General features: G+C 45.6%; 2 protein-coding genes and 1 non-coding gene across 4 annotated transcripts; all 3 read left to right on the top strand.

Moving 5' to 3' along the window:
• The first annotated feature begins 8379 nt into the window (after positions 1-8379).
• On the top strand, positions 8380-104076 carry CLMP (CXADR like cell adhesion molecule). The gene is made up of 8 exons (XM_073903875.1): positions 8380-8609; positions 9057-9410; positions 81846-82003; positions 97053-97254; positions 97951-98118; positions 98593-98715; positions 99712-99868; positions 100892-104076. Exons 2-8 carry the CDS (start codon positions 9377-9379, stop codon positions 101154-101156), a joined length of 1107 nt encoding a protein of 368 aa, XP_073759976.1. The 5' UTR covers positions 8380-8609; positions 9057-9376; the 3' UTR covers positions 101157-104076.
• A 2650-nt stretch (positions 104077-106726) lies between these two features.
• Positions 106727-111568, top strand: HSPA8 (heat shock protein family A (Hsp70) member 8). 2 transcript variants are annotated; one of them, XM_073903874.1, is made up of 9 exons: positions 106727-106763; positions 107779-107988; positions 108334-108539; positions 108744-108896; positions 108992-109547; positions 109765-109967; positions 110205-110403; positions 110612-110844; positions 111139-111568. In XM_073903874.1, exons 1-9 carry the CDS (start codon positions 106742-106744, stop codon positions 111322-111324), a joined length of 1968 nt encoding a protein of 655 aa, XP_073759975.1. In that variant the 5' UTR covers positions 106727-106741; the 3' UTR covers positions 111325-111568. The 2 variants fall into 2 exon arrangements, with proteins under 2 accessions (XP_073759975.1, XP_025749215.1); XM_025893430.2 differs by lacking the exon at positions 106727-106763 and adding an exon at positions 106895-107039.
• On the top strand, positions 109611-109698 carry LOC112840640 (small nucleolar RNA SNORD14). Its single transcript, XR_003212538.1, has one exon. It is a non-coding gene; the product is annotated as a small nucleolar RNA SNORD14 (small nucleolar RNA).
• Positions 111569-122233: the final 10665 nt, after the last annotated feature.

The raw sequence follows: 122233 nt of genomic DNA, 5'->3' as shown, positions 1-122233 counted from the left end.
CAAGAAGGCTGATATGACCAAGGGGATCAGCAGGCTCATCTTCCAAATGACTCTAGAATCTTAAGACCTCACTTCATGTCTGTGAGCTTCCTTCTAATATTTTACAGCACTTCACTTATGTCTGTCTCAGGCCAAAGGCTACATTTTATCCTAGGTTCCTGGTTATTTAAGGCCACGTTAGGGGTACCTGGCTGGCTCAGTTGGTGGAGCATGCCAACCCTGATCTCTGGATTATGTTTGAACCCCATGTTGGGTGTAGAGATTACTTAAAAGAAAAAAAAAAAAAGAACACATTATACATTCCCCCTTGAAACTGGATAGCCCTTAGAGGCAAAATCCATTTCTAGCTTGCACATAGTATAAAGCAAATGTTTACCAAAAACTCCCTTGCAATCTTCTCTTACACCTGACATATTGGTCAGAACTGTGTTACATGGGCTTTCCTGGAAGTGTTTTGACTTTTTAGCCTCTTTAGCTGAGGTGTGTTGAGAATGGGGCTGGGTGACCCAGTGAACCTGTCTTTGTGCTCCACACCTCTTCAGGGAAGCCAAGGGGAGAAGCCTCACCCTGAGTCCTGCGTCTGGGTTCTGCTTCCTCTGTGGGCCCTGCTGTATCGACCATGGGTTCACATTAAATACTCCTGGATCGACTGATGCTCTACCCCAACTGGGAAACAGGGGGCCCAGAGAAGAATGACCAACTCAAATTAGGTCACTTCAATTCCTACCGTTGACACTCTTAATAATATTTACCTCACATTCACAAAAAACTGAGGCTCAGGTTAAATAATTTGCTCGAGGTAACTCAGGAAGGCCAAGTCGGCTACAAGCCTGGTCTCCTGACGTCACTCCTCAGGCTTTGTCCACTACTCTCCACTGCCTCTCAGAGGGCTGTTTCCGGCCACAGCTGTGCGATTGCTCACCCCTGGTCCTCGGAACAGCACAGTCAGGAGAGATGCCAGACAAAGCAAGAGGCTGCGAGACAGTGATGTGTGCCATGGGCTTGTGGGTGTGTGCTCGTTGGGAAGGTGGGAGATGTTTCTCCTCGCCACCTGTCCGCTCGGCCAGGCCACCACAGACATCAGTCTTGCCACTGAACAGCTGTTCACAGCTGCAAACAGCCCTCAGCCTCTCAGCCCACAAAAATAGGAGTTCCCCAAAGGACACGGGGGGGCATATTCAGGTTTCGCATATATCGTCCTCACTTTCACACTGTGGTTTTGACAGCCTCGCCCATTTCTAGAAGAAAAAGAAAGGAAAAAAGTCCCAGCTCTTCCCTGAGCCCTATCACACCTGTTCCTGCCATCAGATACCATGGGTTTTTCTGTTCTCATTCCTGACCTTTTAGGAAGAGGCTGTACGGTAATCTTCCACACTGCCGGAAAGAGAACGGGGCTGGTCGCTAGGCAACTGGCCTCAAGCTTGGCTCTGCCTCTAACTTGAGTGTGACCCTGAGACAGTGCATCCCCAGGCTGGGGCTAAGTGGGCAAAATGGGGAATTTACCAAAAGGAACTCTATGGACCCATCCAGCTTGATAGTGGACACAGCAGTGTCATGGAGGGGAGCTAATGCAGGCTTTCAGGCTGGAACACATCTTTGAGGCCTGAATGAACGAAAAGGGCATGAGAGCTCATGCGAGGTGGGGACAGCAAGTCACCATTCCCCAGCTGGAAAGATATGAATTATTTCTGTCTTCTGGTTCGGCAGTTTGCATTCTCTGCTATGTGCTTGCATGTCACAGAGGCAAACATGCTGCTGGGGTTCTCAGAAAAATCACCTAGGTCTCTGTTTGGCCGCAGAATGAAGCCAGACATGGGTCTGGTCACCCATGGGATCGTAGCAGGCCTGCATGAGACAACGGTCTAGGACTCAGACTAAGGCTCTTATATCTTGCATGCCACCATCTAGCTGTGTAGCCTTAGATGAGCGGCTGTTCCTCTCTGAGCTTCTGTCCTTTCCATAAAATAAACCAGTTAGAGGGGATGCCTCCAACACTCCTTTAGAGCCAACGTTCTGAAATTTAGTGGTTAATCTTATTCCTCTTTCATTTGTTTCTCTATGACAGTTTGCCTTGTGGGTAATTCTGACTATTATTAACCAAAAGAAAACCTTCTGATTTTTTTAAAGGTTATTTTATTTTATTTTTAAAAAATATTTTATGTATTTATTTGTCGGAGAGAGAGAGAGAGACCACAAGCAGGGGGAGTGTCAGGCAGAGGGAGAAGCAGGCTCTCCACCGAACAAGGAGCCCGATGCCGGACTCAATCTCAGGACCCTGGTATCATGACCTGAGCCAAAGGCAGACAGACGCTTAACCGACCGAGCCACCCAGGCATCCCAAAATCTTCTGATTTTCATCTCAACTCAGAGATGGGAAATGAGGTGAGGAAGGGAGAAAGCTACAAATACTTTTACTACCCCTTTTGTTGTGTGGTTCTAAGGAAATGCAAAACTTCACCCTTAAAGGAAAGAGATGCTATCTTCCTGATGCTGAGAGGTAAAAGGGGCACCAGTAGAGATCCAGTTACAATGTAGGCTGGAGCCGGGGCACTTACTGTTGCATTAATTAAGGGAGAACAGAGAAGGGAGCTTTTTCTGGGCACTAATGGGGCCTGTGCTAGGTGCTTTCTCATACAGCCGCATGATCTTCCGAACAACCGCAAGAGAAATCTTACAGATGAAATAAGATAGGCTGAGATAGGTTAAGAAGCTTGCCCAAGCTGGGCACAGTAAGGAGAGTAGTGAGAATTCAAAATCAGCCTGTCTTTGGGCACCTGGCTAGCTTAGTCTGTAGAGTGTGTGACTCTTGATCTCAGGGTTACAAGTTCGAGCCCCATGTTGGGTGTAGAGATTACTTAAAAATAAAATCTTAAAAAAAAAAAAAATCAGCCTGTCTTCCTCCGAAGTCTGAACTGCCTCTCTGAGGGTGTGACTTCAGCAGGAATTGAAAGTAAGATGTAGGAAGGATCTGGGAAACCCCAGATCTAGCTGACCTCAGGGGAAAAGAGGGCACATAGTACAAAGACTGTGACTCTAAATCCTTAGACTCAGCAGCCACATTATCCTGTGTTTCATCTTGGCTCTTGATTCTCCCACTGGCCCCCTCAAAATCCCAAAGGGGTCAAGGGACAGGCCTGTGCATCCTGCCTCCTCAGCTGGCCGTACAGATCAAAGTTGGGGACTGTCCGATCATGGTGTGGGGCGGAGCAGGGTCCAGCATTCGGCACCTGTGCCCCACTCCCAGGCCCTCTGGGGGGAGAAGAGCTGCTTTCTCTACTTTTGTGAGAACTTATTCCTTAGCCTCCACCAGCTCATGGGGTTCCCCAGGCACAGCCTTAGGTCTGACCCCAGAAGCCAGCTGGGGCCTCACACTGTCCAGTCATAAAAAGAACCAGCGCACTGAATAGCCAGGTCAAGAAGTATCCTTGCGAGACAGGAAAGAACATAGAAAGATAACCTTGTTTTAGTAGAAAAAGGAAATGAGACAGAAGTTGGCTCCTTACTGCAGGGAATGGAATCCTATGAACTCAACTTATTTTGTTGGAACAAACTTTTACTGAGCTTGTGCTACACGGTGGAAGGACCTTTCTTTGAAATCTCCTTTCTCCCTCAGAACAGTGTTAGGAAAAGAGGAAAGGAAGGCTTGATGACGTCAGATGACCTGCTCAAAGCCACTAAGAACCAAAACTTTTTGCCTCCTAGCCCAGAATACAGCAATTATACCACAGCTGCCTTCTCTGCGGCTTCCTTCTCCTACAGGCTGTCCCGAGCCTGTATCTTCATCCGAGAGAACTGGGCACAGGTGAGTGGAGCTCGAAGGGACGAAAAGCTGCGTGGTCCCTGGTTCCCAGGCATCCTGTGAGAAGAGGCAGGAGCACAGATCTCCCTCTTCCTCACTGTGCTCCCCTCCCCCTCTGTTACAGGGCTTCCCCTGGGAGGTCTTCCTTGACATCTCCTACACTAGGCACAGGGTCCTGCTATCAGCTCCATGAACTTGCCCGTTCAGAGTACTTCTCACTGCACTGCGGGACTGGTTCTTTGTTATCCAGCTTCCTTAACTCACCATAAGTAACTGGAGGGCAAAGACAACTTTTGCTTGTGCTCAGCACATAGTAGGTACTTAAGTAAAGATTTACTGAATTAATTTTTTTTAAGTTTTATTTCTTTATTTGAGAGGGAGAGAAGAAGTGAGCACCAGGAGGGGGAGGAGGCAGAGGGAGAGGGAGAAGCCGACTCTCCGATGAGCAGGGAACCCAACACAGGGCTCCATCCCAGGATCCAGAGATCATGATCTGAGCGGAAGGCACACACTTAACCAACTGAGCCACCCAGGTGCCCCCTGAATTACTGATTGAAAGAAAAAGTAGAAAAAATAGTTGGATGGGTGGATGGAGAGATGGATGGATGGATGGATGAGTGGATGGGTAGATATATAAATGATGGTCTGCCATCCCCTTAAAGTTATCATGTCTCAAATCTATCTTTCCCTTCCTGACAAATTAACTTACTTGACTTCCCTAGTTTGTTAGTAGTACCATCAAAAGATAGTGAGGGGGACGCCTGGGTGGCTCAGACGGTTCAGCGTCTGCCTTGGGCTCAGGCCATGATCTCAGGGTCCTGGGATCGGGCCCCCGCATCGGGCTCCCTGCTCAGCTTCTCCCTCTCCCTCTGCAGCTCCCCCTGCTTGTGCTCTCATCTCTCTCAAATAAATAATAAATAAAAATCTTTAAAAAACAAAAGATAGTGAGGTATAAGGGCTTTCAATCTTCTGACTTTACATCCTGCCTCAGTCACTTACTAACCATGGACCAATAAGCAATTGATTTACTCTCCCTAAACCTTAGTTTCCTCATTGTTATATGGTATTGTGAGGCTTACTGATGATGTTTCTAAGCCCTGGAATATACTAGGAGGTCAATGAACAAATGTTATTAATCTTAGCATATATAATAATATATGAAATCACTTATAATTTTATATCTTTGGTGCCTTTTTTGTTTTCCACCTCCTCTCCGACCCACGGTGACGGTCGGCTAGGACCTGTGTAATATTTCTTCCAAATATCTCCCATGTTCGTTTCACCACCCTGTCTTCTCCCCCTGTGATGCAACAGGTTCTAACCAGTTTCTCTGCTTCACATTTTTTGTTTAATGTTTCCTGCCCCCTGTGGTGGCTCTAAAATTCCTGTACAGAAGAGGTGTAGGGTGGCGTTCTTGACTCCCCATAGAGTGAGGGGAGGATAAGGCACTTGTCTTGAAGCTGCATGTGCCTATCACTTTAGGAAACATTGGGGGGCGCCTGGGTGGCTCAGTTGGTAAGGGCTCTGCCTTCGGCTCAGATCATGATCCCAGGGTCCTGGAATGGAGCCCTGCTTCTGGCTCCCTGCTCAGCAGGGAGTCTGCTTCTCCCTCCCCGCCCCCGCCGCTTGCTTGTGTTCTCTCTCTCTCAAATAAACAAATAAAATCTAAAAAAAAAAAAAAAAAAAGAAGAGGTAAATATTGAGAAAATGTTAACTGTCATCCTTAAAGCCTGGGGGGAGGGAGTCTAATGGATAGGAAAGGGGTGCTAAAACCCTCCACCCTTGGCCAAACATTGGGGTCACCTCTGGGCAAAAACTATCGATTTATGTTTCCTAAAATATGGTTCTCATCAAAGTCCCCTTTGCTAAAATTTTTTCAAGGAGTCTGTAGAAGCTGCAGAGTAGTTTCCAGAATCTTCTGCCTCACATTCAGGACTCCACCATTTTTGCCTCAGGCTAACTGTTCCGGGGCATTTTTCCTCAACACCAATTTTTCATTTCATGTACTTCATCTCATTCGATGCCCCCTGAATACACCAAACTGTTCCTATTTCTACGTCATTGTCCAGAAATGCCCACCAAAGGTCCTTCCCAGGTCCTCTCACCTAATGAGATTCTTCTATTTATCCCCCAGGGCTTGACTCAAGCTTTGTTCTCCCAAGGAAACTTCACAACCATCCAGCCTACACCACTCCCTCCTTCTGAGAATTCGCAGTGTTTCTTACTGTCAGGATAATTTACTCGGGCACTTAACTACATAACTTTCTTGTATTGCTGTTGAAACATTTCACATGTTGACATTTTCTCTCCCATTGGATGGAGAGGTCCATTTAGGGTAAGGACTGCCACATACCTCTTTGGAGTCCCATGGCACCCAGCCCAGTCACTGTGGGACATAGCGTAGGTAGGCAACGGGCTGCTGAGTTATGAGCCATCCCGAGGCACTCTCCTCTTTGGGCCCACAGATGCAGGATAATAGAAAAGAGGCTTCAGAGAGAGGGACAGTCATCTTCGGGGATGCAAAGACTCTTTCCAAGGAACATATGCCAAATATCTACTGTTTCTAAGACTCTGGACCTGGGAAAACTAAGTGTTTATGACCTAATCTCAGGCTAGTCAACCCACTTCCTATGCTGATGACTAATGACTTGGAGTGAAGTCTTGTTACCTTCAGCTTGAGCAATGTAGGTTTTAAACACACGCCTGCTTACACCCACAGGCATCTGTCCTCCTGTGCATACCAGCCCTCAAGCAATAAATGGTGTCTCCCGGTTCAGGAGAAAGGCCACAGTGCTGAGGGGATTAAAGATGGGGTTTTAAAACTTTTGCACAAATATCTCCTTTAGAAAGAAAGACAAAGGAGGGGTCTGGGTGAAGAGTATCCAAGAAGTCTTTGTACTATTTTTGCAACTTTTCTGTAAGTCTGAAATTATGCAAAATACTTAATAAAATTTTAAAGCGGAAATAACAAAAAGTCACCTTCTCTATATATTTTCCCTCCCCTTCCTCAGCCTTTAAGAAGAATAAACATTTTCTCAACACATTCACATATGAATTATAGTTGTGAATATTTTTATTTCCCCTATTAGACAAGAAGTATGAAATGGAAAATGAAAATACTCAGAACTTTAAAATCTTTTATAATATAAAAAATATTTTAGAATATTAAATTAGAATATTAATAGTACAAGAGAGGTGTTTTTATTTTATTTTATTTTATTTGAGAGAGAGAGAGAGAGGGAACGAGAGAGAAAGCACTAGCTGGGTGAGGGAGAGGGAGAAGCAGACTCCCCGCTGAGCAGGAAGCCAGACCAGGGGCTCCATCCCAGGACCCCGGGATCATAATCTGAGCTGAGGGCAGACGCTTAACCCACTGAGCCTGAAGAGGGGGGGTTTACTGTTTTGTGACCTGCAGCAAGATACTAATCTCTTAAGTTATGGTTTCCTCATCTTTTAAAATGGAACTAAAAATGCCTATACCTTAGCACTGTTATAAGAATTGAATGCACAGATAAATGTTAAGTAATTAATATAATTCCTAATCTATAGTTGGTGCCCTGACATATTAGTTCCAAATACCAAAAAAAAAAAGTCAATAACCAAGCCTCTATTCACTTTGTGTCCTCACCACCTAAAAAAAGCACCTGGCTCAGAGTAGATGCATAATAAATAGTGAATATTTATTATTGAAATACTGAAGAAGGGGGGATGCAATGAATAAATGTTGGAATTCTAAAGCAACTTACAGCTGATCCCAAAGCCCCTTCAACAGCCCCTGCTTTTGCTATCCCTTCTGAGTGACCCTGTGAGAGTCCCGTACCTCTGTTTTCCTCATCTATAAAATGGGTTGGTTTTCGTTAAAACCAGAAAGACTAGAGAGGGCTATACAGCTGCTGGGATCGAAGACCCCTAGAAAGAGGACTGGAAAAAAGGGGGCAAATGTATGATCAGGCAGCCGGCCAGGCCTATAGGGGTTCATCTCTCCTACAGCAACCCCACTCTCACAGCACTGGCCCCAGCTCCCAATTACAGACTCGGGTGAGGCGGAAGGTGAGCCGTTCCCCATGGCTGAAGGAAAAGCCACAGCGCTAGGGACATCCAGAGTCTGGGAACCAGTGAGTGCAGGTCCAGGGTTTCTCAGAGGCCAGGACACGTGTGCACAGCATGAGCCCCAGGCAGTGGAGACCTGAGCGTGGCTACTACTGCCCTTTCCTTCTCTAGTCCCCGCCTGCCCCGGCTTCAGGGTTTTCAAGGGCAGACCCCAGAGTCCCACCCCGGAGCGCTCGGACGCCCCCCTCCCCTTGGCCTTAGGCCCCTGGAGGGCCTAGAGGCCAGGTCCCTGGAGCCCCAGAGCGCAGCCCTCCCGCGCCGAGGGAATTCCGTGTCTTCTGCCTTGTCCTTCTGAAAGGGAGTGATGCATATTTTGGCCAGCACCACGTGCAGTGCAGTTTGCTCCAGTGCTTCCTAGCGGACCGGTTCCACTGAGTTCTGGGCCCCCACTCCCCGGGGGTGAAGGCTAGCTTAGCTCTGCCCGGATCTGGATCTGAGGATGGGCTGCTCTACTGAGGGCAGAAGGAGAAAGAGCGAGTGCGAAAGGCCAAGGGCAGGCCAGGCAAACGGTGGCTGGGACGCCAGGGCAGGCAGCCGGAACCAGGAGAGCAACAAGCAGCCGGCTGCTAGGCTGCCTTCGCTGTCCCTTCCACGCCGAATCGTCCTCCTGGGCAGCCTGCGGTTTCCTCTGACAGAACCAGACAGGGAACGCAGAGGAGAGGGGAGAAGGCGCGAGCGAAGGAGGGAGAGGAGGGAGGAGGTGAGAGAGGGGAGGCCAGAAGAATGTAAATGGGAGAGAAACGGGGAGAGAGAGGAGATGGGGGCGAGAGGGAGGGCCGATCCGTGAGAGAAGTGGAAGCAGAGGGGGTGAGCGGGGGTTGGGGGGGCGAGGAAACGAGAGGCAGGAGAGAAGTGGAGAGAGGGACAGAGTGGGAACCGAGACGGAGAAGCCCGGCAAGGCCTCTCTCGGCCCTCCGCTCGTGGCCGCGGGGTCGCCGCTCCTCCGCTCCAGCCGGTGCGGCCCGGCCCCCTACCCTCCCGGCCCGCGGGCCCCGGCGGCCGGCCCAGCGCTGCGAGGGCGGGCGCGGGCGGGGGCGCCGGGAAGGGGGGTGGGGGCGAGGGAGGGGCTGCCGGTGGGAGGCGACCATGTGGTTCCAGCTCACTCTCTCTCCCCCCCCTTTCTTCACTTCTTTTTCTTTCCAAACAGGGAAAAGTGTTCCGCGAAGCGGTACCGTCTTTCTGCCTGGCCCTTCCCTCCGCGACCCTGGTCCCCGCTCCCGTCCGGGCGCGAGCTGCCGGGCGAGCGCTGGAAGCCCCCCTCTGTGCCGGGGGGCGCGGGGACCGGGCGCGGGGACCGGGCGCGGGGACGGAGCGCGGGGCGGGCTCCCGCGCCGGCACATGGCCGCAGCCGCCCCGCGCGCACCCCGAGGCGCCGCGCCCAGCTCGTCCAAGGTCCGTCGGCTGCGCCCGGCCGCCCCGGAGCCCAGCAGCGGCTGAGCGGGGAAGTGCCCGCGCCCGGGCATCGGGATGAGCCGCCTCCTCCTCCTCCTCCTCTGGCTAGGTGAGTGCTCGGGAGCGCGGGAGACCCGCCGGGCGGCTCCGGCGCACGCAGCCCCGCGGCCGCGCCGACCCGGGCTCCGGACGCTGGTCCCCGCAGCCCCCGGGGAGAGCCGGCGGCTCGGTGCCTGCTCCGCTCTCCGGAGGCGCACATCTGGCAGCCGAGGCCCGCCCAGTCGGCCATCGAGAATGCCTCACACATCTGGGCCCGGGAGCAGGCTGGGGGCTGGGGGTGTTTGCTGGTGGAGTTTGGCCGTGAACCGTCTGAGGTGGAGGGGTTTGGGGTGGGGGGCGGCTGGTGTTTAGTTTCGGGAGTATCGGGGAGGGAGGGGAACGGGAGAATTGGGGGAGGCAGGAAGGTTTCTTCAGGAATTTTTGTGCCAGGTTCCTGAGGGTGGGGGGAGCTTTTTTGTTTCAAACAGGCGCCTCGAGGGCTCAGATTAGAAACAGATGTGTCGGAGGGGAAGCGCGAGGGAATGGAGGAAGAGACGGGGGAGACGGAAAGGTGGAGAGGGAAAAGGCCAGAGCGCAGGCAGGACCGGGGACCGGGGAAAATGACCCACCCAGGGAGGGCAAGAAGAGCGAGAAGCGGAAGGGGTTGGGAGCTCGAGAGAAAGGAGGAAAACGGGAATATGAAGCAGAAGCGCAAGACTGAGGGAGATTGAGCAGCGGAGTGTCAGGAAGACAGGAAAAAAAAATGGAGTGGAAGAGAAGCACAGGGAGAAACAGGTTCTGGGGCGAAGAGAAGAGCTCTCGAGGTGTCCACCTGGGTGTCACCCAGGCGGGACTCCTGAAAGCCCAGAGGCCCTGGGGCACATTCTCACTTGGGCTGGAAGCAAGCAGGTTTGCAGGACAGGGCAGGACAGTAGCATCAAGGATGTGGTGGGTGCACGAGAGCCGGCAGGAAGACCAGGAGTGTCTGAGGCGCCAGGGGCCGGGCAGGCAGGCAGGAGAGCCGAAGAAAAGCCATGATATGCACCAGGGAAGCGTGGGGGGGGGGGGGGGGGGAGCACCCTGGGGACAGGATGAAAACTTAGCCAGGGTTCAGAAGACCAAAGAGCCAGTTGGGTGCAGTTAGAGTGAACACTGCCCAGAACACCAGACCTCCTGAGAACTAGTCCTGGTTTTGAACTGACCAGCTGGGTGATCTTGGACAACTCAGTACCGGGGCTTGGGTTTCCTTAGCTCCAGAGCAAGCGAATTAGACGGTTCCTAAATCCCTTGTAGCTCTGACAGCCTGAAACACCAGGGGTGTGACAGGGCCTGATGTCTAGAAAAACCCCCCACACCAAAGTGAAGAAGTCCTAAAAAGCTACCCTGATGTGGATTTCTAGAGCTTTCTCTTGCTTTTGTTTTTAAACCTACAACCTGACTAGGCCACAAGCGTGTCTTTCTAGGCCAACCTCGGGTCGGTAATCACCCAGGTAGAGGAATAAAAAAGGTGCATCAGCCTAAAGTGTTGGCTCATACTGGCCAAGTATTGCAATCCTGCTCCTACGCACAGCTGGCACAGCTGGATGGCGTCTTTGTCACCCTTACTGGCCTCTGCCCCTAAGCTGTGGATCACCAGATGTTCACTAGACCGAACTTCAGAACCCCCTTACCAAAAACACCTGGAATTCTTTTAAGTACTTAACGCTGAGCACTTGATATGAACTGTCTTGGTAACGCATTTACCCTTCACGCCAATCCTATGGGCTTCACACTGTTATTTTCCCCGTTTTACAGCTGAAGAAATCAAGGTGTAAAGAGGTCAGATAACTTGCTCGAGGCCATAAGCTCATAATTAACAGAGATGGGATTTGAATGTAGGTTGTTTGTGTTGAGAGATTGCTCGCTAAACCGCCCTTGTATACAGCCTCCTGTCACTAGAGAAGGACTTAAAATGTTCTTTGTAGTGAAATCCAGTTTAACCCTCTTCCTGAAGGGTGAGATGTCAGGGTGAACCTGCCCTCAAGGAGGTTCACTGGGGAAGGAGGGGTGTGGGGAAGGGATAGAAAACTAAGCTAAGCGTGTTTGAACCCCAGCTCTATACCAGCACCATTGGGGCACAGTTGATAGTGGAAAGTGAAAAGTGACTTTTTTCCTGCACGGTCAGTTGAAATCAAGTGGCTGACCTTGATAATAGTCATCCTCTTAGTTCTTGAGAAAGAGGAACTGAAAACAGGCATCAAAAGATGTCACTGATTTACGGTCCCTTCTTTATTGAGTGCCGATTATGTGTGACCATTCCTTTGGTGAGAAAACAATCTGTTGGGCTGATAGTCTCTTTATCATAGAAGCTGCCTCTCATGATTTCTTTGTTGCCTCTGTCCTTATAAAATTAGTGCAAACGAAAGGCCGTGTGGAAGAGAAAACGTAGACTACAGACTTAGCATTCTGCACAACTGGATGTCTGTCATTCACACCTACTGTTCAGCTTTTGCCACATCTGTGTTCTTTGTCAGACATTCTCAGACTCCTGACACCCCAGTCCAAGTAAAAAGTCACAGAGTTGATGAGCCAAAGGGCCCGGACGAGGGACAAGGCAGGAGACTGGAGGTGATCTTGGTGAACCAGAGACCAGCCACTAAAGGGACCCCTCTATGCCTGACATTCCTTCATGGGTCAGAAGCCCTTAGGGAAGCACTCCCATGGGCTGGATCAACCTTATTTGCTAAGTGGTTTTGAGCCATGGTATGCCTGGCACTCTAGCAAAGCCAGAAAGAAAACCCTCAGAGTTGCCTGAATCCTAAAATCTTCTACTGGTCCCTTAAAGGAACAGTTCCAGGGCTGCTGCTGATCACTGCTGGCATGATTTCTGGCCTCTTTTCTTCTAGAGCATGCACAGTATTGAAGCGGACTTGGGAGGGCTAAGAATTCATAATCTGAGCAAGGGTGGACCAGTTGACTTCATGCTTTCTGGACCTGCCAGTGAGTGAAATCAAATGCCACGCCTCTCTAATGTAAATGGACAAGTAATGCTCTGAGCTCCATGGAGGAGAGAGAGGGGATACTTCATGGGCTCCCCCAACCCCAACCCCTCCTCTGACCACTGCCTCCTCCTCCCTCATGCTTGGGTCCTCGTTATTCCCCCTTAAATTCTCACTTGGACTCCCGTAATGGTTGCCCTATCGGTCTCCTGCCTGAGCTCTCTTCTCCACCCTACACACTACTACCAGAGTGACCTCGTGAGGCAGCTGGTATAATGCAAAGAATTTGGACTTGGGAATCTGGCAATCTTCCTGGGTTCTCGTTCTGACTTTCTTGTCCCTACAACAGAGGTAAGGAGATCTTTAATTCAAAATTTCTATAATTCTATGACCTTCGTCCCTTCCTTCAAAAACCTTTGGAAATCTCCATTGCTTACAACATTGAGTACAAACACTTCATTCTCAGGTTAAAGATTTTACACAGTGTCAATCACAGCTCCTCTCCTCCCACCCCAGGCGACTCTGCAGGGAATCGGGATTCTTTCCTGTGCCCTAAACACGCTCCATGCTTCTTTCTGTTTCTATGCTTTTGTTTGTGATAAGGCCTCCACCAAAGATGCTCTCTTACTCTCTGTCCCTGAAGATCAAAATCATGTTCACCTTCCAGATCTCACCCCAAATACCAGTTCCTTCATATGCCCATCCACGATTTCCCCCAACCAAGATATACTTTCCTTCTTTAGAATCACAGTAGCCTTTCTGTCATGTGGTTTTGCGTGATGGTGATCCGAATGCTCATCTTGTGGCCCAGTGAGAGGCTAAGCTCCATGCAGACAGGGTGCTGTCTCATTCAACTGTGTACCACTTTCAGTACCTTTCGTAGACTCAAAGCTGTGGACCATTTGTTAAGATAATCAGATTTTTGAAACATTTGGAACACCTAAGTTCAAGAGAGGTGAAGGATGGGGAGGATTATTACTCTGTGGAATGGCACAATTGTGAGGAGCCTAGTTTTTTGTTTTCTTAAGATTTATTTATTTATTTGAGAGAGAGGGAGCACAAATGGGAGGGAGAGAGACTCGAAAGCAGACTCCGTGCTGAGCATGGAGCCCAATGCGAGGCTTTATCTCATGACCCTGAGATATCAACCTGAGCTGAAACCAAGAATTGGACATTTAACTGACTGCACCACCCAGGCGCCCCATGAGGAGCCCAGTTTTAACTCAACTTGCTTTTGGGCTTTCTTGTCCATTAATGCAAATAGGACCAGTACTATTTAAAAAAAAATTATACACAGAACATCACATGAACAGGGACCAGATAATATATCTGTTAAACAAACTTATTTTGTTATGGCAAGTTCATTAATACCAGATTCAAAATAGACTTCTTCATTGAAAGTTCTGCCAGGGTGGGGAAGGAGCTTTGTTTCCCAGAAAATGAGTCTGAGGAAGGCTTGACTGCACAGTCCATTGGTCTGTAGTTCAATGACAGGTCTCATAGGATTCCATACCCTGCCTTCATCTTCCCACATTAATGATGATGGTCATAATAATGATACATTCCCAGTAGGCTCATGTCTTGTCTCATCCTATTTTTGTCTTGTACTCGGCTGGGCAGTATACACATGAGTGTATTTCATGAATGTACCTAATGATAATGAACTAGACAGGCATTTTTAAAAGATGGGAGTCAAAGATTGTCAGAACTGGGGGAAAGCTAAGAGACTATCTAAAAATCAAAGGTTCTTAAAATTTGGAATCACAGACCCCCATGAGAATCTAATGAAAACCATGAAACCACTTCTTAGAAAAAGACACATATATGTTGAACTTTGTCTAGAACTTCTAGAGACCTCCTGATGCCCTTCCTACCCAAGTAAATCTTTGATCTAAACCTACCCCTCCTTTCTTTCCTGCCCCCATTTTTATGATGAAGAAGGAACCTAAGTTCAGAGGGACTTGGCTAAAGTTAAACAGCTAGCTTCGGTAGAAGGGCCATGACTAGAACCCTTATTCCATAATCTGTCCTTTCACGCATTCTTGAAATAGAAAAAGAGTCTCCTTCCTTTTCAGCCCATGTAGTTGAGCTCTAAGATCACAATTGCTCTTCAGATCCTTCAGTTAAATGAGCTAAATGCTGAATAATTGGCATTGGTTTTTATGTTGAGACACTGTCTGAAAAATAGGGCAGATGTCGTAACATTTCAATTTAGCCATCCCCTAAGTAGAAATCCTGGAAACTTCTACAGTGCCTTGTAGAATGTCTGGTACATTCAGGAAAAGGGGATTATGCCCAAAGTCCCAAAGGGGTGTGTGTGCAAGGAACAGAATGATAAACCAATAGCTCTAACTCCTTCATAATTTTGCTAGGTTATTCTGGGAAAGTCATACCACTCTGAGCCTCAATTTCTTTCTCTGTAAAATGAGATTATTAGACTGAGGTTATCTCTATGTTTCCTTACACCACTGACATTTTCTGATTTTTTTTTTTTTTAATTCTGAGAATTTGTTGGTTGGTTTAGATGTGGTTGTGTTTAGGAATACATGGGTGTTGCCATGATTATCTGATTTTTTTCAGGCACCGTTCACTCATGGCAATTGGTTGCATGTGATTATAAATCTAGAAGGGCCAGCTACCTAAAGTGAAGAGGGCAATAGTGAAACTACATTGTATGTAGCACTGTTCGCCAGGGGGCGTCACTGAAGGTCAGAGTGGATGATCAGAGACCTATACCCCAGAAGTTTAGTAACTGAAATATTCACCTAACGGGCCTCATCCTGAGCAGAGTTAACTACATAACAGGCCCAAGCATGGACAGCTGGGTAGACTTCTGTGTAGAGGGCCTAATGTGTGTGGAACTATTTGCAAGTGTTAAGCATTTCCCTCAATTGTTAAAATTAAGGCATAATTCACATATAACAAAGTGTAACTATTAAGTGTGCCATTTAATGGGTTCCTTGCATGGTTTTGAACTTTTGGTTGGGTTTTGAAATATGAATTGTGTATTATTAGGTTACTTGTCATACCTGAGAGGGGATTATATGGGTAAGATTATTATGATGGTAGAATTCATGTCTAACATTTGTGCAAGGTTTAGCAATTTGCAAAGCATATTAACATACTTCACCTCATCCTTAAATCACCCTTTGAGGGTAAATGTCAATTATTCTGCCATTTTTCAGATAAATAAACTGAGGCTTAGAGAAATCAAATAAGTTTCTCAAGGTTACCCTGTTAGTAAACAGTTGAGCCAGGACACCATCCCAGCGCTTAAGATTCCAAACACCATTTGCTTTTCATTTCTCAGGAGGGACACAGTTCTGAAATCAAGGCTTCTGTGTTACCAAGAAGCAGAGGCTTTGTTTATAGGATGCCAAATGATAAATCCCACAGTGGAAAACTCAGAACATTTATCCCCCATTTACCCCTTCCCTACCCCATTCAAATGGTTAAATTTGTTTGTTTGGGTTGATGACTATTGTTTATGATTTAGAATTCCTGCATATATCTTACAGGGATTACTAGTTCTTCTGATTAATCAGAAGACTCTTGTAGTAGTCAAGGTTATTGTGGAGACCTTGCCCTGCTGTGGGGTCAGATTCATGAGCTATTCTTATTAGCACATAGTCCTGAGACTGGGTGATGAAGGTGTATGATTGGGTATGACTTGCCCTATATGTTGCTTTTCTAGTTAAATTCCTGTTTCCAGCAGTTTTCACTTCTTTGTCGCACCCCCCCCCAAAAAGAATGCAGACTGTACAAAAAAAAAAAAAAAAACTAGTTATCTGAACTTCTTAGCTGTCTGGATTCTGGAAAAATAAAAGTTTATTTCCTTTGGCACCATATAGACCGAAGTGGGAAGGAATGCTGAAGTCAAACAACCTTTATTTTGTTAGTGACAGTCAGGGGGATCGCTGTGTGTCTAGCATCAGCCAGAGTCTGGTGGCGATAAGATTGAAGAAGGCTGCTTCGTTTCAGTAGAAAGCAGGAGAGAAAGCCATTTCCTTCCTGCCCATGGGGCAGAGAAAAGGGGCAACAGCCATCTTCAGAATGGTTCCCCAGTCAGTGTGGAATATGGGAGGTTTTTCTGAAGTGAGGCAGCGAGGGGGATCCGGAGAGTTCAGGTCGGGAAGGCGACAGGGGAGGAGAAAAGACAGGAGCCGGAGGAAGAGGAAGGTATAGAAACGGCAGAGAATGAGAAGCTAAGCTAAGCCACTGACGTCTTGGTGTTTACGGAGCAGCTTCTCTGAGCCCGTGCTGCTTCGTGGGTAATGGCAGCTGCTCGTTGGCCTCCCTTACACGTGTACACAACTTCTACCTCATCCACAGACTCTCACAAAACGGTTGTAGAAGGGAGGTGCCTTGTCTGGTTCAGGCCCCTTCCTAGGCTCCAAGATTCCCATGAATGCGAAAGGCACAATTTCCACCATCTAAGAACTCAGCCCAGTGGGGGCGACATATGCCTGAACAGGGAATTACAGATAGATGAAAGTGCTAGCTAGCATCGAGGAAAGTACCAAGATTTCTAGGAGTCCCAAGGAGGAAGGAACTTAATTATGAGCTGTCTTGTGGAAATAGGGTATTTCTTCTCTGTATGTCTTCAGGGACTGGGCCTGATGTTCCTCTGTCCCTCACAGCACTTGCACATCATGAGGCTGGTGCTAAATAAACAGCTGGTGGGTTGATGGATCACCCCCATCAGCATCAGAAAGGATATTTAAGCGGTGTGTGTCCTTGGCATTCAGCCAGGTGCTTCCTGGAGGGACTGAACCTCCCCAATGTCCTCGCCTTTTGAAAATTATGGACTCATTCTTCATCACAGCCTGCCAGCTACATAGCTACCTCTACTTCTGCATCCCTCAGGGGATGTTAAAAAAAGAAAAAGAGAAAGAAATATATCGATGAATTTGGATCTCTTAATTAAGAATGGTGGTCTGCTCACCCGGGGTTGTCATTGGTATTTGTCCACATGGAAAGCAAATGGGATCAAGCCAAGAAGAACTTTTCTGTTCCAAAAGAAATCCATTGTATTGAACAGAGACTCAGCCCCTGCCATAGTCTTCCTTTTCTTGGTGGGAGGGCGGGGAAATCAAATCTCGGAGGGGGATATTGCTTTGTGACTTCATTGTTTAAATTTAGGCTTGGGTTTGTCGGGATGGCTCAGACTTGGAGCAATGAGCCTCTAACCCAGCCTCTGTCACTTCTCATTACTTCCAGTGACAGTTCCTATTATTTCCAATCTCTCTTCGAGGGAAGAGTGGGAGAGGCAGAGAAGGCTTCCGTGTGGACCAGCAGTGCAGCAACTTCTGTAAGAGCCAGGCCCTGGGGTCCTCAGACCCCCTACTTCAGGATCGCATGACCTTCACCTTCCCACCCCTACTTTTCTCCCCAGTCCCTGCCTCTACTAACAACGTCGTAGGTTTGTCGTGACAATTAAATGAGGTAATGCATGTAAAGAACCTTGGCGCTCTGCTGGGTACAAAGTAAACAAATGGCTGTGGTCATGACCGTGAGTGTCCTTGCTGGGAGAGGGTCAGCCCACGGGGATGGGGACGACATGGGCATATTCTGCCTGAAGTCAGCGGACGCCAGGTCAGCCAGGCTGGCCTTTAGAGCTTTGGGCACGGCTACTCTTCCACCCTGTAGACAAATTCCTAGATGTCCTTCGGGGAACGTCACCCAGCTCCGGGACCCCAAGAGGTGCACAGACTCCATCTGTGCCCCAAATGACTGCCTGCATCTACCCTGGGAGAGGAACATTTTGTGTCACTTGGCCCTGGGCAAGAGGTGCCCTTCCTTACCCCGCTGGGCAGAGAGTCTGCAGGTTGTGGGGACGGTATCTCAGTGTGCCCCCTTTGCCCAGGCCCTGCCCTCCCTGCTGCACGCTCCCAAATGCCTGTGCTCTCTCGGGCTGCCCCGGCCGGGCCAACACAGCGTGCCTCATTTCTGCTCTCCGTGTCAAGTCATGTTTTATTGAGCATCTGCTATGTCCTCGGCATTGTGCTAGGGACTTCTGTACAAGTAATTTCTTATATCCTCACAACAGCCTGTGAGGCCCAAATTATCCCCATTTTACAGGTCAGAAAGGTGAGACTTAAGAGGTTAGGTGTTCTGACGTGTGTTCTGTCTGTCTCCTGCTTCTGCCCTGATCAGGGGAAGACAGGAGTGAAGAGACAGGCGAGTAGCATCCGTGTTGCGATGCACAGATGGAAGGTCGCTCGGGGACCACCAAGGTGCGCCCGGTATTTGAGGATGTGGCCTTAGACGGAGGTGTGAGTCCCTGCCTTTTCCCCTTTTCAGGCAGTCATTTGTCCCAACCAAAATTAGACTGCAGTGCCCCCAACACCCATAGCAAGACGTGTTTAGTTATATTTCCTTTTTAAATTTGGGAGGACTGGAAAACCTCAAGGTGAGAAGGAAAATGTCTGTTTTTTCCACTGACCTGAACAGCAGAGACTGTCACATCCCTCTTCATTAAACAGGGCGAAGCCGAGTGTCCCAGATTTCTGTAGACCTAGAATTCCCACTCAGAATGATCCCTGGGCCAGGCAGGTAGAGTCTGGGTTACCAGCCGAGGCCTGCTCTCCATCTGCTTCCCTCTGGTGGAGTTCCATCCCTTGGGCTGCTCCAGCCAATAGCCAAGTGCAGCCGGCTCCCCCGCTTCCCCTCTCCGCCCCGCAAAGGAGGAGAGACGGAAATGGGGCCACCTCTCCACAGCCACCTCTCTGCTCCACTGCCTCTCACTCCCCGTTCCCGGAGTCCTGCGGCTTGCCAGGCCCTGAGGAATCCAGCGACAGCCCCTCACATGCCCGCCACCTTAGCCTGACCTTCCCCTTGCTCTTTCTCTCTCTCTTTGGGCCCAATAGGCCCTGCTCTCAGATCTGTCACTTAATGACAGAGAGACACAGAGAGAGATACGTATACAGAGAGAGAGAGGCAGTTATAGAGAGATGAGACACACACACACACACACACACACACACACACACACAGACACAGAGAGATAGAGAGAGAAACACACATAGAGCCAGAGCGCGACAGGGACAAACACCTAGAGAGAAAGATACAGAGGGAGAAGACAGCACAAGTGTGAACTCTGTAAAGCTCATCTTTGGTGTGCACCCCTTTTCCTTCCTGTCACCCCATCCCACGTCTCCAAATTCACACCCACACCCTCTGCAAAGAAGCCCTCCTGAAAGGTTCTGCTCTCCGCGGACCCTAAGCGAATGGCGGCTGTGTCCCAGGCTGCCCTCAGGCCTCACACCTTGCTCGTCAGCACCTCCATGCTGTTGGCCACACATTTCCCTATGCCCGGCTGCCTCTTCACCCCTTCCCCCTGATTGGCGCCCACCTCCCCTTCAAGACCGCAGGCTCCACCATGGTCTCATCCGCGAAGGCCCCCCTGACGGCCCTGGGCAGAAAGTGCAGCTCACCCATCTGCACTCCTGTGGTGCCTCGTTGCTCCCATTGGAGTAGGTACGCCATGTCGTACCGTAGTCTCGGTTCTCCATCGGTGCTGTGGGATGGCGAGCAGGAGACAGGATCATACTGTCTGCGATACCAAGCCCAGTGGCTGGCACTCAGTCGATACTTGGAAAATGGATGAAGGAGCGGACAAACTTGGGAATGAAAAAATTAATGAATGTAAAATGTAAGCTTATAAAAGTAAAGATGTGACCTTTTCCTAGAGTATCTTTGATGAGGATTCTTTATCATCAAAAAAACCCCAACAAGGAAAGAGTTATCTTAGGCGTGGATCAGAAGATGGTGGATATATTTGCAGGTAGAGCGGCCTGTCCAGCCTGCCTCCCACCCCCGGGGGAGGGCGACCACACTTAGCTGCTCCCTGAAAGGACCTACACCCTCTCCTTGGAATGGGATGGTCAGAGCTGTGTGGTGAGCAGGTCCATAGGTGGGAGGTGGCGAGAGACCCCCAAAACCCTCTGCTTTACATCTGGTGGTGGGGAGCCTGTAGTCATTCAAGCCTTTTACACTTTGGTGATTTATTTTCCATGTACTGTAATAATTTGGGGAATATGTGGCTTTTCCTTCCAGCATAATCTGAACTTTTAGCTTCATTAGTGGAGAAGGCCAACCCAGCCATGCTGGCCGACTCATTCCCTGACCCTTTTTAGGCCCTCTGGGGGTGAATGGCTCTTTCCTGGGTACATAGAGTTAAAAGTCTTCTTCTTTCCTTTCTCCTCTGTCTTGGCGGATTTACCCCGCACATCACTGACTAGTGCAGTATCACTGAGGCAGGGCACGCAGAAGAGACCCAAGTCAGTTAATGATGACAGAAAGCATTGGTGGGATTTAAAGATTTTAAATAAAATGATTTTATTTTATTTTATTTTCCCTCTTCGTTATTTTTATTTTATTTTATTTCCAGGCTTAGCGCTTATGCATATATTAGCTCTCCATGATGACATCGTAAGGCAGATATTGTCAGCCTCTATTTTATAGAAAAGGATCAGAGGGGGATGCCTGGGTGGCTCAGTTTATTAAGTGTCTGCCTTTGGCTCAGGTCACGATCTCAGGGTCCTGGGACCGAGTCCCCAGTCGGGCTCCTTGCTCAGCGGGGAGTCTGCTTCTCCCTCTGCCTGCCGCTCCCCCTGCTTGTGCTCTCTCTCTCTCTCTCTATGATAAATAAATAAAAATCTTAAAAAAAAGAGGATCAGAGGTTAAGAAAATTTCCCTCGTTAGTAGCAGAACCAGAACAAGAAGGTCAGTTCTCCTGGCCCCCAAATCACTGCTCGTCCCACTCCTCCACAGGACCAGGAGCTCCCTTATGAGGGGCAGCAGCATCCCACAGCACTCACCAGGACTCTTCATTGCCCCCACCCCGTCCTCTGTGGTCCCACGGCCGCCGCAGCTCACCTAACATGCGTGCACTCGATGAAAATTTGTTGCCAGATATAGCTACTCTCTACTCTGGGAAGGCTTGAGATTTAAGATGTATGGTGACTAACCATCCTGATTTGCCCAGGACTGAGGGATTTCTCAGGCACAGAACACAGGACTTTCAGTGCTAAAACCATGATGGTCCCAAGAAGACCATTCTACTGGTCAACCATCTCGCTACTCAGAGGGGTTTCTCAGGCACAGAACACAGGACTTTGAGTGCTAAAACCATGACGGTCCCAAGAAGACCATTCTACTGGTCAACTATCTTGCTACTCAGAGTGTGGTCCTCAGACAAGCAACAGTGTTCTCACAGGGAGCTGGTTGAGACAGGCAGGATCTCAGGCCCCTGAGGTTCTCAACCAGACCCTGTAGGACCTATACAAGATCCCCACAGAACATAAGAAACGTCTAAGAAGCTATAGAGCAGGACCTAAGGCGTCTTTGACAGGAGTTGGGGAAATGGAAGATTCGCACCTGAATTATCTGCCCTGGGAAAAGCTTGGCCATAACCTCAGGGATGTGTACTGACACACAAGACATAGGCTTATAGGCTGAGGAAGAAAGGAGTCAGGGGTCCCATGTGTGACCCAGTTGGGGTGAAAGGCTGGAGAGTGTTTTGAAACTGTATGGGCATGACAGGATTCATGGCTAAGCTCTTCTGTTTGTGAAATGATGATGTTCTTACAAAGGCTCTGGCTCTTAGAAAGTTTCCGGGATTCGCCCTCCCTTGGACTGGGGAGAGGCTAGCGCCGTCAGGAGCAGGCAGCGCATTAACCAGAGTGCACGCCTGGGCAGCAGGCTATGCTCGTGGGGCCGGGGACTCAGATCCACGAAATAAAAGCACAGGGGCATGGCACATAACAGAGCCACAGGTGGCAAACAGCAGGCTCTCGGGACTGAGTTATTGGAGGAATAAGGAGACTGCAAAAGCAGTATTCAGAACCTGTGTGTTTGTTTTCCTGTTGGGTGCCTGGCTCTTCATCACCAGACCTGAACCCAGCTTTGCAAACAAGTGATTGAGTCTGTATTCCAGGAGAGGAGGTGGTTTGCCAGATCCTCCTAGGTCTTAACAGCTTCTCTAGACCTTGGCTTTTCTCAAAGTAAACCTGAGTCAAAGCCATGGTTCAAGTCCTTTGCGTGGTGGTGGTGGTGGTGGTGGTGGTGGTGGTGGTGATGATGATGGTGGTGGTGGTGGCGGCGTGTTATTTTCTGTAATCTTTGTGCTCTCGAGCTGGACTGTCAGATGTTAAAATCACAGGCACCGGGCAAGGGAAGAAAAGACATTTGTCTTTCTGGGCTGGCAGAGCGGCCTCAGACTAAAAAGAAGCATAACCCACATTTGTCAACTTTCTCTCTATTCCAAGTCACACGCCCAGTAGAGACTCTGAAATAAGCGCAGCCCCAGGGACAGAGTGACAGGCAGGCCTGGGGAGATGAATGTGTGCAGCCGTTCAGTTAGAGCTGTTTCAGACAAAACTGATTTCTGCTGTGATGTGAATCCCACCCTGACACCAAGAAAGCAAACCGTCGCTTTTCTTACCATAGGGAGAGATGTCTCTGACCTGGGTTGGTTGGTTGTGTAACAATTTCTTCTGTGTGTGTTGTCTTCCCTGGGATCTCAAAGGGTTCGGTTGTGGGTGGATTTTAAAGAAGATACAGATTTCCAGTATGGAGCAACCCTTGTGTGCTTGGTTCCGTGGGTGGAGATGGACCAGTACATGACCCAAGACCCTGCTCATCAAGGTCTGATCCGGGAGGACCAGACTAACAAGAAGAGAAAGGAATGGTGAAAGATGTTAGGCAGAATGTAATGAAATGCCAAACTCTTAATGTTTGGTACAGACCGGAAGTGAAGAGGGGTTTTGGAAAAGGAGAGTCATTAAGGGGTGAGGTCTTACTTCAGCCAACAGTGGAACAAGAATGTGTACAATGTGGGGTCAATACGTAGTGACTTGAAGGCATTGCCTCTGGGAGCCTTGGGGAAGGGCCTTTGGGGAGGGGGCAGGAGGCCGGACAGGCAGAGCCTGGGGCAGAGGAGCAGGGGAAAGGACATGTGATGGGGGGCAGAGACCAACGTAAAATAGTTGTTCTGTCGGACTCTGGAAATAACACACATTCTTAGTTTACAGGCCAATTTGGGGGCCGTCCTTGGGTGGTTGAGAAGTGACCTTGAGCAGCCCACTCTCTGGGACTTGGTTTTCACTCTGCAAAGTGGGGAGAGGTTTCTGGGTGCTTCCAGCTCTGCAGATGGAGGGGTCTGCGGCATTCCTTTGTGGGAAGCTGCAGCCCCAAGCGATTCCTGTTGTTCTCACCTGTGCCCCTCAGCCCCGGAACCCCCAGGCTCCCCACTGCTGTGCTGGCTGGGCCCTCACTGCTTTCCCTTGCACTAGAATAGACCCCACACAGTCTGAACCTGCCTAGGCCTCTGTCCCCAAGATGCCAAACTCGCTGCAGGCTCAAGGTCTTTACATTTGTTCTTCCCTCCTCCAGGGGTGCTCTTTCCCCTGATATTTGCAAGGCTGGCTCCTTGCCTTCCAGGTTTCAGGGCAAATACTGCCCCAGTGAGGCCTTTCCTGAGCCCCACCCACCCTCCCTGGTCTAACCAGAGCTCTGCCTGCTCACTCTCACATTACCCGGTTATATTTGCTCTCTAACATTTATCACAGTCTGAAATATTCTTTTTACCTCCGTTCATGCACTTACCTCTTGTTCATTTCTACAAGAGTCTGGGCTTTGCCTGTGTCATTGACTTCTGTTTCCTCTGTGCTAAGAACAGAGCTAGATGCTCAGTACAGGTGTGATGAACAGACACGTGTGCTCTTTCCTGTATGGCATGCCTAGCAACAGAGCAAGTGTGTAGATGCTTCTACTGTGAGCTTCTATTATGTGCAAAGATCATCGCATATGTTATTGCATTTAATCCCCTTAGCCACTCTACTGAGTAGGAACTATCAGGATTCCATTTCACAGAGGAGAACATGGAACCCTACAGAGGTTAAGCTCTTGCTGAAGGTTGCGGAGCTAGCGAGCCATGAAGTTAGGGTTTGGCCCCGGGTAGTTTGACTATAAAGCTGGTGCCATAAATTGAGTACTATTCAAGTCTTCTAAGCCAGTGTTTCTCAGACTTTCAGGTGCTTATGAATCACTTGGGGATCTTGTTAAAATGCAACTCTGCTTTAGTAGATCTGGTGGTAGGGGGCAGGGAGTGGTGGGCTCAGATTCTGTTTCCCAGTTCCCAGCCAGCTCTGCTGGTCTGTGGAAAAGACTGCTCACAAAGGAAGGGAGAGAGGGAGGGAGAGAAACTGAGGCTTACAGAGGTTAGGCGGCTTTCCTTAGATCATATGGATAGTTAATAGCAGAGCTGGGACTCCAGCCCGCTGTCCCCATTGCTAGCCCCAGGCTCGTCCAGCAGCTCACCAACCCCAGCAGCTCACCAACCCCAGGGATCTGGAAGCCTGTGCACATCTTCAAAGACTGGTTTGCAGGAATACAGCCTCCTGAATTAGAGATTGCGAAGAGGGCGCATGCTGCTGTCCGCTGCCCCAGCTGATCACAGCCAGCTTGGTTGCTGCAGGCCTTCCCATGACAGGCCATGACAGTTCTTGCTTTGAGAGACAAGAGTGGTTCTCCCAGAATCTCCACACCTCCCCCTAACACACGCAGCCTCGAGGTGTGATCTCCAGCACACCCACTACCACTCACTCTGCCTCACAGGAAAAAATGTGCCCTTTGCTCGGATTTAGCATGTTTCCTCAGGCTGCTATAGGGTTTGCCATGATAGCTGCTTTTAGAAGGGACATCAGCTGATTTCTGCAGCCTCCACCCATCCCCACCCTTCCCTGTTCCTTTCCTCCTGACACACAAGATTAAATGAAAACCTGTTGAAAACTTTTATATCTGTCTGTTCCAGCTTCCACCCAGCAGAAATCCCTTTCTGGAAGATGAGCATCTGTCCTTCATTAGAGAGAACAACAGGAAGCTCAGTACTTACAAATGCTTCCACTCTGAGCTAGCCCTTAGCACTGGGAAGGATTTCTCCTCTGTGATGGAGGCAGCCTTCCCGGAAACTGCCCCCAACCGAGGCTACAAAGATTAATAATGGCCACAATGGCCTTGCAAGTAAAGGGCCCTCCACTTTATAAAGTGATGGGCATTGTGCTAGCCATTTTCATATACGTGTCACCTCACGCACTGCACTACTCACAACCACACCCTGAAGTACGTAGTATCAATCCCCACTTGACAGATACAGAAAGTGTGGGGACAGCTGGGTGGCTCAGTCGGTTAAGTGTCTGCCTTCAGCTCGGGTCACGATACAAGGGTCCTGGGATTGAGTCCTGCATCAGGTTCCTTGCTCAGTGGGGAGCCTACTTCTCCCTCTACCTGCCACTCCCCTTGCTTGTGCTTGCTCTCTCTCTGTCAAATAAGTAAATAAAATCTTTAAAAAAATCAGAAAAAAACCCCAAAACCAAATACAGAAACTGCAGCTCAGAGGGAGGGGTTTAAGTGACTGGTCCCAAGACACACAGCCAATAAGCTGCAGAGACAGTGTCCTTTCTACTATTATTATAGCCACACATCTTTCTCCTACCCCAAAGCCCTGTGAACAGCTGAAGAAGGTCTTTTCATGTATGTCCGCCCTCCTGCTCTGCTTTCTGAAACAAACCCTCCAGTTTCCTTGAACAGCTCCCCCTAGTTATTATAATAGTAGGACTAACCATCATTAACCGAAGTCATGACATGTGCCAGGCACCCAATATGTAGACTGAATTAATCTCCATAAGAGCCCGAAGATCTCTCTATTTTATAGATGTACGAGATGCTGAAACCCGGAAAAGTAATTTGTTCAATGTCACTCAGTAAGTGACAGCAAGCTAGGATTTGAGCCTGGGTCTCCTAGGCTGTGAAAATGATGGAGAACGCTGGGGTGAAGGGATGGAATGAGGACAGTGGGAATCTGAGTGGGAAATGATGCAAATTTGGCTGTTCTCCCATCCTAACTATCTGTATTGTGTTGGCATGCTTGGCCTTCCCTACAGACTAACTTAGCGCTAAACAGGGTCCTTCAGGGAAGCCTGATCTGGCGGGGGAGTGGGGTCCGGAGGTATTGAGGGCATTGGTCTAGGGAGGTTTTGTTTTGTTTTGTTTTGTTTTGAAGATTTTATTTATTTATTTGCGAGAGAGCAGGGGGAGGGACAGGGAGAGGGAGAGAGAGAATCTCAAGCCGACTCCACGCTGAGCACAGAGCCTGCCTTGGGGTTCATCCCACGACCCTGAGATCATGACCTGAGCTGAAATCAAGAGTCAGACACTCAACCAACTGAGCCACCCAGGTGCCCCTCTGGGGAGGTTATTTGACATCAATCCTAAGTACTTAAAAAAACCCAGCCTCAATTATTGAGATACATCAAACATACAATAAGCAGCTCATATTTAAAGTCTACAGTTTATTATGTTTTGGCATATGTATATGCCCATGAAACCATCACCATAATCAAGATATTTTAAATATATGTTATAAATCCAAAAGGCGGGCAGCCCTAGTAATGAATTTTTGAGGTTCTGATCTTCAGGGTAGTGGGCAGTAGATGAAAGCCATTTGAGCGATCCTAGAGCAAGCCTCTGTCTTTGCATTCAGAGCCCTTCCCTGGAAATCGCTCCTTTGGGATGTTTTGCTCCCTTTGATGCAGTGTGTATTGGGGGTGGGCATTCAGGAGGCAAGGACAAGATGAAAACCCATCTTCAATCCCTAGGAAGCCTTGGGGAAGATGTAGACCCAGATGGTCCAGATGGGGTAGGACCCTTCAGCCTCTTAGACCTCCATGCGACCTTGTAGTTTTCTGATTTATTTTGATCCAGAGCCCACATTTCCAGCCCTGTTTGGCTTCTTTAGATTCCCATGTACCTTCCATTTGGGTTCAAGCAAAAATTAGCCATCAAGTTCTTGGGGCTGAAAATGGAACCCAGTGGGACTGGTCTTCCAGCTCAGGCCTCAAATTTTAGCATTCTCAATTCAGCAAGAATGAGATGTCCCGCCAGAACCTCCAAGAGGAGACCCAGAAGACAGGAGCCACGGGGTCAGTGTCCACCTCCCATCTTCCCCGCCTTTGTCCTTGCCTCCTGAACCCCCATCCCCAATACACACTGCATCAAAAGAGCAAAGCCCCCCAAAGTAGTGAGGATTTCCAGGGAAGGGTTCTGAACGCAAACCCTGAGGATGGCTGAAATGGCTTGAATACTATCTTTACCCTAAGATTGTCCTCATTCCCCCCCCAGTTGGAGTAATCTCTGTCTGCTCTAGACTGCCATGAACTTTCCATTTTGTCAGCAAGCACCTTCTACCCTTTGAAATGTAATTGTTCACACATATGTCTCTTTCACTGTAAGCTCTCTGAAAGCACAACCCTGGTTTGATCCTTCTTTGTATCCCCTGCTGTATCTCACCCATGGTACGCAACCATACTTGCTGAACAAATGAATGAATGACCCACCTGTCCTAAACTTCCAGGAACAGCTATGTTGCTCTGTAATGGGAGGACTCAGAGCTGAACATACGTTACACCAGATGTCACATGTGAAGTATTACACCCACAGTGGTTGATTCTCACTTGTGTGATTTAAACAGAGCCAAGGAGATACATGCACTGTCTTCTTTACATACTCTGTTAATTCTAAGCTAAGGCAAGGCTTGGCTTGACCGGCTAGGCTCATAGAGGGAAATCAATTGCTCTGACTGGGGAGGCTATCTCTCAAGCGAGACAAAGCTCCTGCCTCCAGTGGTTCCAGCAGGGGCAAATGAGTCAGAAGAACAGGTAGTAGAAGGGGAGAGAATAGTTCGGAGGAATGGGGTGTAGGTCTCAGCAACTGGGGTCCCATTTGCTCAATCTCGACCTTGGAAAGAACTCTACAGGGCTGGGGTGCTCATGGGCCACTAGTCTAATTCCTTGTCCAGAGATCTCCATTCCTTATAGACAGATGTGGAAAGGTGGTTAAGTTTCCTTCAGGTCACTCGAAAAGAAATTCATTGACAGATTAGACAAAATTTGATTTGGAAAGTATAGGCATGTCGGGTGCCTGGGTGGCTCATCGTTAAGCGTCTGCCTTTGGCTCAAGTCATGATCCCAGGGTCCTGGGATTGAGCCCCGCATCAGGCTCCCTGCTCAGCGGAGAGCCTGCTTCTCCCTCTCCTGCTCTCCCTGCTTGTGCCCTCTCTGTCAAATAAATAAATAAAATCTTAAAAAAGAAAAGAAAGCATAGGCATGCCTAAATCAGTGTTTCTCAGACTTTTAGATTTCAGGGACCAAAATAAATTTGGACACGACATTGGGACCCACTTTTCAAATATGGCTGACTACAGATATGAAACAAAAATATGAACTACCATCATGCTGTTAAAATTGTTCCTAAAAAGAAATGGCATTTCAACAAGAATAACAAAATGACAAAATGACAGCCATACAAGAACAACTCTTTCTACAACAACTAACATGTCCTGAGTGCTAACTATATGCTGGGTGCCATTCTAAGTATTTTATTATTACCTCGTTTTATACCATACATATTGCATCATTTATATTTTTTCTTCCCTGTGAAGCTCTGAAAATTTCATATGGACCCTTGGTGCTAGTTTATACCCTAGATTTAGAAAATCACCAGATGAGGGGTGCCTGGCTGGCTCACTCAGAGGAGTGTGTGACTCTTGATCTCAGGGTCGCGGGTTCAAACCCCACATTAGGTATGGAGATTACTTAAATAAATAAATTAAAAAAAGAGGCGGGGGAGAAAATCACCAGATGAGAAAACCTCTTGAGGCAACTCAACAGCCATAGGAGTCAAAACTTCTGTGAACTTTAAAGTTTGCACCTGATGCAGAGGCCAGGACTTGATCCTTCAGAGCAGCTCTTGATGCAGCATCCAGATGAGAAACATTTTCCTCTGAAGTTTCTTTGATATGTGGGACCCGTCGAGTTCTGGTTCCAATTGCAGCTGAGACTCACAAGCTTACAGCCTTTATCGACAAATGCAATGGCCCAAGTAAATCACAATCCAGCCAAAGCTAAAGTGCTTCCAACTACATTTGTGGGTCATGAAAGATGGAGGAAATGCTACCACTTTTGCAAGATAGAGCCCCCACCCCCCCACCCCTTTTCCTGCCTGAACTTTCAAAAGCTTAATATCCCACTATCATGTTTCACAATGAACACAAACCAGATGGCTTAGGCCAGGGGAAGGAATGCTGGATTGAGTAACAGGGTATGAATTAAATAACCTTAAACAACCATTAAAAAAAAACCCGAAAAAACCAACGCTAAGTGTTTTCCTAATTTCTAGATTAAAGGAAAGCCATGGGGCCTGAAATAGAAAGAGAATACAAACCACATTAGGATGCTGCCTCTAGACAGAAGGGCCTTCTTCAGAAAATGAACGGCCAGCGAGGTCAACCACTGCAAAATCTCCCCAGAGACCAAACACATCTCCAAAAGAAGGAAGCAAGTGGGAGACTCTGTTATTTATTTTTCCAAAGCTTAATAAATCAGTTAAAGGAGACCCAGTGTCAGGCCTAGATGAGAAATAGTACATTTCAGGAGATAGCGCTTTAGTAACCAGGTGGGAGAGGTGCCAGATTCAGGATAGAATGTGCTTTAAGTCCAGATGATCTTTGCTTGTGTTGCCCCTTCCTCTGAACCATCTCGTTTCCCTGAATAGGAAAGAAGGCCATAGTTGGAACCTCCTATTACATGTGGAAAAAATTTCCAAACGCCTTCCTACTCCCAGAGAACTGGATTTGGAGGGCAATGTGAGGAAGCATATTGTAGTAAGAAAAGCAATGAAGTAGGTGTAAGAAGAGCTTACTCTGAAGGTAAGTCCTGGCCTCTCCATCAGGTAGAGAGCTTAATGTTCACAGAAGTTTAGACTCATAGAGCTGGAATTTAAAAAAAATTGATGGGTAGGTGGGGAGCCTTTGGAGAGCTCCATTTTTCTATTGCTTATGTCACTGACCACTGCAAAATGAGGACACAACTCCCGTTTCACAAAGGAGGAAGGCAGGGCTCTTAGAGTCGGAGAAATTTGGCCAAAGTCACAACCCTGTACACATCTTGTTGCAAAGCCTGTGTTCTCTTCCCTAACCACACCAACTCTCCAGATGAGATCATATACGGTAAAATGTTTATAACGAGCCAGGCCCTGTGCAATCATTCCCTTGTGGTTATTAGGCACAGACTTCCATCTGGCGTGCACGGAGACTTGTCAGCTCACATCTGCATGTGTCCATGAATATATTCATATAAGACTGCTTTATAAACATAAGCAAGTTTGTGGTCTGACTAGCGTAAGAATACTTCAGCAATAACAGGACAGAAGCAGAGAGTCTCCCAGAAATCCAGGCTATGCTGTGGCTTCAGCCATAGGAAAAGCAGGCCTGGATCACGAACAGTTGCTTATGCTCTGACTCATGCCGGTGCTCATCTTTCGAGCATTGGTGACATGTGGCTCACTTTGGAATAATCCTGGACCTGCCGTCCTATCCCAGAAGTGAGTTCTTTCTAAGAGGTTAAGGCAAACCATATCTGCTCTCACTGATCATTACTCTGGGAAATCTGGGAAAAGAGAGTGTTGGCTTTGAGGAAATGCTAAAGAGGAGAGAGAGGCTTCTGGTCTGTGCCCAACGGTGCAAGGGGTAACATGTTCTGCCCCCCTGGAAAGGTGTCATCAAAACGGTGAAGATGGGGGCACCTGGGTGGCTCAGTTGGTTAAGCGACTGCCTTCGGCTCAGGTCATGATCCTGGAGTCCATGGATCGAGTCCCACATCCCTCTGATCCTCTTCCCTCTCGTGCTTTCTATCTCTCATCCTCTCTCTTTCTCAAATAAATAAATAAAATCTTAAAAAAAAAATAAAAAAAAACCGGTGAAGATGAAGACTGTGGCCCCTTCAGATGGTCCCCCTGAGAAGCCTCCTCCATCATTAGTGGGGATACAATCAGCACAAACCATTTTAAAGAACAGTTTAGAGGGGCGCCTGGGTGGCTCAGTTGGTTAAGCATCAGATTCTTGATCTCAGCTCAGGTCAGGGTCTCAGGATCGTGAGTGAGGTCGCCCCGTGTCAGGCTCTGCCCTGAGCCTGGAGCCTGCTTGAGGATTCTCTCCCTCTCCCTCTGTCACCGCCTCCCTGCTCGCACGCACTCTCTCCCTCTCTCTCTCTCTAAAAAAAAAGAACAGTTTAGAAGTCTGCTTCAGGAATTAGAAACACTCAACAGCCTTGGCCCAATAATGCCATCATTGGGAACCTATGCTAAAGAGATAATCAGATAGAATGTACGTTTATGTGCAAAAATGTTTACTGCAGGGGCGCCTGGGTGGCTCAGTCAGTGAAGCGTCTGCCTTTGGCTCAGGTCATGTTCCCACATCGGGCGCCCTGCTCACTGGGGAGCCTGCTTCTCCCTCCTCCCTCTGCTGTTCCCCCTGCTTGTGCACACTCTCTCTCTCTCTGTCAAATAAATAAATAAAATCTTTAAAAAAATTTTTTCAAGAAATTAAAAAATAATGTTTACTGCAGTAAAAACACAGGCACACACTAAATGTCCCCAAATAGGATAATGGCTAAGTGAATTATGCATCATGAATCTATACAGTTGAATATAATGCTGTTAGCAAAACATAACAAAGAATTTGCATGACTTGGATAGTGCTTTTGCTATTGTGTTGAGTAATGAAAGTGATGAAAGCGCTACAGAGCTGTACATATGGAACAATCACTGCTTTGTGTGTATGTAAATGCACAGAAAAAGGACTGGAAGGAAATTTTACTGGTGATAGTTCTTTTCTTCCATTATTTTTGTCCTTATTTGCCAGGTTTGGCATAATAAGTAGGTATAAGTTTTATTTATTTATTATTTTTCTTAAACAAGATTGGCCATATTATTTTTTTAAAGATTTTATTTATTTATTTGATAGAGAGAGAAAGAGAGAGAGAGAGCACAAGCAGGGGGGGTGGGAGAGGGAGAAGCAGGCTCCCCGCTGAGCAGGGAGCCCGATGCGGGGCTCGATCCCAGAACCCTAGGATCACGACCTGAGCCGAAGGCAGACACTTCACCGACTGAGCCACCCAGGCGCCCCAGTAGGTGTAAGTTTTATTTTTTAAACGTTACTTTAAAACTGGCTTAAATAAGTGTCACTCCTCCTTAACTGACTTTCTCTCTTGCCTGAATAAGCACAGCAGACTCCCAGCTGCCCTTTCTCCTCTCGTCCACTCCCTTCCCAGCCCAGCCTGTACTGTCTCCAGGGTTCCCCTCTGGGACTCGAAACTGACCAGGGTTAATGCCCTTGGCTTAACATGGGCTTCAGCGGCCTGTTGCCTCTAGACTGGAAGACAGGGTTCAAACTCCTTTGCATGGTTTGCTGTTCCCCAGGGGGCAGACCCTTTCAGATCTTCTGTTCTACATGCCCAGTCTTCCCTCTGTTTAGAACACCCTTTGGCCTCCTTTTTCACCCGGGGAATGTCTTACTTGGCTTTAATGGCCAGGCTCAGAGGTGAGCTTGTTGCTGTTGGCTCTGCTCCCAAAGACTTGGTCCATAGAGCCATTTTAGCAAATATCACTTGTAATAAATGTGTCTTCTGTCTCTTGCTCCCTTCCCCTGCCGCTCTCCCCACGTAAGACCATATGATTATGAGAATGGAGTTTGTCTTGGAATGCTTGCTGCCTGGCACAGAGTAGGTACCCAGGGATGAAGAGATAAAGGAACTGGTGGGTGAGCTGGGACAGAGGAGACAGCGGGGGTTTTCATGTCAAGGAGGTAGTCTGTAAGATGGCTGTGGACCGACCCTCCTTCCTAGAAGGAGCAAGAAAAAGCAGGCTTCCTTGCGGCAAAACAGATTTCAGTTAGCCAAAAGGAGGAACTTGCACAGGTTGTTATTACTGGAATAGGTGAGTGACTGGGGGCGGTGGGGTGGAGGGAGGTGATTCCTTCAGAATAGGGTAAAAACCTCCCTGTCTGAGAGGAGTTGGGCACCGCCCTTCTTGGAGCCTGGAAGGTAGACTAGGTGACCACAGCCATACCTGGGTTTCGGTGCATTGTCCGAGGAAACAGGGTCGGAAGCTCTGCTTTCTCCCAGAGCCCACTGTGATTCTGCTATAGGCCTGGGCAGGTTTCCATGTCAGCTGCACTTCCAAACCCAGATCTGCAATTTGAACCTAAGGCCCTGCAGACAAAGAAGACTGTGTTAAGAGTAGGGCCAATTGCTCCCCATGCCCAGCAGGGCTCTTGGCTCCACAGCACTCATTAGCATCTGAAGTTCACATAAATATATATGAGGCCTGCAGGTTCCCCTGGGAGTCCCGGAGGCCCCTCACAGCCAAAGCGGAATCTCTCCCTCTTTGCACCTCCTCCTGGACCTTCCGAGCCCAGCTGCCTCCGGGGAGCCCAGTGTGTGAGGCTATTCCCCAGCAGGGTCCCGACAGCTCATTTTCAGGGTGCAAAAATAGACACTTGGTCCTTTGGGGGACCGGCTCTGTTCTGCCCCTCCCCTCCTTATGTAGGGCCAAGGTCTCTGAAGACCCGGGATTTCCCCACTGCCCTCTCACATGCCCTGATCCTGGAGACTCGAGGGCAGAGTGAACCCGATACATGAATGCAGCGTACCCCTTGCAAAGCCCAGATCAGATGCTGCAAAACTCAGGACTGAGGGAGGTGAGGAGACTCAGGGCTTTTTGTTCCTAAAGGCCTCCTTATCTAATGGGATACACAAAATAGAAAAGAAAAAAGAAGTAGAAACCTGAGATAGCAGCAACCTCAGAGAAATATAAGTGAGAACATAAGTAGTAGCATATGAACCCTGTAAATTCCACAGAGGGGCCGGGACCAGAAGGCAGTGCTGCTGGATCTAACCTCAGAGGGCTTCTAGGAGGAGGTGAATTTTGACGGGGGTGGGGAAGGGTGGAGTTAGGAAGGGTGCTGACTATTGGGCAGAGACAGCTGGCTGGCTGCCCTATCCCTCTCCCAGAGGCACTGCAGCACAATTCAAACATTAGGGAGGAAAACAGCCCCAGGGGTCCTCAGACTCCCACCAACAGCCTGTCCTATGTAACTAGCCCACTACCACAGTTGTTTCCAAGACTGGAGGGAAAGGACTTTCAGAGAAAAGCCACAAAACGAAGCCAGTTGAATCCCGATGTGCATGGGGAGAACCTGGTGTGGGTGGCTGTCCTTTGGTGTTTCTGGCTGAAGCTGGAATACCCTGGCCTCAGCTTTGGGGTGTCATGCCACAGCACATGGGGAAGCCCATGTATCACTTAGTGGACGTGAGGAGGGCAGAGGCTGAAGTGGAAAGAGGAACTGATGGTGGTAGATTGCCAAGTGCTGATAGCATGTTCAGCTCAGGTTATTTGGGAAGAGTTTTTCCAGTCCCAATTCCTTTGCCCACCCTGGCAGGCTGGTGTCCTTAGTCAGTTGAAGAATAGGCATTCTGCTCTCTGAAGCATCCTTCACCCCACATAGTCCGTCTTACCTGGGGCCTGGTAAGAGAGCCCAAGCTCTTCAAGCCCAAGTTCTTTCTCAAGGAACGTCATCATCCTCCCCGATCTGCAACAGCTTTCTGTTAGACGGGGAAGGAGGCAGATTTCTCAGCCAGGGAGGTGCTCCCCCTCTCCCTGAGACTGGCAATTCCAAGTCACAGCAGATTATATTGGAAGGATTCTTAGAGATCATTGATGACAACTCATACTACAAGCCCAGAAGGAGAAGGGGGTGGGGACTTATTCAGAGTTGGGACTGTAATCCTTGGTAAGAGAGATGCAGAATAATCTCTCCAACGAAACCAGCCTGGCTCCACACACTGTCTTTCTGACTCCATGGCCATGAAACCTTGAGTAAGTCTTTGAACAACTCTGAGCACCTGTTTCCTCAGCTGCCAAAAGCCAAAAGAGAAAGAAAGAAAAGCAAACAGATACCTCTTCGTAGAATGTTCTCTAAGATCTAGAAGATTATTGATAATAATAGCTATCGCTTATTGAGTACTGACTATGTGCCAAGGGCCATGCGAGACGCTATGTCCACATTACGTGGCATGCAATCATGTTTGCTGTAATTATTACTACATGCAGACCTCAAGAGTTGACACTGCTCCTGGATATGTCTCACCTTTGACAGCAGACTTCTGAGATGATAAAACTCCTATGGACCCCGGTTTCTAGAAATCAGGAAGACCTAAACTCGGGAAAGCGATCCATGTTCAGGCTGAGCAGTGACTTGCTGACCTGCGCTCCCACACTGAGGAAAGGTCACCAGCCCTCTCGTCCAAATGCAGCCTGCTCTCTCTTGTTTAAACAAGGCTAAGAAGGCAGGCAGGCAGCCCGTGGTTGGGGAGGAAGAAACAAGGGCTGTTTGGGATTCCATGTAGACTCTGGGCTATTGAAGCTGTCAGGCTGATACACAAGCTCTGTCAGGCTTATAGCTCTTGGCATTCTGGCCGCTTCCCCCTGATGACCATTTATAGTCAATTCCTCTGAAGAGGGTGTAGCCCTGGGGTTGGACAAAAGTGATGAAGTTGGAGAGGCACCTGGCCGAGGGGAGGCTGGCGGTAACTACTAGAAACCTCCCTACCTCCAAACACTACGGATGTCCCCGAGCTTGGGCTCAATGGCTCCCCCTTCAGGCTTGCGAGGTAAGAACAAGCCAGGACCAAAGGGAGGTTGGACCGTGGAATGAATGGAAAGATCGGCAGTAGTTAGTGGAGATTTAATGTAAGATGAGCCCGTATGTCTTTGTGGTAGGGAATTCAGTCCCTGTGCCCCTGAATTTTTCTTTTATTTTACCTTGAAATCTAATTTAAGACCGTTTTCTGCAAATTGGAAGTAGCAAACCTTTAACAGAGCTTGGAAAAGGGAAACAGGGCTTGACAGCGTCCACAGTCCAGTCTGGTTGTTGACCAGGTTCTGCCCTTGGCATCATTGTGATTTCCATGGTCTCTGCCTGGGGAGAGGGCATAGATTCCACGGGTCCTAGGAAGACCTCAAGCTCTCTTAGTGCCTAGGAGGAGGAAAGATTAAAGAAGGATCTGGCATCCACCCTGCAGACTTTGGGTTGGGTAAAAAGAACACTGCCCCCGAAGTCAGCTGGAGGAATTGCTACGAAGTCAGGAATCTGCAAATAAGGATGTGAAGAGAGGCTTGCAGCAACTGAGGCCACAGGAAAACAGTCCTTTGAGGTGGTCACGTGGGCCTGCATACACCCACTGGAATACAGAATAATAATATGTCCCTGTTAACTGTGAGAGGGATATCGGGGGTGGGGGGTGGGGGGGCAGAATGGGCAGAGGCAGGGATGGACAGGAGCATGGATAGTATTGTGTTAGGTTCTAGACACTGGGTTAGGAGTTTTATACACACTATTTTGCCTTTTAATGTTCAGAATCTTGGGAGGTTAGTTCCATTCTTATTTTACAGATGAAGAGGCTCATGGAAGCCAAGTAAATTCCTTGAGGTTTCAGACTTAGCAGTGGTGGAGCTGGAATTAAAACCTACTTTGTCAGGCTGTTTTTAGCAGTTTGTACCAAGATCAGTTCCTTGTTTAGGCGACTCCCATGGGGGCAGGGGCCGTTGTAGGTCCTCAGGAGGCCAGATTCCAGACCAGAGGGTACTGCTGTAGATCTAAGGATCCTTCTATCAGGCTAGTATAACTGGAGAAGCCATCTCCAGCTTGAAGAGGTGTCTGTTTTCCTTAGGAAAACAGCCTGGTCCCGGCACAGAGTGGAATGACACTGTCAAAACCTCATTTTTCTGTTTCATTTTTCTAGAACTTTCTAGAGGTTACGACTCTTCAGTTATGACATCCTTTCTTCCTTGGCCAAATGAAACCGTACTTGATTATATTACACAATTCTTTGGTTAGTTTCAATCCTGGGGATTCTGCGGCCCCTTTTACTAGCTTTAGGAGTTCATGATCACATTTTAAAAAAACCTTTTAGTGCAAACTACAAGTTCATTCATTCGTCCAAATTTATTGAGCACTTAAATATATGCCTGATGGTGGGTTCACTTCCGGGAACAGAATGATGAAACTTGTCTCTTCCTAGGGGAGGCAGATGCATAAACAAATACAATATAGTATGTGCCCAAACAGCTGGGAACAGCACCATATGGATTGTTACTCTCATTCCATTAGTTTTTCATCCATTGAAACAAAAACCAAAAACCAAACCAAAACAAAAACCCCGAGTTTATTGTAAGGTCCAATATTAAGTACTGGGAAGCCTCAGGAGTCTGCTGGGGAAGATAGATGGATAGATCAACTATATGGTACAAAGGAGATAAAAAATTTACACTAAATAAGGGCAGGTTTTTGGTAGGCATATGATTACTGATTTGCATAGAAGTAAATTATTTAGTACTTTATCTGGAACAGAGCAAGGACTTGATAAATGGTAATATATGTGGTTAGTATCATCACTATTATTATTTTTGGCAAACATTTGGTGAATCAATTTGGATTTTTTTCCTATAAAACTTATAAAATCCGGGTGATATTGTCATTTTTCCATTTTTCAGAGAAAACTGTACACAATATGATTTAAGTGGCTGCCCCAGACAATTTGAATTTGGAGTAAAGATACACAAATGAGAGCGAACACTCTGGCTCCCAACATACCCCTCTTGCTAAGGGCCCCTGAACCCACGAGCTGGCCATCCATCAGTCTGGTCTTTTCCACCTCAACATAAACTTATTCTGACTCTACCCCCAACCTCTTATGATCTAATCCTCAAAACATCTGACTTAGACTCTCCTTTAGGTACTCCCTACCTTCAGTAAGCTGCCAGGTCCGAGGAACCAATGCGTCTCTAACTTACTGTGTACACAGATTTCCCCCCCTCCCCCGCCCCCTCTTGTTAAAATGCAAATTCTGACTCACTGGGGGTGTGGGTGGGGCCTAAGGTCCTGCATTTCTAATAAGATCCTAGCTGCTGCTGCTGGTCCCAGGACCACACTTTGGGTAGCAAGCTGTCCGTCATAACTCCAAAGCCTCTCTTTCAACTATTTCCTTTCCTTATGCACACCCCCCCGCCGCCCCGAGCTCAGGCCATCCTAATCCTCTTCAGATGAGCCCCAAGCATCTCCCTGCCTCTACTCCCTACTTCCACCCCATCCTACATGCTTCTGCTAAATCCAGCTTCCTAAAGTGTAACTTCCTTTGGGGCGCCTGGGTGGCTCAGTCGTTAAGCGTCTGCCTTCGGCTCAGGTCACGGTCCCAGGATCCTGGGATCGAGCCCCGCATCGGGCTCCCTGCTCTGCGGGAAGCCTGCTTCTCCCTCTCCCGTTCCCCCTGCTTGTGTTCCCTCTCTCGCTGTGTCTCTCTCTGTCAAATAAATAAATAAAATCTTTTAAAACAAAAGTAACTTCCTTCATGTTACTGCCCTGCCCTAACGCCTCCAGAGACTCCCCACTGACCGGCAAACTAGACACAAATTTCTCCCACTGAAGTTAAGACCCTCTAAGATGGGGCATCTGGGTGGCTCAGTCGGTTAAGCGTCTGCCTTCAGCTTGGGTCACGATTCCAGGGTCCTGGGATCCAGCCCCGAGTCGGGCTCCCTGTCCGGCAGGGAGCCTGCTTCTCCTGCTCCTTCCTGCTCGTGCCCTCGCGTGCTCTCTCTCTCAAATAAAAATGAAATCTTAAAAAAAAAAAAAAAAAGACCCTCAGATTTAGCCTCAGCTTTTTCGGTGTGAGAAATCTCATGATTCCCAGGGATTCATCCTACCCATGATCACCATTACTTCTTGCCTTGGGGACTTTGTGGATACTCTTCCTTCCACTGATGCTCCTTCCTGCTCCCAACCATGGCCCTCATCTCAGCACCCAAGCCCTCTCCTACCCTCAAGCCCTGGGCACCCTCTCCCACAGCTGGAAACCGTCTCAAACCTACATAGCTCTTTGCCCAAATATGGTTATTTGTGTGCATCTTCCCTTGTGCGCTCCTTCATCTGTCTACAACCCCATAGCATCTCTTGCAGGGCCTGGCTCCCAGCAAGCCCTCAGTTAATTCACCCAGATGCCTGAGAGATCTATTTCTCAGTTCTTTTAATGGGACTGTATTCTACTTGCATTATTTATGTTCCTGTGTTAGATGTGTTTTAACATAGCAAACTACCTCAAATCCTTTTTGGAAATTGGGGAGTTATAAATCATAAATAATCAGCTGCAAGAGTAGAAGAAACATTCACTAAATGAATAAATGGATGCCTTCTTCAGGGCAGAGTAAAGAGCAGGTTACTGGCTGTCCTTCCCACTCCTTCTTGCCTCTGGCCCTTTTACCCCTCTGTCCCCTGAAGGTCCTCCTGCAGCTCTTTGGGGTCCTGTTCAACTTCAAGATGCAGGGGAAGCTCCAGCCCCTCCTGAACTGCGCCCCCCAAGACAAGCGGTTCTGTGGCCTCCAGCAGCATTCACTACTCATCTTATCCACTAGACTGTGAACCCCTTTATGTCATGGATCTCTGCCCCCCGCCCCCGCATCCCTCAGGTTGCAGCAGCACAATGGCCCCTGGGCCCAGCCTCACCTATTTCTCGCTGGCAAGCTTTGGAATCTTTGAGGGGCCCAAACACGCATGTCCCACCCCAGGCCTGTTGAATCAGATGGTTCTCAAACTTGAGCGTGGGTGCGAGTCATAAGCACCTGAGGGCTTGTTAAAACCCAGAGCACTGCACCACCCCGCCACAGACTACAGGATGGGACTAAGAATTTGCATTTGTAACAGGTTCCCAGATGATGTTGACGCTGTTTGAAAATGGCTCTTGGAGGTAAGGTCAAGCTGTTCTGTCTGTAAAGAAGAGAAATCACAGTGTGCTCAGGCAGGCACCATAGAAGCTTGATAAATACTTAATGGATTAAATTATTTGCTTCATCTATCTTAACTCTACCTCCCCAAATGGAATATAAGTAACTTGCAGCTAGAGATCAAGTCTTAGAGGACTTCTCTGGCAAATTCCATCCGGCAGAGCCCAGGGCTGGGCATTGAGTTGGCATACAGTGCATACCTTTGGATGAGTAACAGCTTTTCCTACCCCTCTTCCGTGCCAATGTGAGAGACCTAAAATCGCCTGTTTCAATCAATAAGTGGGAGGGCAGCTTCTGTCAACGTCGTTGAAACATTTGTGCCTGAGAGGTTTCCATGGGAGGAGGCTCAAGCCATTCATTCTGTACATCTCAGGAAATCAGTCAATTGAAGATCTGTCTCTCACCCAAAACATCATCGTAAATCAGCCCCTGTTCCCTAGGTTCTGTGTTGCGTATCTGTTGTGGTCTCGGAATTTCCCTTCTACAGTCAATACGCATGTGAGGACATCATTAAAACAGGCAGAGAAGGGGCGCCTAGGGGGCTCAGTGGTTAGCGGCTGCCTTTGGCTCAGGTCATGATCCCAGGGTCCGAGGATCGAGCCCCTCGAGCTCCGTGAACCCGCTTCTCCCTCTCCCTCTGCCACTCCCCCCTGCTTGTGCTCTCTCACGCTTGCTCTCTCTCAAATAAATAAAATCTAAAAAAAAATTATTTTAAAAAATAAAATAAAATGTGCAGAGAGGCCATGTAGCAATACATGCTCCTAAGGACTATCCTTCCCCAAATGTATTTATTTACCTTCTCAGGAAAAAAATAATTAAGTTCATGAGGGTATAGCTGGATTATTGAAAGAAATCCTTATTACCAGCATTTGTTTTATGCTTTGCAGAACGTTTCATAGCTTGTTTAGAAAAATAAGATCATCATCACCATTAGGCAGGAGGTCTTAATAACAAACAAATATGGTAGACATAATATGAAAATGGATGAGTTCCTCGTTTTTTTTCCTTTTGGACTAGAAATTGGAGAGATTTTTTTTTTGTGAGAGAGAGTGTGCACATGTGTGGGGGTGGGGAGGGGCAGAGCGAGAGGGAGTGAGAGAATCCACATCTCAAGCAGACTCCCCGCTGAGTGTGGAGCCTAATTCTGGGCTTGATCCCAGGGGGACCCTGAGATTATGACCTGAGCCGAAACCAAGAGTTGGATGCTTAACTGACTATGCCACCCAGGCGCCTCGAAAATAATTTTTTAAAGCAACAATTATTAATCAACTGAGAGTATTTGCAGAGAATTATGGAAAACACTTTTTCGTCCTTGTAGACTCAGGGCATCCTCACCATCCTGTGGGTGTTTCCACACCTTACCCGGGCCCAGGGGGCTGCCTTCCCTGCCCCTCTCCCCGTGTGCCCCCCCCCCCCCGCCCCGGCACAGCTTGGCGTCTCCACCATAATGGCACTTAACCCCACTGCCTTCCAACAGTCGGTTGACCACTTTTTATTTTGTTAAGCGTGAGATAGTTAAGATTGAAGCAGTAAAGCTAATATAAATTATAACCGACGCAGCACACAGATTTTCGACCTTTGTTGACTCCATCCAGTAAGCTCCGTATTCTGATGCTCCCTCGTTCGGATGTTAGGCGTACTCCGATGATTCCCACACCTGCCGGGAGGGCCTCATTTGTAGCCTGCAGCACTGGGAGCCCAAGCAGATACTAGGAGCCACTAGGACCCTTTTCACCCACTGGGTCTGTTTCTTCTTCCTCCTTCCCCTGATGCCCAGGCTCGCCCGGGTGGGGCCAGCAGCTGTGTCTTCACAGTGGCCTGCAGGTAATCATGCAGGAGCGCGTTCTGGAGGGTTCACAGCCCGATATTTATCTTCTCACTGTAAGTAGCTGTTAAATAGCTCCCAGGAGACACTGGGGTTTTTGCTGAGCTTTCCAGACACTGCAAAAATAACACACACATATCCACATTTAAGCACATTTGTATCTTTAATGCTTTGACAGATCATTGGTCTTTCCCACACTTTCTAAAGGTCTTGGAGCCAAGCCTAGATAGGAACTACTTCACGAACTTCTTGAGAAAAAACTGTCTTTTATATTTGAAACCCCCAGTGCCTAGCACAACTCCTGGCACATAAAGGAGGCTAAAGAATTAGATACAGGAGGGGTCCCTGGGTGGCTCAGTATATTAAGCATCCGATTCTTGATTTTAGCTCAGGTCATAATCTCAGGGTCTTGAGATCAAGCCCTGCAGTGGGCTCTGTTCAGTGGGGAGTCTGCTTGAGATTCTCCCCTCTTCCTCTACCTCCCCAAATAAATAAATCTTTAAAAGAAAAAGAATTAGATACAGGATCGCAATAGTCATGGCTAATATTCACTGAATATTTTCTCTGGGCCATACTGAGAAGCCCTTTATGGGACGATATTATTTAATCCTCATAACCACCTGTGACCTAGGCACTAGTAAGCACCATACTCAGTAAATGAAAATGACCCAGGGCTCAGCGGGGTGAAGTAACTTGCCCAAGCCCTTCAGCCAGAAGTGATAAGGCTGATTTTAAATCCAGGTCTGTCTTCCAGAGCCGCTCTATTTACCACAGTACGATATAAGGTTAACAGTTGAATAAACCTTGATCTTAGAGACTGTAAATATTTAGGTTGTCTACTGGCTTTGTGATTTATTGCAAAACTGAAATAACATACCCAACAGCATAACATGAAGAAATGGGGCACCTGGGTGGCGCAGTCGTTAAGCGACTGCCTTCGGCTCAGGTCATGATCCCAGGGTCCTGGGGTCGAGCCCCGCATCGGGCTCCCTGCTCAGCAGGAAGCCTGCTTCTCCCTCTCCCACTCCCCCTGCTTGTGTTCCCTCTCTCGCTGTGTCTCTTTGTCAAATAATAAAATCTTTAAAAAAATTATAAAAAACAAACAAAAAATATGAAGAAATAACGAGCAGTGCCTTTTAATGAGTGAGATGGTGGGGTCCACATGGGTTCATGGGCCCACCCAAAAGCAGCAGGCCATGGCAGCACTGTCCCTGGAGTCCTCCAGTCCGGTTTCTAGCAGTGGAGACTGGCACTCAGGCCTTCCACGGTGCCTAAACTCTCTACTATTTTCTTGTTCTTAAATCGCTATCTCCAGGACAGAGGCATTTTATCAAGATTACAGCATTGTGTTATCTGGGTGTGCTGAGAGTTAGCTAGCTAACTCATTAAGGGGGATTGCTCACTCTGATAGATGGGATGGCAGGCTATAATTGGAGGGCACTTCGAGGCTGAGAAGCAGCACGTGACTTGCCTAAGATCCCAGGGTAGGTCGGAGACGGATGCTATTAGAACCCCAGTCACCTAACCATACCATCCAGGGCACTTCCCCTTACCCCATCTTCCTACCCTGACGAAGGCTGGCTGGCCATCAGAATATAAGCAAAGCAGTGTAGAGTACTTTTCAGGGGAGGTCGGTGGTGGTGAGTGATCTGTGTAGCCGAACCTGAGGGTTTTGTGCGGACGGGACCACATAGGAAGGAGCAGGAAAAAATTCAGGTAATAAATGATTGCAGAAAGGGGCATGGTCTGCGCTGAGTCCGTCCCGAAGTCTGGTGGCTTAGGAGAAGACAGTGGTTCACCTCTGGAGGGCGCCCTGGAGGCACTTAGAACAACTAGCACTTAAGCTTGAAGGCCAGAGCTCCTCCAGTCCCTGCTGGGTCCTTTACCTGCACCTCACTTACACCTGGGCAGGGCACTGAGCCTCTGCACCTTCATTTTGTCTTTATTCGTGAAATAAAGAAGTTGTCCTGGTGATTTCCAAAATATTCTAGCTCTGACGTTCTAGGGTTCTCCTGAACTGGGATTATTTAAGGCTAGGCCCCATGTTTGGGGCGCCTGGGTGGTTCAGTCGTTAAGCGTCTGCCTTCGGCTCAGGTCATGATCCCAGGGTCCTGGGATCGAGCCCCGCATAAGGCTCCCTGCTCAGCAGGAAGCCTGCTTCTCCCTCTCTCACTCCCCCTGCTTGTGTTCTCTCTCTCGCTGTCTCTCTCTGTGTCAAATAAATAAAATCTTAAAAAAAAAAAAAAAGGTTAGGCCCCATGTTCTAAACCCTCTCAGAACATTCTGCAACTGTGACCATCACCTCTCCAAGCTCTTGTGCCTTTTGTTTGGAATGCAGAGCCAGCTGATAAATTGGTCCCAGGTATTTTACCTCTATGATTCCTCCATTCTCCCAGGACTAAATGTACCCCTCAATTCTTAAGGGGCACCTGGGTGGCTCAGTCAGTTAAGCGTCTGCCTTCGGCTCCGATCACGATCCCAGGGTCCAGGGATGGAGCCCCACATTGGGGTCCCTGCTCAGTGGGGAGTCTGCTTCTCCCTCTCCCTCTGGTCCTCCCCCTGCTTGTGCTCTCTCTCTCTCAAGTAAATGAATAAAATCTTTAAAAATTATATAAATAATTTAAGGGGGCACCTGGGTGGCTCAGTTGGTTAAGCAGCTGCCTTCGGCTCAGGTCATGATCCCAGGGTCCTGGGATCGAGCCCAACATCGGGCTCTTTGCTCAGCAGGGAGCCTGCTTCTCCCGTGCCTGCCGTTACCCCTGCTTGTGCTTGTTCTCTGTCTCTCTGTCTCTCTATCTCTCTAGCTCTCTCTGTGTCAAATAAAATCTTTAAAAATAAATAAATAAATAAATAAATAAATAAATAAATAAATAACTAAATAACTAACTTAAACTCTGGGATAAAATATCCACCTTTGCAAGGCCCCAGCTGCATGGATAGCACAAATGGGCAAGACCCTCAAGCTCCTAAATGTAGGCCGATAAGGATTACAGAACAGGCCATTGCTCACGTGGCTTCCATGGAGGGCTGTCCCACTAGCCGAGATGCCTAAAAGTTCTAGAGCTATTTAGTCAGGGCTTTAGGATAGGGACCTAGTTCTGTGTCTTCAAGTTTGCTTCCAATTACCAAGAGAAACTAGCTTCTCACAGACAAGTAGAAGTCAAGTCAGGATAGGGGGCAAGGAGATCATATTTGACACCACCTGTGTGGAGCGGAGGATGACAGAGGGCATGTTTCAGCCCACGCTCTGTCTTGCCACAGAGCAGGAGAGCTGAGAAGTATGAGGGCTCCATATTCATCCTGGGGAAGGCCATCAGCCCACTTTTTGGCCATGATGGGTGTCTAATCCATTGGGATTCTCTGAAAGGGAACCGAAAAGAACCAGAGGAAGAAAAGCCAAAGATTTAGGAATTTACTCAGCCTAGAGGTGGAAAGAATAGTGTCTGGGAGCAAGTTAAGTGGGCCAGTTGTTTAAAAACAAATGCTTCATAAATGTTGTTCTGCTCAGTGTCTGGTTTGTTGGCCCCTTCCCTGTTAGTCCATAGTAAATTTCCTTTTGAATGTTCCAGCCTGCCTTTGCTTTATTAAAGGGCATGAAAACGGGTTTTGTGCTTTCCATACCTGGACCAAAATCTTCAGTGGGGGAGGTAAATCTCTGGGGATTTATGTGTGATCCGAGCATAGAGGACTCAAAGGAGAAGCTGACAGGAGAAAAAAGGAACTTCAGAGAGAAAGATCAGATAAAAGTTTTGAGTTGCGCCTTCCCCCAGAAAGAGAAAGTAGCTGAAACTCTTATTTGCTCCACCCCCGGAGGTTGTTCTGTGCCTGGAGAGAGAGAAGGGCTCAGTGTTCCAAACGATGGGCCAGCTTGAATGTCAGGGCTTGGTGCAACCCGCACCCTGAAGCCTGGGAGCTCCATCAGCAGAAGTCCAGGGAGAGGCTTTCATGTCAATTACATTTAACGTCATTGCTCTGTACTCTCTCAGCCAGATGCGTTTCATCGCAAGAGATTTCATTTCCTAGAGAAAAACCTTTAGAAAAAAGAACAAATGTCCTCGATGAACTTCCTTTGAGGGCAGTCTATCAGCCCACTGCCTGAAATGCTTTCCCAACATGCTTTCCCTCCAGGCATCTCTTACACAACCTCTGGGCTCAACGTCCCTTACGGGGCCCTACAGAGGATGTGTGATAGGCGCCATGGCCCTGAGTTTTAGTAGTTTACAGCCTGCTTGGGCTGTATGATAACACCACATGAAAAGACATGGGGCAAATATGGAGCCAAATGAGAAAAAAAAAATGACAAGGGACTTGGCAAGTATTTTCCCAAGTTGAGCTTTGGGGAAAATCAAAAGTGGCTGCCCTTCCGGGTGATTTTAGTCTGTTGGGGCTGTCATAACAGTACCGCGGATTGGGTGACTTCTTTATACAAGAGAAATGAACTTTCTCATGGTTCTGGAAATTAGAAATCCAAGATCAAGGAAGGTGTCAGCAGGGGTGTGGTTGATTGTCTTATCCAGGTGTCTTCCCCTGGTCTTCCTTCTGCACCTGTTTGTATCCTAATCTCCTCTACAAAGACATCAAGCAGATTGGATTAGGACCCACCTTAATGGTCTCACTGTAACTCAATTCCTCTTTAAAGACCCTATCTCCAAATACCTTCACATTCTGAGGTACTGAGGGTTAGGATTCCAACATCTGTGTTTGGGCGTGTAATTCAGCCCCTTACAGGGGGTGTTGAGAGGAGGAAACAATTCACACCCATTGAAAAGGGATGTAATCTATCCATACGGCTGCGGTGCTACCTGCCAGGTGTGCAGTACTATGGGAAGGAGCTCAGGAGAGGGAGAAATTGCCATGAGCCAGTGTGGTTGGAAGAAGTCTGGCCTGAGGAGCAGAAATTGAACTAGCTAAAAAGGAAAGGGAGGTAAGTTTTGGATGAGGGTGGAGTGTGGGTGAACAGGAGAGGAGGAGAGCACATTCCTGGCAGAAGGGATAGCCGGGAAGATGGTGCAGATGGGGTGCTAAAGAGACATGCTCAGGGGATGTGAACTAGACCAATCGTGTAAGATTGGAGCGTTCATTTGGGGGGACAGGAGGAGAGAAGAGCCTGAGACAGCAAGCTGCAAGTGGAGAGTGGGGGATGGGCTGCAGATAGACTTTCTGTCTGGTCCAGGGCTTTTAAGCTGGCTAGTAAAATGGTAACAAGAATAACAGGCGTATCGCTGCTTACGACCCTTAAGATTTTTCATGAACATTATCCCATTTCTTCACCATGAATATGTAACGAAATCAGCAGGGCATCGTCATAACCATTCTGTAAATTTGGAGATTCAGGTGGAGGGAGTTTAATTGCTTGACCAGATGTAAGGGGCTGTGATCGGAATTCACTCCAGGTGAATTAATCCAACAGGCCTGCGAAGAATGCCTTTGCAGAGTGAGGAGCAGGGGGCCGGGAGTTATTAGAAGAACAGGAGTGCAGTGGTGAAAGCCTGAATTAGAGGAGTGGTACTAGAATTGGAACAGTTTAGGGGCGCCTGGGTGGCTCAGTCGGTTAAGCATCTGCCTTCGACTCAGGTCATGATCCCAGGATCCTGGGATCAAGTCCCCACATCGGGCTCCTTGCTTGGCGGGAAGCCCGCTTCTCCCTCTCCCACTTCCTCTGCTTGTGTTCCCTCTCTTGCTGTGTCTCTCTCTGTCAAATAAAACAAACAAACAAACAAAAAAACATAGGAAAAATGAAGACGCCAGGAAATAAGCAAAAATGCCTCTGGGAAGTGTACCGCACTTGGTTCTCATCAGATTTCTGTATCTCAGCATAAATTAATTTATGAGATTCTTTCTTGGCTTTGGAAGTAGGAACAGGGAGGACATAAGTACAACTATGTTCCCCAATGCCCCCGACAAACACTCAGTATATTGTACTGGAACTGTGTGTGCGTATATCTGTCTCCCCGACCCCAGACTATAAGCTCCCCCAGGAAAGTGACAGTCTTTTCTTCATCTTCATATAGCCAATACCCAGTAAAATTCTTCAGTGGTAAGAAGCTCAATAAACATCTTTTGAATGAATGAGAGAGAGTGAACAAGTAGGACACCAGTAGAGGGGAGGAAAAGAGCATAAAAAGCAGAGGTGAAGGACCTTGAGGACAAGTGTCAGAGACTTCACAGGGGTCCCCAGGACAGCCTCATATATAGGCAGGTAAATCCAGCCTACAAGAGAGCTCTACAAGGCCAAAGAAATGTCACATAAGTGGCTTTGACCGCCAGATCACTGCAGGCAGCTGTGGACTTTACTTTGCAGAATTAATAAACTTTATTGTGAAGAATTATATGGTGGATTTTCTAAAGCGTGTGGACTTTATCATACAGAATTGCTGGGGAAATGGCATTGATGACATAAAATGACTTATTTCATGGAATAGGTTTCTAGGCAGAAATGAATGATTTCTTCTCCATAGCCTTACCTGTTTGTGCTCCAGAGGTCCATTCCCCTAAGCTCCTGGATGCTCTCCCGCCTGCTTCCCGCTGCCATCCCTATGCTGCATCTCTGCCTGGCACATGGAAGGGCCCCCTCTTGAATGGACAAGTCTGGCTATAGAAGATGATGAGATAAGATGGAAGGACCCAAATACATCAGAGCGACTTATTCTCTTCTCACCGTGTTTATTAAGAAGCCTGCATGGGCTAGGATCACCTGACCTGCTGTCCTTTTGTTTCCCCGGGATATAACTATAATCAGGGGCTCTTAAGTCCGTTTGTTTCAATAAGCAAGTCTTGTGAAAAATACCAAGATGGGTGCCAGACGGCCCCTGCCTTCCAGGAATTTATTCTCTCCAATGGAAGAACAATGTCTTCCTGGTTAGTGTTGAATTTCTCCCATGCCCTTTCTACACCGAGCAAATCCCATTCTCATGCATGCAGTGGAAGTGCTAAGAGTTTTAGACGTTAGTATATGTGCTGCAGAAGCGAGCACTAAAATTTCCAGAAGTTAACACCTTCTCACCAAGGCTCAGTGGGCTCTTCAGAGCCCCGAGTTGTGGCCTCTTCTTCCCAGCCATCTCTTCTGGTCATCGTCTAGAACCTGCCTCTGATATCTGGCCCATCCCTCACCACATCCTAGCCCATTTCCCCTTGCTTGAGCACATGCGTTGATTATAGAGGAACTAGAATATAACCCTTGCCTTGCAAAGCAGTGAACGAAGGCTCTGTGAGGGTACAGCCCTGATAGGGTGGGAGTAGCCCTTAATGTGCTACTGATGTTTCAGGGAGAAGCCAAGACATCAGGCGGACACCCTAGATCTCAGCCTCTATGGAATAGAACAGCAGGCGTAGGTTAGTGAAGGAGAAGTCTTGCTAATTTAAAAAATGTTTAGTACTGACCAGATCCGGGGTTATGCACCTAATTGGCTCTCTTCACACTGAGTATGAGGGCAGAAGATTGGGGGCGGGGAGGTTGGCATTCAGACTTGGAGTTCTTCAATGCGTGATCTGTCCATCTCTTAGAAGGTCTGAATTCTGGGGGTAAAGATCCCCACCGTCCAAGGAAACAATCCTAGGCATCAAAATACTTCCCACTCACAAGCTAAGTCTCTGTGTGTGTCTGTTATGTGACTGGTAGGAACTAGAACAGGAACCAATGTATTTTATGAACAGGTAAATTTAGGGTGATCCTGTGATGGGGCTAAATTTTCTTCCCTTTCTCTTGCCCCTGGCAGGCCCATCCTTGCACGCTAAGCTTCAAGCTGCCAGAACTTCAGACCACTGATGCTCTGTCCATTTTTATTTAGATTCCATCCAAATGCCTTGGTGCAGAGTTCATGCAAACCTGCAACCGCATGGCGTAGTGGAAACAGCATGGTGTAGTGGAAATAGCATAAGCTCTGAGGTCAGAAGGCACTAGGTCAAATGCTGGCTTTGAAAGCTACCCAAAAGCTCTGTAACCCTAGACATAAGAGCAAACACTTAGGGCGCCTGGGTGGCTCAGTTGGTTGAACGACTGCCTTCGGCTCAGGTCATGATCCTGGAGTCCCAGTATCGAGTCCCGCATCGGGCTCCCTGCTCAGCAGGGAGTCTGCTTCTCCCTCTGACCCTCCCCCCTCTCATGTGCTCCCTCTCTCTCACTCTGTCTCTCAAATAAATAAATACAATCTTAAAAAAAAAAAGAGCAAACACTTATGTAGCACTCAAAACACACCAGGTACTATTCTATGTGTCCTACAGATTATATTAATTCATTTAATTCTCACCACTGACTCATGAGGTTGTAGTATTACTCCTTTATAGGTGGAGACACTGAGATATGGAAAGATGAAGTAACTAGCTCCTGGCTAAGCTGCAGACCCAAGATTTGAATGTACACAGTCTGTTTGAGCCTCAGTGTCCCCAACCACTACTCTATACTGCTCCCTATTAGGCAAATTACATTACCCCCATTCATTTCTTTAACAACCATTTCCTGAGCACCTTCTGTGTACCAGCACTGCACAAGGTTCTGAAGATACAGTGAGGAAGGATATGACCCTGATCCTTCAGGCACCACTGACAATCTAGTAGGGGAGATGTCATAACTCAGAGCCCTAGGTTGGAGGTGTGCAGACAGCGCTCGGGGAATGGGAAGAAAGGGCAATCAAAAGAGGCTTGCTAAAGGAGGAGACCCCTAGGTCTTAAGGTCCCAATGGAAGGTAGACCAGGGGGCCATAGATAAGATAAAAGGGTAGGGAAGGGTGCTCTAGGTGGAGGAAGTCATGAGTGCAAAGACTGAGGTATAACAAACAGCTCACATGCAGAATAAGAAGCAGTTCAGTGTAGCATGGGAGTGGAACAGTTACAAGGGATGAGGTTGGTGCACCAAGAAAAGTCAGATCTCCAAGGGTTTTTCTGCCATGTAGAATTTGAAATTGAACCTGAAAAAAAAAAGAAATTTAATTTAATTTTTAAAAAGATTTTATTGTTTGAGAGAGAGAACGAGAGAGAGCATGAGCAGGGGGAAGAAGAGGGAGAAGCAGGCTCCCCGCAGAGCAGGGAGCCTGACATGGGGCTCGATCCCAGGACCATGGGATTATGACCTGAGCTGAAGGCAGACGCTTAACTGATGAGCCAGCCAAAAAATGCCCCCCAAAATGGCTTTTTAGAAAACAGGTAGTGAACGAATCAGAAAGTATACAACTAAAAGCGAGGCATCCATTTTGCAGGTAACACAGTGAAGATCCACATGACAGACCTACCACAGGGCAGCAAGGATGGAGAGGGGTCGGAGTCAAAGGCATTCGGGAAGCAGAACCCACAGGACAGGGGTGGGCTGAATGCAAAGCAAAAGAGGAGACAGGGGCCCAGTGTGTCTCTGGTTCTGGCTGAGGAAATAGGGGATGGTACCATTCAATCAGATAAGGAACACAGAAGGCATGATGCTGAATTGGGGGCCCTCTGAGTTTGAAGTACCTGTGAGACATCCAAGGAGAGCTACTTTCGCTGGATCTGCTGGATTTAGGGGAAGAGGTCTAGGTGGTAGGGCTAGATTAGGAAATTGTCAGCATTTAGGTGCATGGAAGCCTTGAGGGTGACGAGAAGCTGGGGGTAGCACCAGTATTCACAGGACCTACCTATGAGGAAGCAGAACCAAAGATGGAAGCTGGAAAGCTAGAGAAGGGGGTATCACACAAGCTAAGGGCAGTTTTAAGAATGATGACACGTCGTAGAACCAAGGGGGTCTACTTCTTGTCTACACATCTAACTCCCCACCAAGACAGTCACCTGAGAACAGGGTTGTGCCTGATTCAGCTCTGTCCTCCCCCAACAGTAGGCACTTCATATAAGAGGATTAAGGAAATAATAAGAACCAACATTTATTGAGTGTATACTTGTGACACTAAACATTTTGCATGGAGGATCTCATTTGATCCTTGCAACCACGTTATTAGGAATGATCTTTTATTATTTATTTATTTATTTATTAAGATTTTATTTATGTATTTGACAGAGAGAGACACAGCGAGAGAGGGAACACAAGCAGGGGGAGGAGGAGAGGGAGAAGCAGGCTTCCCGCCAATCAGGGAGCCCGATGCGGGGCTTGATCCCAATGACCTGAGCCAAAGGCAGACGCTTAATGACTGAGCCACCCAGACACCTCAGGAATGATCTTTTTTTTTTTTTTTAAATGGAATATTATCAAGCTTAAAAAGAAAGAAAAATCTGCAATATGGGACAAATGGATAAACCTCGAGGACATTATACTAAGTGAAATAAACCAGCCACAGAAGGATAAATACTGCATGATTCTACTTACATGAGCCATCTAAACCAATCATATTCATAGAATCTGAGTAGAGTGGTGGTTGCCAGAGCCTGGGGAGAGGGGGAAATGGGAGTTGCTGGTCAACAGCATAATTTAAAAATTAAAAAACAATAAAGAGTGGATACCTGGGTGGCTCAGTAGGTTAAGCATCTGCCTTCAGCTTGGGTCATGGTCCCAGGATCCTGGGATCGAGTTCCACATTAGGCTCCTTGCATTAAGTTCCTTGCTCATCGGGGACCTTGCTTTTCCCTCTGCCTGCTGCGCTCCCCCCACCCCGCTTGTGCTCTCTCTCTCTCATTCTCTCTCTCCCCCCCTGGAAAAAAAAAAAGAGTTGCTCTTTAATTTTAGGGTCACATTTCAACTTTTGAGATCATATGAGTAGCCCTAAGGGGAGTGCCTAGACAATCTGATCTTCCTTATCCTACCCCTAACAACCTGGTCCAAGGTCCAACCTGAAGAACTTTGACTAGATCAACTTAATTCTCTCTTTCTGGCTCTACCAAAGATAATAGTCCACCTTCTGGGCCACAGTGGAGAGGAGAAAATTTGTGTGAATAAGTACTACTATTGAAGTCTTTGTGTGCATTCATGCAAAATCAAAGAAGTGATACAACAAAATCCCTGTCTTAAAAACACATTCCCTATGCTTTGGGGGATGAGATCTGCACACTGCAAATGATGAGTACGAGACAATGTGAGCCACCTCATGAAAAATTATTTAAATTAACTCACTAATTAATTTTGTATGCTGAAGTGATGAATGACAATAACCGGGTAAATGCCTCAGCAGTGCACAGATGGAAGAGCCCACTGTGAGCCAGAATCTGGTTAACTTGAGCCAGGCTTAGAAAGAGCTCCTGGAGAGTAGTGGTTCTCAAATGGGGAAAACATCTGGCAATGTCGACACTGCTGATTGCTGCCACTTGACGGGAGAGAGAGGGTTAGAGAGTGGGTGCCACTAGGGTCTAGGGCACAGAGGCCAGAGATGCTGCCGTACATCCTATAAGGCCCAGGACAGCTCCCGCAACAGAGAATTATCTGGCCCCAAATGTCAACAGTGCTGAAAAGTTGAAAAATGTTGAAACCAAACCAAAGTTGAGAAACTCTGATCTAGAGGCGTCAGAGAGGAAGCCTTTGAGCAGAGGTTGGGGGAGGTGGGATGGCCATGTAGTGAAGTAGCAGATGGTGGAACCATAGAGACACCAAACCACGCCCCCATACCCTAATCTAGAGGGTTCTCTCTCCCAACTCATGACAACCCATCTTCTGACATACGGCTGACCAGCCACAACAGATGTAAGAATCACAAAGTTAAAATCTTAAAATGTTAACCACGGAAAGGGTGCTTAGAGACCCAGTGTAACCCCTCAGGATTACAGATGTGGACACTGGGCCAGAAAGAGAGGGAAGTGAGGTCCTGCCCCAGCTCTGGAACCCAAGCCCCTAACGCACAGCCCAGTCCTCCTGGTGTTTTATTTCTGATATCTAGGAATCCAGTAACCTTTTGAACATCTCTTATCCAGGGTGGATCAGTTGAAAACTGTTCTGCAGCTCAGAGGTTTGCCAGGTATTTCTGTAAAGGATCAGACAGTAAATAGTTTAGGCTTTGTAGGCCATGCAATTTCTGTCACAGATACTCAGCCCTGCGGCTGTAGTGTGAAATCAGCCACGGGCAAGGCGAACCTGCGTGAGTGTAGCTCTATGTTCCAATAAAACTGATTTATGGACGCTGAATTTAAATTTCATATAATTCTCATGTGACAAAGAACATTATTCTTTTATTGTGTTTCTGCCACTTAAAAGTGTAAAAACCATTCTTAATATTTAGTTCTCGGCCATACGAAAGGTGGGGGGCCGCGGGGCAGGGACAGGAAAAGTGTTGCCAGATTTGGCCCCTAGGTCAAAACTGCTGATATTATAGCAAATCCCTCTAGCTTGCTTTTTTTTTTTTTTCCACCTTTTATAAGTATAAACCCCATTTGGGAACTGAAGGTAGGTCCCTGTATGCTAGCATGGAAAAACTTCCAAAACCTAGTGAAAATAAAGTGAAAACCATATGTACAATAGAATCCAGTTCTGTTCAAGGTAAAACAAAGTTTTCTATGTCTGTGTGTAGACGTACACGTACGTATGATGACAGAGGAAAATTTAGAAGAATAGTCATGAAATCGATGTCAGGAATTACGTGGGGGAGGGAAGGAAGATTGAGGAGAATGGGTCAAGGGAGCCCTTAAAGTGTTCCTCTTTTTTTTAAAGGAGAGTATATTTATGTATTAGCCCTGTAATTCTTTAAAGTTTTAAATTTAAAAAGGGTTAATGTGTATGTCACACTAGGGTTAATGCTCATCTTACACGAGTTTGATAAATTTGTCCCTGGCCTCCCCCCAAAATCGAGCCCTTCCTTGCTGGTTTTACCTAAGGGAGTTGGGGAACCTCCCACAAGTAGAGAGAGGCTCCAGGCCTTGGGGGTTTTCTGGTCATTTTCTGCTATTTGGGGGTGGGGAGGTGAGGCATGCCCTTACACTAAATTAAGTGGGGGGGGTGTGGAGAGAAAAGAAATAAATTAAAACAACCACAGTGGTGCTCTTTCTGCGGGGACACTGGCGGTCCAGGGTCCTTGGAGGATCTGACTTTGGAAGCCAGAGGGAGAAGGGAGCTGGAGAAGGCTGCACAGCCTGGGCCCCCAGGGGTCTTGGGGGTCTTGGCGCGCTCTCTCTCTCTCTCTCTGCAACCCTGCAGCCCATCAGCCCATGTGGTTGCAATCATGAAGCTGAAGCCAGGCGCCTTCCGCCCTGCAGAAGCCCAGAAGCTTGGGTGGCCCTGTGACTTCTTTGTTAGCGAGGAGCTGGGCCCCATGGGGGCGGCAGCCTTCCCCTTTCTATGACATTCCGGAAATTGTGCGGCAGCCCCGGGCCACGAGCTCCGGGGCTGCCTGGGGCCGCTCCGGGTCCCTGGGGAGAAGTAACCCTGAGACCTCCGGGCCAGCACAGGCCAAAGCAAACAGTGAGCACGTGTCCCCAGCGCAGCCTCTGGTGAGACTGTTCGTTCTTCGGGAGATGGTCATCTCCCTCCTGGGACCCCGCAGGCAACACCAGTCTTTTCTCCTCTCCCTCCCTCTGCCCTTCCCCGCTTTGAACTGGTTTCCTCTGAATGTGATACCACAGTTGTGAACTTTCCATGTGGGGTTTGAAGGGTCAAGTCCACATTCCCAATGTGGAAGGTTAATTTGCTTTTCTAGTAAAGAAGGGTTGCATGGTCTAGGGGAGTCCAGGAACTGGACCGGGGAGGTTTACTTATCCAGTTTGGAAGGGGGACAAATCCTGTCTGTCAGTGTAGGCTGCTGGTCGCTTCTAAAACCCAGGGCTGTTAGCCGCCCATAAATAAGATTCCACTTAGGGCAAGTCATTAGTTAAAGTTACACTTTGGGCCCCACATTTCTGAAGTATTGCTTCAAAGGAACAATCTGGGTTCCAGCCACGAAATGTTGCACAGGAAATGCAAGTCTTTGGGCAATCTTCTTAATTCAAGGCAACCCAATACTCCTGGAAAATACTCCTGTCTCTGACAGACACCACATTTTGGACTTTTTCCCACCATTCTATCATCTTGTGGTATAACTGTCTCTCCTTAGCTTGACCATTCATACCTATCGTTTGTAGACTCTGCAAATCAGGGTTGCCATTTTCACAGAACTACCTTACTTTTTCGGACCGTCAGCATGAACGTCGCAACGATGTTTGGCAACTTTCTTGAGTATTTTGCTCTTCAACTCGTTTTTTTGTTTTGTTTTGTTTTTAAGTAGGCTCCACGCCCCGTGTGGGGCTTGCATTCACGACTCTGAGGTCAAGAGTCCCATGCTCCACCGACCAAGCCAGCCAGGCATCCTGTATCTTGTTATTCTTGAGGTAAATGAGGAAAAGGGGAAATTTCACAGGATCAAAACCAGTTCATTTATTTATTGCTGCTTTCAGATTTATTGCAGCTGGCTTCCATGATCCAAGACCCTCTTTGCAGTTCATTTGTCAAACACTGCGAACAGAGCGGTGGTGCTGGAGTGTGAATGTGAACACAGGACACCCCCCACTTACAAACTCCTCGGGCTCCCCGTTGCCCATGCATCAGGGATACATTCTGATCTCCTTATATGTCATGCACACTTTTCCTGGTCTGGCCCTATCCTACATTTCTAGCTCATTTCCAGTCCTGAGGTCCTGTCAACTCTCTACTGAAGTCCCTGGCAATGTTTCATCTTTCCCTGAACATTTCTCCAGGTCATCCCAACACGTCTGGAATGCCTTCGTGTGCGATTAGAACGTCATAGCACAGAGAAATAGGAAACGTTGTGGTAACAGCTATTTAGGAAATAGATTTCTCCACGTCTACCCTCCAGACAGCTTCCCCTGTTCCACATGTAAGTGGGATCGTACAGTAATTGTCTTTGACAATTCCCCACTCACAATCGTTTGTTTGCTGAGTCCCTGTGTAAGGGCCTCCGCCCACTTCCCAGTCTGAGTCCTGTGTGGGGCTGAATCAGTCTGGAGGAAGATATAAATCCTGTCTTTCTGAGTTTACTCAGAAAGGTGCTATTTGCACCAGCAGAGGCCCTGGCTCTGTACTTATGGTTAGCTCTGCTCCTTCCTGAGAGGTTTCTGCTATACACGTCCTCCCTCTTGCTAGGATTATTACTTTCTTTCCACTTTTGTACTCCTCATTATATCAGCTAAGTTGTCTTTCATACTTGGTGCTTTAAAAACAAGCCCTGCGGGGCACCTGGGTGGCTCAGTCTGTTGAGTGTCTAACTTCAGCTCAGATCATGATCCCAGGGTCTTGGGATCAGGCCCCACACGGGCTCCCTGCTCAGCTCTCCTTGTGCTTGCTGCTCCCCCTGCTTGTGCTCTCTCTCTCTGTCAAATAAATACGTAAAATCTTAAAAAACAAAACAAAACAAACAAACAAAAAGAACAAGCCTTCCTGTGATTAATCCTTACAATAGCCACTACTGTGAAATAGGGACTATTATTAGGCAATTTATGGATAATTAAACTAGGTTTAGTGAAGTTAAGGATCTTATTGAGGCCACATTGTAAATGGCAGCATGAGAACTCCATTCTGACCCAAGCCCATTTTGGTGACCATTCTCCACGCTGTTTTTAAACCTACTATTTTAAGAGTTTGAGGGAGTAAGTTTGGGGCTTATTTTGTTGTTATTGTCTGTTTGTTTTGTTTTGGTTCCTAATCTTAAGTACATAAAATTAAGCTAAGAGGAGTTAACTATTCCCTCCAAGACTCAAAATATTCTTTTCCATATTTGTTGTCTAACCTCTGTGGCTACCAGAAAATCAATCTATTTTCTTTCTTTCTTTCCTTCCTTCCTTCCTTCCTTCCTTCCTTCCTTCCTTCCTTCCTTCCTCTTTTTTCTTTAAAGATTTTATTCATTTATTTGAGAGAGAGAGAGCAGAAGGGTAAGGAGAAGCAGGGAGCCCAGTGGACCCTGGGATCATGACCTAAGCCAAAGGTAGCCGCTTAACCAACTGAGCCACCCAGGCGCCCCACCAGAAAATAGATCTTAATGGAACTGACAGGGCAAGTGAAATTTCTGTACCCTTTATATCTGAGGGAGGAGAACAAAGAACTAGAAGTGAATGGTTGAACTATTTGCAGGGAGGAAAAACAATCATCTAGATCCTATTTTGGAATGATGTATATTATTTTTGATATCCATTTGAGGAAGAAAAACAAAGATTTTGGAGATCTTAGCACATTTTTTCAGCTGGATAGGAGTAACACATGCACATGGATACCGTGATGGTGTTTTAGCAGCAATTTTCTTTTTTTTAGATTTTCTTATTTATTTGAGAGAGAGAGCGCATGGGGGGAGAGCAGAGGGAGAGGGACAAGCAGACTCCCCGCTGGGCAGGGAGCCCGACTACGACTACATGGGGCTCAATCCCAGGACCCTGAGATCATGACCTGAGCCAAAAGCAGCCGCTTAACCAACTGAGCCACCCGGGCACCCCTAGGAGCAACTTTCAACCAAGTTTTAGATTCGTGGACTATTTTCTGACCCATGAACTACTTTTCTCTCCCCCCAGATTTTCCATAGTTCAACCCCCATCGCTCAGAATGCTTGCTCTCCATTTCTCTGCTATTGCAGAGGACACAGGAATGATGCCGGTCACAGTGGGTGCCTGCCAGAGAAGGTGGGCTTACTTCTGTCTGGCTGAGAGTATCACTTAGGGGCTTTCATCTGGTGTAAAAGGAAGTGCGCCGACCTGGTTCTTCTCCCTCCTGATCTGCCCAGGCACCACCCAGCCACACCATTTTTCTTCCTAACGCTCACTGCTCCAATTGCAAGGAAGTTTTTCTTCCTTTTTAACTTTGCCAAAGCTTTCCAGAGGGCAGGACCAAGCTCCTGAGCCTTGATGCCCTGGGGCCGCTTCCCAGCACCTCTGAGGCTGTTCTGAGGGATGCTGGTGGCTGGGAACTGATCTTTGTCACAAAAGGGCCAGTCCCAGGCCTCCTGGGGGCGCTTACCCCCTGCGGGTTCCCCTGCTCAGGACCCAGAGTTTCACATTTCTGGAAGGTAGTATTCTCTACCCCCACCTCTAACTTTCCTTACCTCCCTCTTGAATACTTGTATTTTCTCACCGTCTGCATTCCTAGGAAGGGAGTGCCCCCACCCAATCCTGCCTCCGCAGGCTCGCTCTTTCCTCACAGAGTGTGGGCAGCGACTCCTCTCTGCGGCTTAGTGGTTTCCAATGCAAAACAGAGTGGAAGATGAAATTCAATCCTTGGTTCTCTAAATTATATTTCTTTCTCTAGTATTTTGGGCCTGGAGCTTCCATGGAGGAAAAATGTGTGTTTTGGTAAAAAGGAAGGGATGGGAGGGTTAGATGTAAAAGTGACACATAGGTTCTGGAAAAAACAGTGCTCTGGGAGTCAGAAGGCCTAGTTCCTGTCCCAGTTTTGCCATTAACTTGCCTCCATGTGACTTGACACTCAGTTGCCCTAGCCCGTCAGGTCCCGTGGCTAGATGAGAGGTCGTGAGGACAATGGTTAAGACCATAAACTCCTTCCTCTCAAGGACTGGCTGGCTGTTGTGTTTAGGAATTTATTTGATTTCTCCAAGCCTCAGTTTAGCCATCTATAAAATTGGAATAAAAATTGTACCTATTTTATAGGGTGGTTGTAAGGATTGAAAAAAGACAGTGTTCACAGAGCCCTTTGCAAGTGCTCAATAAAATTAATGATTAGCATAGAAGTTCCACAGGGTTCTTCCCACATCTATACATTTTATGACTCAGTTTTTAAAAAGGTCATTGATGATTAAGTTTCTAGTTATTTTTCACCTTTTAACTGGTAGTTCTGTTTCAGTTTTGGTTTTGTGCTTTTTAATAAGCTCCCTTTCTTCCAAGTGTGCTGAGAATTTTTTTTTAAGATTTTATTTTTAAGTAATCTCTACACCCAATGTGGGGCTTAAATGTACAACCCCGAGATCAAGAGTCCCATGCTCTACTGACTGAGACAGCCAGGTGCCCGAAGAATTTTTTTTTAATCATGAATGGATCTTGAATTTGTTATGTTCTTCTTCTTGATCTGCTGAAATGATATTGCTTCTCTCCTTTTCTGTAATTGCAATGATTTAAAAAAATTTTTTTTAAAGATTTTATTCGTCAGAGAGAGAGAGAGAGAGAGCGCATGTGCACGCGCACAAGCAGGGGAAGGGGCAGGCAGAGGGAGAAGCAGGCTCCCTGCTGAGCAAGGACACCCCCCCTCACGAAAGAGGGACTCAATCCCAGGACCCTGGGATTATGACCTGAACTGAAGACAGATGCTTAACCGACTTAGCCGCCCAGGTGTCCCTACAATGATTTTTTTTTTTTTTTTAAGATTTCATTTATTCATTTGAGACACAGAGATAGAGAGAGAGAGCATGAGCAGGGGCAGAGGCAGAGGGAGAGGGAGAAGCAGGCTCCCCGCCGAGCTAGGAGCCCGATATGGGGCTCGATCCCAGGACCCCGGAACCATGACCTGAGCCGAAGGCAGACGCTTAACCATCTGAGCCACCCAGGTGCCCTCCCCCACAATGATTTTTTAAATGTTAAACCAATCTTACATTCTGAGGATAAAAGCTACTTGGTCTGATGCATTATTTTTTGTATTTATTACTTGATTTGATTCTATGTTCATGAGATCACACGGTCTGTGATTTGTGTGTGTGTGTGTGTGTGTGTGTGATATCTTTATCTGGGTTCTGGGATCAGGGTAATACTGATAAAATGTGGTGGGAAGTGTTCCTTCTCTGTTTTCTGAAAGACTGTGTAGAACTGCTGTCATTTCTCTAGAAGGTTTATCTCTGTTTTTTGTTTTGTTTTGTTTAAGATTTTAGTTTTAAGTAATCTCTACACCCAGTGTGGGGCTCGAACTTACAACCCCGAGGTCAGGAGTCCCAGGCTCCACTGCCTGAGCCAGCCAGGGGCCCTTAACTCCGTTTTTTTTTTTTTTTAATACTTTATTTATTTATTTGACAGAGAGACACAGCGAGAGAGGGAACATAAGCAGGGGGAGTGGGAGAGGGAGAAGCAGGCTTCCTGTGGAGCAGGGAGCCCAATGCGGGGCTCGATCCCAGGACCCTGGGATCATGACCTGAGCAGAAGGTAGACGCTTAATGACTGAGTCACCCAGGCGCCCCCCCTATCTCTGGTTTTTAAACGTGGAAGAGACTGCCCCCTCAAACCCCAATTCCCTGTCCAGGAAGTCTTATTTACCGATATGGAAAAGAAGACATTATCTCAAAAGGTGGAAGAGTCTAACAATACAGTTCAAAAAGGGCTTCAACTTAGTAAGTTAAGGAAAAGTTTAAAAGGGAAGAAGAATTTTACTGTAATCAAACAATATAACTGCATAGGATATTAAGAGATCAAATATATTTAATGATGGAATTATATGTTTATAGCTTCCCGTAATTTTCCTTTATAACCTCACATTTACAGATTTGATGTGGTTAATCATATTAATTTATCACATTAAATATTAAAAGATACTTACAATTAAGTATTTTTCTTTTATTCTTGTGAGTCTGCTTCACACAACTATAAGCTTCATTAGAGGAGAGACTAATTCTGTTTTCCTTACTATTATCTTCATAAACCTGGCTCAATTAGAAAGCTGGTAAATATTTAATTAATGAATGCATAGATAATGAATAAACTCATTAATGCTTTCAGACGAGCTTCCCAGAGAATTTGTGTGTCCTTCTGAAAAACTAATTAGTTCAGCTGATGTTCACCGAAGGCCTGTTTGGTGACGAGCATGGTATAACTACAAAGATTGATGGAAAAAAATGCCCCCGCCTGGGGAGCTTAATGTCCAGGAGGAAAAGATGAACATATACATAGGCATAAGGCAATAGAAAAACTATCATGGAAGTGTCTACTGAGTCCTGTGGGACACGGATAAAAGAAATTCACGCTGCTCAGGAAAAGTGACATACTTGGGGGGGCTCCTACAAAGAGGGAGAGGGGTTGTCCAGGCAGGGAAGGTGAGACGGGAAAGAACATGGACAACACTTTGTGGCTTGTGGGCGGGAATGTGTTCTGTCCTGTACAGGCCCCCACCCCAGCTCAGAGCCTAATGGGTGCTCAGTATGTGCTCAGGAATTGTCTGCTGAAGGCACGCCTGCTCCTGCTATAGGAGGGGGTGTAGGAAGCAGGGCAAAGTGGCCGAGGACATATCCTGCAGAACCTTGAATGCTCCCAAGGGAGTTTCCATTTGATCCTTGAAACCAAGGTGAGGCCCCTGGAGGCGGTTAAGTAGGGCAGTGCTTTGCAAACTTTCCCCCCAAGTGTGCCTAAAGGCAGAGGAGCGTGCCCCTGTGCCTCTGGGGACTTGGGAACACAGCCCAGGACAACCTGCCACAAGGGCCTTTCATTGAAGTCTTGCTTTAGCTTTAAAACTACAGATGAATTTTGAGTTCTACTCATAGTCTTTTAAAAATTACAGGCCCTGGGGCGCCTGGGTGGCTCAGCGTCTGCCTTTGGCTCAGGTCATGATCTCAGGGTCCTGGGGTCGAGCCCCACATGGGCTCCCTGCTCAGTGGGGAGACTGCTTCTCCCTCTCCCTCTGGCTGTTGCCCCCCCTCCCCCGCTTGTGCTCTCTCTCTGTGTCAAATAAATCTTTAAAAAAAGAAAGGAAAAAATACAGGCCCTTGTTTTCAATGACTTACCATGACCCTCCCAGAAAATACTGATTACGTGATTATTCTACAGCTCTTTGTGACCCTGTCATACTGGCCACGACCCCCGGGGAGATGAGCATATTTTTTTGGGAAGTACAAAGTAGGGAGAACACTCATTTTGCTCACTGCTATATCCCCCGCATGTCAGCGTCTGACACTTAGCAGGTGCTCAGTAAGTGTTTATTAAATGAATGAATGATGACCATGAAATGACACGATCTGACCAGATACTCTAAAAAGTGATATGGACAGGGGCGCCTGGGTGGCACCGTCGGTTAAGCGTCTGCCTTCAGCTCAGGACATGATCCTGGGTTCCTGGGATCGAGTCCCGCATCGGGCTCCCCGCTCAGTGGGGAGCCTGCTTCTCCCTCTCCCTCTGTTCCTCCCTCCACCTTGCGCTATCTCTCAAGTAAATTAATAAAAAATCTTTTAAAAATATAAATAAATAAATAAAAAGTGATGTGGGCAGATGGCTGTTAGATTATCTCAGAGACATAGCCCAGGCGTATTGGCACTTCAGGCCTCTGCTTCCACACAGGCCTGTGTGCCAAATGAAATAGAGCCATGTCCCTTTCTGTCTCCATTCACTCACCTGCAACACTACAGCCCACCAAAAGCATGGAGATTTAAGAAAGGTTGGGGGCGGGGGTGGCAAAAATAAGTCTCCACCTGCCTCTGAATTAATCTCAAAGAATGGGTCACCAGTGAGCTGGGAAAGTGATACATAAAAACAGAGACAGTTGTTAAACTAAATAACAACAAAAACAACAAAGTAGAGCTGTCCTCTAGGGGCCAATTCATGTAGTATTTTTCTAGAACCTTCCCTCTCATAAATCTCACCTCAGATGACTCACGCCTTCCTCTCTGCTCTCTTTCCCTTGCAGTCCAACCCCAAGCGATGAATTCATTCCTGCTCGAACATTCTCATTCCTGCCTCTCTGGCGTGGCCAAGTTCTGCTCACCCTGTCACCCATCCTCCCTACTGAAATTCTCTCACCCCTCAGACTGGAAGTCTGATTTCCTTCACTGATTTTCTTCACTCATGGGGTGCCATCTCCTCTGAGCTCCTGTGGCTTTTGGGGTGGTGCCAATTTTGTGCTGTCTTATAATATTCTTGATTCTTTCATATACCTTAGCACGGTATTGAGTGCTCCAGAGGGCAGAAACCAGGGCTCCCACGTTAATCCTACCCTCAGGTCTTCCACCACAGAGTTCCCGTGCGAGGCTGGGACATGGGACATGGTCACGTGGCTGGTTCACTGGCTGAACCAGGAGCTCGCTGTCACGGAAGTTTGCCTGCGTGTCTCACGTAGCTCCTCACGGGGCTCACCACCAACTTCGCGCTAACAAGAATCTTCAGATCTCTGCTGGAGTTCTGTAGAGTTCAGGCCTCCAGAAAGGTCACAACAGGAGGCCAATGCGACATGCCCAGAAAAGCTGATTCCAGGACTAAAAACCACAGTGGCTTTTAAAGACCACAGAGAAAACAAAAGATTTCAACAAATATTTTTCCTAAGAAGGCCTTGGTCTCTGGTAGGGTTTCCAAGTTGCAAACACAGCAAAAGAGATGAGGGTAGAGGGAGGAATTCTGCTGGGAAGAACGGGGCTTCATTTATGCCAGGCGTGATGGCTTTGTCCCTAGGATTTCTGTACTTCTTTAATGTGTCCTGAGAACCTTGATTTGTTGTTCCCCAATCTGACCAAAATAGCTTAAATACGACATGCCTGGTGAACAGGAGGGAAAGAAGGAGGGAGGAGGGAAGGAAGGAAGGGCAGGAGGGAGGGAGGAAGGCAAGACATTAACAAAATTCCCACACACTTTTTCTTCGTGGGTTTCCTAAGTCAAAATTAGCAAAATGGCTGACAATTTCCTCTTTCCAGATGAGACTTGCTTTCGCATTTTTCTGTACCCTGCTCTCAGGTAAGGTCCTGTGGAGAAATGTCAGAATCTGCTGGGAAACAGCAGCTTCCATCTCTTTTCTATTATGCTGAGCAAAGGGTGTTACAGCAGAAATGCGTTCCAACAGGAGTGTGACCACTGTGTCCTAATGCACGTCCCAAGTACAAGGATAAGCAGTTCTGTTCTGGAAGGACCATCCCAGTGGACACAGGGGTCACAGCTGAGGGACACAACCCTGCAAAGATGACTATCTGATGAACAGAGGAAGAGGGAGGGTAAAAAAACTACAGACACTATCAAGTCTTTAGTCTCAAAAATGGTGCAGAGAAAATGTCTACAGTATTGAAGAAATTACCTGCCCCCACCCAAATCACTTACTGCAAATTTAGGTAACATGGTAGATTGAACACAGGTGCTTTTCTCTGTTTGCTCCCCAAATCCCATTAAGATGAGAGTAAAGGAGGGGCGCCTGGGTGGCTCAGTCGTTAAGCGTCTGCCTTCAGCTCAGGCCATGATCCCAGGGTCCTGGGATCGAGCCCCATGTCTGGCTCCCTGCTCATCGGGAAGCCTGCTTCTCCCTCTCCCTCTGCTGCTCTCTCTCTCCATCAAATAAATAAATAAAATGGTTAAAAGAAAAAAAAAGGTAATCTCTATGCCTAACGCCTAAACGTGGGGCTTGCTGTATTTGTTTCATTGTTTATTCTCTTTTTCTCATGGTGCCCAGGCAATTCAGCTGTCTCCTTGCATAACATGGGGCATCTGTGACTTGAACTAATAGCAGTTCTCACTCAAAACAGATGCAGGGAGATGTGACTGTGTGTGCGTGCTCGGGGTGTGCTGGTGAGCCTAGCAGAAGGCGGGGTTTATCTAATTAGCTGCTGTGTGTAAACGTCTGTTTTTTTCAAGGTGGAACCTTAAGAGTGATCTTGTTCTTATATCTCATCTCAAAAAATGAGTAAAATTTTTTTCCCAAAGGATGGTTTATACCAGGTTAAAGATAGAGTATTATAAATCTAGGGAAGCTGAGACCCCATTGCTTATGGAGGGCAAGCCAGTTCATGGAAAGGCCTAAGAACTAGAAGCTATACAGACAGCAAAATGTGGAGCTCAGGCATATTCTTAAAGCTGGGGGAGTCAGGTGAAAATCTGTTTTAAAAAGATCTAAGTTTCTGGGCACCTGGGTGGTTCAGTGGGTTGAGGGTCTGACTCTTGATTTTGGCTCAGGTCATGATCTCAGAGTCCTAGGATCGAGCCCCGCCTCAGGCTCCGTGCTCAGCGGGGAGTCAGCTGGAGATCCTCTCCCTCTGCTCCTCCTCTCCCCCACCCCCCACCGACATTCTCTCTCTCAAATAAATAAATCTTTAAAAAAAAAAAATCTAAGTTTCAGGGCGCCTGGCTGGCTCAGTTGGAAGAGCATATGATCTCAGGGTTGTAGATTCGAGCCCCATGTTGGGTGTAGAGATTATTTTAAAAAAAATAATAAAGAAACAAACGTTATAAAAAAAAGAACTAGGTTTTGGGGCACCTGGGTGCCTTAGTTGGTTAAGCATCTGACTCTTGGTTTAGGCTCAGGTCATGATCTCAGGGTCGTGAGATCGAGCCTCGGCGTGTGCTCTGTGCTCAGCTCAGAGTCGGCTAGTCCCTCTCGCTCTGCTCCTCTCCCTGCTCTCTCTGTCATAAATAAATAAAATCCTAAAAAAAAAAAAAAAGAAAGAAAAAGAACTAAGTTTCTCTTTCTGTACCTTCCACAGAAAGCCCCCGGCTCTTCCCCCATCCCACAGGAGAAGGGATTTTGGAGAAGCTGATTCAGAGGCCCCAGGTACAGCAAGGAGCATAGGGCCAACTGTAAACCCAGGGGCTCCCCCAAATTAGTGTCTCTCTCTGAGACTGTTTGATTTGCATCTCAAATTGGACTCCCCAGCCCCTTTTACTCACCCAGCTCAGAGATCCTTGGCAGCCACTGCCCACCTCCCACCGACAGATGGGCGATTTAAGAATTCTCCGGAGAAATAGAACAGCTTCAGAAAAAAAGCCTACAGACACTGACATTTGAGAAGGCCACGGTGAAAAAAAGCCTACAATGAAATCCGCTGTGCGGAAAAAAACGTGCTCCCTCACAGCACTTGGATATCTCCCTCTCCAACATGAGCCATTTGCAAAAAGTAAGAGGAAGACAAATAGAAACAGACTACGCAAGGAACCCTGTGATTAATATCCTCAGAGACATAAGGGAAAAATTGTAAGATGTTTTAAAAAGGAACAGATTAATACAATAATAGCAGTATTTATTGAACATTTACTATGTACCAGGCATATATGAAAGCTAACTTAACCATCATAGCATCCTTTAATCTGCATTTAATGCCCATGAGTTGGGTACATTTCTCCCCCGTTTTATACATGAGACAACTGAGGCACAAGGAGGGTAAGGAAATTATCAAAGGTTATACACCTAGAAAGAAGTGTCTATCAAATATACTGAATCCCCGATTTTTTTTTTAACATTTTTAGTTATTTATTTGACAGAGACACAGTGAGAGAGGGAACACAAGCAGGGGGAGTGGGAGAGGGAGAAGCAGGCTTCCCGCGGAGCAGGGAGCCCAATGCGGGGCTTGATCCCAGGACCCTGGGATCATGACCTGAGCCGAAGGCAGACGCTTAATGACTGAGCCACCCAGGCGCCCCTGAATCTCTGATTTTAACAGCTACCTTATAATGCCTCCCAAGAGAGCCTTTGAAAAAAAAAAAAATGCTTGGACTAACTCAATCAAAAAACATGAGAAAAAGGTAAGAAAAGCTAGAGGATCAATCCAGGAGGTCCAACATCTGATATATATATGTATATACAAACAAGAAGAAAAGGAGAAAAGGAAACAGAAGGAATTATTGTTAAGTAGTGTAATAACATTTCCTGACATTTAAATGAAATAGGTGTTCAGACTGACTAGCCTAACCATAAGTGAACGGAAAAAGAGACTTACAAGCAAAAACCCATGTTAGCAAAATCTCACAACTCTGGTGATGAAAATAAGACCCCAAAAATTCCCAGAGAGAAAAAAAGAGGTCACTCACAAAAGATTGAAATTAAAAATGGCATCCGATTTCTCAACAGTAGCCTTGGAAGCTGAAAGTCAATGGAGCAATGCCTTCTGAAATTTTAATCAGAATTTTATCCAACTTAACATTCTATACCCAGTTGAACCATGAATCAAGTGTGAGGCACAGAATGCACATGAACTGATAGCAAGTGTTACCTGTAGGAGGGAAACTGAGGGCCAGGTGTGAGCGAGAGACTTACTTTGCACTGTATGCCTGCTTGTTCTGTTTGTTTACCATATGCTTATATAACATTCTTCAAATAAGTTTTTTAAAGCTTTTTAAGTGATCCTAATCATTAACTGGATTTGGGAGCCACCCATCTCAAATTAGAAAGCACTGGGGTGATGTCTTGTTCTTCACTAGTCCTCTTCCGCAAGCATGAGTACACTGGTGTGGAGGCAGGAAGAAAGGGAACTCAACCGGAACCTGTTTGTGCTGCTGATGCAAAGATCATCTGGAAGACAATCCTCTGGCAAGTCAAAGCCAAGACTCATCATTAGGCCATTTGAATAAACACATGAGTGAATGAGTGGATAAATGAACATGAAGCAGCCATTTGAGTAATTTGGGTGTGGGTGAGTAACAGGAAGAGAGCAAAGTTAGGGGAAATTACTCGGCATTACGAATCCTCCCTTGCAGAGACCTGATGTTCTCCAGGGATATATCCTGAGTGTAGGAAGCCAAATTCTAATTCTGGATCTATTCTTGCCACCTTAATGTGAGAAGCTGATGTCTGCTTTAGCTGATTTATCTGCATACCATCATTAAGTAGCATACAAATCAAGGTCCAGATTTTTAATTGCCATTATCTATCTCTGGGAGAAGAGAAACTCTGAGATGTTTCCGGTGAAGCATGAGCTATGCCTGATTATAATTCTGCTCACACACTTGATGTGAGAAGCATATTAAAGCCCTCTGCAGTCCTTAAGAGCGTATCTAATACCCTAGTTATTTTTAAGCCCTTTAAAAAGAGTTGATGTTAAATGAATAGTATGATGAGTATGGTCAACTTTTTATGAACATATTAGTAAGAATATATTCCAAGCACTTTACCTGAATGATCACAGGTAGATAGCATTGGCCTCTTGGAGGAAGATTACAATATTCTTTAATGTCGGTTACAAGCACCATACGGGGAATTACTGTCTTTCACATTCTACCTGCCCTAATCTAGAAGACAATTCCTCCACACACACACACACACAGACACACACACGCGAAGATCAGGATGGCACGGTTTTTATAAAAATTTCTCCATGACATATTCCAGGAAAATGTATTATCAGAGCGATAATGAAGATTATAGTTTACCTTCTTTGTAGAGCATAGGAGGTCTGATGTCAGACTCTTTGAGTTGAAATTTTGGCTGTATCAATTATTAGCTCCGAAATCTTAGCAAATTATTAGGATTTGCTCTATAAAATGAGGCAAAACCCTGCCTCATGGGGCTAAATGATTAAGTGAATGTGTATACACATTCATTATATATGCATACATATATATTCTGCTATAGCATATAGTAACTGGCATGTAGTTTTTTTGTTTTTTAAAGATTATTTAAGAGAGAGAGAGCTTGTGTGAGTTGGGGGAGGGACAGAGGGAGAGAATCTTTAAGCAGACTCCCTGCTGAGCACGGAGCCTGACATGGGGCTTGATCTCACGACCCATGAGAACATGACCTGAGCCAAAACCAAACCTTGAACTCTTAACCGACTGAGCCACCCAGGCACCCCCAGTACAGGCATATGGTAAGCACTCAATAAATGCTAGATATTAATATTATAAAATGTTTTTATAATTTTCATAGTACTTTCAGATAAACTAACACTAAACTATAGTTCCCACTTATTCTGCATAACAAAACTCAAAATACAGATGGGAAAGAATTGTGAAACCTGAAAAGTGTTATGCAAATATAAAAGTGATAAGATCAAGCTTATTATTACACTTCCATAAAACAGAATGAAAAAATCATGCCATCAACCTACTCTTGAGGGATGTTGTGATTACCAAAAAATTAGTGAGTTCTTAAAGCATTTTTAAATCTATACGACAGTGGTTATTATTGTGAGTGGAGAGGCAGAGGACGTTATTGTGTAATTTTTAAAGCTTTTTTGGGACACCTGGGCGGCTCAGTCGGTTAAGAGTTTGAGTTCGGCTCAGGTCATGATCCCAGCGTGCTGGGATCGAGTCCTGGATCGGGTTCCTTGCTCAGCGGGGAGCCTGTTTCTCCCTCTGCCTGCTCTGCCTGCCACTCTCCCTGCTTGTGCTCTCTCTCTGACAAATAAATAAATAAAATCTCTAAAAAAAAGTTTCAACTGGGGCGCCTGGGTGGCTCAGTCGTTAAGCATCTGCCTTTGGCTCAGGTTGTGATCCCAGGGTCCTGGGATCGAGCCCCACGTTGGGCTCCCTGCTCGGCGGGAAGCCTGCTTCTCCCTCTCCCAGCCCCCCACCCCGCTTGTGTTCCCTCTCTTGCTGTATCTCTCTCTGTCAAATAAATAAAATCTTTTTAAAAAAAGTTTCAACTAAATATTTCTTAAAAAAAATAAAGCTTTTTTGGAGTGGGATAGGTAGCCTCTAAGATTGTCCCTAATGATTCCTCCTCATAGCCCCTTCTCCCTGAATGTGGGCTGGAATTATTTGGTCACTTATAGCAAATAGAATATGGCAACAGATGTCTCCTCTGAGTTCCCATCTTAGGCACTTTCCTGTGCTCCCTTTTGGATCACTCACCCTGAGGGAAGCCAGCTGCCATGTGGTGACGAAGCCCTGTGGAGAGGCCCATGTGGTGACTGAGACCTGCTAACAACTACATTGTAAATTTACAAGTGGATTCGCTGTACCTCAGTTGAGCTTTCAGATAAGACCACAGTCCCGTCCAACAGTTTAATTCCACCTCCTGAGAAACCCTGTGCCAGAGCTACCCAGCTGAGCTGTGCCTGGATTCCTGACTCACAGAAACTCTGAGATAAGATATGTTGGTGGTTTTGAGCTGCTAAGTTTTGGAACAGTTTGTTATGCACCAATAGATAATTAGTAAAAAGTATAAATACATAAAATGCACAATCACAAGTGTACAGCTTGATGAATTTCACAAAATGAACATGTCCAAACAGGCACTCAAATCAAGATATAAAACATAGTCAGCACATTAGAAGCCTTCCCTTCTAATCATTATCTCTTCCTCTGAGAGTAACAACTCTCTGGAATTCCAAAAGCATAGATTAATTTTTTTGTTTTGTTTTTGTACCTTATATAAATAGAATCATATGTATGTACTCTTTTGTGTACCTTCTTTTGATCAGCATTCTATTCATATCTAGTTTTTTTAAAAGCATACTCTAAAATGCCATTGCTTAATCATAGTATTTAATATGTTCCAAATAATAGTAGAGTGTGAGTTTATTTATACGCAAAAAATGGGAGCATAAGTAAAGATTAAGAAGCATTTCTGTATGTCACCAACAGTAGAAAAGCTTTGAGGGAACTCACAAGAATACTAGCATAACACTAGATCAATGAAATTTTTGTTCAATATATGTACTGGGATGCAGTATTATATACCATTAAGGGTATGGATGTTAGAGTTAAAATGGCTGGATTTGAACTGTGGCACCACTCCTTACTAATTCTGTGGTCTTGGGCAAATTAATCTCTCTGTGTCTCAGTGTCTTGTCTGTAGAATGAGGGCAATAATAGTGCTTACCCTACAGGATTGTTAAGAGGATAAAAAATGGAAATGAATATGGGGACACCCAGTGGCTCAGTCAGTTAAGCGTCCAACTCTTGATCTCAGCTCAGATCTTGATCTCAGGGTCATGAGTTCAAGCCCTGCACTGGGCTCCATGCTAGGCGTGGAGCTTATTTAAAAAAAAAAAAGAAAAGAAAAAGGGAAATGAATATAAATCAAGTAGCACAATGCTTTGCACATAACAGGCATTCAGAAATTGTTGGCTATTGTTAATAAATGTTTCTATACAGGAGTTTTAAAATATATTGGATGGCAAATGTCTATTATCATTTTTCTCATGTAGGAAGTGATTTCCCTGTGAGTAGAAAATACAGCTTCCTTGATTCTTTTTGTTTGTTTTGTGAACCTTGAAAATAAAATAGCCAGTTAGTTTATCTGCAAAATGTGTTTATCAAGGAATAGCACAGGAATCACAATTTGGGACATGCAAACCATGGTGAACCACAGGCAAGTCCACAGAACAAGGTGAGGAGTGTTCTTCTATGGTGGAAAGAAGGAAGTTCGGAGGGGCTGTTTGAGAGGAAAGTCCATTGCACAAAAGCGAGAATTCCGGGTTGTGGAGACTTCTCATTGGCTGAGTTGTGGTGGTTCTCATTGGCTGGGGTTGTTGCTGGGCAAAGAGAAAACCTTCCTTCTTCCTCCTGGGGTAGGTAAAGTAAACTTCGAGGAGTGGTACCTGCATGAGCACGTCCACTTTAGAACTTCCCAACTCCACTTTGAATTTTTTTCTTTATTCATTTTCAAAGTATCATGGCTCAACTCTCTAACCCTAGAAGAGGTGACTGAGGGAGAAAGAGATCTTCTCTTTGAAGATCATCTTCTCTTTGTTATTAGTTTTTATAGGATGGCAGATGGGATAGATAAAGGATGAATTGATGCTTTAATTCATCAGTGGATTTTTATCAGCATGATCTCAATTCTCCATTGTCATGTATCCCTAAAAACTGACAATTGCACTCTCAGTAGTAAGTCTGTGTCTATTTTTAATTTCCTCCCCGCCGAAGGTAATAAAAGATTTAGATTTAGAAAGAGACTTAGCATTTGGAATGAGACAGAGGCTATAAATAGACATGTCAATGAACTAGGTTAGTGAGGCATCTAGTTCTCAGCGTCTCAGAATCAAAGGCACACCTTGTCTGATCTGTGTACGGACACAGGCATGCTTGTCGCTTCTCTGCACAGGTATGTGTGTGTTTTCCTGCCTATGTGAACATGAACCCATGTATGGAAAATGTACTAGCACATTCCTGAGAACAGAATTCTGAGGGATAACTGAGCAGCGGGATGATTGATCCCTGTGGACCACGTCAGTATCCTTTCCCTGACAATTATTACTAAAGATATCAGGATAAAACATTACTGTTACATAGTCAACCCCCAGTCTGTAGGGCTGTGACACAGCTCACGTGCAGTTTACATTAGATTACTGACCATTCTGTGGGAACTTGTCAAGACCAAGGGTCCAAGGTGATGTTCCAATCTGTCAAGTACTGAGGTCAGCTTAAGCAGTCAGGCTGCCATTTCCAGTCTTTGGAATGCCATCCCCTCATTTATAACTGCCCAAATTCCAATCTGTTTTTCAAAGCCCAGGTGAAATACTTCCTCTTCTATGAAGCCATCCCTGATCACCTTGGTGATCTTCCTCTTCTGAATCCCCTTACCACTTCCTGACCCTCACATTGATCTTGATCACACGCTGCCTTAAACTGGGTTTGTTGAATGCCTGTTTGTTTCTCTATTATTGTGATCTCTTCATAGACAAAAGACAATGTCACTGATCTTTGTTTCCAGCAGGACCTAGTATGGTAGCAGGAATGCCACTCGTATTCATTGAACAAAAGAGCACTCCGAGTTACTCTCCTGTGGGTGCCAACTATTTTGTCAATGTTCCTTTTTGTGGCACCAGAGTCTGAAGCATTGAGGACAAGGTGTTTGTTTTAAGACATTCTAGGGAAGTCACTATCCCTAAGTATCTCATGATATACAATAATAAAAAATTTGATACTGACAAAAGTGTCAATGTCTTGGAACAATGTTGCTGTGATTTCAGATTCTCAATGATAAGAGAATATGAACCATTTCATACGTTTCAGCAGTTGAGTTTTAAATATGAAATTGTCCAGAAGGCAAGACAGTGACCTTCCGTAGGCCTTCCCAAGCTTGAGATTGTAGATTCCATATAACCAGAACATCCCAGGATTTTGTAATTCTGTAAGTGACTGGCCTAGAACCAAGACTAAAAATCAAGACTGAAAGGACCTGGAGGATTCTTTTGCTGATTCCTCAGTCCCTCTAAGTCATCTGTGATGGATTTTTTCCTTCCCTTTGTCTTTTTTTTTATTTATTTACTGTCTACTAAGACAATTCTTGACAGCACCTGAGTAATTGATTTGTTTCATAATAAATTCTGCAATTAAAATGAGGTTTTTGGTCTCAGAGTAAACATCCATTTCAGTTGGAAAAAGTGAAAACAGTGAATTTAAGCTATTAAAATAGTGTTATGTTTCTATTGCCTTGGTAAAGTCCCTCTCAAATGTCTGACCGTATTTTCCAATTTCTGTTGCCCTTGAAAATTAAATGTGGGTCGTTTGAAATTTAGTATATAATCACAAATGGCAACAAAGTGCTTATCAAGCTTAAATCCAAGGTCACCTATAATTCTTTGTCAATAATAATCCTTCTTACTAATATAAGAACTGCATTAAAGATGAGGCATGGCTAATCCTCAATAAGTAAATTCTGCCCCCTTGTGGATTAAAACATCCACAGATAGGAAAGAAGTGCTGTAACTGCTTGGGTTAGTTCCTTTTACTTCTTTTAAAAGGCACTTCAACAATCTTTAAAAAGCAATGTTCACAATGAAACAGAATGAGATCATTTGTATCAATTCTGTAAGAGCTGACTGACAGTGACAAAACACATTGACAGATAATAGTGTACATTTGTATCTTAATACTTTGCATCCCATTCAACTAGGACAGTGCCTTGAATATGAAGATATCGATTAATATTTCATACAATATTGTAGTTAGAAAGGACTTTACATATTGATTCATCATCCACGTATAAGGATCCTTTTTACAGCTCCTGACATATCCCCCACGTGAATGACCCCAGTAATGGAAAGTTCACTAAATGATACAAGCTCATTCTCTTATCAGGCAGGACTGTTAGAAAGTCTATCAACAGGGACGCCTGGGTGGCTCAGTCGGTGAATTGTCTGCCTTCAGCTCAGGTCATGATCCCAGGGTCCTGGGATCGAGTCCCGCATCGGGCTCCTTGCTCGGCGGGGAGCCTGCCTCTCCCTCTGACTCTGTAGCTCCCACCTGCTTGTCACTGCTCCTCTCAGCATGCAGCATCTCTGATGCTTCGGATGTGCTCCTTTGGCTAGTTCCAAATACGATGGAACTGCAACACTCCATATTTGGGACATCAGGCCTCTCTTAACGCAGCCCAGGCTCTTGTTGGTTTTTTCAGCAACCGTATCACACTGGTGGTTAATATAAATCTTGTAGAGCCCCAGGTCCTCCAAAGCTCCCCACTCTGTGCTTGTGTCTAGCTGTAACTTCTAACATTTGTTTGTATTAAACATCATCTCACTTTTGGCTCAGGATCCCAGCTAGCAAGATAATTATATATCTTAAGTGTGTCCAATCAGACCAGCTCCGCTACCCAGCTCTGTGCCATGCACATTTAATCAATGTGGTCTCTATGTTCCCCACCAGCCAATTTCAAGGCAAAGGCAATGACCTTTGGTGTGGGAAAGAGACTCAAATAAAAACTGGAGATGGGCTCACGTCCCCACAGTGCCACCCATCAGCCGTGTGAACTTGTCATGACCAAGGGTCCAAGGTGATGTTCCAATCTGTCAAGTACTGAGGTCAGGCTAAGCAGTCACGCTGCCATTTCCAATCTTTGGAATGCCATCCCCTCATTTATAACTGCCCAAATTCCAATCTGTTTTTCAAGGCCCAGGTGAAATACTTCCTTTTCTATGAAGCCATCCCTGATCACTTTGGTGATCTTCCTCTTCTGAATCCCCTTACCACTTCTGTGGGGTCCTCAAGTCTCTCTTCTCTAAAACACAGGTGATGACATTCGCTCCTATGTAGTCATGGGCTCACATGAGATAATGCATTTGAGCGAGCTGAGCTAAACAAACCTAAGGCATTATTCATCAGGAGGTTTCACATGGTTTGAGCGAAGAGAGATGGTTACCAACTTTGCATTCCCCGTGCTGTACCAGGGGAAGATCTCAATACACTTTTTTGATGTGGATAAATACGTACGTACCAGACAGTTTTCACAGAGGGGGAGGGGAGGTGACTTGATAGTTTGTAATCAGCCTGGGTTTAGTCTGAAGACCTCTTTAACGGTCTTTTACAGTGTGAGGCTCTTTCTTGTTCTCCTCCCCTGTCCTACCACCTCTAGCTCCCCTGCTTCCTCGCCTCCCTCCCTCAACCCTTCCCCACTCCCTTTTCCTCTTTCCTTCCCCAGGCTTCTCTTTCCCCCTTCTCCAAAACCAACAGACTGGGGAGGGGAGGAAGCCTAATATCTGGGCCCCTGACTGAAGCCCACCTCTCAGGCTGCCACCTCGGTCCTTGCACACCCACACCACCAAATTTAGGGACTCCAGGAACAAATTACTCACCTCTGGGGCGGAACAAGAAGGCACTGCGCCGATTCTCAGATGTCTGAAATTCCACTGATAACCTGCAAGCTTCGCTGCGTTAGCTGTAGGCTGTCTCTAAATACCAAATACAGGTTTGTATTTGAGAAGACATTAGAACATTCATTGCTTAATGGCTCACAGTGAATGTGGTTTTCCTTTTCTGAAGCTCTCAAAAAGGGAGCTAGCCCTTGAGATTCTGGGGATGGGGCTGAGAAAGCAAAATATACAGAAAAGAAACTTCTAGAACTAGAGAAACTTTCCTTGTTCACAGTGAGGGAGCTTGAAAGAGGGGACAGGAGAAGACAGTGCTGCCTTCTGTTGAAGTTGTCCCTCCACCACCTCAGGTCTGTACAGGAAAAGCACTTGTCTGTCTTTCCAGAACTCATTCAATCCCACTTGTCATCAGAGCCTTCCTCAGCCACTCTTGTCAGAAATGATCTTCCAGGGGCGCCTGGCTGGCTCGGTCGGTAGAGCACACAACTCTTGATCTCGGAGTTATAAGTCTGAGCCCCACATGGGGTGTAGAGATTACTTAAAAATAAAAAATATATTTTTTAAGAAAATGACGTTTCATACAACACTGTTAACTTTCTTAGGTGTGGTGGTATGTTCCGGTTGTGTAGAAGAAGGCCCTTAGTTTTAGGGGGGTCCTTGCTGAAACATTTAGAGGTCAAATGTCATGTTATCTGTAACTTACTTTCAACCAGCAGCAAAAACGAGAGAGAGAGAGAGACAAAGCAAATATGGCCAAATATTAACGGTTATCAAGCAAAATGACTTCCAAACTCCTCACCCTCCTGCTTCACCTCCTCAGCATGCTCTTCTGGTTTTCCTTGTCTTTGGAAGTACAGTATGTACAATTATGAATGATAATAACCATGTGGTGAGTGGGTCCTGTATCCTGAGCGTCAGTGTTACACACTTTCCATACATCATATATGATCTTACAACAGTCTTTCCTGGCTGATGTTTTTCTTCTCATTTCACAGGGAAGAAAAAAAGACCCAGAGTGGTCAGGAAATTAATTGGACTAACAGGCACTACTTAAATCTCTGTTGATCTGACTCCAAAGTTCATGCTCCTTCTATTACATCATGCCATCTCTTGAATTGCAGATTGTGTTCCAGAAACAGTCAGGAAGGCACATGCCTCTGCACACACACACACACACACACACACACATATGCACACACGCATGCACGTACCCACACACACCACCCCTACAGAATTTTATGTAGAAAATTCTAGAAATTAGTCTAGAAATCAAGAGGCCTTTGGGTGAGTCACTTCTCTCTAAGCCTCAGTTTCTTGATCTGTAAAATGAGAGAAGTTGATTTAAAAATATCCAAAGTCTGGGGCACCTGGGTGGCTCAGTCAGTTAAGCGTCCAACTCTTGGTTTCGGCTCAGGTCATGCATGGTCTTGCAGTTGTGGGATTAAGCCCCACACCAGGCTCTGTGCTCAGCATGGAATCTGCCTCAGACTCTCTCTCCCTCTCCCTCCCATTCACTCTCTTTCACTCTCAAATAAATAAATCTTTTTTAAAATTTATTTTTGAGGGAGAGAGAGAGAGCACATGCACGAGCAGGGGGGAGGGGCAGAGGGAGAAGCAGGCTCCTGGCTGAGCAGGGAGACAGATGCGGGCCTTGATCCCAAGACCCTGGGATCATGACCTGAGCTGAAGGCAGACGCTTAACTGACTGAGCCACCCAAGTGCCCAATAAATAAAATCTTAAAAAAAAAAAAATATCCAAAATCCTTTTTATTTTTCTGACGGACATTCAATGATTTTGATTCTCATGAGGCTTTCTAGATATGTAAAGGGAAACATAAGAAAATTCTCTTCCCATTCAGGTAGGTGAACAGGTCCACTGAGAAAAGTTCGATCAGGGTCCTGGGATGAAGCCCCTCATCGGGCTCCCTGCTCCACGGGGAGCCTGCTTCTCCCTCTCCCTCTGCCACTCCCCCTGCTTGTGCTCTCTGTCTCTGTCAAATAAATAAATAAAATCTTAAAAAAAAATAAAAATTTTCTATTATCAGGGTACCTGGCTGGCTCAGTTAGTAGAGCATATGACTCTTGATCTCAAGAGTTGTGAGTTCAAGCCCCACACTGGGTGTAGAGATTACTGAAAAATAAAATCGGGCCACCTGGGTGGCTCACTTGGTTAAGTGTCTGCCTTCAGTTCAGGTCATGATCTCAGGGTCCTAGGATCGAGCCCCGCATCGGGCTCCCTGCTCAGCGGGGAGCCTGCTTCTCCCTCTCCGGCTCCCCCTGCCTGTATTCTCTCTCACTCTCTGTCAAATAAATAAATAAATAAAGTCTTTAAAAATAAATAAATAAAATCTTTAAAAAATAAATAAAATAAAATGTACAATTATCTTCTCAATAGCCTTATCTTCAAAATATGTGTCTTATTTCTCTCGATTATATAAAAGTATACATGCTGAAAAACAAAAAGTTACCCCTTGCCCAACTCATTGAAGGTCTTAAAGGCTCAAGAAAAGCTTTAGTAAATGTAAATGTCCTTTAGAGAATAAAATCTTGAACTCAGCTGAGAAAATGATGATCTCATCTGAGAAAATAAAACAACCCTTCTTCTCGTAGAGAAAAGCAAGGGAAGGGAACTGACATTTTAGCAGGGAGACTCCCATGTGCAATCACTGTGCTGGGTGCCTTAGTCAGTGTCTCCTTTAATTCCCATTTTGCAGATGAGAACGGTAAGGCTCAGGGAGGGTAATTCTCCCAAGGTCAGGCTCTCAAAGGGCCTGTGTTACGTGCCTGAGTTGTATCAGAAGCCTTCCCTTAGGGAGAGCTGGAGGCTTCCATGACTGAATCTTGCACATGCACACAGAGAATGTTTGCACCACTGCTACCTTCCAGTACCTTCCCCCACCATCAAGTGCAGGGCGCATCTCAGACACCCCGTGAAGAGTTCTGTTGACCCTTGAATTGTGTGGATGCACTTACATGTGCATTTCTTATAGTACAGTACTGTACATGTGTTTTCTCTTTCCTATGATTTTCTTAATATTTTCTTTTCTCTGACTGTATTATAAGAATACAGTATACAATGTACATAACATACAGAATACATGTTAATTGACTATTTATGTTATTGGTAAAGTTTCCCGTCCACAGTAGGCTCCTAGTAGTTAAGTTTTGGAGGAGTCAAAAGTTATATGTAGATTTTGGACTGCGAGGGGGGGCCGGTGCCAATAACCCTGCATTGTTCAAGGATCAGCTGTATTTCCTTACTTGCAGTTCTGTTAATGTTTCAATTCTCTGAGCTGTAATTTCTTCCTAAGTTAAATTTTGATGATCTCTTACGGTCTTTCTTAACAAAGATGAACCCTTTAATGCCTGGGAGCCCAGGGCTAGCTCTTCCCACTCATCCACCAGACAGCGGGTACATGTGCTTGGCAGCCCCCTTACCCATTGCCAAGCCTGAGAATTCTATACAGAGCCCAGGCCCCTGTCTGCTTAGGCTACAGAACACAGGTGTGTGTGTGGGGGGGGAAGCACAGAAGGAGAAATTTGAGAAATTTTCAGGGATCCCAGTGACCCCCTGAAGTCTGGGGAGCTGAGGTTCAGGGAAGACTAGAGGTGCATGCACTCTGATCTTGAGTTTCCCTGCCTTGGTAAAGTCATTTGTATTCACTGGGCGGCCCCCTCCCTGCACTGCCGTATTTAATTCTGGCTACAGTATAAATAGAATGTGGTACTCTGGCAAAGCACACCACCCACCACTGTGTTCCTTCCCTTTTGGGACATCAACTAAATCTGAGCCTGTGATTCCCTCTAGTGGCTCAAATTGGCAACTTTCATAGATGTGTCTTTGCATTTATTTATTTAATGTATAGCGCCTACTGTATGCACCAAATTGGTGCTGGGTTCTCTGGCTTCGCCAGGGGCATGGGATGCTGGTTTCATTTGATCATTGTATCCAGTGGAAAGTGAGCAGGGGTAGAAACCATAGCTCCTTTTTCGAAGCTTAGCTTGGTGCAATGCAAACTGGCTAATCTCCCTGCTGTTCTATAGCTGCTTTATGGGGACTGAGGGAGAATGGGTTTTATATGGGTTATGCCTTAAAGGAGTTGTAGGACCTCAGGGCAACTCCTTTATCCCTCGGCCTCGGTTTGCTCATGGGTGAAACAAGTACATGGGTTAAATTTAAGTCAATCCAACAACTGTTTATTGAGCACCTGCAGTGTGAGGGGCCCTGCGCTGAGAGCTTTGGGAATGTAGTGGTGAATTGGTACCTAATCTCAAGGAGCTTACAGACTAATGGGAGAACCACATGTCCAGAAAGCCACATAAGACATAGGGCAGAAGCAGCATAGCATGGCTGTTGGAGTATGAGCTTTGCAGTGAGACAGATCTGGGGTTGAGCCCCTGCTCTGTCCTTTCCTAGCTGGGTGATCTTGAGCAAATTGCTAAGCTCCTCTTTAGGTTTCATCCATAGATTTGGATAATCACCGTTTCTTCATAGAGTTGAGTAATCAGTGTACAGCCAAACCATATGACATACTCCCTAAATGGTGGCCACTCTTATTGAGTTTCAAGTTTTAAACAGAAATAACAGAAACCTTATTGGGAATGTCAGTAAGACCCTATGAAGGGCTTTTCCTGTTGGTTCTGAAGGCCCTTTCTTATGCCCCACAGATCTCTGTGGTCTCCTTTGTTTGCCATGGAGCTTGGGAATCCACCTGCTGCTTCTCTTAGGGTGGATGCCTCTGAGGGTCCAACCCTGCAGTGTCAACCCAATCTGCCCCCCTGTTTAGAGGGAACTACAGTCTCCCCTGCTCCCTTCTTCCTCCTTTCAGGTCCTTTTCCTTTCTACAGACTTACTGCTAATCTATCTTGGGAAATGAACAGGGAATACGAAAGGTAGCTTATGTGCTTCTGTGAGCCATGATCCTTGATCTTTAGGCTTAAAACCCTCTGAAGTGGCAGAGTGAGTGCTCCTCAGGAGAGAGGACTTCACCAGAAACCCTGACACTTGGGGCTGTTCCAACTTGGAGGTTGGATGATTCTGTTACCTTGTGAATGTAGCATTGGAACATTGTGAATGGCTTTTCATGCTGACCTCCTTTATTATGTGCAAGGAGACAAAGGAGGATCTTAGAGCACACGTTAATGCCAGACACATCATACCTAGAATCCAGGCGAGGTTATTTAACACCGTGGATTTCATAGTCCACGGTGTCCGAAATGAATAGGAAGGAGAGAAGGTGAGCGAGTCTGGACCCTAGGCTTGCTGACAAGATACCATTCCTGGAACAAGATGAAAATTAGAGGTAAAGAAAGCCAAAGTGGCATTTCAACTAAATCTGAGCCTTTGATTCCCTGTTGGCCAAAGGGATACTGGATGGGTGGAGGGACGGGATCCAAATGTAGTAACTTGGAATTTCACTTTGGATAGGAAGGGTTGCTTCATATTTTGAAGCCACGTGGGATGAGACTATAGAGACTGGAAGACAGAAGTTGGAGGAACAGAGGATGAGTGTACCTAAGAAAAGCAGGAACGGCCTATAAAATCCCACTCATTCCCCGAGGCATCCTGCACTTACCTGTCAGTCTGTGGGGGTAGGCTGTCTCTAAGGTGGCTCAAGGGGTGAAGTGATATTTGGAGCCTGTTCTGGGGAGGGTGCCAACCCCTGCCTTTCCTTTGGTTTCTGTCCTTTTGCAAGTCGGTGCTGGTAAAGGAGAGAAAGTTAAAAAAAACACACACACACAATTGTTGACCTGAGTAATTTCATCATCCATAAAAACGCAAAAAGGCAGGAAAGACAGGCATTGCTAAGAGTATAGTTCGGGGGGCTAAAGAAGATAATGATGAATTCAGTTAAAGGAGGAGCCAGTGGGAGGTTCCAGGACTTCTGGTACCTCTGGTCTAGGATTCTTCCAACTCCTTGATTTGCCCCTTGCCCACAGGAACACCCAGGAATTATTTGTTGTAATATTTGCTTCCCACACATAGCTATGCATTTCTACATTACTCATTAGAGGCTCTCCTCTTCCAGTTTCCTACTCTGTTGGAACCTTGGGGACTCACACCGAGATCAAGAGAGTGGCAGAAGAAAAGGTCACTTTGCCCTGTCACCATCAACTGGGGCTTCCAGAAAAAGACACCCTGGATATCGAATGGCTGCTCACCGATAATGAAGGGAACCAAAAAGTGGTAAGTATACAAATGGCCAGAGCCCTCCCCCCAGCCCCAACCCCTGCTCTTCCCCTCATCCTCCCACAGTTGTCTTTCGTCAGTCCGCCAGTTTTCTGTAGGGTCGGAAAGGGTCAGAGTTGCTCTTTCATCTGGCTTATAGTTGAAAGACTCTAGAGACAAAAATTATAAACAAGGAATGGTATTTGGGTCTTAAGAGATTCTGTGTTCTTTGGGCGAGCAAGAAAGCCACCTATCATTTGCCCAAGGAAGGAATCTGTGCTATTAGTGTCTTTCCCAAGAAGGGAGCTAAGATGCAGTAGCTTGATTCCCAAGCCTAGTGGCCAGAACCCCAAATCTATACTCGGAAGCCTGTTCCTCTTCCTCCTGAGACCATTACCACCTGCCCATGTTTAAGCTTTGCACAAAATCATGATGTTCAAGCTCTGAGATCATGTAATATGACAAACAACATATGATGCAGGACATGACTGAAAATGTTTATCACATATATAATTGGCCAGCAAAAGAATTGGTACTGGTTCTGGGGTTGGAAAATGAAGGATCTGGCCCTGGGTCTTCTGTGCTCAGGATGCTGAGGTCCATTGGTGCTTATGGGCTTTTGGGCAGAACTCGTAGCGCTTTGCTCCCGATGATCCACAGGGCTGGTCTCTGTTGAGAGTGAGAAGTAAGTAGCTCCTGTCTGCCTTGGCTGCATTCAGCTTTCCTTAAGCTGGGTTTTCTAGCATAATTCTTCTCATTCCATTTACCCAATGACTTATTTTTAAAAGTCTTTTGGTTGAGGGGCGCCTGGCCGGCTTAGCTGGTGGAGCATGCAACTCTTGATCTTGGGGTTCTGAGTTCGAGCCCCATGTTGGGTGTAGAGACTGCTTAAAAAATAAAATATCTAAAAACGAAAGAAGGCAACATTTTTGGTGGAAAGTTTTGTGATTTTAAAAAGTCACATAAAATAAGCCAGGGAAACTGACTTTAGACTTTTCTTCCTTTTCAAAACTTTACCTCTTGCCCTACTAAAAAGTGAAAGGTTGTCCTTTCTTCTTCTCTGTCCATACCCCTGATTTCATAAGATGGTTTGTGCTGGAAGAAGCTAAAGTTTTCACTAAAATAAAACCCAGGATCATTGTTGGATTTCAGCTCCTACATCACTTTGTCATTTTGTTCTCATAGTACATCATCCTGAGACTCTCTGTTCTCTGTAGAGCAAGGTCACCTTAAACTGAGCATACTTATTCCGGCAGATTCTTAGTCAGTAGTAGACATGATACTCTCTGTTCTGAATAAAGTAAATAAGAGCTGTGTTCCTCTCACAAAAATTTAAAAAAGAGACTCCACTCATCTAACTTTCACGCAAGTGTTTTCATTTAAACCAAAGAAAAAAAAGAGATGCTTGTTTATGTAGCCAAGTGAATGTAAGGCTTAAAAGTTTATTGCTAAAAAAAAAAAAAGTTTATTGCTGACAAAAGCAGGCCACTAACATGGCTTTAAGCAGCCACAGTTCTTACTTGTCTTTAATTAACACTCCAAAGTAAGGATCGTGATTTATTCTGTCATTCAGAGCCCATGGATTTATTTAGCAAATACTGTATGCCAAGCTAGGCACTGGGAACAATAGTGAAGGAGATATCAAAGTCCCCGCCTTCCTGGAGTTTACAGTGCAAACCCATTCAGTAATTAAAAAAACCCAAAAAACAAAAAACAAAACCAAACTTTTTTTTTTTTTTTAAGTAGAGAGCTCTAAACATTAAGCTATGTTCCAGGTTCCAGTCTGTTTAGCGCATTATATCTCATTTAACTTAATCCTCATAACTAGGATTATTAGTCCCATTTTTCACATAAGGAACTCCATACAGTGTGTGCCCAGACACAACACACAAAGTGAGAAAGGGGCTTAAGGTCACCCATTTTGCTGTTTGAAATGAGGCACTGTGATATCAGTACCTGGGCTGTTAATTATCAGCTATGTTACCTTCATAAATAATTTGAAATTATAATCCGTGTTGTGTAGAAAATAAGGAGAATGTGGGAAGAAAATTATTCCAGACAGAACCAATTGTGCCAAGGCCCTGATGCTGAAAAAAGCTTGGCACTATTGCAAGTTCTAAAAGATCAAAATCAATTTATTTTATTTATTTATTTTCATTTTTTATTTTTTAAAGGGTTTTTAAAATTTATTTATTTATTTATTATCTATATTTATTTATTTATCAGAGAGAGAGAGAGAGCACAAGCAGGGGGAGCTGCAGGCAGAGGCAGAGGGAGAAGCAGACTCCCCGCTGAGCGGGGCGCACGACGTGGGGCTCGATCCCAGGACCTTGGGATCATGACCTGAGCTGAAGGCAGATGCTTAACCGACTGAACCACCCAGGTGTCCCTCAAAAAATCGATTTAGGTTAAATTGAGTCACTACTGGATTCCCACTATCCACATACTCAGTCACAAAGGAGGTAGTTGAAGAGATAAATGGGTGAAGAGACAACTTGAGAACTAAGTGACAGAGATCATGATGGAGATAAGCAGAGTGTTCTAGATGAATATAAAGGAGGCGCCATTGACCAAAAGTAGTTGGAGAAGGGGAAAGGTCAAGGGCAGCTCCGGTAAGAAATCACAGCTGATCTGAGTGCTGATAGATATTTCCTCATTGCCCCGAGGAAATCACAAGAATGTAGACACAAAGGCTGGAAAGTTCTGGGAAATCATGAGCAGTGAGCATAGGTGGAGTGCAAAATGTGAGCTTACAGAGGTTGCAGGACCAGAACATGAGAGGTCTTATATAACAGGTTAGGGAGCTCAGATACTTTCCTATATCGTAATGGAGTTCTTGAAGGATTTTAGGAGTGACAGGGACATAGATACATCTTAGGTGATCACTCCAGCCCTGTGCAATGGCACACTGATTTAAAGGGGCCTTGAGTAGAAGCAAGATCAGCTGAACAATTTCAGACTATACAATAGGGGCTTACACTATATTCATGGGTAGCTGGAATATCAAGATCAGCGTAATATACAAATTTAGTGGGTGAATTTGCCACCATGTTGGGAATGAGTGAGGGTGAGAGAGGAAATACAGGAGGGGGGGTCCCTGGGTGGCTCAGTTGGTTAAGCATCTGCCTTTGACTCAGGTCATGATCCCAGGGTCCTGGGATAGAGCCCCACGTCGTGCTCCCTGCTCAGTAGGGAGCCTGCTTCTCCCTCTCCCGCTCCCCCTGCTTGTGCTCTCTGTCTCTCTGTCAAATAAATAAATAAATCTTAAAAAAAAAAAAGAAAATACAGGAGGGGCTGGACTGGATGTGGTGCCTAAGATAGGCTAGCCAATGACTTGGACACGAAGGTTAGCCTTGCATTTCAATCCAAGCGGAATTGGCTCCCTCCCTTTTGTCTAGGAGGCTCAAATATGCAGGAACATTTGGGGGCAGGTAGGCAGTTTGGGGAATATTTGAATCTCAGCCTAGGTAGATAGCATGTCCACTAGAACTCTGGAGCTTTCCTCCAGGTTCTAGGGATGGAAACATAGTTAATTTCCAAAGTCTGAGTGAACATCTCCTCCAGGGTCAGTCACAAACACACAACTGAGACTTTCCCCTCTATTTTTTGGATGGAGAAATTAGGGCAGAGAGGTTCTCATTCCCATGCCAAACCCCTCTTGCCACCTCCTTTCCCCCTTTCCCCCTTTGATACTGAGGAAGAAAACTCCTGATCAAGGCGTTGAGCTTCCAACTCTTGATTTTGGCTCAGGTCATGATCTCAGGGTTCCTGCGATTGAGCTTTGCATCAGGCTCCGTGCTGAGTCTGCTGGAGAGGCTCTGTCTCCCTCTCCCTCTCTGCCCTTCCCCCTGCTCTCATTCTGAATGAATGAATGAATGAATGAATAAAATATCGGAAAGAAAGAAAGAAAAGAAAAGAAAAATCTTGGATCAAAAACAGAGAGAGAAGCCTACATCTATTTCTGTTTGAGGCAGGTGCATGATTGCCAGGCAGGGCCTGACATAGCAGAGCACCTGCCAGAAAGCTGAGCTGCTCCATCTGCCCCATAAAGTCTTAACAAATTGTCCCGCCTCCTCCTCTCGTTAAAACTGCGTCCACCGTTCACGGGTCCACCAGGAACATCACGAGACACATGGCCCCACGACAGCTGCAATTCATGTGCTTCATTTTTTGTTTGTTTGCAAAAGGATTCCATTTATGTTCACTATTCTCCCATCACCGCTCCCACCCTGCGGAGGAAGGGCTTGGTCTCAGCTCTACTCCTAGAATTAAAACCACAACTAAGACAAAGACACGCGCGTACCTGATATTCGATGTGCCTCTGAAAAAAACTGAGCCCAATCGCAAGGCTGGAACTGAGCCCCAACCTGTGTTCTAAATGGGTGTGAAATGCTCATATTAAGCAATGGTTATTTAATTATAGTAAGATTATTTTTGGGTTGTACAATGTCTGCTTTCCAAAGATGTTAAATACTTACCTTAGTTGTCCCCCCACCCCCTTATTTTCCCCATTAAATAATGGGACAAGATTTGGGGGAAAGGGGAGAAAAGCACTCGGGAGTCAGCCCTACCTGTATGTACTAAGTTCTGTGGTGGGGATATGTCCAAAGGGCTGAGGCTCGCAGGAGGAAGTCAATGATTCTACCCAGGAAAAGCTCTAATACACAGAAGGTAGGCCTTGAGCTTGATCTTGAAGCCTGTGTAGATGTTGTTTAAGCCAAAATAAGAGAGGCATTTCAAAAGGAGAGAAGACTGCATGATCCAAGACAAAGACACATCAGAAGGTGTTGTTCAGAACCAAGGGACATCGAGCTTGGGGACGAGGCTATGCAGAGATGCAAGGACAGGGACCAAAGATGAGGCATAGTCCAGGCTGCACTGGCCTTAGGTGCCACCTTCAGAGAGCTGAGCTTTAGTCCAGTGTGCACAAGAGATGGAAAACAGATGGAGGCTTTCAGCTGGGGGGGCTTTGCTATACAAATGAATGGAATGACTAATGTTCTCTGGGTACTGGGCTGGACAAGGCTTGGAAACCTTAGGGGCTTTCGTGAATCCAGAACCAGCCTAATAAAAGTGATCGTGAGTGCTTACTATCTCATTACCACAAAAACCCGATGAAGTAGCTTACTCCCATTTTACAGTTGAGGAACTTAAGGTTTAGAAAGGTAAATTAACCAACCGCAGGTGCAGAGCTGTAAGTGGAGGGGCTCCCATTTGAATGTAAACCAGTTGACCTCCCTGCTGGCTCACTCTCAATCACTGTGCCCTGGTGCAGTGTTTTTTCAAAATCAGGACCCAGTAGTGGATTCTAAGCAAGCAGACTGGTTTTTTTTTTTTTTTTTTATTAAAAAACACAGACTGGAAAATATCAGTGTATTGCACATATACTATTTCATGAAACTTACGCTTCAGTTGTCTATGTGCACTCTATGTGCGTGTTGGGTCACAGAGGAAAATGTATTTCTTGATGTAAGTCTGTTCAAAGTTTGAAAGCTCCTACTGCAGTAGACTTAAATCAGCCAGAGTCTACTGTGGACCACACTTACTAAGTTTCTCCAGAGTCAAATGTGACTTTCAAAAGTATTTCCTGATGTTAATCCAAATATTAACATAAACAAGAAAGAAATCCCCTAGACCTGAAAGGTTCACCAACTTCCCAAATCCCACAAAACCCCCAAATTCCTAAAAATTACCCAGCTCTTGGGGTGCCCGGCTGGTTCAGTCAGTAGAGCATGTGACTCTTGATCTCTGGGGTCGTGAGTTCAAGCCCCATATGTGGCATAGAGTTTACTTGAGATAAAAATTTAAGACATTTAAAAACAAATACCCAGCTCTTAACTGATTTCTAGGTTTAGAATCTCTTCATTCTTCCTAGGAAGCACAGACTCACTTGCTTGTGGTGATTATGCACCTACCAGGTAATATGAAAAAGTCACAAAGAAAGTAACATTAATTGAGTACCTATGAGGCTTTCCCACCTCACTTGTCCTACCTCCAAACATCAGCCGCCCGGCTTTCCGTCTTAAGAGGAGGTAAACTCTAAAGCTTCCAGTTTTTTTCCTGTTGCTAATATATTTCCTCCTTTCCCTATTGTCCCACTGAGTTGCCATTTCTATGGCCTTCCACCACCCCAAGAAACTTATCCTCTCTATGCAACGCAACAGGATGTGGGGCCAAGAACACCCTGTAAACATTTAAAACAAACAAGTACCGTATCAGAAGGGCTGCGACCTGGCTCTTACTGGTCTGAGTCTCCTAAAGTACAGAGTTTTCACTGGATGCTAGGAACCCTATCAAATTATTTGCAAAATAATATGTACTTTTTTTTTTCTGGGTCAGAGTTCATAGGTTTTATCTGATTGGGAGAAAAACAAAAAGCAGTGAAGTAGGACAAAGAAATTCCTCAAACATGGTGTTGGCTAATGTGATGTGATGTGGGGTCTGGGAGCGAGCTGTCAAGAAAGAATTCTTGGGGCTCCATGCTGGGCCCGGAGCCTACTTAAAAAAAAGAGAGAATTCTTGCGATGTTTTCGGTGCAAAAAGGTTTTTATTAAAGCACGGGGACTGGACCCAGGGGCAGAAAGAGCTGCCTTGGGGCGACTGGGTGGCTCGGTTGGCTAAGGCGTCTGCCTTTGGCTCAGGTTGTGATCTCAGGGTCCTGGAATTGAGCCCCGCATCCAGCTCCCTGCTCTGTGGGAAACCTGCTTCTCCTTCTCCCTCTGCCTGCTGCTCCCCCCGCTTGTGCTCTCTTTCCCTCCCTCCCTCTCTCTCTCAAATTAATAAATAAAATCTTAAAAAAAAATCTAGATTTTGAGGAACAATTGACTATACTTTTACATTGAGAGGGGGCAGAGATAAAGGAAGTTTCCAAAAGGATTTTCATATGTTAAAAAAGACTTAACAGGTCCTAGAGGGTCTGGCTGTTGTCAAGCTAAGGTTGCCTTTTGCCTCTAGCAAGGCATTACCATTAAGACCTTTGGGAGTCCTGGAGGAAGGTCATACTCTGCATGCCTCAAGTATTTGTCAATGGGCCGCAAGTTGTAAGGAGATTTAATTTTATCTACATTTCTTTTGCCTTTGTTCTCCTGAACCCTGGCCGTACCCCAGAAACAGGAGGTTGTTTGCATTTTAAGGGATAAGAATAGGAAAGAAACCTCTCCCAGGCCCTAGGAACTCCTCTCTGGGATGCCCAGACTCCATGGGAAATGTAGCTATGAATCAGTGAACACAGGAGGGTCCAAAAGAATGACCCCACTGGAGCAGGATAAACTGCATCTGCCCCAGTTTCAGATTAGGATCTATGTTCCCACCTCATCGAAGGCCCTCTCCAAAGAATGTATTAAACAAAAGAATGTCCTTATGTCTAAGTCTAAGCAGTTTGTTGTGGAGATTCACTTCCTTAATCTCCTTAATCTTTCCGTGAACTTTTCACTGCTGTGTTTTTTCTCTTTAATGCAAGGGGTTAATACTTGTAAAGCATTTAGAACAGTGCCTCGAACAAAATAAATACCAAGCATGTGTTTGTTAAATAAAAACAAAACTCCCCGGCCGAAAGTATTGCATTGTGTTGATGGATTTTCATTTCTAGGCCTAATGCGTATTTTCCTAAGCCCAGAGCCAAGGGCTGTGCTTGGCCCAGAGTAGTCACGAAATGGTCAGTGAGCAAAGGAATGGTGTCCTTTCACAGATTTCTGCTCTTACAATTCTTACGATAAGCCTGTGAGGTCGGTAGCTGAGAATTGTTGTCCTAATTTTCCTTTCTTTTTTTTTTTTTTTTTAAGATTTTATTTATTTGACAGAATAGAGAGCACAGGTAGGCAGAGTGGTAGGCGGAGGGAGAGGGAGAAGCAGACTCCCTGCCGAGCAGGGAGCCCGATCCCAGGACCCTGGGATCATGACCTGAGCCGAAGGCAGACGCCTTAGCCAACCGAGCCACTCAGGCGCCCCCTAATTTTCTTTTAATACATGAGGAAAATTAGATCTTAAACTTGGCTCTAGAGAACATTTTAGACTTTGAAGGCCCTTGCCCAAGACGGATTTCAGAGCTAGGATCTAAACCCCAAAGTCCTAAAGCTAAATCCCTTGCTTTCCCTCTGTCCTCCCCTATAATTTACAGCTTCCGTTGAAAAGAATGCAGAAATTCAAGACAGAACTTTTGTTTGGGAGTAAACACTGGACCTTTGACTGAAATCGTGCATTTCCTGTACTTTCCAGAATATTCCTCTGCATGAAGATGATGTTCTGAGGGACCTCCCTTCGTGTATTGGGGGTGAGGGGCAAGTGTTCAGGTTGGGGTAGGAAGAGATCCTCGATTGGTAGGATAATGAGTAATCAGACCTCTTCAAGACTGCTCCCCCTGCCCCCACCCCCCTACTGTGTCTTCCTGAGGCAGGTGGTTTCAGGGTACAACCCACTGAGTCTTTATGAAAGAGAGAGTAGGAGGAAGACGAGTTGTCATCCAGGGGTAAGGCTGGAAATGTGAGCAAAGGCGGCCCTTGAACAGTCAGCTAAACAGATGACAGTCATCAATTTCATTCTGAGGTTGGTGCTATTTTAATGAGTTCTAATCTTTGTGTTTAGACATCCACTATTTGGAGACCCTCATTTTCCTCTCCTTTTCTTAATCCTATACTCGTGCCATCAGGGATCTTATCCAGTCTCGTGTCTTTAAATAATCATCCACAAACTTAGAATTCCCAAAAGTGTATTTCCAGGCCTCCCATCTGAATATCCGATGCATTTATACGCAAGTGCTTTACCCCATGCCTCCTTTGGGTGTCCGAAGAGGTAATCTCAAACGTAGGAAGTCCAAAACGAAGCTCCTGACCCACCCCACCCTGCACACTCTGACTTCAAACCCGCTCCGCTCCATCTTCTCTCTTGGTTGATGGCTCTTCTCTCTTTTCATAGGCTCACACCCAAACCGGAGAGTGGCCCTGAACACCTCTCTTTCTCTCATGTCACAAATACACATTTTTAAAAAGATTATTTATTTATTTGACAGAGAATGAGAACAAGCGGCGGGGGGCGGGGGGGCAGAGGGCAAGGGAAAAGCAGATTCCCCGCTGAGCAGGGAGCCCAACCCAGGGCTGGATCCCAGGACCCTGGGATCATGACCTGAGCTAAAGGCAGACGCTTAACCGACTGAGCCACCCTGGCGCCCCAACTCCAGTAGACTCTTGACTGGTTTTTCTGTTTCCATTCTTGGCCTCCTACAGCCTATTCTCAAAACAAATCATATCATGATACTCTTCTACTCAAAATCCTATAATAGCCCCCCACTTCCCGCAGAGTGAAAGCCATCATCTTTACAATGGCCCAGAGGCCCTGCAGGATCTGACCCCACTGCCTGACCTCATTTACTATTCCCCTGGCTTACTCCAGCGACCTGGCCTCTTTGATGTTCCTCAGACATGCCAAGGCATGCTTCCACTTTAGGGTCTCTGCCTTTGCTCTTTTCTTTGCTTAGAACTCCCTTTCCCCAAGGCTAGTTCGGCGTCTCCTTCAAGACATGCTCTCATGTCTCCTTCCAGTGAGGTCTACTTCGACCACCTTATTTAAATTGCAGTCTGTCCCCCTGGCCGACAACCCCCCTTCCTTCTCTATTATTTTCATAGTATTGTCTAATGTACCATACAATGTTCTTCCATGTCTGTTTCCTGCCATCAGAATGCATGCTCCCCAAGGGTTGGGATTTTCACGTGCTCTATTCACTGATATCTCCCAAGCATTACAACTGATGCTGCTGGCAAATTGTGGAGGCTCAAAATTTGTTGAATAAATGACTGTGCTCTTGGATCTCTTTAGCTTAACATTCAAATCCGGCTTTTGCTCCCATTTCTACCTCTGGATGGATGTGGATGGATCACTCTTCTTCTTCCTACCCTCTCTTCTCTTTCCTAAATATTCTCTAACAGGTCATGCTTACCTATTTGCTGTAAAATGTCTTTGAAGAGTTCATCTTAGCCTTCAGGGGCAGCTGGTGGTGCTGTCCCAGTGAAGTCAGCTCCCATTTCCCTGGCACCCCTCATCCCAGTCAGAAGGAAACACTCCCCCATGCTCTTCTCAGTAGTCCTGCAGGAATTCTAATTTAGAGACTCAGAGAGTTGAACTGTGAGACCACCTGCTGAGGGAGGGGGCAGTAGGGGAGTGGGGGCAGAGGGGAGCAGCCTTCAAGGAATCTAATTCCCCTTACTGTCATACCAATCATACCAATAGAGGATCTCTCTCTACCCCAGCCTGAACACTTCCCCCAACCCCCACATACAGTATACCATAGGGAGGTCCCTCCCAAACATCATCTTCATGCTTAGACTCCAAATTTTCAGATGAATTATGGTCTAATTTTCCTCACATATTAATTTCCACAGAAATAGAAATTAACTTATGGAATGCCCATAGCGATGTCCCTGTTTCCATATCCATAGCATGGTGGTGGTTCCTGTTTATAGAGATGCAAATGAATTTTGTCTAAAGGAGACTACAAATCTTTGTCCGATTCTCATTTGAACCTGTTGTAAAATCTTTCCGGTTCCAACATTTATTAATGAGTTAAATAAAATCTTTGACACATGCTTATTTTCTATGTATATGAAAGTCATAATTTTAGCTTTTTTTTTTTAAGTTGTCCTTTAAAACTTTAGGAGAGGGGGAAAAATATCTTTTCCCCTTTCTCCTCCTAGGTTTTCCAGCTGGGGCACTGTAAACTAGACCAATAAAAGACAGGTAGTTGTTGGTTTGTTTGTTTTCTCTCTTAAAAAAAAATTTTTTTTAATTTTTACTGAGATATACTTGACATATAACATTTTATTAGTTTCAGGTGTACAACAAAGGGACAGGTTAATAGGAGAAAAACAAAGTTTATTAACTTCTGTGTACCATGTGCATAATGTGTAGGAGTAAGTACCCACAGATGAGTAACTCCAAGGGGTGGCTAGAATTTGGGCTATATACCTAACTTAGTAGGAAAAAGGGAAGATGAGGGAGGACACTTAGGGAAAAGCAAATGACTTTTGAGGAAGATAAATGGGCCCTTAGAAGAACAGATAAAAGATATGCTAGTTTGTGATCTTGTCTGTCTGGGTGTGGTGCCAATTTCTGGTCTCCTAGAAGAGAAGATTAGAGTTGTTCTCAGAAGGGGATTTATGACACTTAAGTTCTTTTGGGAGGCTCTGCTTTTAGGTCAAGGGACTTCAAGAACTCAAATGCCTTTTAGCATTTGAAATTCTTATGCACATGCAAAATGGCATATTCTGGGGTGGCATGTCCTGGCCCTCAACACTTCCATAGAACAATTTTCTTTGTATTGGTATCATCTCTAGCACAGTGCTAAGCACAGAGTGTGTTTTCAGTAAATGGCTATTCAGTAAAGGATTGCAGAGTTGCATTATAGCCTAGCCAAAGACAATTAAGGACAACAGATATACATAAAACCAGAACCCCCAAGGATCTCCTGGACAACACCCAGCATTATAGGAAGGGGATCTAGCAACCTATGAGCCCAAGTCTTTCACCATTTCTCCTCACATAAAAATGCTGCAAAGAGATGCTATGGGTGAGAAGGAAAAAAAAAAAGCCATTAGTCTGAGTGTTGTAACAGGGAAGGTTTCATGAGAAGTTAACATTGATTTGGGGTTCGAAAGAATGAAAGGGAATTCTTTTTCTCTTAAGATTTATTTATTTGAGGGTGCCTGGGTGGCTCAGTTGGTTGGGCGACTGCCTTCGGCTCAGCTCATGATCCTGGAGTCCCGGGATCAAGTCCCACATCAGGCTCCCTGCTCGGCGGGGGGTCTGCATCTCCCTCTGACCCTCCTCCCTCTCATGCTCTCTGTCTCTCATTCTCTCTCTTGCAAATAAATAAAATCTTTAAAAAGATTTATTTATTTGAGAGGGAGAGGGAGAAAGAGAGAACGAGTGGGGAGAGGGGCAGAGGGAGAGAATCTCAAGCAGACTCCCCATGAGCACGGAGCCCAACGTGGAGCTCTCTCTCATGACCCTGAGATCATGAGCTGAGCTGAAATCAAGAGTTGGATGCTTAACCGACTGAACCACCCAGGTGCCCCGAAAGAATGAATAGGAATTCTTCAGGCGGAGAGATGGAGAAAAGAGAGTTTCTCCATGGAAAAATGCAGTGGGCAGAGGCATTGAGTACAAAAAAGCATGAGTGATACGAAAGAAAGGGAGACAACGTTATCTGATGGTATCCAGATATCGGAGGTGTATAAAAGAGAAAATGAGACTGGGAAGGTAATGGAGAGGTCACTATAGACTGAATCTGGTCATCATTTGGAGGTGGTAGGGAGCCACTGAAGGGTTTTGAGCTGGAAAAGGGCTGATGTGAGTTTTACGTTAGTATTAACTTGGCATCCACTTACATCGTTATGTAAAGTGGATTGGAGAGGGCAGAAATACACAGCAGCCGGGCAGCTGAAAATATGAAATCAGAGCTCAAAACTTTGTCAGGATAGAGATAAGGATATGAGAATTATCACAGTAGCGGAGCTGGTTGAAATGAGTGCGCAAAGTTGAATACCGAAAATGTCTGAAGTTTATTATCAGCGACAGTGTCTACCTTTACTTTTCTCTTACTTTCTTCTCCCCCATACTCCCCCCACCGAAGACTGTGAGGTCCCCAGGATAGGAGCTGTGTCTTATTCCTGCTTGTTTTCGGGCACCATACCCTGGCATGCAAGCTCAATAAATAATTTGCTGATGAAAAAGAGCATGCGGGGAAAGGAAAAAACACATTTCTCAGAAAGGTGGTGAGGGCAAAAAGGATGATACTGAAGAGTTTTGATACAATGGAGAGACTACTGATGGACATTTTATTGGATGGCTTCAAATCTTTTCAGGAAAACATTTGATATATTGCAGGGCATCACGTGATTGAGGATGGGCTTGCCAGAAATGTGCACGGGAGACTCCCCTATGCTTGTGTGTCTGTTTTTAGTGCCCTTCTGTGTATCTGGAGTGCTCCCTGCAGCCCTCTTCTCCCTGACTCTATTATCTCTCATTTAGTATGCTTATCTCTCAAGGCCTAACTCAAATGCCTCCAACTTTTCTGGGACATTCTCTCTGATACTATTTCAAGTTAATTAATCCTTTTTCTATGTCTATGCTTCTCTCCTTGTTAATCCCATTAGATTATAAATTACTTGAAGACAGGTAGAGGGTTTTACTCATCTGTATAGCCTCCCCCTGACCTGATGGGAAGCAGTCATCCAATAAATGTTTGCTGACATTTGAAATCAAATGAGTTTAAGAATATGCTGAATGGCAGAAAGGGCAAAGCTGAAGTTATATAGCTTGAAGTCTTGGTGGACCAGAACAGCGTGGTTTTTGTGACTAACAGGAGTGAGGTGATGGACAGACAGAACCAGGGAAGGATTTAAGAACTTCAGGCTATGATGCAGGCAGATGAAATTTCACTAAAACTCAAGATTATTATTATTATTATTATTATTAATTATTATTATTATTTTTAAGTAGGCTCCACACCCAACGAGGGGCTTGAACACACAACCCCAAGATCAAGAGTCGCATGCTCTACCCATTGAGCCAGCCAGGCGCCCCAGGAATTTTGGTGTTGTTGTTGTTAGAGAAATCCAAACTTTGATGTCCCTACCTGGAAAAACAAAGACCCAAAGACATGATGCTCATGTGTATTTTATGGTAGGAAGGGATGTAATTTTTTCCCAACTGACTTCCTCTTACTAATCGGCAGTGAAGCCCCCCAAAAGGAAAGCCGAACAATGAAGTCCTCTGTATCAGACTTGAATTTTAAGCATTGACTTCTCCTCTTTAACTCCTCCAGTACCCCCCTTGCCTGGATTCTAAACTTTTGTAAGAACAAAACAGATTGATTTCATAGTGTCACTTTTTTGCCTTCATTTCCAAACTTTCTGGAAGAGCACTTAATGAACAGTGAAATGAATGCAGATGGCCACAGGAAGTGGGAGAGAGGTAACTGGTATACCAGGATCATGAACTAAACGGTCTTAGATGGTTATTTTCAAATCCCAGTTCTGCTACTTGTCTGCAGTGGGGATAATGGCTACAGGATTCCCTTCTTATCTGTGCAGAATATGTTCCCAAATCCCCCCTGGATGCCTGAAACCATGAATAGTGCCAAATCCTATATATACCATGTTTTCTCTCCCTCTCTCAAAATCTTACTGTACCATACCCCCCCTTCTTCTTGTGATGATGTGAGATGATACAGTGCCTCTGTGATACGTGTTAGGCTACAATTGGCAGAAGGAGGATCATCTGCTTCTGGACCTCGGGTACTGAAACCATGGGAAGTGAAACCACAGAGAAGGGGAGGAACTACTTAACTTGCAAAAACACTATGTGGAAAATTAACTAGGTGTAAAAGTGCTGAGCAAAAGGAGTGTAGTGTATTTTGAATAGCTCACATGCAGGTGGTAGAAAACTAGAAAGTCAGAAAGGGTATGCAGGGGAGGGGCGCCTGGGTGGCTCAGTCTGTTGAGCGTCTGACTCTTGATTTCGGCTCAGGTCATGAACTCAAGGTGGTGGGATTGAGCCCCGTGTTGGGCTCTGCACTGGGCTGGGTGTAGAGCCTGCTTGCTCTCTCTCTCTCTCTCTCTCAAAAAAAAGGGGGGGATATGCAGGGAAAAGGTAAGTCTCCTCTCCATCATTTTCAACCAAATCTCCTCACAGCCAACTCTTGATACCCTTATATGCATTTATTGTGCATTCCCTTCCTTCCTTGACTTAGCTGTGTGAACTTGATTGAACACATAATTCAAATGTAAAATCCCTTACCTATGAAATGAAATGGTTTTCAGCATTTAATGAAACAGTTACTACTTTGTAATTAAAATGCCACACAAATAAGAGGTATTATCTTGGGAAGGAGAAGCAAGGCCTATACAAACATATGGTACTTTTAACTTCATTTGGAACAGAGGTCTCTTGACCCTTAGAAATCAGCCCTGGGCTTGACTATGTTTCATTAGGAGTACTCCCTTTCCTCATCTGGACATCAGCAAAAGATGAAGGCTGAGAGCCGCATTGCCTGACCCTGCCTTGGTCTGTCCCACAGGTGATCACTTACTCCAGCCGTCATGTCTACAGTAACTTGACTGAGGAGCAGAAGGGCCGAGTGGCCTTTGCTTCCAATTTCCTGGCAGGAGATGCTTCCCTGCAGATTGAGCCTCTGAAGCCCAGTGATGAGGGCCGCTACAGCTGCAAAGTGAAGAATTCAGGGCGCTATGTGTGGAGCCATGTCATCTTAAAAGTCTTAGGTAAGCTGGAGTGTCAAGGTAAACGCCTCCATCTTATTAATAAGGTCTCTGTGAGGAATAGCCAAATGCCCCATGGTGGTACATAACCTTTTGTTTGATACCCTGTATTGTACATTCACATATCACCTAGTCCAGTTCCCTGGGAAGAAGTATGTTCTCTATTTTAGACATAATAAAAGAAAAAAGAACAATCACAATTTTCCAATGGAGCCCACTTATAAAATTTAAATATCCTCTAATGTTTAAATGGTATACTTATATTGACCTTACATCTCTGAGATACGAGTCAACTCCATTTCTGGTTTCTGGCAGCAAAAGCTACTAAGTTCTATTTAACTGCTTCCAAGTTAATGGACTTCTACCTCTGTTTCAGTATTAGTAAAATCACACTCAGCTTTCCTAAAACTTCCAATTAAATAACAGTGTCTTTGAGAAGTGATGGGGGAGTTTCTGGGGCAGCCTCTGAAAATTACAACAGCACCACTGGAAGCAGCTGGAATTGGGTGTATGTGTGTGCAGGGGTTGGAGGTGGGTGTATTTCTGGAGGTGCTGTAAAGCATGGTTGCATAGCAAAAGGCTACTGACCCCCACTCAAAAGTGGACTGTAACAGATGGCTAGAGAAACAGCTCAACAGGACGTAGTTCTTCCACAGAATCTGGTGTTTGGCGATCTTTGAAGCTTTTTCTTTTTGCCAGTGAGACCATCAAAGCCCAAATGCGAGTTGGAAGGAGAGCTGACAGAAGGAAGTGACGTGACTCTGCAGTGTGAGTCAGCCTCTGGCACAAAGCCCATCATGTATTACTGGCAGCGAATCCGGGAGAAGGAGGGAGAGGATGAACATCTCCCCCCCAAGTCCAGGATTGGTAAGTCATCTTTCCACCAGTCTGCTGAGACAACAGAATGGTACTCTAGCCATGAATTCTAAATCTGGTTTTGTCAGCAACTCACCATGTGACCTTGAACACACTGCTGAACCTCTTTGAGCTTCTGTTTTTCATCCATCAACCCGGACAGGGAAAAAAAAAAAATCCATCTTTTCTTTCCTCAAATGGCACATAAAAGCGGCAAAAGAAATGAGGGAGAGATGTACCGCAGATCCATGATACCTAATTACCGTATTGACTATCCCTTACACAGTTCCCAGGCTTTTGTAACCCTTGAGGATGTGCAACTTCAAAGAATGTTCACCTTTCTTTCCTCATTCTAAAAAAACCTATCATCTGTTCCTTACCAAACTATATTAGAGCATCTTAGGTCAACGATGCAATGAGGTGAGCAATAAACAGAGACCCTGTCACACTAAGAGGATTACAGTCATTCCTTCTGCTTGTGTGTAGACTACAATAACCCTGGACGTGTTCTGCTTCACAATCTCACCATGGCGTCCTCTGGGCTCTACCAGTGCACAGCGGGCAATGAGGCTGGGAAGGAGAGCTGTGTGGTGCGAGTGACTGTACAGTGTAAGTATCCAAGGGGCTTGTTCCTGCGTCTGCATTGTGGTTCTGTGTAAAACACTTCTAATCACAAGAGGAAGGTCAAAGTAAAAACCTTTATTTCCAGAAGGACATGGCTGTCGCTAAAATAAATTCAGCAGTTGCGATGACCATTCCAATCTTGGAGCTCACTCTCTGTTTAGGAACCTGTGTGAATTTGTCAGCTTCCTAAAGAAATTTATTCTGTACAGAAGGGGACCAAAGGGAGATTTCCTTTATAAATGTAAATTTCCCTTATAAAAGGGTATCTTCTACTTTGTTTTTAGAACTTTTGTGTTGGGGCGCCTGGGTGGCTCAGTTGTTAAGTGTCTGCCTTCAGCTCGGGTCATGATCCCAGGGTCCTGGGATCGAGTCCTACGTCGGGCTCCCTGCTCGGCGGGAAGCCTGCTTCTCCCTCTCCCTCTCCCACTCCCCTTTGCTTGTCTTCCCTCTCTCGCTGTGTCTCGGTCAAATAAATAAAATCTTTAAAAAAAAAAAAAGAACTTCTTCTGTGTCTGCTGTTTCTCAGAGATGATCGGCTGAAGGGGGTACCTGGCTGGCTTAGTCAGTAGAGGATAGACGCTTGATCTCAGGGCTGTGAGTTCAAGCCCCACACTGGGTGTGGAGCCTACCTCAAAAAAACCAGCTTAAAATAGTCCTAATGCCAAAGAGGCATATTTTGGGGTGGCATGATCTGCTACCTTTCATTATCAAAGGGGTTAGTCATACACCAAGGGTAAATGGGAAACTCAAGAAGACAGAAAGATCTGGAAACACTCACCTTGTCCGGGGCTTATGTTTTGCTTGTTTGTTTAAGTAAACACTATTCCCAATGTGGGGCTCAAACTCACAACCCCAAGATCAAGAGTCCTTGAGATTAAGAGTCACATGCTCCACCTACTAAGCCAGCCAGGCGTCCCAGGGCTTATGTTTTTTTAAGTTCATGTATTTCCTAGCTTATGTTTGGTTTTACCTCTGCTTTTGTTTCTGAGAAAATAGATGTACAAAGCATCGGCATGGTTGCAGGAGCAGTGACGGGCATGGTGGCTGGAGCTCTGCTGATTTTCCTTTTGGTATGGCTGCTGATCCGAAGGAAGGACAAAGAGAGATATGAGGAAGAAGAGAGACCTAATGAAATTCGGTAAACCTCTCTTCAAAATCCCTTCTACTAGACTTCCTTTCCAGAGCTAACTCTATAGTGACCAGCCAACATAAAGGTCTCATTTCCTCTTTTTTTAAAGATTTTTTTTATTTATTTGAGAGAGACACAGCAGGAGCTGGAGGGGGGGAGGGGGGAGCGGCGGGGCAGAGGCAAAGGGATAGGCAGACTCACTCCTCAGCTGGGAGCCCAACTTGGGGCTTAATCCCAGGACACTCTGATATATCATGACCTGAGCAGAAGCAGATGCTTAACTGACTGAGCCACCCAGGTGCCCCTCCCATTTCCTCTTAACTATTAATCTGTTAAAGGGATTATTCTGGTTAGGTAAGGAGTTCCAGCCTAGGGACAGAAGGTGTGTTTTATCTTGCCTTTATTGTGAAACTATCTATCCTCAACTGAGAATTAAAAGATAACTTTAGGTTACTTCTGATTCACTTCCACTTATAAAGGGCCTACAATCAAGAATGGGCATAACCTATGGGCCGTGAAAGGGTTACGTAGGGATACCTGGGTGGGCTCTGTCACTCTTGATCTCAGCATTGTGAGTTCAAGCCCGAGTTGGGCTCCACGCAGGGTGTGGAGCTTACTTAAAAAAATAAAAGGATTGGGCAACCCCCTGGGGTCCCCTCCCTCCTTGGGAGCTTTGTACTATCACTTTGCAATCCTTAATAAACCTTGCTTTGCTGCCCACCAAAAAATAAACAAACAAATAAATAAGGGTTTATGTAGACAAACCCCAAATCAATCTCAATGGTAAGTGCCTACTCTCCCAGAGTAATAGAGTTGACTTCAGGGCTAACAAAACATGTTTGCCTAAGCCAACCATGAAGTCTCAGGGACTGGGGAAGTGCCCATTCCCCTAAATGGCTGCCTTCCAGTGGTATCATGTGAAGTTTACAGCTTGAGGAATTTATTGGGAAACCTCAGACGGAAGCAACCATAGTGGAAGCCATCAGGGTCTTGTCAGTATTAAAGTTTACCTTTGCTGTTTTTTCTCTTCAGGGAGGATGCGGAAGCCCCCAAAGCCCGCCTCGTGAAACCGAGTTCCTCCTCCTCAGGCTCTCGGAGCTCACGCTCCGGTTCTTCCTCCACCCGCTCCACAGCAAATAGTGCCTCACGCAGCCAGCGGACACTGTCGACTGAAGCGGCGCCCCAGCCAGGGCTGGCCACCCATGCCTACAGCCTAGTGGGGCCGGAGGGGAGGGGTTCTGAACCAAAGAAAGTCCACCATGCTACCCTGACCAAAGCAGAACCACACCCAGCATGATCCCCAGCCAGAGCAGAGCCTTCTGAACCGTCTGAATTAGAGTGGACTTGACTCCCATGCTTTCCCGGGAGTCAGGATCTTAGGACTCTTCGGCACCGAAGCTCAGTCACCAGCCACACGACCCCTTCGAACCAGATGACAGGCCATTTCAGTAGCAGTGAGCATTGCATGGAACCGATTCAAATGAGCACTTTCTTTATATGACACCAAACAGGAAAAAGGATGTAAACTGATCATCTTCCAAAAGGCATCTCATGGTGCCTTGAGACCAGAGTGGGGAAAAGCGGGGGTCCAAATCTGTGTGTTTGTTGACCAGGACCTGTGGTGGAAAAGGTTGGGAAAAGGGGAACTGAACACACTTAAAACTTCTCACCTGAGATATTTTGTATCAGCACTTCCGCTCAACGTTGTCAAGAAGAAATGAGATGTTGTTCATAAATTTTCTATGCATTTCTGCAAACCTACTGGATTATTGTGATTATTCAGAGTCAAGTGGAACCCACAGCCTTATATTTCACCTAGCTGCACCATGTACTGGGCATATTGCTTCTGAGAAATTTCAAAAAAGGAAATACATTCCTCCCAACCTGACTTCATTTACCATAAGGTTTGGATATTAATTTCACAAGGAGTTGAACTAGTGAGAGGTCAAGAATGATTTGAGTTTCTCCCCCTCTATCCACTACTAATCTCCCACTTATATTAAACCATAAGAGAACTAAGAAAGGAATTCAAAATGTGTGACAGGGGACTGTGAAAAACTTTCCATCTTAATGATGTTCAGAGGGTCACTGACAGATATCAGAAATATATACTGGAACAATTATGGACTGTCCCTCAAATCAGACGTCTCTGAGGACTTCCCTGCTGGATATCTGGAGCAAAAAAACATTCACTGTGTGTCATTTGACAATGTTCCTAGAAGTCTTTTAGAGAAAGAGAGATCTTTCAGAGATGCTAAAAGATCATCTGACATATCATTGCATTCTCTTTTGAGAACATATGAAATCAGAATTTCAAGACTGACTAAATGAGAAAGGGAGCTTAGATAGATCAATTTTCTCTTAATATGTTGAGGAGTGGTATAAGGAATTTTACTATTACACCAAACTTGGAGCTTCCTCTGTTTCTTTCATTTTAGGAGAATGGTGTGAACCTGGGACTTTTGATAATTCTAGGCCTTAAATTATCAAAAAGATCAGGGATTGCCAGTGTTTCCTAATGGCATTGCAAGTACGTCATAATGATTCCCTCCTGAAAGGCTGACACAGAGAGAAATTCAGTAATTTCCCAGCCTCTGGGGAAGTCCAGGTCTGGAAGGAAAGGGAATTATATTTAGGGAAGGGATGGTGAGGATAACTCATGGGTGGCAGGACCAGGGCTGGATTAGTGACTGCTAACGTTCGAACTGTCATCATCTTGGAAACAATGAACAGAAATGATTCACCAGGATAACCATCAAAGAGTTGATTCATGGAAGAAAGGTGTGTGAGAAATAAAAAGAAAAGCACAGTCTGCAATACAAGAACTTGCCTTTTTTAATAGTGTTGACTATTCTGAGTCAAATTCATCCTATGGCAAGAATGGTAGATCTGAAATAGCCCTGCAAGGACCTTAGGACAAATGTCAACAGATCACCATTGGTAGTGCAAAATATTTATGATTAAAAGAGAAAGTCATGCTGAATCTGGAGATGAAAGCATTGTTTCTAAAATGGGAATCAGATGCTTGAAGAGAAAAGGCAGATCTGGGATTTGGCCCCATTTCTCTGGTTTTTCATTTCTACATTTAATTCTTACAAAACAGTCCTCATATAGTGCAAATGCATTTCCCTCTAAGGTTCTTTAAGAAAAAAAAAAAAAGAAATGGGGGTTTATCCTTGGGTGAAAACTGTAATCTGAGGTTTGTCTTCCTCTTAAAAAAAGCTGGGAAATAAGAGACATTGAGGAAGTAATGTAAAGAATGTCTGCTATTAATTTAAGAAGGCTGGCATATTTGGAATGCTTCTTATACTGCCTCATTGTAAGATAGAAACCCCTTCCATATACTTTTTTATTCTTCTAGTAGTGTGGTAACCTATCACCTCTGCTATGAAATTCTGAGAATTCCCATTCCTAGAGTACCTGAGCCAAACAAGTACACTCTGGAGGCTGCAGCTGTACTATCAGAAGCAATTTGCTCTTATCATTATTTACACCTTTGAACCTAATGTTTCCTGTATATGCCTTTGAAAGCAGGCATCAGTCCCCTTTGCATGATATGGAGATTTAGGTTATTTAAACATATTAGTTACTAAAAGACTAAAATACCAGTTGAATATCCAGATTTTGGGTATCTATTCACACTGGAAATCTACAAGAAAATTCACAAAACAGGTAACTACCTAAAATCTGAGAAATTCTAAGGAATTGAAAATTCTGAGCGATAAGGGTGAAGTTTTAGCAATGAGAGTACACTTCTCTTAGAGTCAGGTTTTTGGGTTCAGATATGGCAAGCTCCGGGCAGTTCCGAGACACTACTGGCTTCAAACCATATTCCATTAACTTTAACTCAAATAAATTTGATCCTTTAATATGAAACAAACAAAAAGGCAAGAAAGCTAAAAAGTAGAAGGAAGAAATGTTTGTGGGAAGAAGATACTGATGGAATGATGTGTATGTTTGGAGAATAACCATTTCAATAAAATATATAAACCAAAATTAAATTTGGAAAATAATGAGGTTGATGCCCTTGTTGTTACACTGTATAAAAACAATTTCAGAATTGCTGTTGCAAAAAGACATAATTTTGCTTCATTTCTGGTGTTAAGCTGTTTATATTTTAACTTCTAAGTTGCCTTGTAATTGAGACTGTATTTGATCACAAAAAAATATTTATTACAGATGTATCTGTATTAGCAATTAAAAAATAAATAAGTAAAGGTAATACCATAGGAGAAGCTAAAGGTCATGTAACCTGCCCTGGAAATTTGTTCATTAGCTTGCTGCCAAAAAAAGAAGAGAAGAACTCAGTTTGAATATGATCTATTATTTATTAATTTCAGTGACAAATATACCAAGTACTATTTTCTCACAAAGCAAGATACTTAGTAGTACTGGAGATACCAAGTTATGACTGAGATCCTGCTCTTAAGGACTTCATCAAAATAAATATTTACGAAGCAAATATTTTATACCAAGGTGAAGTGCCAACAGAACTATACATTAAGGGTTCAAACAAATCTCAAAAGAAGTAAACACTGATGAGATTCAAATAAACCTGAAAAGGAAAAAAACTTCACAAAATTAAATGAGGTAATACATGCAAAGCACTTATAACAGTGCTTGGTACGTGACAAGGACTCAAATATGTTCATCATGAACCCCAACCCCCAGTCAGAAACCCTAGGCTTCAGACTTCACTGCGGTCCCTATGCCCGCAAACTTTAAATTTCCATCCTGAATGTTTCTGAAACCTTGTGTATTTAAAGAAGTGGAGACAGGACATTCATCTTATTGAGCTTTAAAAACATAAAAGTCTGAATCATTCTATTTAATAAGAGCATAGTCCAAGTTCTGCAATGTATTTTGAGTGAAAGGAGACACGTTATCTACTCTACTTTCTTTAATCACTGCTGTTAGGTGGGATACTCCAAGCCACTGAATCTGGGCCCTTGTTTTATTTTCCAATGGTTCAAGAATTAAAATGTTGCAGGTAGTCCACAGGTTAAAAGCTGCAAAATGTAGGGTATAGTTCAGAGACTGTACGTGATAGGTTGAGCGGGAAAAGGAAGATTGCAGATACCAGAGAAAATTGAAAGGAGCCTCTCACAGCACACACCTTCCTCTTTCTGGAGTTGTGTAGTTACGTGTTTCTAGAAAGGAAATTATACTATAGTGTAAGAAAAAAACAGACGAAGGATTCTGGAATCAAAAGCGCTAGCTTCCATTCTACCTCAGCCAGCCGTAAATCCTACAAATAACATCTCCGAACCTCATTTTTCTCCTAATACCGGGATGTATAATATATATCTCAAAAAACTATTTTGATGATTACGTGATATAAGAAATGAAACCCTTTGTACTCTGTAAAAGCATCATATAAAATTAATTTCTTGGGAGATGGGGAGAAATTTAAGTATATGCCTCCACGTGCTCAAGCCTAACATTGTCCCGTCCCCCCCCCCCCCCCCACCCCCCCCCCCAACAGAAATTTCTTCCTTCATATGTTTGAATCTGTCTTTAGTCCTTACTGGCTTTGACAAGGACAAAGTGTCCTCTTCTGACAGCCTTTTTGGAGCCACTGTCTGGAAGGCCTTTCTAATTCCAGCCACACCACTATGTTAGTTTTAAAAAGAATCTTTTCATTTATCTGCCCATTTATTTATTAAACAAGAATATCAGCTGCCCTGCCTGTTTGAAAGAACACCCTGGAAAACATTTCAAGGAACGGACAAAGGCTCTTGGAATGACAAGGCCCAAATACCTGCCACCACGCACAATTTAATTGTAAGTACTACTGCTTTGTGGACTGATTTGGACTGATTAGTAATGTTTTCAAGCTGCCTCTGAACAATCTCTCGTTTAGTTTTTTTATAAGTCAAGGAAGGAAAAATAATACATCATGTTACTAAATATAAAAGAGGCTCTAGAAAGTCTAAATCAAGGACACGGGGCTACTGGAACCCAGGTTCCTAATGCCTGATTCTCCTACACGGAAAAAACTCACTAGCTTTTCTTTTCTTTAACAAGTAACTGAGAAGTGAGGGATGTGGGTGAGGGGAAGAGGGAGAGCCAAGAAGCCGAACCTGTTTTTGGCGGGAGGTGGGGAGTGGCGGAGTTGTCCGGCCTCAGGGAAGCGGGTTTGGACCTTTATTTCGCTGAGGGTTCAGGCACAGGATCCGGCCCAGGTGGTTCTGAGAGGCCGAACCCCCTCCAACCTCTGCCTCGAGGGCTGCCGGCCTTCACCTGCGCGGTGACTGAAAATTCTCGGGGTCGGCCTGGCTAACCTGTCCCACCCCGCTTGAGCTCGGTCCCTCCAGCCCCAGATCTGTGAACCCCCGGGCAAGTCACCCTAGCAGCGCCCAGGGGTCGGTATCACCCCCCCCCAGGTCCTAGTATTCAGTCCTGGCCCAAAACCATAGTAGGTAGGAAACGTGGGAACATGGAATCCGGGAGGGCCTAGAGGATCCTGTACAACGCCGAAGTGGGGGTTGGGGGAAACAGAATGAGAACTGGGTGGGGAGGGGCGCAACAACCTTCGCGGCCATTTTGTCCTCGCTCTACTTCCGTCTTCCCTCCCGGACTGCCGGCTCCGAACCCCTCCCTTCTGGCCCTGCGCTCGTCCTCCCCGGGTTCCGCGTGGATCCAGATAGCGGCCAGTGCTGCTGTCATTGGCTGGTTCCAAATTTGCCCGCCCCTCTTCCTCCTCCTCCTTCCGTCCCCTCCCGCCCGCGCTTACTGGGAGCGCCTGCGCAGTAGCGGACGCTCCTTTGACCAACCCCCTCCCCCCGCCCCCCGGCCTAGGGTGACTGAGGACTCCCGCGCGCGGGCTCTCTCGGCTCCACCCTCCCTTTCCCCCGGGCAGTTCGGAGAGCGGGGGCGAGAATGAAAGTTCCAGAACGCTGCGGTGAGTGCGTCATCGCGAGGTGGGGTAGAATGGGGGCGGGAGTGGGCGAGGCCCGAGGGGTAGAGCCGGCTTAGTCATTGGGGCTCGTAGAGGTGGCCGCGCGCCCATTGGCCGAAGAAGCTATGATGGGCAGCCGGCAGGGGTGGACCCCTTCTGGAAGGTTCTGAGGCAGGGTATAAGAGACAGGGTGGCGGGCGGAAACCGGTCTCATTGAACGCTGGGCTAAATCACCAGACCTCTGAATTCTTCTCAAGCCGAGCCAGGCCCACACAGAAGGTAAGATCTCCGTCCTGTAATCTCGTGGGGTTTCTTCAGGAACGTGCGCCCCGCGCCCGGGCTGAGCGGGTTTGCGATACTTTGGAGGCTTTTGAGCATTCACATAGGCGGGGGGCCGTGAGTCCCTTGCCCAGGGGGTCCCTTCTCCCCGGGAGGCGGCGGATCTGGGTTGCGGTCGGGCGGGAAAGCCGGGGCGTGGGCTGCAGGCCGTGATGGCCACCGCGGAGCCAGGGCGGCGCCCGCAGGGAGGGCTGGGCGAGGGCCGCTTCCACGCTCGGGGGGGGGGGCGGGCGGAAGTCCGGCGCCCTGGAGCGGACCTTCCTTAGATCCTCAGAGCAGGAAGTCGCCATTGGCACGCGCCCAACGCGGGGGAGGGGGACTCGAGCACGTAATACGGGCCGTATTGTGTAGCTTGTCGGAGTGCAGGTTGCGGGGAGGGGGGAGAGAAGAGGTCGGGCTCTGGGCTCGATACCACGTGCTCGGTACTGTTGCAGAGCCTCCGGACAGGTGCTGCTTTCGGTGTGGGCTGGGCCCAGCTGCGGTTGGCACTGAACCTCGACTGCAGAATTTATTGATCTGGCCCTTCCGCGTGGTTTTCACACAAGGGCAGTGTTTGGGGGGAGGTGGTAAGTGAAATCTTGGGCAAAAGTGCCTCCTACCTGATGGTCTAGGTTTCACAGTAAACGTTTCTAAGCGTTTGATTGCCTTTTCAAACCCTGGGCTTTTTAAAATTTTCCAGCAACCATGTCTAAGGGACCTGCGGTTGGCATTGATCTTGGCACCACCTACTCTTGCGTGGGTGTCTTCCAACACGGGAAAGTGGAAATAATTGCCAATGATCAGGGAAACCGAACCACTCCAAGTTATGTCGCCTTCACTGACACAGAACGATTGATCGGTGATGCTGCAAAGAATCAAGTTGCGATGAACCCCACCAACACAGTTTTTGGTAAGCCGTTAATACGAGCAGTATGCCATGAGTTTAAGTGGTTTAGACTGGGTGTAATGTTAGAGTCGGAAGTTTATGGAATATAAGGCAGCCATGAAAGCCCGGAAAAAAGGGAAAGTTGGTTTTTAAAATCCGTTAGTGGGGATTTTATAGCTCCATACTAAAGAAAGCCGAGGTAATTGTAAAATTAGGGAATTTGAGTAACTGCCAGAAAATGTAAGTCTATTTACTATTGAGTTTGCTTCCGAGATCAGAGTTTGCTAGGCCTCTTGGCATTTGAGTAATGGCAGACCAGGATTCTGGGTGGATGGAGTATTAACCTTTGCATATGATTACCCATTACAGATGCCAAGCGCCTGATTGGACGTAGATTTGATGATGCTGTTGTCCAATCTGATATGAAGCATTGGCCTTTTATGGTGGTGAATGATGCTGGTAGGCCTAAGGTCCAAGTAGAATACAAGGGAGAGACAAAAAGTTTCTATCCAGAGGAGGTGTCCTCTATGGTTTTGACGAAGATGAAGGAAATTGCAGAGGCCTACCTTGGGAAGGTGAGTAGTGTGCAGCCCTACAGGGAGGTAGTTGGAGGTTGCAGTATTATACACCAGATTTCCTAATGAATGGAATTCACGGGGGGCTGGACTGATCAGTTTGTCTTTTTAAAGAATGGTTATCTTAAGTGCATGCAGAGGCAATGTGATCATGGGACTAACAGTTTTAGGAATGGACTACAAAAACAATATTTGTGTTTCTAGACTGTTACCAATGCAGTTGTCACGGTACCTGCATACTTCAATGACTCTCAGCGTCAGGCTACCAAAGATGCTGGAACTATTGCTGGTCTCAATGTACTTCGAATCATCAACGAGCCAACTGCTGCTGCTATTGCTTATGGCTTAGACAAGAAGGTATGTACCATTTGTAAAGCATAGGATTCATTTTACCATAGATTGGAGCCAGTGGAGAATGGATAAGGAGTAATTACCTTGTACTTTAATTGCAGGTTGGTGCTGAAAGGAATGTGCTGATCTTTGACTTGGGAGGTGGCACTTTTGATGTGTCAATCCTTACTATTGAAGATGGGATCTTTGAGGTCAAATCCACAGCCGGAGACACCCACTTAGGTGGAGAAGACTTTGACAACAGGATGGTCAACCATTTTATTGCAGAGTTCAAGCGCAAACATAAGAAGGACATCAGTGAAAACAAGAGGGCAGTTCGTCGTCTCCGTACTGCTTGTGAACGTGCTAAGCGCACACTTTCTTCCAGCACGCAGGCCAGTATTGAGATTGATTCTCTATATGAAGGAATCGACTTCTATACCTCTATTACTCGTGCCCGGTTTGAAGAATTAAATGCTGATCTGTTCCGTGGCACCCTGGACCCTGTAGAGAAAGCCCTTCGGGATGCCAAACTAGACAAGTCTCAAATCCACGATATTGTGCTGGTGGGTGGTTCTACCCGTATCCCCAAGATTCAGAAGCTTCTACAAGATTTCTTCAACGGGAAAGAACTGAATAAGAGCATCAACCCTGATGAGGCTGTTGCTTACGGTGCAGGTAATAATCCCTCTATCCTAGTTAAACAGTTCTAACAGATGGCCTTTCAGGCCCCAAGCTGACTCGCTGTGATGACTGATTCCTTAAACATTCGTAGTTTCCACCAAAAGCTTAGCTGATGATGGCCCTACTTCCTTGGATGTCTGAGCGATTGACATTTGTTAGTGAGATAATGAAGTGGTTGGGATTTTTTTCTTACTAATTGTTTTTACTTTAGCTGTCCAGGCAGCCATCCTTTCTGGAGACAAATCTGAAAATGTTCAAGATTTGCTGCTGTTGGATGTCACTCCACTTTCTCTTGGCATTGAAACTGCTGGAGGAGTCATGACTGTTCTTATCAAGCGTAATACTACTATTCCTACCAAACAGACACAGACCTTCACTACCTACTCAGACAACCAGCCTGGTGTGCTCATTCAGGTATGTTTTATATTGTATTTGTATTGTTTTGGCTGTACTTGGTCCTGTGAAACTGGGAAGACGTCCCGCTGTGATGATTTGACTCCAACCATTCGTAGTTTCCACCAGAAGTCTTGTGTTGGCCAGTTCCTTCCTTGGATGTCTGAGCGATCAGTCTTTCTAATTGACTTTTCCACAAATCTAGAAACTGGGGCAGTAATCTTTGCCCGTTCTTAGTAATTTTTATTTCCTACCAAGGTGTATGAAGGGGAGCGTGCCATGACCAAGGATAACAACCTACTTGGCAAGTTCGAACTCACAGGCATCCCTCCTGCCCCTCGTGGCGTTCCTCAGATTGAAGTCACTTTTGATATTGATGCTAACGGTATCCTCAACGTCTCTGCTGTGGATAAGAGCACAGGGAAAGAGAACAAGATCACCATCACTAACGACAAGGGTACGTTAGTGGCACAACCTTGAGTTACGTTGGATATTTCGTCTTAAGAGGGTTTGGGTTATAAGGGATCATATTTTTCAAATACTTTAACTGACCCATGGGTATTTTAGCCAAGAAGTAATTTCCTGGAATGCAGCTTTACTGGGTTACAAACGTTGCAGGGTAACTTGGAAGGTTCAGTTTTAGTAAAAACTGGTTAATTTCACAGGCCGCTTGAGCAAGGAAGACATTGAGCGCATGGTCCAGGAAGCTGAGAAGTACAAAGCTGAAGATGAGAAACAGCGGGACAAGGTGTCTTCCAAGAATTCACTTGAGTCTTACGCATTCAACATGAAAGCAACTGTTGAAGATGAAAAACTTCAGGGCAAGATCAATGACGAGGACAAACAGAAGATTCTTGACAAGTGCAATGAAATCATCAATTGGCTTGATAAGAACCAGGTTTGTAATCTATAGTAGGAGAGTGGGTAGGGGTGGTTATAGGGCTTCAGTGAAAGGTTAGATGCGCCTTAAAAATATAGGTCACGATGATGAATGGTCCAAACATTCGCGGTTTCCACCAGAATTCTAGATGTTGGCAGCTAGCTTCCTTCCTTGGATGTCTGAGTGACCCAAGATTTCATGGGTAGTGAAGACTTGAATATGATACGCTTCTGTGTCTAGTCTTAACAAATTGCACCAGACCTTAACTTTCCTTTGAGGAACCTGTAGTAAAAAGTTTTTTTTTCTTTTCAGACTGCAGAGAAGGAAGAATTTGAACACCAGCAGAAAGAGCTGGAGAAAGTCTGCAATCCTATCATTACCAAACTGTACCAGAGTGCAGGGGGCATGCCAGGAGGAATGCCTGGAGGCTTCCCTGGTGGTGGAGCTCCTCCATCTGGTGGTGCCTCCTCTGGACCCACCATCGAAGAGGTTGATTAAGCCAACCTGAGAATAGGTCTAGCATTGTTCCACAAAATATTCGAAGGACCCAAATTTGTAGCAAATTCCATGGCAGTTTTAATGTTGAGCTGCTATAGTATAAATAAACTGGGCATTCTTGATACTTGAATATGAAATACGTGCACAGGGAAAGGAAATGAACATTGCACTTTATAAGCACTGTTATTGTTAAGTGGAAAATGCAATGTCTTAAATAAAACGGTATTTAATTGGCACCATACAATTGTCTGACTCCATGTATACAAGGGCAGCAGGCAGTGTTTCGTTTTTGGGGGCTGTGGACGTTCTTTTGGCCTAGTGGTGAATCACCCAAAAGAGTATTTGGTTTGTCCAATAGAACAGTTTAAACAAATGCGTCTGGTCAGATTATGAATCTGGAGTGGTTTGGATTTATGATTAGATGGGTTCATGATCCCTACATTCTACAGTCGAAATTTGAGCTGCAGATAGGCTTTCCAGTGCTGGGGCAGCTGTTGCAGGGGAGGAAGCAATTGGAAAAAGGGAATTCATGATTGTTTCGTGTAGCTTGCTAACAAACTGGTTATCTGTTTGAGGGTTTACTCGTTTGGGGATGGCCAACTGGAACAGTGGCATAGCCGGTCATTGTAAGAAGTTTAAGCATGTGGAACTGACCAAGGACAGATAAGAGCATATTCCTTATAAAGCCTTACATGTTCTCCAGGGGGAGATTGATCCTTTTACTCAACTTGGTCAGGGCTGCACAGTAACTTGGGGAATTAGCTGCAAAGTTGAGGTGGGTGGGGTTTACCATAGAGTCAAGGGAGAAGGAAAGGCCTGGAATATGCAACTGATTTCATTAGGCTAACCCTCAAAAGGACTTCAAAGCTTTCAGTATAATCTGCTTGGCGAATTTACACTGGATTGCCTTTAGGTAAGTCTGTTTTAGAGCAAAGCCCTACATTGTTGGTTTCGGTTGTGATGGGTGTGTTAGTAAACGTTGAGAATTTAGCTTTGACAGTAAATGGTGATGGGCTATATGCCAGAAGTACTTGGCCTTGGAATTTGAGTCCCATGGAAGTAATGTGCATGTGTCATTTGGTCGTGATGGGCCTCACCCCTCAAGCCTGAAGCAAAATGGGTTAAAGGTGATTGTTAATATGTGGGTTAAACGTGATAAATATGTCGACAAGGCTTAGTGGTTCTATGCATCTGCCACCTGGTGGTCAATTAGAAGAAATGAGTCCTGGCATGTGGTAAGATTTTACATTCTCTGAGCAGAAGAGCCCAAACCTTGATGTGTACTCATCCTTTACCTGTCTTATGGAACTGTTGGTTTGTGGGTTACCTGGGTATTACACATTTTCTCTTTGGATTTCATAAGATTATTTTGCAGTAACTGCAATACTTAAGAGCAGTAGGCAAGGTCTGTAAGAATAGCCAAGACCTGATTCATATAGAGGTCATTAATTTTTTTCTAAATGGTTGATAACTACATAGACTGTGATTTAGGAGTGTATCTGTGTAATGATCGGAGTCTCCAGAGATTTATGGTACTGTGCAGGATTTATATTTGTTTTCCCTTTTTCAAGGGTCACAAATTTAAAAAGAGCAATGAATGATCTTTGGGAAAGTCCCAGGCCTCATGTATATAACTGGCATGTTTTTCCCACTTTTTATCTGACCTGGGTTTTAGTTAATACATACATCCTTTATGAACTGGAGCTAACAATTTGGAGACTACTCGGCTCAAAAGTGCAGTAATTTTTTTTTGTTCTTAAATCATGGGGTCTTGGTAAGAAAATTGTGGGGATCAAATGTGATTAGTGAAAAACAGCACAAGACAAAGCCCAACCAAAGTTGATAGGTTTTAGCTATTGCAAGTTGAACTACCAAGTTCTGTCTATGAATTCCATTAGTGAAAACAAATTGGGATTTGAAAAATGGTGGGTTCCCTTATGCAAATGGAAGAGGTTGGGCCTTGATACTAGAAAATAGTGGGGCTTTGGGAAGAAGAAAACTGATTTTTTTTTAAACTAATCTGAAGGTTGTGTTTACAGTTAACACAGGTTCAGAATTGAGTTGATCTCAAATTGCATAGGGAGAGGGGTTCCAGATCGTCAAATTTTGCAGGGTTTACTCCAAAACCTGTGTTTCTGCACCGTTACAGCGTGAATTAAACAAGCTCAACACAGCATCTGGGATTCACACTGGCTGGAAGGGGTATTTTCTTTTTTAAAAGATTTTATTTGAGAGCGAGCACAAGCATGGGGAACAGCAGGGGCTTGATTCCCAGGACCCTGGGATCCTGACCTGAGCCAAAGGCAGATGCTTAACCGACTGAGCCACCCAGGCGCCACTGGAAGGAATATTCTTAAAGGAGTTTTGTAATCTTGCTCCTCAACACATGCAGTTTTATGTCCTTAGTTACTTCGTCTCGATATTCATCTGGTAGTTCCTCATTTGAGTATATGGTCAGTGATTTTTTTTTTTTTTAACCTTTTACATGTGGCAGTCTAAGCAATCCAGGCATTTAAGGAACTCAGTGACTCAAATCAACTTTTGTCTTTGTGTTTAATTAGGTTCCTGCTATGAGATAAGCCTGGTTTGGAGGGGTGATTAAAAAAAAACTGGTAAAGGGGTGCCTGGGTGGCTTAGATGGTTAAGCGTCTGCCTTCGGCTCAGGTCGTGATCCCAGGGTCATGGGATTGAGCCCCACATCAGGCTCCCTGCTCAGCGGGGAGCCTGCTTCTCTCTGCTGCTCTCCTTGCTCATGCTTTCTCTTTATCTCTGTGTCTCAAACGAATAAATAAAATCTTAAACTGGTAAAAATGTGTTTTGGCCTTCTATACGTAGAATAACAGGAGTTTGGCCCATACAAGATCAATTGGTAACTACGAAGTGATTTTACAAAGTGTAAATGGCATGCTTATGGGAAGACCCTGGCAAGAAGTACCAGAAGTTGTTAGAGCATGCTTAGAAGAAGATGCGGAGATAGCAGTATTTATCACTTAACCATTCAATTTACAGTTAACAGATAGCTTCCACTTCTCGATTATTTTAACAACCTTCCACGGGAAGGATGGCTGGATGGTCAGCTACGCACGTGTAAATCTATGGGGTGGGAAAGGCAATTTTTAATTCCAGCGAGTTGAGTTGTGGTTATAAGCAGAAATGTGCTTGATGGCTGCTCATAATTTTGCACAGGGATCCACTGGATTGGGGAGAGGGAACAAAAAAAGCCAACGGTCTATCTCCATGTGCAGCTTTTTAGGAATTAATGCTGGTTTCAGCTAAATGTATTTAGCTAGCTTGAGTTTATAATCAACAGTAATTGTACTTGTTATACTATTAAGGGAGTAATTTTAATCTGCAAAGCCACAGCAGTACGTTTACTCAACGACAATATTACTATTTATGTACTTAAAATGTAATACAAAGAAATGGAGCGATCATAAAATACCTGCAAACAATCCTTTGCTCAAACAGTATGCAGTACCTATAATTTACCAGGTCCTATACTTTCATAGGAAAAACAGCCTTTTGGATTCTGGTAAGGTAGAAGGAGTGATTGGTGGAACATAAATAGGAAAAAGTTGAGAACTTTCATTTTTGGGGTCTGCATCTGGCTGTAAGGACCACTTTTTCCACTAGATGGCAGTAGCTATTTAGAAAACAACTCCAAACGCAGCTGAGGAAAGCTACCGAAAGGCATTCACTAAAGTCTGCTTTTTGGTTTCACAAATTGCCTAACCTGGAAACAAGTGCTGAGGAAAGAAGTCAGCCCCGAATATTCACGTTCATGTTCCAGGTAGAGCATTCCCAGCCGCCAGTTGAGCAGGTGCCCTGGTTGGGGTTATGGCTTTGAGTAGAGATCTCAGGGTATTTGGGGCTTGGAGGTGGTGGGGAGATAAAGAGCTTTGAAACATGGAGGGGGGAAAAGGTAAATCTCAGTAGTTAGAGTTTCTTTCCTGATACATTTTTTTTTTTTTAAGATTTTATTTGAGAATGAAAGCACGAGAGGGAAGAGGGTCAGAGGGAGAAGCAGACTTCCTGCCGAGCAGGAAGCCCGATGTGGGACTCGATCCCTGGACTCCAGGATCATGACCTGAGCCGAAGGCAGTCGCTTAACCAACTGAGCCACCCAGGCGTCCAAGGCAAGGGTTTCTTAGATACAACACCAAAACCATAAGCAACAAAAGAAAAAGACATTTCAGATTTCCTAAATATTAAGAACTTAGGTAAAGGATACCATCAAGGAAGTAAAGAAAGACAACAGAATTGGAGAAAGCATTTGCAAATCATGTATCTAATAAAGGACTGGTATCCAGAATATCTTAAAAATATATTTAAAAAACATTTTTTACAGTGGACAAAAGATCTGAAAAGCCATTTCTCCAAAGAAGATCTACAAATAGCCAATAAGCATATGGAAAGACACCCAACATCCTTAGCCATCAGTGAAATGCAGCTCAAAACCACAATGAGAACTTCATACCCTGGGTGCCTGGGTGGCTCAGTTGGTTAAGCGACTGCCTTCGGCTCAGGTCATGATCCTGGAGTCGCAGGATCGAGTCCCGCATCGGGCTCCCTGCTCAGCAGGGAGTCTGCTTCTCCCTCTGACCCTACCCCCTCTCATGTGCGCATTCTCTCTCAAATAAATAATAAAATCTTTTTTTAAAAAAAAGAACTTCATACCCCACTAGGATGTCGGTCATTAAGAAAAACAAGTTGGCAAGGATGTGGAGGACCTGGAACCCTCCTACACTCCTGGTGTAAATATAAAATAGTACAGCCACTGTGGAAAATAGTTAGCAGTTCTCAAAGAGCTAAGCAGAATATGCAGTTACTCTAAATAGGTAATGGGGCTTTGTTTCGGGATGATGAATCATCCTAAATTGTAATGGTTACCCAATTCTGTGAATATATGAAAAATACTGAATTGTATACTTTGAAGGGATGAATTGTGTTGTATGTCTTAATAAAGCAGTTTTATGATTTCTTTTTTAAGTCAGAAAAGGAAAGAGGCTATACAGCTGGCGTCCCCAGTGGATGGGGAGGAAGGGAGAGACACGTTACGGAGTGTGACAGGATTACCACAGGAGGGTTAGCTAACACCTCCGTCACCTTACATTCATTACCATTTCCTTTTCCTGGTGAGAACACTTGAGATTTACTCCCTTAGCAACTTTCAAGAATCAACATACTGCTGTATTGTTAACCCTCATCATGCTGTGCCTGAGATGCCCAGAACTTCTTTATCCCATGAGCTGGAAGTTTGAAGCCTTTGACCAACCTGTCCCTACCCGTGCTGTTATTTTCAGATGTCTGCACTTCCGACGCAGTGGACTCTTGATCCAAGGAGATACAGGTTCCACACCTGGGGGTGAGAAAATTAGATTGGACTGGAAAGAAAGCAGGTGGCAAGTAATCATCTGAAAACTGGAAATATTCACCAGGAACCTTTTTATTTGCTTGTTGATTGTTTGTCAGGTTTCTGTCTGAGACCCACCGTGCCGTTGACTAGGTGTGTGACCTAAAGCAAACTATTCTCTCTTAAAACTGAGTATTTCATGAAATGGGGATTATAATAGTCAACTAATGGGATGCCTGGGTGGCTCAGTCGGTTAAGTGTCTGCCTTCAGCTCAGGTCATGATTCCAGAGTTTTTGGATCGAGTTCCATATGGGGCTCCTTGCTCAGCAGGGAGCCTGCTTCTCCCTCTGCCTGCTCTTTCCCCCTGCTTGTGCGTGCTCTCTCTCTCCCTCTCTGACAAATAAATAGATCTTAAAAAAAAAAAGGTCAACTATTAGGTTTGTTATACAGATTAAATGAGCCAGTATATGTGAAGTATTTAGCTCTCTGCCTGGCTCCTAGAATAAGTGCTCAATAAGAGCTATTATTGTTAACGATTAGTTATATAACAGTCATAATTATGAACATTTCCTAAGGCTGCCATAACAAGGGACCAAAAACTGTGTGACTTAAACCAGAAATGTATTGTCTCACAGTTCTGGAGGCCAGCAGTCTGAAGTCAAGTTGTTGGCAGGGCCATGCCCTCTGAATGCACCAGGGGAGGAACTGTTCTGGGCCTCTCTCTTAGCTTCTGATGGCCTCACATGTTCCTGGGCTTAGAGATCGCCACTCTGGTCACATGGCTGTCTTCTTCCTGCATGTGTCCACTTTGACCTCTCTCTGTGCACGTCTGTGTCCAAATTTCTGCTTTCCACTAAGATGCCAGTCCTACTAGAGTAGGGCCCTCCCTAATGACCTCATTTTAACGTGATCACCTCTGTAAAGACCCTATTTCCAAATAAGGTCACATTCTGAGGTAGTGGGGATTAGGATTTGTTACCTTAAAAATAAAGCTGTGGCTTATTTTACCAGCAAAATGGGTTTATTTGAGAATAACAGACTGGCAATGTATGACAAGCAAGCTCAGGCAAAACCATAGGCAAGGCCCACAAACAAAGGGGAGGCACTTTATTTTATGGAGGAGGAGGAGGAAGTTGGGAGGAGTTGTTTTGAATGAAAATCCACTGGAGAAAAGCAAGAAAGAGGTCAGGGTGATGAGGGTTTTTCCCTGTTGGGGCCTATAATTGATGGTTCTTTCCCGTTGACTTTTCTTCTGATGGTGTCTGGAACTGACAATTCTTCTTATAATTGACATTGAGTGGTCCAGGCTGCCCCTTCCAGCCTCCCTTCCTGGCATCCTGAGTCCACTTCATTGAGATTTCCCTTTATTAATTTTCATAGACTTCACTAGATTTTTTTTTTTTTTTTGGCAGGGGTGTGGGGACAGGGAACACAGTTCAACCTGTAACAGTTACATTCCCTGTTATCACAGAAGAGGAATCCTCTTCCCAGCTTTTGCCTACAAATAGAAAACCCTCCACAAAAATCCAAAAACTTGCCTTTCGTGGGACCAACAAAAAGGCATTTTCATGAGTCTCCTCTGAAGCAGGTCCCACTGTAGGCCACCAGCTGTGGGCAGTGTTCCCTTTACCGGCCCATCATCCCTCCAGATTCCCAAACAATGCCTAATTCTATTATTGCTTGTGATTTCCCCGTGGGCAGCAGTTTATTTCTGTCATCAAGTCTCTGATGAAATCTTTAGCCATGAAATATTTAGTCCAATCCCAGCAAATCGTGTGTAGTGTTAACATGGCACAGGCAGCCGGCGGCCTGCATTACGTGGTAATTTGGAAGCGAGAGAAGTGATAATATAGGGCCGGGCTGCTTTTGTGAGCTCGCATTAATGCTGGAGCTGGTGATGTCAATTGACAGCCCATTGATTTGGGCTAATAGTGCCTGGAGGGGGCAGAATTGGGGCGAGGTAGGAAATAAAGGATATCGACGGTCAGTCGCCAGGATCCTGGCAGCTTTTAATCTATTATTGCCCCTCCTTTAATGCAACTTCTGTGTCAACTGCACTTACTTCCCCCAGCTCTGCATGCTGTGCTGAACTGTGAAGCCAGTGGGGCGCCACCCCCAGAGTGGTCCAAAGTTCCCCAGTATTGATTCTTTGATGCTCTGGGGTGCGAATTATAATTATTTCATTAAGCCCTTTAATGGGTATCAACTATGAACCTTCCTCAGCCCAGGCTGGGGTGGTCAGGGCGAGGGCCACATCATTAATCTGTGTTCATCTCGTTGCCACCAATTGTCGTCCCCTCGACCCTTTTTTTCCCTCTTATTATCCCGTCTATAGTTTTAGTGGGAAGCAGGTCGATCTATTCTCAGAGAGGAGCTGGGAAGGGGAGTTGGCTGATTTGGGGAGGCCAGAGGGGAGGCCACGGTTGAGCACATTGCAGTGTTGGCTATTCACACCAAGGGACTAGCTAATCATGCTGTCAGATCTGCTCTGCCCACTTCTAGTTTGCCTGCACAGGGAGGTGATGAACAATGCCTTGGGACAAAGCAAGAGATCTTGCAGCTGCTTCCTTGTGTGGCTTTGAGTCCTATTGTAGCTCAGGAATATGCCACACCCTCACTTAAAGTCAGTCGTCAACTTTACTAGGGTGCTGGAGATATAAAGGTGGACAGAATCCTGCCTTGTGCCCTCAGGGAGCTTCAACTCCAGTAAAGGATCTAGCAGAGGGATCAATAAGCAGACAGCAAGACACTAATGAATGTTGAGTAAGGGCAGAGTACAGGGAGTTATGGCACCCCAGGGAAGGGGGCCTTGACCCAGGCTTGGGGGTCAAAGAGGGCTTCCTGGAGGAATAAATGCTACACTGAACCTGAAGAATGAGTACGATAGTCCTAGGAAGGAGGAAGGGCATACCAGTCAGTGGGAACAGCATATTTAAAAGAGGCCTGAAGTGAAAGAGAGAAGGCACGTGAAATTTTGGGGACCTTCCCTAGTTGAGTAAGGCCAACACTTTGTATGAGGTGGGGAGAACTCCCTCCCCCCACCCGGCTTCTTGTCTTTACCCACCTGCCATTGCTGATTAAACTCATCAGGAGCCTCAGGAAAGCTCGGGGTCCCAGGTAGCATTTCCCATCATTGTATCAGAGGCTTTTTTGTTTCTACCATACTTTTCTTTAGGCCAAAAGTGAGTTTTCTTTCAGGTTCTCCACTTGTTTGGTTCATGTGTGGTTTTAAAACATGTCTTCAATTTTTTTTTTTTTCTGGCAACTCTTTTTGACACTCCTTAATGAGGGTAGGGAGTCTAATTCCTCTTCCCTTGACTATGGGCTGCCTTCGGAGATTGACTTCCAAAAGATAGAATGCAGAGAAAGTAACTCTGGATGATCTCCAAATCTAGATTTCATGCTGCTTTCACCTGATTCTCTGGACACTCACTGTAGGAATCTTCCACTACCCATAGGAAGCTCTGCCCCTGTGAGGCTCATAAGTGGAAATGCCACATAAAAGGAGGAGCCCCAGCTGTTGAGTGGTCCTAGTCTGTGCCCCAGACATGGGAGTGACAAAGGTTGAAGATGAACTAGCCCCAGCCCTCAACTGACTACATCTTTATTCAGAAAGACTTGAGTGAGAATTGGTCAGCTGAGCCCAGTCAGTCCTCAGGTTCGTAACCAAAGTAAACGAGCGTCATTGTATTATTCCACTGTTTTCAGGGTGATATGTTACACAGTGATAGATAACTGGAACAGTTAGATTTGATTAAGTGTGTGTTTGATTAAGTTTGATTACTATAGCTTTATAGTTAGTCTTAAAATCAGGTTATGAGTCCTCCAACTTTGTTCTTTTTCAAGTTTGCTTTGATTCTTCTAGATCTTTTCCTTTTCTGTGTACATTTTAAAAATCAACTCGATTTCTACCATAAATATAGCCTGCTTGAATTATAATTGGGATTTTAATGACTCTAAGGATTAAATTGGGTAAACCTGACATCTTAATATTGAGTACCAATCTAAGAATATGGTATATCTCTCCACTTGTTTAAGTCTTTTTTTTTTTTTTTTAAAGTAGGCTTCATGCTCAGTGCAGAGCCCTGTGGGGGTTTGAACTCACAACAGTGAGATCGAGACCTGAGCTGAGATTAAGAGTCAAAAGCTTAACTGAGTCACCCAGGTGCCCCTAATTTAAGTCTTTTTAAATTTCTCTCAGCAGTGTTTTGTAGTAGAAGGAAGAAATCTTCCATCTTTTGTTAAATTTTCCTAATTACATTTTTATGCTATTGTAAATAGAACTGTTCTAAAATTTCATTTCCCAATTAATTGCTCCTACTTTGTAGGAAAATAACTGAACTAAAATATAACCATGTATTGTGAGATCTTGCTGAATTCACTTATTAATTCCATAATAGTTTTTGTGGAGTTCTTTAATATTTTTTCCAGACTCAATCCTGTTATCTGCGAGGAAAGATGGTTTATTTCTTCCTCTCCAGTCTGGACACCTTTTACTTCTTTTTCTTTCCTTATTGCTTTGGCTAGGACTCCAGTAAAATGTTGAGTAGAATGACATTAAGAGCAGACATCCTTGATAAAAAAAAAAAAAAAAAAAAAAAAAGAGCAGACATCCTTGACTTGTTTCTGATCTTAGGAAGAAAGCATTTAGCATTTCACCATTAAGTATGGTGTTAAGTTTGGATTTTTCATAGATATTTTTAATCAACTGGGTTTTGGTATTATGCTTATATGAAGGGTAAGTTTGTTGAGCATGGTGATCTGTCCATGACAAAACTGCTGGCAGAGACCAGGATGGAGAAAGAGGGCTAATGCAAGTAAACATATATGCTCACCATGCCTGGAACGGAAGTAACAAGAAGTCTCACAAGATGTGGCTTCCAGAAATAGCCCAGAAAGAATGGAGAAAGGTAGAGTCAAGACAGAAGAATATCCTCAGGACAGGACTTGTGGGCTTAGAATGGCTTCTTTTTTCCACTCTACCTGATAATCTATTCTTTCTTTTTCTTTCTTTCTTTCTTTCTTTCTTTCTTTCTTTCTTTCTTTCTTTCTTTCTTTCTTTCTTTCTTTCTTTCTTTTTCTTTCTTTCTCTCTCTCTCTCTCTCTCCCTTTCTTTCTTTCTTTCTTCTTTCTTTCTTTCTTTCTTTCTTTCTTTCTTTCTTTCTTTCTTTCTTTCCTTCCTTCCTTCCTTCCTTCCTTCCTTCCTTCCTTCTTTCCTTCCTTCCTTCCTTCCTTCCTTCCTTTCTTTCTTTCTTTCTTTCTTTCTTTCTTTCTCTTTCTTTCTCTTTCTTTTCTTTTCTTTTCTTTTCTTTTTTTTCTTTTCTTTTCTTTAATTCTTTTCTTTCTGGGAGCGGGGAGGAGCAGGCTCTGCACTGAGCAGGGGCTCGATTCCCAGGACCCTGGGATCATGACCTGAGCCAAAGGCAGATGCTTAACCAACTGAGCCACCCAGGAACCCTATTCACTTTTCAAAAGCCAGCTGAAATATTCCCTTTCTGGAATTCTCCTAGGCAAGGTTGGTGACTTCAGCATTCCCTATATGCTCTGCACCTTTA

Source organism: Callorhinus ursinus, unplaced genomic scaffold, assembly GCF_003265705.2.
Source record: "Callorhinus ursinus isolate GAN/ISIS: 27379988/994484 unplaced genomic scaffold, GSC_fseal_2.0 scaffold19, whole genome shotgun sequence".
NCBI classification, from domain to species: Eukaryota; Metazoa; Chordata; class Mammalia; order Carnivora; family Otariidae; genus Callorhinus; species Callorhinus ursinus.
Note: the sequence above shows the minus strand (reverse complement) of the source record. Positions and strands in the feature narration are given on the sequence as shown.

Coding starts and splice junctions, on each gene's coding strand:
- CLMP (XM_073903875.1), top strand. CDS start 9,377: ATGAGCCGCCTCCTCCTCCTCCTCCTCTGGCTAG. Junction 9,411..81,845: donor CCTCCTCCTCCTCTGGCTAG/GTGAGTGCTCGG, acceptor CTCCTCTTCCAG/TTTCCTACTCTGTTGGAACC. Junction 98,119..98,592: donor CCCCCCCAAGTCCAGGATTG/GTAAGTCATCTT, acceptor GCTTGTGTGTAG/ACTACAATAACCCTGGACGT.
- HSPA8 (XM_073903874.1), top strand. CDS start 106,742: ATGAAAGTTCCAGAACGCTGCG. Junction 108,540..108,743: donor CAGAGGCCTACCTTGGGAAG/GTGAGTAGTGTG, acceptor TTGTGTTTCTAG/ACTGTTACCAATGCAGTTGT. Junction 110,845..111,138: donor ATTGGCTTGATAAGAACCAG/GTTTGTAATCTA, acceptor TTTTCTTTTCAG/ACTGCAGAGAAGGAAGAATT.